Source organism: Chenopodium album, chromosome 8 (genome assembly GCF_948465745.1).
Source record: "Chenopodium album chromosome 8, dcCheAlbu1.1, whole genome shotgun sequence".
Lineage (NCBI taxonomy): Eukaryota > Viridiplantae > Streptophyta > Magnoliopsida > Caryophyllales > Amaranthaceae > Chenopodium > Chenopodium album.
This window is the reverse complement of record NC_137841.1, coordinates 75,645,239-75,787,421: the sequence shown is the minus strand read 5'-3', so window position 1 is coordinate 75,787,421 and position 142,183 is coordinate 75,645,239. Positions and strand designations below refer to the sequence as shown.

The 142,183-nt window shown below is 33.9% G+C and overlaps 17 protein-coding genes and 1 long non-coding RNA gene across 20 annotated transcripts; 13 read left to right on the top strand and 5 right to left on the bottom strand.

Moving 5' to 3' along the window:
• The first annotated feature begins 9,672 nt into the window (after positions 1–9,672).
• Positions 9,673–11,657, top strand: LOC145556756 (peroxidase P7-like). The gene is made up of 4 exons (XM_081618403.1): positions 9,673–9,950; positions 10,053–10,244; positions 10,526–10,691; positions 11,079–11,657. Exons 1-4 carry the CDS (start codon positions 9,723–9,725, stop codon positions 11,462–11,464), a joined length of 972 nt encoding a protein of 323 aa, XP_081474529.1. The 5' UTR covers positions 9,673–9,722; the 3' UTR covers positions 11,465–11,657.
• Positions 11,658–12,507: 850 nt separating this feature from the next.
• LOC145556754 (peroxidase P7-like) lies at positions 12,508–14,844 on the top strand. Its single transcript, XM_081618402.1, has 4 exons — positions 12,508–12,856; positions 12,977–13,168; positions 13,258–13,423; positions 14,330–14,844. Exons 1-4 carry the CDS (start codon positions 12,641–12,643, stop codon positions 14,716–14,718), a joined length of 963 nt encoding a protein of 320 aa, XP_081474528.1. The 5' UTR covers positions 12,508–12,640; the 3' UTR covers positions 14,719–14,844.
• A 5,450-nt stretch (positions 14,845–20,294) lies between these two features.
• LOC145556753 (peroxidase P7-like) lies at positions 20,295–22,968 on the top strand. The gene is made up of 4 exons (XM_081618401.1): positions 20,295–20,673; positions 20,771–20,962; positions 21,323–21,488; positions 22,322–22,968. The coding sequence occupies exons 1-4, from the start codon at positions 20,416–20,418 to the stop codon at positions 22,705–22,707; spliced, it is 1,002 nt and encodes a 333-aa protein (XP_081474527.1). The 5' UTR covers positions 20,295–20,415; the 3' UTR covers positions 22,708–22,968.
• A 12,561-nt stretch (positions 22,969–35,529) lies between these two features.
• Positions 35,530–40,576, bottom strand: LOC145556752 (uncharacterized). Its single transcript, XM_081618400.1, has 5 exons — positions 40,085–40,576; positions 37,827–38,522; positions 37,168–37,291; positions 36,645–36,717; positions 35,530–36,131 (listed from the first exon to the last, which is right to left on the bottom strand). The coding sequence occupies exons 1-5, from the start codon at positions 40,386–40,388 to the stop codon at positions 35,994–35,996; spliced, it is 1,335 nt and encodes a 444-aa protein (XP_081474526.1). The 5' UTR covers positions 40,389–40,576; the 3' UTR covers positions 35,530–35,993.
• A 1,517-nt stretch (positions 40,577–42,093) lies between these two features.
• On the top strand, positions 42,094–43,393 carry LOC145556751 (uncharacterized). Its single transcript, XR_014091922.1, has 3 exons — positions 42,094–42,250; positions 42,511–42,607; positions 43,028–43,393. It is a non-coding gene; the product is annotated as an uncharacterized LOC145556751 (long non-coding RNA).
• Positions 43,394–48,350: 4,957 nt separating this feature from the next.
• Positions 48,351–51,622, top strand: LOC145556750 (BTB/POZ domain-containing protein At3g56230-like). The gene is made up of 3 exons (XM_081618399.1): positions 48,351–48,678; positions 50,095–50,271; positions 51,002–51,622. Exons 1-3 carry the CDS (start codon positions 48,475–48,477, stop codon positions 51,461–51,463), a joined length of 843 nt encoding a protein of 280 aa, XP_081474525.1. The 5' UTR covers positions 48,351–48,474; the 3' UTR covers positions 51,464–51,622.
• A 3,320-nt stretch (positions 51,623–54,942) lies between these two features.
• On the bottom strand, positions 54,943–56,732 carry LOC145556749 (uncharacterized). Its single transcript, XM_081618398.1, has 4 exons — positions 56,455–56,732; positions 56,190–56,318; positions 55,736–55,906; positions 54,943–55,218 (listed from the first exon to the last, which is right to left on the bottom strand). Exons 1-4 carry the CDS (start codon positions 56,533–56,535, stop codon positions 55,111–55,113), a joined length of 489 nt encoding a protein of 162 aa, XP_081474524.1. The 5' UTR covers positions 56,536–56,732; the 3' UTR covers positions 54,943–55,110.
• Positions 56,733–71,400: 14,668 nt separating this feature from the next.
• On the top strand, positions 71,401–75,679 carry LOC145556748 (ribosome biogenesis protein NOP53-like). Of its 2 annotated transcripts, XM_081618397.1 has the most exons (12): positions 71,418–71,652; positions 72,225–72,397; positions 72,482–72,530; positions 72,627–72,652; positions 73,256–73,336; positions 73,426–73,536; positions 73,638–73,726; positions 74,110–74,229; positions 74,324–74,446; positions 74,696–74,762; positions 74,875–74,954; positions 75,045–75,679. In XM_081618397.1, exons 1-12 carry the CDS (start codon positions 71,493–71,495, stop codon positions 75,049–75,051), a joined length of 1,086 nt encoding a protein of 361 aa, XP_081474523.1. In that variant the 5' UTR covers positions 71,418–71,492; the 3' UTR covers positions 75,052–75,679. The 2 variants fall into 2 exon arrangements, with proteins under 2 accessions (XP_081474521.1, XP_081474523.1); XM_081618395.1 differs by lacking the exon at positions 75,045–75,679 and having other exon boundaries at positions 71,401–71,652; positions 74,875–74,958.
• Positions 75,680–75,825: 146 nt separating this feature from the next.
• On the top strand, positions 75,826–76,962 carry LOC145555525 (protein LURP-one-related 15-like). Its single transcript, XM_081617259.1, has 3 exons — positions 75,826–76,083; positions 76,289–76,513; positions 76,846–76,962. The coding sequence occupies exons 1-3, from the start codon at positions 75,826–75,828 to the stop codon at positions 76,960–76,962; spliced, it is 600 nt and encodes a 199-aa protein (XP_081473385.1).
• Positions 76,963–78,207: 1,245 nt separating this feature from the next.
• On the top strand, positions 78,208–81,704 carry LOC145556747 (uncharacterized). The gene is made up of 6 exons (XM_081618394.1): positions 78,208–78,458; positions 78,564–78,630; positions 78,735–78,851; positions 79,010–79,108; positions 79,837–79,962; positions 81,244–81,704. The coding sequence occupies exons 1-6, from the start codon at positions 78,429–78,431 to the stop codon at positions 81,369–81,371; spliced, it is 567 nt and encodes a 188-aa protein (XP_081474520.1). The 5' UTR covers positions 78,208–78,428; the 3' UTR covers positions 81,372–81,704.
• A 1,054-nt stretch (positions 81,705–82,758) lies between these two features.
• LOC145556746 (small ribosomal subunit protein eS21-like) lies at positions 82,759–84,379 on the bottom strand. Its single transcript, XM_081618393.1, has 4 exons — positions 84,265–84,379; positions 83,382–83,472; positions 83,148–83,280; positions 82,759–83,052 (listed from the first exon to the last, which is right to left on the bottom strand). Exons 2-4 carry the CDS (start codon positions 83,429–83,431, stop codon positions 82,990–82,992), a joined length of 246 nt encoding a protein of 81 aa, XP_081474519.1. The 5' UTR covers positions 83,432–83,472; positions 84,265–84,379; the 3' UTR covers positions 82,759–82,989.
• A 917-nt stretch (positions 84,380–85,296) lies between these two features.
• Positions 85,297–88,905, bottom strand: LOC145556744 (amino acid transporter AVT6C-like). The gene is made up of 5 exons (XM_081618392.1): positions 88,456–88,905; positions 87,268–87,420; positions 86,894–87,097; positions 85,950–86,406; positions 85,297–85,865 (listed from the first exon to the last, which is right to left on the bottom strand). Exons 1-5 carry the CDS (start codon positions 88,829–88,831, stop codon positions 85,745–85,747), a joined length of 1,311 nt encoding a protein of 436 aa, XP_081474518.1. The 5' UTR covers positions 88,832–88,905; the 3' UTR covers positions 85,297–85,744.
• Positions 88,906–91,004: 2,099 nt separating this feature from the next.
• Positions 91,005–95,008, bottom strand: LOC145642450 (amino acid transporter AVT6C-like). The gene is made up of 5 exons (XM_081693634.1): positions 94,379–95,008; positions 93,051–93,203; positions 92,719–92,922; positions 91,840–92,308; positions 91,005–91,752 (listed from the first exon to the last, which is right to left on the bottom strand). The coding sequence occupies exons 1-5, from the start codon at positions 94,767–94,769 to the stop codon at positions 91,626–91,628; spliced, it is 1,344 nt and encodes a 447-aa protein (XP_081549760.1). The 5' UTR covers positions 94,770–95,008; the 3' UTR covers positions 91,005–91,625.
• A 4,133-nt stretch (positions 95,009–99,141) lies between these two features.
• LOC145642449 (alpha-soluble NSF attachment protein 2-like) lies at positions 99,142–107,002 on the top strand. The gene is made up of 9 exons (XM_081693633.1): positions 99,142–99,429; positions 99,994–100,043; positions 100,132–100,204; positions 101,369–101,448; positions 101,777–101,928; positions 103,239–103,398; positions 103,490–103,537; positions 105,706–105,786; positions 106,663–107,002. Exons 1-9 carry the CDS (start codon positions 99,285–99,287, stop codon positions 106,741–106,743), a joined length of 870 nt encoding a protein of 289 aa, XP_081549759.1. The 5' UTR covers positions 99,142–99,284; the 3' UTR covers positions 106,744–107,002.
• An 885-nt stretch (positions 107,003–107,887) lies between these two features.
• On the top strand, positions 107,888–118,183 carry LOC145642446 (uncharacterized). Its single transcript, XM_081693631.1, has 8 exons — positions 107,888–108,190; positions 110,902–111,034; positions 111,319–111,761; positions 112,703–112,888; positions 113,770–113,877; positions 114,428–114,631; positions 114,718–116,558; positions 117,315–118,183. Exons 2-8 carry the CDS (start codon positions 110,959–110,961, stop codon positions 117,865–117,867), a joined length of 3,411 nt encoding a protein of 1,136 aa, XP_081549757.1. The 5' UTR covers positions 107,888–108,190; positions 110,902–110,958; the 3' UTR covers positions 117,868–118,183.
• LOC145642447 (uncharacterized) lies at positions 108,184–109,784 on the top strand. The gene has a single exon (XM_081693632.1). It carries the CDS (start codon positions 108,637–108,639, stop codon positions 109,585–109,587), a length of 951 nt encoding a protein of 316 aa, XP_081549758.1. The 5' UTR covers positions 108,184–108,636; the 3' UTR covers positions 109,588–109,784.
• A 296-nt stretch (positions 118,184–118,479) lies between the features above and the next one.
• LOC145642445 (aminomethyltransferase, mitochondrial) lies at positions 118,480–121,822 on the top strand. 2 transcript variants are annotated; one of them, XM_081693629.1, is made up of 4 exons: positions 118,480–118,634; positions 119,546–120,121; positions 120,713–120,831; positions 121,070–121,822. In XM_081693629.1, the coding sequence occupies exons 2-4, from the start codon at positions 119,564–119,566 to the stop codon at positions 121,614–121,616; spliced, it is 1,224 nt and encodes a 407-aa protein (XP_081549755.1). In that variant the 5' UTR covers positions 118,480–118,634; positions 119,546–119,563; the 3' UTR covers positions 121,617–121,822. The 2 variants fall into 2 exon arrangements, with proteins under 2 accessions (XP_081549755.1, XP_081549756.1); XM_081693630.1 differs by having other exon boundaries at positions 118,488–118,634; positions 119,549–120,121.
• Positions 121,823–122,521: 699 nt separating this feature from the next.
• LOC145642444 (uncharacterized) lies at positions 122,522–125,030 on the top strand. The gene is made up of 2 exons (XM_081693628.1): positions 122,522–122,877; positions 123,128–125,030. Exon 2 carries the CDS (start codon positions 123,220–123,222, stop codon positions 124,831–124,833), a length of 1,614 nt encoding a protein of 537 aa, XP_081549754.1. The 5' UTR covers positions 122,522–122,877; positions 123,128–123,219; the 3' UTR covers positions 124,834–125,030.
• The last annotated feature ends 17,153 nt before the right edge of the window (positions 125,031–142,183 follow it).

Sequence of the window (142,183 nt, the reverse complement as noted above, 5' to 3'; positions counted from 1 at the left end):
CTTATTTACTGAATTGAGCTGAACTGAACTGAACTGAATTGAACTGAACTTATTAGAGCTGAAGTGAACTTATTAGAGCTGAACTGAACTGAACTGAACTGAACTTATTTTAAACTGAAAGCCTAAAAGGAATTGTTTATAAGAGAGATATTAAGAGCTGAACTGAACTGAACTTATTGGATCTGAATTGAACTGAACTGAAATTATTTTAAGCTGAAAAGAACATGCCCTATCTTCTTATTAAAATTCTTGCTAGAAGAAGATCATAAAAAACATTGTTTTGTATGTATGTATGAATGTGTGTGTGTGTGTATGTATGGATGTATATTGTATGTATGTGTGTATGTATGTATGTATGTATGTATGTATGTATGTATGTATGTATGTAAGGTTAGAAGAATTTGGATTTCTTCTTTCTCATTTTTGTTATTGATGTAAGTCATACAAATTATAGAAAAAGGAAAATAAAAAGAAAAGTATGGAGGGTTGTTCATATTGCCAACCCAGAAGTTCTTTAATCTTCGATATAGGGATTGCTTCCAATAGTTGGTTGGTACACATGGATCAATTGTTCTTAGGGTTCTTCTGTCAGTACACTTTCTCTCTCTTCATCTAGAGCGTGAGAGATCGATTGGCATATCTTTCAAGAATCCATTTTGGAGGGACTTTGCTGTGCTCTTTTGCTCGAAAATTGATAGAACTGGTATCACTGCAGAAGACTGCAAAGAAAGAGCTAGATTTTTCGAGGATAAATTCTGTGACTATAAGGTTAAGATCTATGTGAAAATGCTTATGTCCATTTCAGTTGTGAATGATGAGTGTACATCTATGCTTATTTAAATGAATCACTTAAAATTTTCCATTTTATCTCCTTTTATTCTGTTCATGTATATGTGAAATGGTATGTGATGAGGATTAGTTTGAGTAGACATGCTTGCTGCCCAGTTTCCGGCCACAATCAAGTGGTCTAATACTCTAATTCAAGTTGTAGTTATGTTATTTTAGTTTAGAACGATTATTTGCGATGTAATTTAGTTATAAGCGTAGTTTGGAGTCCATGAGTGTAAGCTTAAGTAGGTCCGAATAAGTGTCAAAGTAATCTAATTCACCTGCAGTTTATGCGTGTGATAAAGTTGTATTTTCTAGTTTAATTTGGGTTAGGAGTCAGATATTAAGCCTGCAAACTAGGTCTCCTAGTTAGTTTAGGATATTAATGCTTCCACTTTTGTACTATATATATTCATGCTTAAATCAATAGGAGAAGCAGAGGGTTTTTTCATATTTGGCTTAAAAACGTGAGTTCTAGGTCCTCTATTCTTCTAGCAGATAACTCATCAAGGTCATCTTCCATAAGGTCATATATTCACTCCATCCTCCACCCTTCATCCCCTCCTAATACCTCGGTTGCGCAGCTCACCAAAACAGATTGAAAACCCTCATACAATGGGTTCAACCACATTTTACTATATACGCCTCAACTATCATCAAGAAAATTGCAGTGAACACCACCAAAAAAATAACAGAGAAGGGGAAACATATTTTTTTTGGCATAAACAGAACATTTATCAATTACTCAATTCAATGCACCTTCCAGCATCCGCCGTGTCATAATGAGGCGTACATAGTAAAATGTGGTTGAACCCATTGTCTCCACTCTTATCCAGCAGCACTTCCACCTTTATTCTTCGACGTTCGACTGACTTCTCATTCTAAAGATAATTCAATCAACAAAAACTCCAATCTCAACTTAAAATTCAATCAACTGACCTCGTCGAGCAACGATCAATATCAACGAGGTAAGGAGAAGAAGAACAAGAAGAAAGATGGTGGAGACTACAACGACATCGATTTAGAGCTTTGATTAGGGTATGATCGATGATTAATATACAAATGTAGAGACATATATATCATACTATAAGGTGTGCATGTTACTCATGATATAAATTCAGAAATTAGAAAGATAAAAAATGCGATGCGATACAATAATGTTTATAATGGTCTTCAATTTTGGAATTTTTTGACTTTTTTTTCGCCCGAAAATAAAAATTGCCGAAAAGTTTCCCATGGTCTCTAACACCCTCTGGGAGTCTCACTGGGTGGGTGAAACTATCCAATTTTTCTTTGAACGGCAAATTTACCGATTTAAAACTTGCATCGATTTCATTAACTCAAGCCTACTACGAACATTTATGATCTGACAACATATAATGATCATATATGGTTCCAAACGGCATTATTTGACCCCGAGATATATCCCATAGAATTTCAATACTTTTTGACATCGGGCCCCGAAACCTACAAAATTTCTTAAAAAGTGTTGATATTAGTCTTCAATTTTGGAATTTTTTGACTTTTTTTGCTCGGAAATAAAAATTGCCAAAATGTTTACCGTGGTCCCTAATCCTCTTCGAGAGTCCAATTAGGTGGGAGGAATCATCCAGTTTTTCTTTTAACGACAAGTTTACCAATGTACTACTTGCACCGATTTCATTATATAATTAATTCAATCCTGCTATGAACATTTATGACAACATATAATGATCATATATGGTTCCAAACGACAGTATTTGACCACGAGATATATCCCCTAGAATTTCAAGACTTTTCGACACCGCACCCTTAAACCTTCAAAATTTCTTAAAAAGTGTGGATATTAGTCTTCAATTTTGGGATTTTTTGACTTTTTTTTGCCTGAAAATAAAATTGCCGAAATATTTACCTTGGTCCTTAACACCCTCCGGGGGTATCATTGGGTGAGTGGAACTATCCAACATTTCTTTAAACGGCAAATTTACCGATTTATAGCTTGCACCGATTTCATTAACTCAATCCTACTACGAACATTTTTGACAACCTATAATGATAATATATAATTCCATACGGCATTATAAGACCCAGTGAAGTATTCCCTAGAATTTCAAGATTTTTCGACATCGAGCCCTGAAACCTTTTAAATTTTGAAAAATGCGTGGATATTAGATTTCAATTTTTGAATATTTTGACTTTTTTCGCTCGGAAATAAAAATTGGGTGGGAGGAACCATCCAATTTGCCTTTTAACGACAAATTTACCGATATACAACTTTCACCGATTTCATTAATTCAACGCTTCTGCAAACATTTATGAAAACATATAATGATCATATATGGTTCCAAATGACATTATTTGACCCCGAGATATATCCCCTAGAAGTTCAAAACTTTTCGACACCAAGCCCCGAAACCTACAAAATTTATTAAAAAGTGTGGATATTAGTCTTCAATGTTGGAATTTTTTAACTTTTTTTTGTTCAAAAATAAAAATTGTCAAAATTTTTACCATGGTACCTAACACCCTCCGAAAGTCTCATTGGGTGGGTGGAACTATCCAACTTTTCTTTAAACGGCCAATTTATCGGTTTACAACTTGCACCGATTTCATTAACTCAAGCCTACCGTGAACATTTATGACCTCATATAATGATCATATTTGGTTCCAAACGGCATTATATGACCCTTAGATTTATCTCCCATAATCTCAAGCTTTTTCGACACCGGGTCATGAAACCTACAAAATTTCTCAAAAAGCGGGATATCAGCCTTCAATTTTGGAATTTTTAGACTTATTTTCACCCGAAAATTAAAATTAAAGAAAAATTTACCATGCTCTCTAATACCCTCAAAGAGTCCAATTGGGTGGGTTGAACTATCCAATTTGCCTTTAAACGACCAATTTACCGATTTACAACTTGCACTGATTTCATTAACTCAAGCCTACCACAAACATATATGACAACATATAATGATTACAAATGGTTCCAAACGGCATTATATGACCTCGAGATGTATCCCCTAAAATTTTAAGACTTTTCGACACCGGGTCTCCAAACCTCTAAATTTTCGCAAAATGCGTGTTTTTAATTTTGGAATTTTTTGACTTTTTTTCGCCCTGTAACAAAAATTGCTGATATGTTTACCATGATCCCTAATATCCTTCTAAAGTCCAATTGTATGGGTGGAACCATCCAACCTGCCTTTAAACAACCAATTCACCGTTTACAACTTTCACCAATTTCATTAACGCAAGCCTACCATGATCACTTATAACAACAAATAATGATCATATATGGTTCCAAATTATAATATATGACCTTAAGATATATTCCCTAAAATTTCAAGACTTTTTAACACCGAGCTGCTAATCCTCCAAAATTTCTAAAAAAGCGTGGATATTAGACTTTAATTTAGGAATTTTTTTCGACTGAAAATAAAAATTGACGAAATGTTTACCATGATCTCTAATACCCTCCGAGAGTCTAATTATGTGGGTGGAACCATCCAATTTTCCTATAAACGTATAATTTACCGATTTAACTCTTGCAATGATTTCATTAACTCAAGCCTACCACGAACATTTATGACAACATATAATGATCATATATGGTTCAAAAAAGCATTATATGACCCTGACATTTATCCCCTAGAATTTCAAGACTTTTCGACACCGGTCTCTGAAACCTTCAAAATTTCTCAAAATGCGTGGATATTAGACTTCAATTTTGGAATTTTTTGACTTTTTTTCCCCTAGAAATAAAAATTGTCTTGATGTTTACAATGGTCCCTAATACCATTCGGGGTTCAGGAGTCCACCTGGCTAGGTGCAACCATCCAATATGCCTTTAAATAGCCAAGTTATCGATTTACAACTTGCACCAATTTCATTAAATTAAGCCTACAACGAACATTTATGACAAAAAATAATGTTCATATATGTTTCCAAATGACATTATATGACCCCGAAATTTATTCCCTAAAATTTCAAAACTTTTCGACACCGGGCGCACGAAACATCCAAAATTTCTCAACAAGCGTGGATATTAGATTTCAATTTTTGAATTTTTTTAACTTTTTTTCGCCTTTGGAAATAAAAATTTTCAAAATGTCTAATATGGTCCCTAATACCCTCAAGGAGTCGAATTGGGTGGGTGGAACCATCCAATTTGCCTTTAAACGGCTAATTTACCAATTTATAACTTGCAACGATTTCATTAATTCATGCCTATCACGAACATTTATGACAACATATAATGATCATATATGGTTCCAAACGACATTAAATGACTTCAAGATGTTTCCCCTTAAATCTCAAGCATTTTCTACACTGGGCCCCGAAACCTCCAAAATTTCTCAAAAAGCAAGGATATTAGCATTTAATTTTGGATTTTTTTTACTTTTTTTTTTCGCCCGGATAAAAATTGCCAAAATGTTCACAATGCTCCCTAATACTCTCCGGGAGTACAGTTGGGTAGGTGGAACCATCCAATTCTCCTTTAAACGGTCAATTTAAAAGATTTCAACTTGCACCGATATCATTAACTCAAGCTTACCACGAACATTTATGACAACATATAATGATCATATATGGTTCCAAACGGAATTATATGACCCCAAGATGTATTCTCTAAAATCTCATGACTTTTCGACATCGGGACTCAAAACCTCCAAAATTTCTCAAAAAGAGTGGATATAAGTCTACAATTTTGGAATTTTTAAACTTTTTTTCACCCGAATATCTAAATTGCCGAAATTTTCACCATGGTCCCTAATACCCTCCGGAAGTCCAATTGGGTGGGTGAAACCATCATATTTGTCTTTAAAAGGCCAATTTACCGGTTTACATCTTGCACCGATTTCATTAACTCAATCGTACCACGAACATTTATGACAACATATAATGATTATACATGATTCCAAATAGCATTATAAGACCTCGTGAAGTTTCCCTTAAATTTTTAGGCTTTTCGACGCCGGGCCCTGAAACCTCTAAAATTTCTCAAAAGCGTGGACATTAGCCTTTAATTTTGCAATTTATTGACTTTTTTTCGCCCGGGAATAAAAATTTTCTAAATTTTTACCATTATTCCTAATACCCTCCGGGCATCCAATTTGGTGGGTGGAACCATCCAATTTGCCTTTAAACGATCTATTTACCGGTTTACAGCTTCCACCGATTTCATTAACTCAAACCTACCACGAACATATATGACAAAATATAATGATCATATATGGTTCTAAATGGCATTTTATATCCCCCGAGATGTATTTCCTTATATCTCAAGTCTTTGTGCGACACCAGACCGCGAAACCTCCAAAATTTCTCAAAAAACATGGACATTAGCCTTCAATTTTGGAAAATTTTGACTTTTTTTCGCCTGGAATAAAAACTGCCGAAATGTTTATCATTATCCCTAATAGCCTCCGGGAGTCAAATTGGATGGGTGGAACCATCCAATTTGTGTTTAAACGACCAATTTATTGGTTTACAACTTGCACCGATTTACCAGTTTACAACGGCCAATTTATTTAACTTGCACCGAACCCGACTTGAACCGAAATTGACCCAAACCCATTTTAACCCGAATTTAACTCGACTTGTTAAGAACATGACCTGAATTCAACCCGACCCGTTCCTAAACTGACCAGAATTTAACCCAACTTGTTACAAACCCGACCCGAAATCAACCCGACTTATTATTGACCTGACCCAAATTAAACCTGACTTGTTATTGAACCGACCCGAATTTTACTAGACCTATTACTTACCCGACCCAAAAATTCAACCCGATTTGTTACTAACTCGACTCGAAATTAACACGACTTGTTATTGTCCCAGCCTAAATTATTCCTGACCCGATTTCAAATCACCTTAAATGTAATTTAGACCACCTAATTATTGTTGATCAAAACATTTTGTCTAGGGAGACCAAGTTGGTCCAGACCAGCAAAAGGAAGGAGCATCATCCTCAATTTTAAGAGTTAAATATAGTATATATTTGTTGTATTGTAAAAGGAGATAATTATCTTCCTAAATTATAGACTATAGTTCCCTAGTATATTGCCATATATATTATAGTTAAAGGAAATAATTAGCTTGATAAAAATGATAATTATCTATTTATAATTAGTTGAACCTGAATATGACCTGACTTGGAAATGACCCGACCTGATTGTAACCTGCAAATTATTAACTTGAACATAATTAACCCGACTTGAATTCGAGAATGACCCGACTTGAAAATGACCCAACCTGACTATAACTCGCAAATCATTGACTTGAACCGAACCCGACTTGAACCCGAGAATGACCCGACTTTAGTATGACCTGACCTGATTATAACCCGCAAATTATTGACTTGAAACGAACCCGACTCAAACTCGAGAATGACCCGAACTGATTCCAACCCGCAAATTATTGACTTGAACCGAACCCGACTCAAACCCGAGTATTACCCTAACCCGTTTTAATCCGTGAAAACCCGAATTAAACCCGACCTATTGTTTACACGACCTATTATTAACCCGACCTATTGTTTACACGACCTGTTATTAACCCGGCCTAAACCCGACCCAAACCTGATAAGAAGTATGATCCGATGTGGCCCGACTCAAGCATGACCCAACCTAAACCCGACCCGCATAGATTATGGAATTAATCTGAGTTGACCCGACTCACTCTTACCCGACTAAAATCCGACCCGTTTACTCGAATTGACAGCTCTAAACACGGGTAGATAAAAGCTAATGGAATAAAGTAATTTAAGAAATTAATTAGTTGTTTTTTTGTTATATAATAAGAAAATACTCTAATTTTATATGTTGTTGGATGACTATGTTAGTCAGAATGGGCGGGCTTGCGAGACTACTACGAAAGTATATGAAATACCGAATTAGTAATGCACCAACAAGCCTTGATAGTATTTGATTTGAAAATGTGTAAGTCTACATTATAGATTATAGAATAGATGAAAATGAGATGTCTGTCGACAAATTTATTTTATTTAGTACCTTGTAGTACAGCCAAAGAAGACCTCGTCAATTTTGCATTTGGTTAGGAACTCGTGTTAAGTTTGGAAGTCATGGGGGTTGGGGGCCAAAACTTAAATGCCTGGTACTCGCTCTATTAGACCTCGCCAGTTAGGTGCTCGCTCTATGAAGTGGATTATGGACTTTTTCTTAAGCCCATAGCCTTGCCCATATTTGTTGCCTTTTACGGTTTCCTACATGGGTTGTGGTACGCGTGGATATGCGATGTAACATGGACAATTGGACATGATAACGCGCTTTAGTAAGATCCTAGTTGACCATAATCATACATTTTATAATTGTTTTATCGGTAATGATCTTATTAAGACGAGTTGAGAGAATCTAGACAGCATACCCTTATGTTCATTATGTTCATGTATATACTGTTAATTTTTTCTCGATATGTATTTTTGTCGCAAGAAGTGTTATAACTTTTATATTATGAATTTATAGCTATTGATTCTCAAATATGATGGATTAATATTTAGATTGTAAAATACTAGGCTCTTTAAATTTGGTTCATAGATTAGTACCATTTGGAGAAGATATTAACAATCGCGACAGACTTATTTAAAATTATTGATGGAATAGGATTCAGAAGTGGTTAGTAGTTGCATAAAAATTATACAATGCCATGTTTTTGTCATCGTTTGTGACGTCTTGTGAAATCTGCGCCATAACCTCTTGGAAGTTGGAAGTGAGTACAAGAATATAAAGTCAGACGTTAGTAGAAATAAGAAAGAAAATCCGTGTATATTTTCACGGGTTGAAGGAAAAGTTAGTAAAAGTTGTAATGCATGAGCCATTTTGGGATGGCAATTAGCCAATTAATACGTTGTACTATGCTTTGTGTTTACTGTTTAGTTAGGTATTTTCTTCTTGTATGGACATTGTGGGCTCATTTAATAAATTTAATGTTTTGGAGGTGTTTTAATACTCCTTGTCCTGTAATACTTCCTTCGTCTCTTTTAATTAACGTGCTTTTTTTTTTGATAAATTTTTTAATTACGCTTGTTTAAATATATTTATTAATTATTAATATCTCTAATTAGTAAATATTAATATAATCTACGTATAGATTCAAACAAGATTTCACACGACTGTAATATTGTATCTTTACACAAACATGTTCTTTCACAACTTATGCACTAAAGGGATAGCTCAAGTGGTTAGAACTCCCTTCCTGGTTCCAAAAGATCTTAGGAACGTTTTTCATCACCCGCCCTTGTGGCTCTCTAAACACTAAAAAAAAAAAACTTTTAAATTTCCAATTTTACATTTAGCTTTTTTATTTATTTATTTTGTTGGTATTTAGTCAATGTGTAACAGTAAAAAGGCTTTGTTTGGTTGCATTCAAATTTATGGGAAGTTCAAATAAGGTTGCACTCAATTTATGGGGAAAATAAAAATTAAATATAGCCTAATAAGTAATAACTACTCAAAACAATAATTTTTTTTTTTATTTTTTTTTTGTTATTTAGTTTTTTTGGAGAAAAAAACTCACACAATAATTCTCAATAGTATTTGAACTAATTAATCAGAATAAACTAGTACGAATGTTTTAATTTGACAAAAAGTGGGTTTTACTTACATATACTGTCTTGCAATATGTTAAAAATGCATGAAACTTAACTATACATACTCTTCAATAAAGATTTCGAAACTACCAAGCAAAGCAATGTTCCTTGTCTTAGAAAAGTGGCAATATAATACTACGTATGGAATAGTCACACTGACTTGATTGTGACATGAATGGCTCTAAAACCCTTTACTAAACTTTATTTTCTAATTCATGACTAAAAAAAAATGCATCATTAATTAGTTGACACATTCATGTTAAGATGCTTATAAAGTAGCGAGCTTCTACTACTATTTGTCGGTATGAATTTGAAACTATCCCAAATGGCTTGTGGCAACCTCTACTTGTTATTGCTCATTATTTTTGGTCTTTCTCTAAACGTAAATGGCCATCTTTCACCACATTTTTACTCTTCTACTTGTCCTAAAGCTCTTAGTATAGTTAAGCAAGAAATCGCGAAAGCTATTAAAAATGAGGCTCGTGTTGGAGCATCCTTACTTCGGTTGCACTTTCATGATTGCTTTGTTAACGTAAGTACTTTGTACTTACTTAAGGTCATGCCATTAGGCAATATTATGATGCTAGTTATGTTAAGTGATTGTTCATTTATTTATACTTTGTTTATCAACTAGGGTTGCGATGGATCAATTTTACTGGATGATACTCCAACTTTCAAAAGTGAGAAATCGGCTAACCCAAATAAAAATTCAGCTCGCGGGTTTGGAGTTGTGGACAATATCAAGGCCAATTTAGAGAAAGCTTGTCCAGGAGTTGTTTCTTGTGCTGATATTCTTGCTATTGCATCTCGTGATGCCGTTGTTCATGTACGTATGTAGTAGTAAATGTTATTCTTTTTTCCCTCCCAACTAACTTTCCCTAAAAAAAAAATATTGTTGTTTAAAAATTATCGAACTAAAATTGTTAATCTTCATGTACATCATTGACGTTTTTTGTTATTATGGGATGAAAAAACCTAGGAGTAGTAATTATTTAATCGTTTTATTACGATAAAAAAAAAAAAAAACATAACACTTCGTATTTTAAATAGATATGCATTTTTTTTGAGCCAATATAAAGGAGCTAATGAGAAAATTGGAAAGTGCAGTACGGTGGTCCTACATGGAAGGTGAGATTGGGAAGAAGAGATTCTCTTACGGCTAACAGAAGTGCAGCCAATGCTTTTATCCCTCAACCTAAGTTCAATCTTGGTAACCTCACTTCTAGTTTTGCCGCCGTTGGTTTATCTTTTAAAGACATGGTGGTCCTCTCTGGTAAGATTTATACTTTTTCCGTTCTTTTTTAAGTTGATTTTTTTTCCCCCGTATTTCGTTTCATCTCTTTTGCGTTATAACGGCCATTTGGTTACTAGTATCACAATTTATTATTACTTCATACTGGCTAACAAACGAGTTAACATATATAGATTTGCATGTACAATAATTAATTACGTGTTAACGATTATCTTATTGAATGGACGTGTGGTGTTACTTGATATGTTAAACTAATTATTGAAAGTGAATGTCTTTTTCTTCGTTGATAATATAAACAATGTTACAAAACTTACAATGACATGAGATTACATGTAGATGGACGTGGTGTGTTACCTTGAATTTTTAAGCTAACTTGGTTGTTACTTTGTTATAATTTTTTATGCATAGGAGCACACACGGTTGGATTTGCTAGGTGCACAAGTTTCCGGCCACATATTTACAACGACACCAATATAGACCCTGCCTTCGCCAAATCGTTACAACAAAAGTGTCCTCGAAAGGGAAGTGACAACGTGTTGCAACCCCTCGACTACCAAACAAGGTTTGGTTTTGACGACAAGTATTACCAAAACCTACTAGTTAAGAAGGGGTTACTTCACTCGGACCAACAACTTTACAATGGAAATAAGGCTGATTGTTTTACAAAAAAGTATGCAATGAATCAAGGCGTGTTCTTTAAAGATTTTGGTAAGAGCATGATTAGGATGGGGAACATCAAGCCACTTACCGGAAGTAATGGCGAAATCCGGCATAATTGTCGTAAACCAAATTAAACTAACGCTAATGCATGACCATTTCAATATCTTCACCTAAATGTAGGTAGTATATGATTTAAAGTGATTTTCTGAATTTGCGTATATATTGAATGTCTAATCACTTTAATGTGGTTTATATATATAGTGTACATTCATATATTATAATTGGCCAATATGAACTATGAGGAATAATAAATATTATTATTGTTAATTATTCTCTTTTATAATTATTGTTGTGTTTACTTTATATATTCGACGCTAATCAAACAAGATTATACAAAAATTTGATTAGCTAACTATCAAATCAAGCTACTACCATAACTATTCTGAAGGCTGTCATTTTGCCAGCACTTTGTAACAATTGTTAATGAATTCTTTTTATCGACGAAAATGAAAGGTTACCGGTTGCTGGCCACAATCAAACAAATTGCATGCATGTAGGGTAACAATAAAAAAGCTAACAACCTACATTAATTTTAGAAAATTTGTCTTAATGTATGGCTAATGTTTGCTTAATCGACGTTAGTGATCAAATATTGTGGATCGTTGTCATTTAAGTGATCCAACACTAAGACAGAATGTTTGTTACAACGTCGATCCAATATTGTGGATCGTTTTCATTTAAGTGATCCAACACTAACACATTACAAAAGAACGCGAAATTATAATAAATGTTTTTGTCGTGCTCTTTAGGAATATGAGAATTTTTGTTTGAGTTCAAGAGGTTTTGTAAAATCACTTATTATTAGACAACTAGAATCTTAATTATAGCCAAAAAAAATTATAAAAAAACTATGTTCATCGAGATACTTTGTAATCTAGTAACTAAGCTATACTATTAGTAGAATTGAAAAGGCAAAATTAAAATTGACAAATCAAGAAAAGAAATAAAGATAACATTCCAAAGCAACCAAAGCAACCAAAGCTCCAACTTAGGAAAGAGGTATTCGAAAATGACTTGATTAGCATATCACAAGCACTGTTTTTTATGGACCCTCTATATTATTTAACTTTATTAAGTAATTGAGTAAATTATATTACACCAATCATATACTATATAGCTCAACATTATTGGAATTTTGTCCATTGTTTTGGCACATCACATAATAAATTGGCGGACGAAGTCTTCATCTAAACAAATCATCAAGTTTATTTATTAACAATTGTCGGCACGAAGCTAAGTATAGTGAGTTGATGAAAATGGTGTGTGGCAAGTTCTACTTCCTACTCTTTGTTATTTTTTGCCTTAGTCTAAATAATGTAGAAGGCGAACTTTCATCAAATTACTACGCTTCTACTTGTCCAAATGCTCTTGATATTGTTAAGGAAGGGGTTAAGGATGCTATAAGAAAAGAGGCTCGAGTTGGAGCTTCAATTCTTCGATTGCATTTTCATGATTGTTTTGTCAATGTAAGTACCCATTAATTAAAACCCGAGTTAAGGTAGTATTGTAATTAATGCTAGTTTTATGAAGTGTTTTTTTAAGTAGTGTTAACTAATTAATAATATATGCATTGATGAACTAACTAGGGTTGCGATGGATCAATCCTCCTAGATGATACTCCAAATTTCAAAAGTGAGAAAACAGCCGCCCCTAATAATAACTCAGCCCGTGGATTTGAGGTTGTAGACTACATTAAGGCTCAGTTAGAAAAGGCATGCCCTGGAGTTGTCTCCTGTGCTGATATCCTTGCTATTATTGCTCGTGATGCAGTTGTTCGTGTAAGTATTTTTGAATTTATTCTCACTATTTCCCGAACTTGTTCTTTATATATGTAATTGAGCTAAATAGAAGAAATGAAATTTTGTAGTATGGTGGTCCAACATGGAAAGTGAGATTGGGAAGAAGAGATTCTCTCACAGCAAACCGAAGTGCAGCAAACGCTTTTATTCCTCAACCTTCATTCGATGTTATTAATCTTACTTCCAGTTTTGCCGCCGTTGGTTTATCGTTCAAGGACATGGTGGTCCTCTCTGGTACATTTTTCTTATCCTGTTTCATTCATACGTTCCTTTATCACAAATTAAATTTGGAGTTCGCGTATTCTTTTTCTTTTCACTTTTTTTTAGACGAGAAAAAGAGTTTATTATGACTATATGGTTCTCTTTACGTATAAATCATAAAGAAAAAAAAAAAAACAAGGTTTTTTCAAAAAAGCAAGTAAATAGTATATAGAATAGAAAAACACAAGAGTATTATACTCCAATTTCTTATTGATGATTTTTAAGGTAATGTACTCCTTTAATTTAAAAAAAATGATACTTACTAATACGTAGCACTTAACGCAAACATGCAATAAGAGAATTGATATTGAAAATCTACATGTAATGGTGCATGGATCTTTTACATATTATACATAATTAATGGAATGAAAAATTAGTTAAATAATACAAGTAGCTAGATAATTTAAAATGGAAGGATTATTGTATATGTTACTTTAGAAATCAACACATCTTCAAAGTGGTTTTCTCTTTCATCTTTTAACTTTACTTTTTGTTCCATCCTATTAATTTGTTAGTTAATTGGTCCATTATTATCAACACCTAGACTATACAAAGTTACAAACACATGAATAGACTCTAAGAGTCCCATCATCTCTATTTATATTTATATCCACTCCCTTCTTTTCACATAATGCATAACCACTTGATTAGTTAGTTTTCTTATTCAAACATGAATAGACTCTTAAGACAATAATTATATGTCACAACGTAGAATAATAATATCTATGCATGCATTATTATTTATTAATGTCCTTTTTATAATAAATTTGTGCATAACTTTTAACGATGGCTAGCATTTAGTAAAATAATTCTAATTGGTTGATTAGCTCAAATGACGACCTAATAACTTTATACTTATTGCATTCTTTGTATGTGAAGGCGGGCACACGGTTGGATTAGCAAGATGTGCAACATTCCGAACACATATCCACAATGATACTGATATCAACACCGCCTTCGCTAACTATCTTAAGAAAAAATGTCCTCCAACGGGAAATACCAATGTTTTACAGCCCTTAGACTACCAAACTAAGTATACTTTCGACGTCAAATATTACCAAAATTTACTAGTTAAGAAGGGTTTACTACACTCAGATCAGACACTTTACAATGCAGACAAGAAGTCTGAATCTCATGTTAAAAGGTATGCAATGGATCAATGTAAGTTCTTTAAGGACTTTGCTAAGAGCATGATTAGAATGGGAAACATCAAGCCTCTTACCGGAAGTAACGGCGAAATTAGGCGTAATTGCCGTAAACCTAATTAGAGATGAGTCCCTAATTCATAGATCTTTACGTACATGCATTATTTATTTTTACATATGTCCAAGTTTATTTTTATTGTAAATTTGTGAAAGATGTATTTATATTGATGTTTTGATTGGTATGGAGTATTTTATGTAATTCTTTGTCAAGAATAAATTGTCATGTTAATATTGTATTTTAAGCAAGTAATATATATACTAACGTGACAACTAAAATCAAATAAGATGGTCGGTTATAATCAATTATCTTTTTAGCTATGATTTGATTCATCTGAAGAATAATAGAGTTCAAGTGATTCATCAAATCTGCCCAAGTATATTATCTCAATTGATCATAAATTAATATATCTATATTTATGTTAATATATAAATTTAAAACTAACTTTATCTTAAACATAACATATTTACTCGACACGTTTTAAAAATGAAAAAATTATTATAAAAGATAAACAAATTTATATTAAAACACTATATTATTGTGAATCAAAGATAGTATAAAATGACTCGGGAACTACGGAAAGTGAAAATATTTATGAAAAAAATATCTCGAAAGGCTTACTAAATACAGTATGTACGAAGTGCCGGCAACTTACAACTTACTTAAGTAGTGCTAATACTAGTACAAGTTGTACAACCTACAACGTACATTTCAATGTTTTCATGCGTGCAAAGACGACAAAATACTTTTGGGTAAATAAATTATAACAATTGTTTTTTATTTAAAGTTCATGACATGTGTCTAGAATTTGTTGTCAAATACCTCAATCAATCGAAAAAATCCCTACCCAAAATTGAGGCCGGTGTTCCCTTACATAACTAATGGAAACTTTACGTAGAGTTAACTACAACTGTCACTCTCGATAAGTCCCTAGCAATACCAATAACATCACAAACAAGTTTGATAAAACTACAAATTCGTCTTTAAACTATGATAGAAACTCAATTGATCTTTTACATACAACATACATATATTCAGTTACATCTTTTCATAACAGTGAAATCGTCGCAGATTCAGAAGACAATAGATAACTTTACATTTATCACGAGCATACTAATATTTTTATTTAAATGGCGCATCAATTTTTTTGATCAAATTATCCTACAAGCATATTTTATGATAATATATACATACAATGTAAGAAGTAATACGAATTTGATCAAGATATCATACTGTAGTGTGTAGAGACCTAATCTAACTCAAAAATGATTTGATTTGGAGGGAAGTGTAGCAATAGTATTATTAGTTGTTAAAACATAGCAATCATCCCATGTGGTGTGATTAGGACGTAAAATGTCATATGCATGTGTATGATGTATATGACCTCAAACGTCTGCTTTGAATAATATTCCAAGGCATAATAAACATCTTTTTCGTAGCACTGAAATTGAGAGATTCTGAATATGAAGAAATTACATACGTGGATGAATCCGCTTTTTGAGTTTAGATAACATTGTTCTTTGTGATGTTTACAACTGTGGCATGGTCCATTCTCTTTAGTTGGAGATTTTTTTTTTATTATTATTAAAGTTATTATAATTAAGCTAAAGATTGAGAATTATTGTTGGAATTCTTGGATTTTAGTTTGGCTATTTTTTAGATTAAATGCAAATAAGAATTAGGAAAATTTTTAGATTATCACCCAAAAATGTAATCATTTTCGAACTAACCACCCATTTAATTTTTTATTTTAAATTACCACCACTTAAATTAAATAAATGCTCAGATTATTTTTTGTCGGTAGGCCCGACCTAACGCTTATTTTGACCCTTTTGACTGATTTTTTTCTTCGTTTTTTCTCTTTAAAAACGCTTTTCTAACTACAATTCACATTTTTCTCTTTGAAATTTGGTAGAATTTGGTGAAGGAAATGTGAATTAAAAGTTTAGAGAGCGTTTTTAAAGAGAAAAATCGGGGAAAAAAATCAGTCAAATGGTCAAAATAAGTGTTAGGTGGGGCCTACAGACGGAAAATCTACCGGATTTTTGAAATGGGTGGTAATCTGAGCATTTATTTAATTTAAGGGGTGGTAATTTAAAATAAAAAATTAAACAGGTGGTTAGTTCGAAAATGGTTACATTTTTAGGTGGTAATTTAAAATTTAACCTAAGAATTATGTCAATCTTAAGTTTGATTTTACAAAAGAATCAAATTTGGAATTAAGTACTACAAGCCATAGTATTAGAGCAAGAAAAAAAAACATTTTATACAAGAATTTGTTCTTGAATTAAAATACCAACTAAGCTTATTACTCTAGCTAGAATAAGAACTTTTTTTTTTTAAACAACTAGAAGTCAAGAATATGAACTTAAGAATATTACTTCTTTAAAGATGCAATTAAATTAAGAGAAGTGAGTATTAATAGAAATTAATCAGAGAAAGGAGGAGGGCGGAGAGAGGAATTACCATTTTTCTTTGTAAATTCCCAAATAATAATTTGATAAAAAAATTTAGTACCCGAGTTTCAAATAATCTTTTATATATATATATATATATATATATATATATATATATATATATATATATATATATATATATATATATATATATATATATATATATATATATATATATATATATATATATATATATATACTAGATGAAGCTCGTGCGATGCACGATTTGTTTGAATTTTCTAAAATATATATTTTTTTATTTATGTGCTAAAATTTGTTACATATTTAGATAAAATTCATAAAATCAAAAGATAATATATAATATTTAATTAATTTAAACTTGAAAATCTCATTTGCCAATTTTGCTTACATGGCATTTAAATTATTTAATTCTAAAAGAAATTAATAATCTCTTATTTAATTGGCTACTACTAAGATTTATATACTAGATGAAGCTCGTGCGATGCACGATTTGTTTGAATTTTCTAAAATATTTTGTTTTTATTTATGTGCTAAAATTTGTTACATATTTAGATAAAATTCATAAAATCAAAAGATAATATATTATATTTAATTAATTTAAACTTGAAAATCTCATTCGCCAATTTTGCTTACATGGCATTTAAATTATTTAATTCTAGAAATTAATAATCTCTTATTTAAGTGGCTACTACTAAGATTTATAATCCTACATGGCGCGCTGAGAAAATTAGATCTATGTGGCTCTCTAAAAACTCGGGAAAAAACTCCCCTTTATATATATATATATATATATATATATATGTATATATATATATATATATATATTAGATTATTTGCCTAAAAATTTTGTATTAATATATGAGGCTTTAACAAAGCCCGTCCCAGCTAAACCCTTTATTTCCGGCCCAATTTACCGGGTTTGGGCATGAAAATTTTGGCCGAAAGCTACCTTAAATTGCTTGTTCCTTGGTCTAAAAGAACATCTACTTTGCGGCATGTCTCATGGTATTGTTATTACCATAGATTATTTAAGGAGCAGAAACTTCCTATTGTTATATAATAATAATTTAGAGTATTAATGGACATGCTAATTTCTTCTCATTACAATATTGTTCTACTACTCCGTTTAGGAATTAAAGGATGGCCCATTCCAATTTCCAAGAACAAACGAATCTAGGCAAAACATGATATGGCCTTAGCCTTACAATAATAATTGGAAATTTCGTAAATTTATAAAATTGGACTGCGAGGCAATAAACTGCGCAAATTGGAATTATATGACAGATTTTCCATTCATCAAAGTTTTCCTAGCTAGTCCTTGTGATCACTTGATTATTAGTGTGCTAAAAGTGATAAGTATTAATAAACGACTTTTACTTTCTAATTTTAGCCCCACATCTCGTCCCAAAATCATATGGAGTATGAAATTTGCAAAAAGTAGTTATGATCTTCCAAAAATTCAAGAACTTGTAGAACAAATAGAAAGAAAAAGCTTCAAAGAACTAGTTGCAATTACATAGCAATTTTAAGGTTTTGACCTAGTATTTAAAATTGAATGGTTGTGTACAATAAGTCACACTGCACGTTAAATATTTCTAACCCTCTTTGTACTTTGTATTGCCCTTGTGGCTTATTGCACCAAAATAGATCATTGTATATAGCATCATCCATCATCGCTCTATCTTTGTCGCTATTATCCTCAAAATATAATTTAACAATCAAGATAAAACTTTTTTCTTTTGTGTAGAGAGAGTCAACAAGGACAAATAATATACGTAGATGTGAGATCACTCGAGATTTCAACCAACTAAGTTAGATGATCATTCACTCCGTTACGAGGCTATACTAAATAGGTGATATCCATTTCTAATGATTGTAGACTTACATGTGGTGCACTCTAATTGTATATGTGAATACGAAGTAGTATATTATATTTTAATACATAATAAGCAATTCAATAAGATTATTGATTATATTAACGGTGCTTTGTAATTGTATATATATTCATTGCAATAATTGGTGTGATTTATCATTGACCCCTTCAAATACGTCAGTATAAACTTAGTAACATGATTTATATTTTACAATTCAACTACTGTATTTCCAGGACACTCTCCAAATTTGTCGCATGCACGAAAAGAACATGCAAAATCAATCATGATCGATTTTTATCTCAAGTGGGGTCATGCAAAAAATTTGTTTACTCATAATTAATTATCAAGTGGTTTAAATATTACAACATTTTAACCTTAATTATGTAAGCAAGAATTAAATGTGCGCCTTTACTCATTTATTTCACCTTTTAGGTGTTTTACTCTTTAGGGAAATTGATTACCCTTTTCGTGATAATATCATGAGAATAATTAATAACCCAAGCAAATTGCTTTATTGTCCAACCTAATTTGCAATGGCAAGAGAAATGTGCATAGACAACCTAAAAGACTAGCCTACACTATGTTATGTCTTTTTCACTTTTCTTATTTTTTTTTAAATGTGAATTTTCTCTATGCTTGATTACTTTTTAAATGTGAATTCGAGGTTACTCAATTAGTGTTATAGGGATTACTCGTTCATTTTTACAAGGGTTACTTCATTTGTGTTATAGGAGTTACTTAGTCAGTTTTACAAGGGTTACCGAGTCAAATTTTATTCTTTTACAAGTGGACACATGGTGTGGCCAGCCACACACAAGACGCATTGAAAAATTGTTATAATCCTCATACAATATTATATTTCTTTGAATAGATAAGTTGATCTAATTTGTACAATAACAGTTTAAATAGTATATACACACGTACTATGAAGTAGTACTCTATATTTATAGATTTTAAGCAATATAGGTTATAAGAAGAAAAATGAAGTCTAGAATTCTTAAACATGGGGATCAACATTATTCACACCCATCTAACAAAGTTTTGCGGACTAATAATTACAAATTTCTAGGTAATTAAAATCAACAAATAATAAGACTCATTAATTTAGAATATAAAAAAATAATTTTACCACATGAAAATATGCAAAAACTCCATGTGAGAGAGCAAGAAATGTCCCCTAAATTGTGGTCTTAAACGTGGTTTTCGCTACTTGTGGACAACCGTTACTTATATATTTTCATGTTCTCTTATTTTTTTCTAATAAAACCATATAATATAAAATACATTTATATATTTATGTCAGTAGCACTACTTTTATATCATCTTGTAGTGGCGGCGAATACTAAGGTGCATTAATTGGACCACCAGATGTGTTAAGTAATAGTGTAGTACTATATAAAAATATAAATGCGTCAATCTACCATATAAATAGCACTTTTGCAAAAGCAAAATGGCACTATCATACTACTCGTACTATTCTATGGCTTCTTTCAAGTGTTTCATAGCATGTATTTCAGTGCTCATTATTCTTAGCCTTTCTAGTAATGTTGAAGCTCGTAGTAAAGAGCAGCTTTCGATTGATTACTACTACTACACTTGCCCGAATGTTTTGGATATTGTACGCGACACCGTGGTAGAAGCTATTAAGAACGAGACTCGAAATGGTGCCTCCTTGCTTCGCCTTCATTTCCATGATTGCTTTGTCAATGTGAGTAATATAATTCTTTTTCGCGCTCTTCTTAAGAAATTTGATTGGAAGAGTTGGTTTAATTAGGTTGGTGATTGATTTGTGTTCGGATTTGTAGGGATGTGATGGATCCGTGCTATTGGATGATAATGCAACATTTACCGGAGAAAAAAATGCATTCCCTAATAGTAATTCACTAAGAGCATTTGATGTGGTAGATGTCATTAAAGCTCGATTGGAGAAGGCTTGCCCACTTATCGTCTCCTGTGCTGATATCCTCGCTATTGCTGCTCGTGATTCCGTTTATCATGTAAGTTATGACTCACATGTTCATAATAATGAAAAATGATTATGCAACTAGCAAATTGACATGTAAAATAAAATTAACTTGAATAAAAAAGTAACTTGCTACTTTGCTAGTAAAGGTCAATTCATAGGAATTTGCATTGTCCCCGTGAATTTCTTAGAGTGAACATTGATAATAAATGAACTTGACTAATTTGGTAGAACATTGTTTATCAAATATTTGTGTCGACAACTTTGATTAAACATTGTCATTTAATAATACTCTTATTTATTTGTATTAATGACATGTTACTTAAATTAATTATTTATTTTACAGATTTTCTGATTGTGAAACTAATTAATTATTTATTTATTTATTTTACAGTTAGGAGGTCCTACTTGGGATGTAAAATTGGGAAGAAGAGACTCTCTGACAGCAAACTTAACAGCTGCAAACGTATTTATCCCAGCACCATCTTCCAATATCACTCTTCTTAAATCTAATTTTGCAGATGTAGGATTATCATTCAAAGACTTGGTGTCACTTTCTGGTATTTATTCCTATTTCTTTATTCTCATAAAAAAGAAAAAATATATACTTTTATTTATATACTTTTATTTATTCTTACTTCTTTATTTATTCTCATTTATATATAAACTAAAAATAAAAATAATTTCTTTTGTCCTATTATAGATTCTGTAATTAAAGTTTTTATTCCACCTATTCTTCCTTTTTATAGGTGGAAATTTATTCTCCTTTTGCTACATTATCATTTTATAACTACTTTGATTAAGTTTATTTCAAATTGGTAATGTGACTAATTAAGTAAAGATTTGTGAATAGTATAAACTTTATCCTCAAATCAATTCAAGAAAAGTTTTATTTTTCCACAATTTTCCAAACACTTTCATTTGGACAATTATAGTACTATCATGTACCAAGTAGAATTTAGATACGTAGTATAAAACATTGAGACAAAAAATCGATCAGATGTCATACGCAATCTTAACCTCGAGTTTCATTGGAATTGTCAAAAAATCACATAATGCCAATCACATTTGGAATAGCTTCCTGAAATTTCAGGATACAATAAATTGAAATAATAGATGATGGGTTTTCCTCAACAAAAAAATAATAATTGATCATGGGGTTGTCATACACAATTATATAAAGGTAATGCATATGATAATGACACCATATATTTATGATAACAATAATCATAATAATCAAGACTTTTAGCAACAAAAAAGTTGTAAATTTATTTATTCATCATATCTATATATATTATGTCAACCATTTACTATAATTACATTATTTTTATTTTAGTTTTTGAATAAATAATTACATTATTTTAATGACGCGTGAATGATGTCATATTTACAGGGGCACATACATTAGGCTTTGCAAGGTGCACAACATTTAGGTCAAGAATTTACAATGATAGAGATATTAGTCCTTCATTTGCTCAAAAATTAAGAGGAGAGTGTCCTCCTGTTGGAAACGACGACGTTTTGCAAGGATTGGACCTCAAAACTCCATCACATTTTGATAATTTATACTACAAGAATTTGTTGACTAAAAAAGGTTTACTTCATTCAGATCAAGAGATATACAATAGCAACAAAGCTGATCCAATTGTTAGAAAATATTCAAGAGATGTTTCCAAATTTTATAGGGATTTTTCCAAAGGTATGATTAAGATGAGTGAAATTAGCCCTCTTCTTGGTAATGAAGGTGAGATTAGACAAAATTGTCGAGTAGCGCGATAATTAGCTAGGTTTCTAAATGATTAATTAAGTTGTTTCTCATCTTGTATTGAAATGTGATTAATTACATAGCTATTTTTTAGTTCTTTTTTTTTTTTATAAAAAAAAATGATTATACACACATTAGTGTTCAAAGTATATAGGAGTGTATATTACTCCTCTTTGTTTATGTATATTAGGAAATTCTCAACCCTAATAATTGTAAGTTTGTAACATTCTTAAAATGCTATGAAATAGTTATTCAAGTTATTAATGTTATTATTATGTACTCCATAATCCATATAATACTATCGAATGTTCATTTTGAATTTTTGATCATATTGTTTTTTGGTACTTTACAATATAGCAACCAAAGTTTGTACTCAATATGTTCCAAATAATTATGCATTTGACCAAGTTGAATTGTTGTAACTATCATTGACCCTATATAAGATTTTGCATCTCTGTCATACTAATATTGTCTTTATTATGAATTCTTTGAATAATCCAAAATTAATATAGCTATGTAGAAAGAAATTTATATTTGACGTGTACTTTAACAGTTTAACTCAATTTAAAAGTTTGTAAAACGTTTATAACTACTTGATATTAGTGTAAGTGTGTAATGTTGCATATAAAATGAGACATGCGTTAAAAGTTAGACAAGTTTTCTCTAAATACTTGACGTATCTAAAATAATAAATTGACTTATGTTATGCAGTTGTGCATGAACTCTCCATGCTTACCGAATAAAATCAGAAAATTCAACGAGCACTAATTCTTTGGATTAAAATTAAATGCTACTGGTTCTTAAGCAGAGTATCTTTCCCTTAACAAAAGCAGAGGATCTTAGGCTCTTAGGACTTTAGGAGTACAATATATTCCTCCTTATTAAGTAAATAATCTCCTCAAAAAAAAAAAAAAAGTCGGTGGACCAACAACATGTCAACATGCTAATTTCTTTTAACACGTCAGCAATCTCAACCAACAAGTAGTAACTTTTTAAAAATTAAAATCACAAGCAATAAGTGATACTTTTTTCATAAATTTCATTTCGTGTCATATGGGCATCATTACCCTTTTTTCTCCTTTTTATTTGATGAAAAGTTTGAAAGATTAAGTTATAGTATCTAATGATCTAATTAAGAAGTATAAAACAATAAAGTTCTAGATTAAAGGACCAATTGAAAATAGATCAATAGGTGTATAATTATTCCATTACTTAAGCATTAATTTTTTTTTTATTCTTTTTATAAGTAAGTACTTGGTAGTTAGTTAGAGCTCGTACTTTGAGGCCAGGTGACTCCAACGTGTGATATTTTGCACAATAACTCTCAATTGTTGACATTAAGCCAAGTTCTCACTAATTTAGAGCTTATAATTTTGATATGGAGTATAGTGATCTACATAAATGCTTAAAGTTCTGATTAGGTCATAAGTTCGATTAAAGGTCATCCTCAAAGACCTCAATATCTTAAACTATATTTAAAATCACATGAGACACAACATAAATACGAAATACAATAAATAGGTAAACCGAGTAAAAAAAAAAAAACTTTAATTAATTAGGTACATTAGTACATAGTACCCCAATAATGAGAGAGGAGATTATGCCAATGGAAAGTGGAGCTTACTTTATTTAAGTAAATAATGCCAATCAAAATGCGACGAGTCATGAATGAAAGCTATATTCTTAATGAATGGACCCTAAGTAAGGGACGTGAAAGCCAGCTAAGGAGGCACAATAATACATGTTATGCTAATTTAGTTACCTAAATTGACATGCATTATCTATTATAAGTACTAGTACATAAGATTGTAAACTTTTTTTTTGAATAGACATAAGATTGTAAACTAGTGTAGGACAAATTTGATGAAACATCAATTGGTTAAATTTTGGTCATACCATGTGCTTATTCACAAGAAGCTTTTCGATACCAATCTTCGTTGAATTATTTTTCATGCACATTTAATAAGAATCGTCGGTGGCTATGTAGCGGCTACATCACATTGCTAGCTAGCTAGCTTATTTTTTTTTTTAAAAAAAAAAAAAGGGTTATGTGGACTAATTACAAACTAATATTATAAGCGAAAAAATTATTAAATAATGAAGAAAAAAAAGGTGATAAATAATCAATTCAGTATTGAGAGTCACAAAAAACAATAATATAAACAAATTTTATATCAAAATTCGACGACGATTTTTATTATATTTTGTGCTAAAAGATGAGAAGTATTTTAGTATTTAACACAAATGTCTAGGTGAAACCGTAAAATTAGAGAGAGCTGTGCCCTTCAAAGTGGAATAATCATGTAAATATACGTTGCTTAATATACTTCCCTTCCATCAAAATGCAAGGAACATTTGAGACTTGAGAGTAGGTTGGTAAGTTGGCTAGGCTAAAAAGTAAAGTTAACAATGAAAAGAAAAAATAAAAATAAAAAAAAAAAAAGGTGAAAAAATTGTAGAACCAAGTAAAAAGAAATTCCTTGAATACACTTACATTTCAAGCTTTGAATAAAGAGTTTAACTTTTGGATAGCTATATTCAATTATTCATCACTAATATTACACTAATTATGGACACTTATAAGAAGGGAGAAATGTTTGTTTAATAGAAATGTTGGTTATAATAGAGCAAAACTTTAACATTTTGTCAAAAAAAATAAAAAATAAAATAACATGTACTCCCTCCGTTTTTAAATACTTGCTCCATTTCTCCATGCGCGGAGTTTTAGGAGAAATTGGAGAAAGTAATAAAATAGGGAGGTAGTGGGGTAGTTGAGCAAATAAAAAATTGTAAAAAACAAAAGTAGTGGAAGAACAGGAGGAGAGAGAGTATTATGTTGGGTCCACTGAGTATGAGAAATGAATTAAAAATTATAAAAACTTTCCAAAAAAGGAAATGGAACAAGTATTTAAAAACAGTCGGAAAAGGAAAGTGGAGCAAGTATTTAAAAACGGAGGGAGTACAAGGTTTAGTGTTGTGGGATTCCATTACCCTTCCTCCCACTCTCAAAGGATCTAACTCGTGACGAGTAGACCTATAAGTGATTCCGACTCGGTAAGATTCTTCTCCTTACCGATCACAAAATTATTAATGGTAATAATGAAGGCATTTGACTTAGGGTATGTTCACATTTACTGAACTAAACTGAACTGAACTGATTGGAGCTGAACTGAGCTGAAATGAATATTTCATAAGAGAGGAGAATCAGGAGCTGAACTAAACTGAACTGATTGGAGCTGAACTGAATTGAACTGAACTGATTGGAGCTAAACTGAATTGAACTGAACTGATTGAAACTGAACTGAAATTAAACAAATGTAAACAGTCCCTTAGCTTCCTCCTCTAGCGGTTGTTCCACAAACCACATGGTGTCTAATTCATAGCTTTATTACTAATAATGAATAAACGAGATTGATTACTCATGTATTTTTGGAAAAAGTCATTTTAAATTAAACATACGAAATAAAAGGTTAATAATTATAAAGGTGGAAAAGGGAAGAAAAACAGCTTTCCTCTTCAATTAAAGGCTTTAGAACTTTCTTCAACAAAGTTGTATGTCTCAATAAGAATAGTGTATAAATTATAAGTTGTAGATAAATACGAGTAACATGATTTTTTTATAAAGAAGTTGAGTGAGAAGTAAGCTAAGAAATACCCTCATCTCACATGCTGTCCTCTCTTTTTATTTTAAGTATCTTTATTTTTATTGCCTTGAAACCATCAATTTACCAATTCGTAACTTGCACCGATTTTGTGAACTCAAAACTACCACAGACATTTATGAGATCATTTAATGGTCATATATGGTTCCAAACAGCATTATATGACCCTAAAATGTATCCGTTAGGGTCTCAACACTTTTCGCCACCAGGCCCCGTAACCTCAAAAATTCCTCAAAAAGGGTAGATAGCCTTCAATTTTGGAATTTTTAAACTTTTCTTTCGCCCGGAAATAAAAATTTCCGAGATGTTTAACATGGTCCCTAATACCCTCCGGGAGTCCAATTAGGTGGGTGGAACCATCCAATTTGCCTTAAAACGATCAATTTACCAATTCGCAACTTGCACCGATTTTGTAAACTCAAGCCTACCACGGACATTTATGACATCAATTAATGGTCATATATGGTTCCAAACGGCGTTACATGACCCAATGATGTATCCCATAGGGTCTCAAAACTTTTCTTCATCGGGCCCGTAACGTCAAAAATTCAACAAAAAACGTGGATAATAGCCTTCAATTTTGGAATTTTTTGACTTTTTTCGCCCGGAAACAAAAATTGATAAGATGTTTACCATGGTCCCTAATACCCACCGGGAGTCCAATTAGGTGGGTGGAACCATCTAACTTGCCTTAAAACAGTCAATTTACCAATTCGCAACTTGCACCGATTTTGTGAACTCAAGCCTACCAAGGACATTTATGACATCATTTAATGGTCATATATGGTTCCAAACGACATAATATGACCCTAAGATTATTCCCTAGAGTCTCAACACTTTTCTCCACCGGGCCCCGTAACCTCAAAAATTCCTCAAAAAGCGTGGATAGCCTTCAATTTTGGAATTTTTTGACCTTTTTTAGCCCGGAAATAAAAATTGCCGAGATGTTTACCATGGTCCCTAATACCCTCTGGGAGTCCAATTAGATGGGTGGAACCATCCAATTTGCCTTAAAACGGTCAATTTACCAATTCGCAACTTGCACCGATTTTGTGAACTGAAGCCTACCACGGACATTTATGACATCATTTAATGGTCATATATGGTTCCAAACGGCATAATATGACCCTAAGATGTAACCCCTAGGGTCTCAACACTTTTCGCCACCGGCCCCAATAACCTCAAAAATTCCTCAAAAAGCGTGGATAATAGCCTTCAATTTTGGAACTTTTTGAGCTTTTTTCGCCCGAAAATAAAAATTGCCGAAATATTTACTATGGTCCCTAACATCCTCCGGGAGTCCAATTGAGTGGGTGGAACCATCCAATTTGCCTTAAAACGATCAATTTACCAATTCGCAACTCTCACCGATTTTGTGAACTCAAGCCTACAACGGACATTTAAGACATCATATAATGGTCATATATGGTTCCAAACGGCGTTATATGACTCTAAGATGTATTCCCTAGGGTCTTAACAATTTTCGCCACCGGGCTCCTTAACCTCAAAAATTCCTCAAAAAGCGTGGATAATAGCCTTCAATTTTGGAATTTTTTGACTTTTTTTCGCCCGGAAATAAAAATTTCCGAGATGTTTACCATGGTCCCTAATACCCTCCGGGAGTAAAATTAGGTGGGTGGAACCATCCAATTTGCCTTAAAACGGTCAATTTACCAATTCGCTACTTGCACCGATTTTGTGAACGAAAGCCTACCACGGACATTTATGACATCATTTAATGGTCATATATGGTTCCAAACGGCATTATATGACCCTAAGATGTATCCCCTAGGGTCTCAACACTTTTCGCCACCGGTCCCACTAACTTCAAAAATTCCTCAAAAAGCGTGGATAATAGCTTTCAATTTTGGAACTTTTTGACCTTTTTTCGCCCGGAAATAAAAATTGCCGAAATTTTTACTATGGTCCCTAATATCCTCGGGGAGTCCAATTGAGTGGGTGGAACCATCCAATTTGCCTTAAAACGATCAATTTACCAATTCGCAACTCTCACCAATTTTGTGAACTCAAGCCTACCACGGACATTTATGACATCAATTAATGGTCATATATGGTTCCAAACGGCGTTACATGACCCAATGATGTATCCCATAGGGTCTCAAAAGTTTTCGCCACCGAGCCCGTAACGTGAAAAATTCAACAAAAAACGTGGATAATAGCCTTCAATTTTGGAATTTTTTGACTTTTTTCGCCCGGAATCAAAAATTGCTAAGATGTTTACCATGGTCCCTAATACCCTATGGGAGTCCAATTAGGTGGGTGGAACCATCCAATTTGCCTTAAAACGATCAACTTACCAATTCGCAACTCTCACCGATTTTGTGAACTTAAGCCTATCACGGACATTTAAAACATCATATAATGGTCGTATATGGTTCCAAACGGCATTATATGACCCTAAGATGTATTCCCTAGGGTCTTAACACTTTTCGCCACCGGGCCCCTTAACCTCAAAAATTCCTCAAAAAACGTGGATAATAGCCTTCAATTTTGGAATTTTTTGACTTTTTTTCGCCCGGAAATAAAAATTGCCGAGATGTTTACCATGGTCCCTAATACCCCCCGGGAGTCCAATTAGGTGGGTGGAACCATCTAATTTGCCTTAAAACGGTCAACTTACCAATTCGCAACTTGCACCGATTTTGTGAAATGAAGCCTACCACAAACATTTATGACACCATTTAATGGTCATATATGGTTTCAAACGGCATTATATGACCCTAAGATGTATCCCCTAGGGTCTCAACACTTTTCGCCACCGGCTCCTATAACCTCAAAAATTCCTCAAAAAGTGTGGATAATAGCCTTTAATTTTGGAACTTTTTGAACTTTTTTCGCTCGGAAATAAGTATTGTCGAAATGTTTACTATGCTCCCTAATATCCTCCGGGAGTCCAATTGAGAGGGTGGAACCATCCAATTTTCCTTAAAACGATCAATTTACCAATTCGCAACTCTCACCGATTTTGTGAACTCAAGCCTACCACGGACATTTAAGACATCATATAATGGTCATATATGGTTCCAAACAGAATTATATGACCTTAAGATGTATCCCCTAGGGTCATAACACTTTTCGACACTGGCCCCAATAACCTCAAAAATTCCTCAAAAAGCGTGGATAATAGCCTTCAATTTTGGAATTTTTTTGACCTTTTATCGCCCAAAAATAAAAATTGCCGAGATGTTTACCATGGTCTCTAATATTCTCCGGGAGTCCAATTGAGTGGGTGGAACCATCCAATTTTCCTTAAAACGATCAATTTACCAATTCGCAACTTGCACCGATTTTGTTAACTCAAGCCTACCTAGACTGTTATGAAATTATATATTGTTCATATATGGTTCCAAACGGCATTATATGATCCTAAGATGTATCGCCTAGGGTCTTAATACTTTTCGCCACCGGGCATCGTAACCTCAAAAATTTCTAAAAAAGCGTGGATAATAGCCTTCAATTTTGGAATTGTTTGACCTTTTTTTGCCCGAAAATAAAAATTGCCGAGTTGTTTACCATGGTCCCTAATATCCTTCGGGAGTACAATTGAGTGGATGGAACCATCCAATTTGCCTTAAAACCTATTTATTAATTCGCAACTGGCACCGATTTTGTGAACTCAAGCTTAACACGGACATTTATGACATCATTTAATGGTTATATATGGTTCCAAACGGCATTATATGATCCTAAGGTGTATCTCCTAGGGTCTCAACACTTTTTGACACCGGGCCCCGTAACCTCAAAAATTCCTTAAAAAGCGTGGATAATAGCTTTTAATTTTGGAAATTTTTGACATTTTTTCGCCTAAAAATAAAAATTACCGAGATGTTTATAATGGTCTCTAATACCCTCCGGGAGTCCAATATAATTGGGTGGGTGGAACTATCCAATTTGCCTTAAAACGATCAATTTACACGTTTTCGTACACTCTTCCTGTATTGGATATAAGCTGTCACAGGGCTTGTACGTAGTCGAATAATGGTCATATATGGGTCGAAACAATATTATATGTCCCCGGGATGCATCCCGTAATTTTCCGTGAAATTCCCACGCCAGGTCCTGACACATCCTAAATTGTTCCGATTTCGTGTTTTATAGTCTTCATATTTGGCTTCCGTATATCATTTTTTCACCCGGCGAGATTATGCATCTAAGTACTTCCTTGGGTTCCCAAAGGCCCTTGGGAGTCATAAACAGTGTTCGGAACCATCTAATTCATCCTTAAACTTCATGTCTTAAGGGCCTTGGGAATCGTAAATAGTGCTCGGAACCCGGTATGCCTTGTCCTTGGGTGCACATATCTTATGCACATGCCACACGGCCCCTTGCCTTCTTGTACCATCCAACATCCCAACACTTAGGCTTTGTGACACCTCTTAATCCCGTACTTAGCCTTTTTTAGCATACGAGATGCATCGCTAACCTCGTTTTCTAAAATATAGGTGTTTTTAGGGAATAGGGTGGGGGGAGGGACGAATTGAAGTGACATAGGGCTTAATCTCAGTATCCACCGCGCGAGCTTAGCCTACGACACGTGTCGAAACCCCTACTGTAGGACGGCATCGGGCGGTGGGCGCATAATCATAATCCATCACACGGTAGTTTCGCGCCACTCGCTTTTCAACCAGGCGACGCATGCGCCACACGGCCCCTTGCCCACGCCCAAGGAAGAAACTCCACGCCCTAGGAGAACCCACGCCGAAGCTCAAACCCCACGCCCAAGGAAGAAACCCAAGCCCATCATGAAACCCCACGCCCTAGGAGAAACCCCACGCCCAAGGAAGAACCCCACGCCCATCATGAAACCCCACGCCCTAGGAGAAACCCCCCGCCTAATGTATCAACCCTACGCCCAAAACTCAAATCCCACGCCTACTGTATCAACCTCACGCCCAATGAAGAACCCCACGCCCTAGAAAGAAACCCCACGCACAATGAAGAAACTTCACGCCCAAGGTTAAACTAACCCCACGCCCAAGATGAAACCCCACGCCCTAGGAGAAACCCCACGCCGAAGCTCAAACCCCACGCCCTAGGAGAAACCCCACGCCTAAGATGAAACCCCACGCCCAAGGAAGAACCCCACACCCAAGGAGAAACCCTAAACGAACAAACCCCACGCCCTAGGACCAACCCCACGCCAACAAACCAACCCCATGCCCAACCAACCGACCCCACGCCCAACTAATAAGCCCCACGCCTTAGGGAGGACCCCATGCCCGAGGGACACCACGCTTATATAGGGGCGGGGCCAACGCCCAAGGAAACCCCACGCTTATAGAGGGACCCCACGCCTAAGGAAACCCCACGCTCATAGAGGGACCCTACGCAATACTTCTTTTGGGGTGCTCAAAGTTTCCGAGGATAGTAATCTTCATGCCCTAGATGAACAGAACAATATCTTTTGGTCATCAAATATATCTAATGATCAGGCAAATAATTCAGTAGCTCAGCTTTTAGTTATTCTGCTTTCAAATGCTATTGGGGAGACAATCTAGCAGAGCTTGGAACATCTTTCACACAGCTTTTAGATATTCTGCTTTCAAATGCTATTGGGGAGACAATCTAGCAGAGATATGAACATCCTTCACACTCATTGTTGCCATCAATGCACGTTGATGTGCATAGTAGCTCAACTTTTAGATATTGGAAATCTTATTCTTCTTCCAAATGCTACTGGGGAGACAATCTGGCAGAGTTTGGAACTTCAGCTTAGGTACTCTTCCTCGAAATCTTCCTGAATTTTTCACTTTAGATGGTGATCCCATCTATAAGATCAAACTCAATTTTCCTCCAATGTGTCTGCAAATTCCTGACTGACTATAAAAGGTAATAACCCGGGTTATTACCTTGTCTCTAACAAGGTGATTCCTTACTGGTGGGAAAATCCTAAGTGGAATAGCCAGTTGTGACCCAATTGATTATTTTTTTCTTCCTCAACTCTTTAATATCTTCCATTGTGCGCCATGCGTCGGATGACGAGGACGGACACAACTTGTGGTACGATGTTGCTCGTTGGGCCTCTCAGGGGAGTGGGGAGGGGGGGTTCGAGCAAGCCCGATGTCCCCGTAAAAGCGTTTGAGGGCTAACGTTGGACAACAGGACTTGCTGAACCATTTTAATTAAGTCATTTTGGTCGATGAATCCTTTCGGGTGTGCGGGTACTCGTTGAATGACGGAGACTCGGATTGGGGTTCTAAAGGTTCACTTTATGTAACAAAGTCAAACTTTCACAATTTACGGGACCGATTTCATTAACTCAAGCCTACCACGAACATCTATGACAACATATAATGATCATATATGGTTCCAAACGGCATTATATGACCCTCATATGGATTCCCCAAAATCTCAAGACTTTTCGACACCGGGTCACGAAACCCTCAAAATTCCTCAAAAAGTGTGGATCTTATATGGTTCCAAACGGCATTATATGATCCCGAGATGTATTCCCTAAAATCTCAAGGCTTTTCGACACTATCGATTTTATTAAACAAGCCTACCATGAACATTTATGACAATATATAATGATCATATATGGTTCCAAACGTCATTATATGACCCCGAGATGTATTCCCTAAAATCTCAAGGCTTTTCGACACTGTGCCCCGAAACCTCCAAAATTTCTCAAAAAGCGTGGATATAAGCCTACAATTTTGGAATTTTCTGACTTTTTTTCGCCCGAAAATAAAAATGGTAGAGTCCAAACGAGTGGGTTAAACTATCCAATTTGCCTTTAAACGGCTAATTTACCGGTTTACAACTTGTACCGACTTCATTAAATCAAGCCTACCACGAACATTTATGACAACATATAATGATAATAAATGGATCCAAACGACAATATATGACCCCGAGAAGTATCACATAGAATTTCAAGACTTTTCGACACCGGGCCCTGAATCCTCCAATATATGACACCACGGATATTAGTCTTCAATTTTGGTATTTTTTGACTTTTTTTCGCCCGAAAATAAAAATTGCCGAAATGTTTACCATGGTCCCTAATACCCTGCGGCAGTCTAATTGTGCTGCTGGAATCATCCAATTTGCCTTTAAACGGTCAATTTATAGGTTTACAACTTGCACGGATTTCATCAACTCATGCATATTACGAACATTTATGACAACATATAATGATCATATATGGTTCCAAACGACATTATATTACCCCGAGATGTATCCCCTTAAATATTAAGACTTTTCTACACTGGGCTCCGAAACCTTCAAAAATTTTCAAAAAAACGTGGATATTAGCCTTTAATTTTGGATTTTTTTTACTTTTTTTTCCCTAATACATTTCGGGAGTCCAATTGGGTGTGTGGAACCATCCAATTTGCTGTTAAACGGCCAATTTACCGGTTTATAACTTGCATCGATTTCATTAACTCAAGCATACCACGAACATTTATGACAACATATAATAATCATATATGGTTTCAAACGGCATTATATGACTCCGAGATGTATCCCATAGAATTTCAAGACTTTTCGACACCGGGCTCCGAAACCTCCAAAACTTCTCAAAAAGCGTGGATATTAGCCTTCAATTTTGGAATTTTTTGACTTTTTTGCTCAGAAATAAAAATTGCCGAAATGTTTACCATGGTCCTTAATATCTTACGGGAGTCCAATTGGGTGTGTGTAACCATCCTATTTGCTGTTAAATGGTCAATTTACCGGTTTACAAGTTGCACCGATTTACTAGTTTACAATGACCAATTTAATTAACTTGCACCGAACCCGACTAGAACCTAAATTGACCCAAACCCGTTTTAACCCGTCAAAACCCGAATTTAACCCGACTTGTTACTAACCTGACCTGAAATCAACCCGACCCGTTCCTAACCCAACCCGAATTTAACCCAACTTGTTACAAACCCGACCTGAAATCAACCCGACTTGTTATTGACCTGACCCAAATTCAACCCGGCTTTTTATTGGCCCGATCTGAATTTTACCAGACCTATTACCAACCCGACCCAAAAAATCAACTCGATTTGTTACTAACTGGACTCGAAATTAACACTTGTTATTGACCCGACCTAAATTCAACCCAAATTGTTCCTAGTCCGATTTTAAATCACCTTAAATGTAATTTAGACCACCTTATTATTGTTGATCAAAGCATTTTGTCTAGGGAGACCAAGTCGGTCCAGGCCAGCAAAAGAAAGGAGCATCTTCCTCAAATTTAAGAGTTAAATATAGTATATATTTGTTATATGGTCAAAGTCTTCCTAAATTATAAAATATAGTTCCCTAGTATATTGTCATATATATTATAGTTAAAGGAATTAATTAACTTGATAAAAATGATAATTATCTATTTATAGTTAGTTGAACCCGAATATGACCTGATTTGGAAATGACCCGACCTGATTGTAACCTGCAAATTATTGACTTGAACATAACCCAACTTGAATTCGAGAATAACCCGACTTGGAAATGACCCAACCTGATTATAACCCGTAAATTATTGACTTGAACCGAACCCGACTTGAACCCGAGAATGATCCGACTTGAAAATGACCCGACTTGAAAATGACCCGACCTGATTATAATCCGCAAATTATTAACTTGAATCGAACCCGACTCAAACCCGAGAATGACTCGACCTGATTCTAACTCGCAAATTATTGAATTAAACCGAACCCGACTCGAAACCGAGAATTACCCTAACCCGTTTAAACCCGTGAAAATCCGAATTAAACCCGACATATTGTTCACCCGACCCAAATGTAACCCGGCCTGTTATTAACCCGATCCAAACCCGATAAGAAGTATGACCCGACGTGACCCGACTCAAGCATAACCCGACCCGCATAGGTTATGGAATTAATCCAAAATGACCCGACCCAAGTTGACCCAACCCACTCTTACCCGACCCGTTTAGCCGAATTGACAGCTCTACAACCCCTCCCCTTTTTTTTTTTTGAGAAAGCTTATCATTTCCTTGAACACATTAAAACACCTTAAGCAAAAGGTATTAATACATAATCCCTCCGTTGTTGATTGTGATTTGTAAACCCAAGGTCGCAACAAAATAAGTGAATTGTCAGGGGCCTAGTGCTTAGCCCAATACAGAAGGTCAACCTGGTTTAATAAAAATGGGACGAATGAATAAGCAGGCCTACGACTCAGCCCGCAAATAATTGTTACTTGAAGGCTTGGAGGGGAAAAAAATACTCTGTTTTGTACTCCGTAACTAAACAACTTATACTAATTATAATGCAGCAAAAGTAACGGTTGCGGCCAGCCACAACCATCACCCTAAACAATCATATACTCTACTACTATCGGGACATGATTCTACTATCAACAAAATTAGAGGGCTGGGAGTGCTGGAGCATCAGTTAATGAGCACCTTAACTCTCATATTTGCTACCCACTGATGTTATCAGTAGCAATTTACAGCCTGTATGCCTTGCATTTTACTTCTTCTAAGGTTGATGACTTGATGTATACATCGACATGCTTTGATATTAACACTAATGAGGTTACACTGATCTACACTCTAAGTCATGATTTTTTCATGCAATTTGTATTATATCAGCATTAGCAGCTATACAAGAACTGGAGTGCCTCCTTTAAGAAACCAAAATGATGCTTACATCCTTTTACTCTAGCTCGCTTTCTGAAGCAACCTCTTCTGGCAACTCATAAGCATCTATATCTGCATACATTGCTCTAAGCCTTTCTACCTCTTCTTTTGGCAAAACATGCACTGAATCATCATACTTTTGACGAGACCGCTTCTGAAAATACATAAAGGAAGAAGACTTTTCAGCCCAGGTATATAGTATATTACCAATAGTTCACACAGAAATGCAGTTACTGATGAAAACAGAATTGACTTCTGAGTAATTGGTTAAGAGATCCTCAAATCATTGCAACACATTTTCCAAGCAAATATGAAAAGCCAATGATCACCCTGTCAACCCCCCCCCCCCCCAAAAAAAAAAAAATAACAAAAAATAAATAAATAAATAAATAAATACCGTCACCCAAATAGGAAAAGTCTGAGTCAAGATGTTAGCAACATTCAGCAAACAAGATTATCTAGGACAGTTTACAAGGGCAAACAAAATGTTCATTTTAAAAGTGTGAGGATCAGCTTTCAAGGACAGCTCACAACAGAAAGAGAAATTTTAAATACATGCTCAAGTCGGACAAAGAAAACAATATCATAATATGGGAGCAACAAAAGCATAATATCATACATAAGTGGACGAATGAAATTTTCAATTGCTGCTTGTCCAAGTACTAACCTTTTTATGCACTGGAAGAGGGTCTGTATGTGATCCAGAATTGCTATCACCTTGATCAGAATCAAGTTCCAACCTGCAGTTTACAGAGTAATAAGAGCAGCACAAAATATGAATGAGGGTAAAAATCGGCATGAAATATCCAAACTGTATTTTTTTTTTTTTTTTTAAAAAAAAAAAATTGTTCAGGGAATAGGGAGCTGTCATAGCAGTAATAAAGCATTGAAACTTGCACTCTGTACACTATGAATTCATGGCATTTTAGTGCCACCAATATAGTTGCCAAATATCATTCAGAAGTTGAAAAAAGCACCATATCATCCAAGACACCAACAGAACATACAACAAGAGGAGCCTCTCATCTAAGAAGTATCTGAGTTAATTGACATGATAGAAATTAATCACAAGATTTCCATTCTCAGAGACAGGTTGATATTGTATGATTTATAAACAGGAAACATGGGGTTTGGGATGGGTGGAGAGTGGGAAGATACAGAAGTATGAATGAAGGGAGAGTTTTGATTACCCTTTCTTCTTTATCCTCTGGGCAGGAGGGCAAGTTAAAGGCTCACTGATCTTTCCAGCTGCATGCTTTTTTCCTTGTCGGGCTTTTCTATGAGTATAGACCGTTAGAGGTCTCTCGCGAGTACCTTAGCAACAGTAAGGCAAACCCCATAGATTAATACATTTCCAAGAAACAATAATTACAATATAGCATAAGGTATAATATATACATCTAAATATAATATGTATAGAAATTAGATAAAATTTATTTTTGTAAAAAATAAATGTAATTAAAATGTACTACGTATGCATATTTAGTCACTACAAATTTTTATTATTGGCAAATGTTTCTAAAAGCCAACTATAACAATAAGATTATATTTCCTCGAAGAAACATATCTCAATTACAAACTAACTTCTAAAACAACAGTGCTAAATAAAATTAGTGGCAAATGGAATGGATATTTATATAAAAGGACAAAATGACAGACTTGAGGCAAATTCATTGTGCAAATATGAAACATGATGTTAATAAAATATGAAAATTAGAATGTCTAAGTCAATCTTTACGATGTTCAAATAAACGAAGTATTTCATAAGGTTTATAAGAGACTGCTGCACATAGCTAATGTACTCATGAGAATTAAAATAAGAAACAGTAATTGATGCAGGAATATTTACCAGAAGCAGCTTGTGATGCATGGGGCGCATGTGGAGTTGATGGTTCAGATGCCTCAGTGGTAGGAGTCTCTAAGACCATTTTGCCTTTATCCTTCCTTGTTATTACATGGAGTTTCTGACTATAAACTGCAGACATCTTGGAGAGAGAATCATCGGAGGTGAATGATGATGATGGTGAATGTAAATACTTCGATGTCCATGGGGAAGGTGATTCGATAACGGTAGCGTCAACAATTGCCTTTCCCTTATCATTTATTGTTTGTGTGTGTAGGTTTTCATTCTGAACAGATTGATTCTCAGGGCGAACATCTACAATTGCCTTTTCCTTATCTTTTATTGTTTGAGTGTGTAGGTTTTCATTCTGAACAGATTGATTATCAGGGCGAGAACAATGAGCAGGAGCTGATGATGATGATACCTGTAAGGAATTAGATGTCAAAGATGTGGGTAACTGGATGATAGAAGCATCTGCAACCATCTTTCCCTTATCCTTTCTTGGTGCATCATGTCTTTGACTCTGATCAACTGCAAGAACATCTGCAACCATCTTTCCCTTATCCTTTCTTGGTGCATCATGTCTTTGACTCTGATCAACTGCAAGATCATCTGCAACCATCTTTCCTTTATCCTTTCTGGATGCATCATGTCTTTGACTCTGATCAGCTGAAAGCCTAGATTTCTTACCATCTACGCCACCTTACAAAATCAGATTAAAAAGTCTCAGTAAATGTTGCACTATCAGGTAAGAAAATCAAATATAAGGCAAGCTTAATAACTACACCTTTTGATGGATTGAAATTACACTGATGATATGAAAGTACTGAAACTCATGTAGCTGTACCCCATGCAATCAAAATAATCAATAAAGGTGGGAAGTAGCACAACATAAGGCATAACTGAACTACCTAAGTCAAATAGTCAATAACCAAATGATAACATTATTGGCCTGTTTGGTGGTCCAAGAGCCCAAGATAAATGGTAGATTTTTATACATAAATGTCACTTTTCACTCAATAGTCAATACCATCTTTAAAGTGGCAATAAAAACACATGCTAAAAAGAAATAATTGGGTAAGGAAAAAAATCAGGGATATTGGAATGAGACTTTCTATTAAATAGGAGTACATAATATAGACCATTACTAGTAAAACCATTACTTATTGCCTGCCAAACAAGCCAGAAACTAAAGTGATGACATCTAAGAATAGAACAATTTCCATGCAAGGAGCATGTTCAATGGAAGTAAAGCAATAAGATGCCACTGTTCAACAGATCAATTTAAATTTTGTTTAGCAACTGCATTTCATATAATTCCGTGTATCCAAACTGAACCCAGTGGATCCCTCAATATCAAGTGTTACAAGATACAATTTAACTCGCAGACGTTTATCCAAGCATCAGGTGCCTTTCAACAAACCCACAACTATTCTCTGCATCTCACAACAGCAAATTGAACCTCGGGTCTCATAGCACCACTATCATAGTGGCAATCAAATTCATCATAATGTGCATGTCCAGTCTCATTGAAGCAAGTAAGCAACACCTCAAGAAGCACAATAAAAACGATTCTATAGCATTCAGCCCATGAACGCATCTAACGGAGACAGTGATTTCTCAGGATGATGAAAGTAGCATATTCATTCACAAGTTTACAACATGAACCCCACGTTACTCATCTTCCCATATCTTTCATCTAAACCCTTATACATCAGGTTTCGAGTTCAATCAAGTGCAGCGGTTATGTTACTCTAATAGTCTAATTCCTCATTTCACCTCAACTATCCGTGTCAGATACTCGACACTTAGACATGTGTAAGGCACATAGAGACTTCATTTCAGATCAAAATCACTCAAAATTCACTTGACATGTCGGACACTTCTCGAGTAAGCCAATAGAGGAACACTTCACAGTTTCACTTCGTAAGATATGCTATCCAATTGCCCCAGAAAAATCAAACTATATAAACCCAAATCAGCAAAACAGCTCATCAAACCCAGAAACTAAGTTCAATCCTCAAAAATCAATCATAAAACCCAGAAACTAAGTTCAATTTCCAGAAACTAAGTTCAATCCTCAAAAATCAATCATAAAACCCAGAAAAGCAGCTTCATCTCATTAACACAAACAAATCTACATCTTAAAACGATTCAATCAAAGAAACAGCACACATAACAACTCAAAAACCTAAAAAACAATTCAAACTAGGGTTTCAATCAAAATCAAAATTAACCAAAATTAGAGAGAGATAATCACATACCAGCATCCGAAAGAGGAGTAGCAGGTGCAGGAGGCTCAGGAGACCGAGGAATCGAAGAAATATTCTGAGAATTATTAGACCCAGTACTAGTATTCGATTTCGGTGAACTACAAATAGAAGAACTAGTATTAACCTGCTTGTTACTGACAATATTAGCAGATGAATTAAAGGGTTTAGGAGGTTTAATTAGGGTTTTCGATTTGGGTATTTTCGAAGAAATTGAAGAATTTTTCCTTCGATTTTGAAGGGTATTTGTGCAATCAGAAAGGGGTTTTCTCTTCGATCTTCGTTGCTCAGCTTCCATTGTTGAATTGTATTAGCTTGCTGTTGTTTACTGTGATTTAGTAATGGATTATTACTGCAAAATTGCTGATAAATTTGAGGAGAGAGAAAGAGTGAATTGGGTAGAAGAAGAAGTTTGAAATGGCGGGAAAATCTTCCGTGTTCGACAATTTTCTGGAATGAGAAAGAGGGAGAAAAGAGTAAAGGTGATGATTGTGGATTGAGAGAAAAGAGAAAAGCCCAAATGCGCCAAAATTGCTTATCAATGCACTATTATTTGGGAAAGAGGTGGTTCCACATGAGTTGAGTTTAGTGTTGGCATGGCCCAAATGTTGTATAAGTGGATTGATAATTTGATAATCGACCTGTGTATGGACATTATTTTCAAATTTTTGTATCCGACATTTAAAGTAATCGGTTCATTTCGTGTTTAAAATTGAGGAAATTTGAATGTGAAGCATATTTTAAGCGACTGTTGTATTGAAATTATCAATCAGACATGACATGACATGAAATATGTAAATTGTGTGTACTCTAAGCATGATTTAACCCGTGCTTATCTTTATTTTTAGTATAAGATATTTCATAAAGTTTCATTGACTCAAACTTTAATAACCAAATAGTTTGACAATTAAGTCTAAACATATGGTGTTTCAGAAAAAAGAAAATAGTGTTTTAGAGAATTAACAAAGCTAAAAACAAGAGTGCGGGTCCATTCTAGAATCGACTATGACCAACATTAGTTGATCCATATACGGAGTAATCAATCAGTGAAGCCAACATATGATTAATAAAATCAATTGGTGAAATTGGATGCTACAAGTTTGCATCAAATCAAAACAATTGCCCAAATTTATTCATACTCTTAAATTTAACATGGTACTAGAGTTAAAAGATTGTGATTTTTTAAAACAAGCTAGTACTATTAATTGCGTAAGGATTTGCCTTGACATAATATCCAACCCCTAAAAGTATTAAGGCGTATAATTGATTACCTAGCCTTTTTAGTTATCTCTGAAATGTTAAAGGCATTCACATGTGACATGAAATGTTAAAACCCCATTGTTAATGTATGAGTTGTCACACACATCTAAAAAAGAGAAAATATCACCTGACAAGGTAGAAAAATGCAATTACAACAATCAATTTTAATATAGAAACCCTTTTGAGCCTATAAGTGGTCTGAAATATCCTCATCGGCTTTGGCCAACTTAAGCCCATTTTGTGTTCTCTTAAATTTAACAAGAGTAAGAACCCTATTTAAAATTACTCTATTCCTTAAATATATACGAGTATATAACTATTAATCCCGAACAAAAGAATACTCCATAGGATCCTACAATATTAGTGTATTATTAAAGCAAAAACTGATCCCTATGTCAACAACTTTTTGAGAAGAATCAAGACTAAATTCATGCACATAACCACTAATTAGACACTAACTGCAAAAATCTGACTATCTTTATCCGAGCTTTTTATCAGTTTACAACATAAAACCACCGGCCTTGCCCACAGCACGTGACCCATACTCTTCACTTTTTTCCTAGTCCTTTGCCTTATTTTGGCCTTAAAATTAAAAAACCAGGCAACTTGAGCCTCTAGTTTTCCACAAAACTAGCTAGAATAAATGAAAATAATTCTTAGAAATTAAAATAAAAATGATACTCTTAAAACATAATCCAAATCTAGGGGCCACACTTTATCCAACATTTATTTTGCTTACTAAATCATCAAATCTATAAATACCCACATTTTCCTTTCTTTGTTCATCATCAATTCTAAACTCATTACATCTTTCAACATTTGCAAATTAAGACTCATACACAATTCTAAATATGGATGCCATGCAATCCTGGGTTTCTGAGCACAAACTCACTAGCATTGGTGAGTATTAAATCTTTACTTTTTGTAAATGTCATCTTTTGATTTAATTTACGTATCTATACTATCCCTTTGTCCGAAATTAATTGTCATGTTGATATGTATTTCGAGCTAGTAATATGGCACTAAAATCCGAGCAATGGTAGTATTAATTATTAAAGTACATATATAAGTACTGAGTAGTATCTAGCTAATTACATTTTCAATGTAACAATTATTTTAGCAATGATTTAATTATATGCTCTCTATGTATTGTCATGCAGGAGCATTATGGGCTTCAGCAGTTGGAGGATCAATTGCTTACAATTCGCGTTCGAAATCATCATCTCTCAAGCCAAGCCTCAAGCTAATTCATGCTAGGTATGCCTCATTTTTATAAATTTAGTGATTTTTTAAATAAATTGGACAATATGATTTCTAATGGGAATATGGGATTTGTACTTTAAATTATATTGTCTAGACAAGATTTAAATTAATACTACTAACAAAGTATATTTTTGACCAATTGTTTTCAGCAAAACATAAAAATATCATGACCTCAACAAACTGAGTTTACCAAAGATCTAATTTATAAACAACACCCGTATATAAAATCTTAATAAACAAGCTAAGTGAACCAACCAATAAAAACTGTTAAACGACAAGTTACAATTTTGTCATAGCGACACATTATCGGGCTAGTGTAGATAAACTCTCGTAAGGTATTGATAAATTGTTATGAAAAAGAATTCCTAATAACATAAACCTAATTGGTAATTTTGTTTTGTTATTAATTGACAGGATGCATGCACAAGCCTTAACATTGGCAGTGTTATCAGGGGCAGCAGTGTACCATTATTATGAGAAGCGCACTGCTCAGGCTAATACCCAAAAATCGGTTTAATTAATGGAGAATGACAATAATTTTTGATGATTTATTCATACAAATTTTATTTCATGGAAGTCTAATTTTTTATGGCAAACAGATCCATCAAAAGTACTTGCTATTAGTAATTAAATTAATTAAGTATGATTAAAAAGCAAGAGCTTAATTTTATGCTTGGTTATATTATGCTCTATTATGTACTAGCTATGAGTTTTTCCTACTTTATTTTCGTATGTACATTTACAAGCAAATCAATAAATAAAGTTTTGATGTTTTTATCATGTAGTATGTTTATTATATACATTCGAGCAAGTTGAGCATATATAGAGCAATTTATTGTTGCAATGTGGTTTTTAATTTAATACTGATAAACTAACTTTTATCAAGTGAGTTAAAATCAATTTATAGACATATAAATGAAGCTTATACACACATTTACACATAAAATGTGTTCACAAAGGCCCCTACATATTATTTCCTACAAGTACAATTTTTTTTGGGAGCTCGATAGAAAAATGAGTTAATTAAGTACGGAGTAAAGGATAAATGATAATTATTACTCTATATGATACAACAATGAAAATGACCAATTAGTGTTTCTAAATAATGGATCATTTATCTGAGAACAACAAACCCAATTAACATTTTTATATTGGACTTAGCCCAAAAGTTGTACTTGAAAGTCCAAGTCAAGTAGCACACATAATGACAACCCTGTAAACAATAATTGTGCTTGGACATGAAGATTACTATTTCATGGGTTTGATAAAAGTTAATGTAAGTTTTCCAATTGTTTTTACGCGAAAACAAAAATTGTCGAAAAGTTTCGTAAGGACTTTAATATCCTCCGGGAGTCCAATTGGGTGGGTGGAACATCCAATCTGCGTTAAAGCATCCAATTTACCTGTTTTCATACACGCCCCTTGTATGGGCTATAAACTTTCACGAGACCTTTATGTGGCCGACTAATGTCGTATATGGCTTGAAATAACATTAAATGACCCCGAGATGCATCATGTAGAATTACGTGAATTTCTGACATCAGATCCTGACGCCTCCTACATTTCTTCGATTTCGTGTATTATAGCCTTCAAAGTTGGCTTTCATACATCATTTTTTCACCTAGCGATATTATGCATCTAGGTACTTCCATGGTTTCCCAGAGGGCCTTGGGACTCATGAATAATGTCCGAAACCATCTCACTCATCCTTAATCATCATATCTTAAGGCAAAGACGACATACCCTCAAATGACAAACTCTGTTTGTATGTCTTGTCCTTGAGTCCACATGTCTTGTGCACATGCCACAAGCCCCCGTGCATCATCCAACACTTAGGCTTTATGACTTGTCTCAATCACGTACTTAGCATTTTTAAGCATAGAAGATGCACCGATAACCTCATTTTCCAAAATTTAGGTGATTTTAGGGAATAAGGTAGGGGGAGGGACGAAACGAATTGACATAGGGTTGAATATCAGTGGATCGTGGCAGCAATATCACTCTTCCACTTACAATACCCCATCGTGTATTTAAATCGTTTGCAAAGGATTCAACCCATCGCTCGATAAGAATTGTACTTCAAGGTGGCATCTCGGAAAATACGAGAATAAAGGTGGTAATTGGAAAATAGGGAAAAGTTGCTAAAACAGACCTATAAGATGGTGGAAATGTTGGGAATAGTGGGGGGGGGGGGGGGGATGGGTTTTTGACACTTTGGTACATTCCATATTACCCTTATTGCGCGTTTTTTGAGGGATGGACCGGGAATAGTGGTAATTGACCGTAGAGGACAGTTTGTGTTAATTGATGATGGGATGAGGTAATTGATTGTGTTTGCATAAGATAAGATGTGATACTTACATTACAAGTATAAATGGTAGTATGATTATCCATAGTCTATCAATCAATACATCACATCACATCAATTAACACACATGAAAATAGATTATCCATAGTGATATAGAATCAACCTCTTCCGGGCGAGGTTTTGATAGATCGCAGAATCCGATATGTGTTATTTTTCATTACTAGCTATATTGTCAAGTCACATCACATCACTAGTATGGTCATATGTCATCATTATATGTATATGACATTTTTGTACATTTATGACATCATTTTGTTAAGTCACATCATATTATGACGTCACATCACTATAAATATCACATCATATCGTTAAATTCATATTATATCATTATAGTCAAATCACATTACTTCATTATACTTTTATGACATCATCATTATCAAGCCACATCACATCATTATACTTATGACATCATTATATTTCATGAATTTCAAAATGAAAACAAAACTCATTCTTGTTACTTTATAGACATCTTTATAGGTGTCTTATGGTTTCAAACCACCTTATATGAGTCTAGGAGTCACCTTATGCATTTAGTTCACTTTTTGAAAAAAAGTCAAAAATAGACCCAAAATCGGATATTATAGACTTCAATTTTGGACCATTTTCACTTTTTTGGACCCGGAATTAATATGCCGAGATGTTTCCCATGGACCTTAATACACCCTGAAATTCCGTTAGGGTGGGTCCATCCAAATATGCCTTTAATCTGTCAATTTACCCGTTTACAACTTGCACCGATTTCACAAACTCAACCCTGCCACGGACATTTATGACAACAAATAATGATCATATATGTTTCCAAATGACATTATATATGTCCCCGGGATGCATCCCCTAGGATCTCGAGACTTTCCGACACCGGGTCAAAAAACCTCCAATATTGCCCAAAAAGAGTGAATTATAGCCTTTAATTTTGCAAATTTTTTACTTTTTTTGACCCGGAAACAAAAATTGCCGAGAAGCTTCCTATAGACCCTAATAATCTTCGGGAGACCAATTGGGCGAGTGTAACCATCCAATTTGTCTTAAAACATCCAATTTACGCATTTTCATACACGCCTCTTTTGTGGGCTCTAAGCTTTCACGAGGCCTTTATGTAGCTAACTATAATGATCGTATATGGATCGAAATAACATTATACGACCCCGGGATGCATCTTGTAGAATTCCATGAATTTCTGACACCGGGTCCCGACACCTCCTAAATTTCTTCGATTTTGTGTATTATAGCCTTCGAATTTGGCTTCCATACATCATTTCTTCACCCGGCGAGATTGTGCATCTAGATCCTTTCATGGGTTCCAAAAGGGACTTATGACTCATGAATAGTGCCCGAAACCATCTCATTTATCCTTAATCATCATGTCTTAAGGCAAAGACGACACACCCTCAAATGACAAAACTATTTGTTTGTATGTCTTGTCCTTGGGTCCCCATGTCTTGTGCACATGCCATGAGCTCTCTTGCACCATCCAACCCAATTCCTACCGAGCGGTGGGTTGAATCCTTGTGGTAATTGGAAAAATAGTGAAAGTTGCTAAAACATTCGCTTGCAAAGGATTTAAATATACTACCTTTGTTTTTGAAAATTTGACTTATTTACTATTTATAATTATATGGTCAAAACAAAATAAATTTGATATATGTTATTAATTAGTTATTATACAATAGAATTAAACTACGGCTTGGGCGATGCTGAATTGTTTTTACGACACTACTATTCATGTGGACATAATTTTCACTAATATGGCTATGCATAAGTGAAGCTGTGAAGATATTCATGGTCAAAGAAGTTTATGTGCAAATGTAAAGTGAATTGAACTTTTAGGAATAGAGAGACTGAAAGAGTATAATGTTTCACGTAGGAAATGCTAACTTGGCATTTTTGTAATATTGTGGAAGTTGTAAGTTGTAACTACTAACTAGTACCATATTTGTCAAATAGTAGTATTATACGTATTTATTTTACACAAATTTTAATATATGGCTGACCACACCGTGTGGCTAGGGTTACTTAGCTTATTCATGGGTTATTACTTAGTCGCTCAAGGGTTATTTATTTAGGGGTTGCTCAATCGGTCGGTAAGGTCTTACTTGGTCAGGGGCTACTCGATCGGTTGAGGATTAATCTCACACTGAAAACGTGTTACCTGAATGAGTAACCCCATAATAAGTAACCCTTGACCGGCTGTGTAAACCCTAAATAAGTAACCCCGACAAAAACGCGCAAACCGAATGAGTAACCTCAAAATAAATAACCCTTGATCGACTGAGTAACCTCTGAATGGATAACCCCAACCACACGATGTGATCAGCCGCACAAAAAAAACACAGTTTATTTTATTATTATGAAAATCAAGTTGAAAAAGAAAAAATGATGATGTCGACAGTGGAAAAGGAAGGAAAAAAAAAAAGGAGAAGGTGTGAGTTTGAATTAGATGATTAGACCGTTAGACGTGCAAAGCTTAACTCATATCTGCTGTTAGTAAGGTTGGAAAGTCCCTTTCTTTTTCCAAACCTTCTTCATGATTCGTCTCTAAGCTATTAATTATTCTAGGCACCTTCTAATACTTGCCTACCAACTCTTAACTTACTTTGCTATTTGACCATTTTACCCTTATATTATGCCATAACTTTTGTAAATCACCTTGATTTTTTTTTTTTTTTTTTTTTTTTTTTTAAATGTATAGATAAACTTTTATTGACTATTATCATATCCATTAATATTTGTTATGACTCAATGAGGCTGGCTGAATTTCACCAAACCAATAATTAGAGAAATGAAATACATATATTTTCATTCTCATCTCCAAAAGACCTTGTATATATATTCCAATTTCGTATTATTTGATGCATGAATATATGTCTATTATTAATCACATAATTATTGGTGTTGATCTAAAAAATAGAAAGGATAAGGTTGTGGTTATGGTTTAATATTTAGACATTAACAAGTGTCTTTTAAATATCAATAATATTAGAAATAATTTTGACTTTTTGCCGATTACACTGTTGTATCAAAAATACGGAGTGCATCATATACTAGTTTCACTAAGTTAAGTTATTTTTATATATCATCTAATTAACCTTTAAATAATCCTTATCAATTTTCTAAGGAATTAGTTGAAAATGATCTAATTGTTTATCAACCTATTCATTGATCTACTTAATCAACAACCCTTAATTTAAACAGATAGTGTAAGGCCAATTTTGTCATTGTTCATACATGCATCTATAATTACATACCCTATAAAGAAAGCAATCATTAATCTCTCATATTATAATCAAGTAACAAATTAAATTATACTTCAACAAACTTTTAATTTAAAAAATGAAGGGTACGTAACTTAAAGTAGCTAGTACATATACTTGTCGTGAAGTTGACTTAGAGAATTACTCATCAACTTATACATAACTTTATTATAAATCTATATAAACATTCTTCTTCCTCTTCTTTTCCAGGTTTTATTCTCAAATTCATCTCATAATAAGAAATGGATTGTTCAATTTGCACAACAATGCCTTTCATTCTAAGGCCACCGAGGAATACGATTTGTGCAGCTTGCTATGAAGGTGCAAGGAACTTAATCTCCTTGGTTAACAAATTCGACGGCGATATCAGTAGCAATCATAATCATAAATGTGGTGAGAAATCAGGAGGAACCAATGTGATTTCATCTTCTAATCCATCTTGTAAGGTAATTAGTATCGTCCCATGTTATTATTGTTTAAATGATCATGTTAACTATTATGCATGCTTTTATTTTAATTATGTTTTGAAGCCTCTTAAAAATATTTAAATTTATGATATTAATATATTTGAGTTGCTTCTTATTGGATTTAAGGTGTGCTTTAGTTGTGAATTGTGATAGGAAGAATACTTATATTATACTTCGTATAAAACTAAATAAAGGACCATCATATCACAATTTTTGTAAGGCTAATAATTAAGGATGGAGAATTTTTCATATGTAAAGTGTTGATGTTGATGACGTGATAATTAATTAATAATTAGGTAGGGAATTTTTGAAATGAAATAATATAAATAAGTACGTGGTTGATGATCGATAGGCCAGAAAACATTGTGCTAGCCATTATAGCTAGGTCCCTTGGGCCGAAAATTTATTTTAGCTATAAATTGAACTTGAACAATCCTTATTAGTTATTACCGAGTATTTTTTTTAACGTATAGCATCGAGGCAAGTCATGCAGCTAATTGATTTGTTAATTGTTTAGAAAAACAAAAGATAATTATGCAGAGGTGCTTTTCATTACTATTTTTCTAGGAAGGAGGAAATTTCACCAGCCATGCAGTTGAGTTCATTGGAAGATATTAAGTGTTATATTGACCTTCAAAAAATAATTTCATAGATAATAATAATATAATCGTTAGACCATTATTTAATAATCTAGTCATAAAATGATGGAATTTGCTAAATTAAGATTCCCCATCCTTAACCCAATAATTGCGTATAAAGCGGGTGATGTTGTAAATGTTCATCGATGGCAATATGGTAGGTCGAATTTCCTATTTATTTGTCTTTAATAAGTACAACTTTAGGTAATATGTAACGCTCTACTATACAATATTTTTGGCCTTGATGCTAAGTTTCTAACTACTGTACTTAATTATACTCCATAACTATCACCATCTAATATAAGTAATAACGGTTACACGACTTAATAAAGTTGTTCATCTTTCAAATTCAACACGAGTATATCTGTATATGGTGTCTTGTGCACTAAATTGTCTTTACTACATTGCTTTATTTGTACAAGGAAATATTGTGTTACTATACATTAAGCAATCTTTTTTTGGGAAGCTTTGATTATGACGATAAGATATCGATGTATATATATGAATTGACTTGGATTTATTTTAGGTGGCTCATATCTTGGTCGATCTATTCTGTTTATGTATTTTGAGAAAATATATTACTGGTAGCATTTTTGTGAAATTAGGTAACGCGTTATTAGTGAATCATATTGATCATTGTGAAATGGATAATAATTGAACATCACTTTCTAGTTAGAATCCTAATTATTATTGTTGTTGGGAGTATTTAGTTCAATTATTAAATACAAGTATTTATGCTATTTGAAATTGGCTTCAGGGTTTTGCCAATGTACTGAAATGGGTGAAGGAAATGAAAGACATGGAAGAGGAATTAAATGATAAAATAAGCTTTTTGGGTGAGTTTGAAGCTGCCTTCAAAGATGAAATTCATACTGATATCCTTGTAAAGCCTGGCAACAATGGACCTCCTATTCCTGCTCACAGAGCATTATTGGTATGTCACTTTATTTAATACGTACTCTTCAATATTGATTAATTACATTTCAATTAGTTTTGCCTAATTAAATTGTTCTTTATTTTTTCATATAGTGTCTTTAATCCACTTAATCATACAAGTTATTTAATCCTTAAAAATTAACAACCTTGGATGTAATTATTAACTACCCAATTAGTTTAGACAATGTTGAAACAATTAGGCCAGGGCTAATTAAAGATGGCTCTTAGTTGTGTCGGGTCGTGCCTCGTGCTAGGTCCACGTGCTTTGAGCTTAGTTAGGCTCGGTCCATGAGTTTTGTGTCGGACCGGGCCAAATTTTTCATAAGGTTGGGCCGTAAACGGCCCAAGCCCACGTGCCATCGTGACGGGCTTGCGTGCCTAAGCAAAATTGCATCAATTTTAGCATGTTTTGTCGTGACGAGCCCGATCGTGCCGCGGCTTATCGTGATGCTCTCAAATAAAAGCGGCCTAGGCTTGCCACAACCCACACGCACAGTCACACAGTACCGTGTCGTGCTTTTTTCATGTCCGTGTCGTGCCGTGCATTTTACATGCTAGGTCATGCCGGGCTGGCCCGGCCCAGTACCATCTTTTGTCAGGGTGCAATAATTATTGCATGCTAGTGTAAGCTAGTGTAAGTATTGTGTGTCCCACGTTAAAAAAAAAGGGGTGAACTTATTCTTAAAGGCCAAAGTGTGATAACAAATGTTTATGGTACATTATGACAGGCAGCAAAATCAGAGATCTTCAAAAACATGTTAGACTCAGATGATTGTAAAGAAGCACCAAATGAAGCCATAACTCTACCAGAACTCAACCACGACGAGCTAGAATCCCTCCTTAAGTTCCTCTACTCCGGGAGCTTGCCCATCGAAAAGGTCGAAAAGCACGTGTACTCGCTATCAGTAGCAGCTGATAAGTACGAAATACACTTCCTACAGAAATTTTGTGATCGACAAATGCTGAATTCTCTTAGTTCATCCAATGCCCTAGACATTCTAGAGATTTCAGATGTTTGTTCCAATTTAACGTTAAAAGATACTGCCTTGAATTTTATTGTGAGAAACATGGAGGATATAGTCTTTTCCTCTAAGTTTGAGTCTTTTGCTTTGAAGAATCCACATTTGAGTGTACAAATTACTAGGGCTTCTTTGATGGATATTAAAAATAGGAGAAATAATGCAATGTAAATTAGAATGGAGAAAAATTATTATTATTATTATTTAAAAGAAATGCAAAGAAAATTCTCAAATTTTTCCTCTCCAAAATTATATGGAGATTGGAGAGGATGCATGGTAGTAATATCAAACTTGTATATTTATCATTTCGAGATAAACTGTCATTGTGTAGTGGTATTATTGTAATAATTTATTAAGCTTCTAATAATTTTATTGAAACCAAATTGGTAACGGTGTTTTTTTTGTGTGGTCGGAGTTACTTTATTCAAAGGTTATTTATTGGAACCAAATTAGTATTACTTCGTAATTAGGGAGCTGAGAGATATAATATAGAGTAGTTCATTTGTGTAATAGGGACATTTTACATGGTTTACTTGTTAACTTGCATCAACTAATATGCTTTAGACAACTGTCTAAAGGTGATTACTGAGGTTTAATTAAGCGAGCTAATATGATACTTATCTGGAATACTTATATCATTTTATAAATCTTATTGTACATCATCAATATAAGATTATTTAAGCCTAACTATCCTTTCAACAATCAAGATTAAAGTTGCCTTCCTAAAGCGTTTGTAAGGCAATCATCACTACCAATGAGTCAAATTAAATACTTCGTATATATATGTTTAATCACGTTATTAATATATAGTGTGAGAGTAAGGGATAAATCAAGTGGTTAAAACTTCCATTCTAATTTCAAGAGATTCATGGATCTATTCTCACCCTTGTTATTGTTGTGGCTCTCTAAACACCCAAAAATATTATATTTCAACGAATGAAACAGTCATAAAATCACCTAAGTAAATGCTTAAACTTATATAGTTCTTAAAATATAATATTTATATATTACACTTAAATCAACTAGCTTGCACTTTGCTAGTCATGAAACAGAAATAATAAAAAATAGGGAAGAAAGGCGGCGAAGTGAAATCTATCGATGTGGTACATTGAAAGTGGCATACAACTGGTGAAGTAAAAACAATAAAAGTATTAAAAACAATGTTAATTTATATAGTTGTAGTAAATCAAAACCTCACGAGCTTTGATCCCTGTTCTTTTCTGTTTATGACAAGATTCGGACAAGATTAATCCATTTGCCCCCTTGCTACCATACTGAATCTTTAGCCTCTCACTACTTGTAACTATTCATAGAGGATCGATTAGTATTAAGGGTCTGTTCTGATTTACTGAATTGAGTTGAATTGAACTGAACTGATTGAAGCTAAACTGAACTGAATTGAATTGTTTATGAGAGAAAGAAATTAAAAATTGAACTGAACTGAATTAAGCTGAAGAGAACATGCCCTAAATTTAGCAGAGAAGCTTACCTAATGATGTACAGATGATATAAACAGGAATTAATCTAATTTTTTAGTACCATCTCAAAACTTTAACCATATAATCAATAAGTTTAAATATCAAGAAGACCATAGCTAAATATTTCATTCTAACACAATACCTACGTGACCTTCTTCCAACAAACATAATCTGTAGAACGTATATATTAATTTTGGACAAAGAGAGTAGATTATTATTAAATTTTATCATAAATAGTCATTTGTGTTGTCGTAGAATTATTTTTTTAATGATATTCATGCAGATAGATAAAAATGCTATCCTAAATAGACAAAAAGTTTTGGTCCAATTATACAAAAGAAATCGAGTACGTACAAAATAAGAACGGTTCTACACTTGTACCTTGAGAAATTCAGTAAAAATCTGTGTGTATAATTTGATAGTTCTATTGTACATTTTCATACATGTATGGAATTTTTGTTTACACGAATCCTTAAATTAATAATGTTGTTACTGGAAAGGTGAAGTCATTCTCATAATATAATCAAGTGAAACACACCTATGCTTGTTACTGATATATATATATAGTTTTGTAAAATCTTTTTGATGCTTAGTTGCTTAAATTCAAAGAAAAGCAATAATACTAAATATTGTATTGGTATTATGAAGTGACAAATAAATATCATTATAAAGCAACAAATAATCAAAACAAAGTTTGTTCAAATGACAATTGACAAGCACTAAATTCTCATTTGTATATTAAATTTTATTCGTTTAATTTTTTGATTAAGTTGATTGGTGAGTCAATAATTTTTCCGCGGGTCGAATTGCATGTATTATCCATGAAAAATATGGCATTTTATAATTTGTCGTCTTAGCTATAAGAATCTCCCTTTAAACACCATAAAATAAAGTGCTAATTTTTGAGGAATTAGTACTACATTTTGATCCTAATGCTCCAAGTTATTGATCGTGCTTGTGCATCACGAATTAATCATTTATATAATATAATTAAGGGAACATCTATATTCATGCCCTTCACATGTACACATAAATTTGTTCTTATTATTAGTCCTTTTCTATAAAGACAATGAATAAGAAATAAGACATCATGCAAAATCACTTTTCTAGTCAATTACAGAGCTAAATGAAGAACAATAATCTCAACTACTAGCAGTATGGTTGTTAATTGTTATTGTGAATTATTAGAACAATTCAAATTTTGTATACTGATAGTATAACTTTCCTTTTCTACCTATAGAACCTTTAATACTAAAGTAGAGAAATTAAAGTCATAAAATTTGTCTAATTGTTAGGTAAGTTTTGATAAAGTAGAAAAGACTGAGTTGATTTTTGAGTAATTTAGATTACAAGGTATTCCGTATTTCATAGCCTTGTTGTAAATACGGTATCGGTCTTTGTGTTGGATCATGAAAGGCAAAATTTCTAGGACTTTTTGGAGAACTAAAACTCATTTAATAACTAGCGGATACAAATTCTTCCTTAAAAGTTCAAAGTTTTTGCTATTATGTTTATTGATGATGATTCCACCTCTTTGAATAATTTACAATGTATTTTATACGCATAACTCAATGAAGTACTAGGGACCTAGGGTACATATTTTTCAAGTTAAATGTCACAATCACAACCCATGGACCAGGAATGTACCCTTTCCAATCATGGAAACACAATGAACTGAGATTGAGTTATTAAAGGCTTTCAATAATAGGTTAGTTTGACAGTTCCTTTTGCCCCCCTTTCCCCTATCCATAAATTGCAATCCCACATCTTACATTGTGATAAAGGATGAGATATCAAAGGATTTATACAATATTAATCTTAATTAATGACTAAGAGCAGACTAGACAAATTATCACGAATTCACGACCCATGCTAGAAACTTGATGACTCGAACCAAAATTGATAAGACCTAAAATTAAATATGGCTAACATTGATATATTTTCTAAAATAAACTAATTGGCATTACACTTATAAGTGTCCTGATCAAATTGACCCCGGCTCAAGCGCCAAAAGCACCATACTTAATTAATCCAAGTAAGGATCAATTAATCGAGACTCGACTTGAAGCTTTGTCAATTTTAGGTCGTAAATCATAACCCTGCACCATAAATAGCAATTAAAGGAGCCAAATGAGAGGATCATTATTCAAATTAAAGCTAAATTGTGCAGGATTGGAAAAGCTCACGTGAAATCTTCGATTTTTGATTGTGAGCATAATAGATTAATAGCTTCCGTACAAAATATTTAACCTACAAACTCGGTGCATGGTGGCATAAAAAGGGAGGGTAAAAAATAAAAACATAAGCTTGCAATTGATCAATAAGCTAACTGATGATGATTTACTCATCTTGCTGATCATCAGTACTTGTATTCCAATGCCTAATAGCCTTCAATACCGCCCGCCTTACCACCTGAGCATCAACAATTTTTCCTCCATTCGCGTCACCCTACAAAATAAATATAAACTGATCAATTTAGAGACATTTCTTTTATGCTTACTCAAGATTTTAAAATCGGTTCCAAAAAAAGAGGGAAAATTTAAAATCCTATAAATAAATTAAATATAAATCTTTTCGCAATTTTCTGCAAGATAAAATCCCAGCATCGGTGCATGATACATGTGAATAAAACAAAGAATATTCACATGTCATAACTTTATATCTCAGGACGAAAAGCTCATTTTGGCCTATGGTACTCACAACCAAAAAAACAAAGATCAAGTATGAATATGAATCCAATGATCGGAAGATTTAGCTAGCTGTCTTCTTGGAGTTTCCTTTGTTTTCGCTCTATAATTTTAAGTATCCAAACATCATACTTTTTAGAGGTATGAAAGGCTATACACACTTCGGGATGAAATGTCGAACATGGTTCACGAGTAACGAAATATGTTGCTGTATTGGTTATATGATCTACTATATGTTCAAGTAAGCAAAGAAAAGAGGGATCAAAAGCATGTCTTACTTCCACACTGACTGCTTCCAATTGAAAATTTTCTGTACAGGAAGCCCTAGCTTCAACTACAGTAAGATTCAGTTCTTCAAAAGCTTGGAGCACAGAAACCAGCAATCCTGAGCAATTCTTTTCTGAGTACACATTTATAAGGAATCCTTTCTCTAGGGTTTCAACTGTGACCTGCACAAATGATGCAGAACAATATACAATCAAATGACTGTAAATAAACATAATTCACGGTGCAGTGCTACAAAGAAAAATAGGCGATGAGTTTATTCTCGATCAATCGTCACTATTGACAGGACAACTATAGTTGGTAGGACAACATCAATTGATTCTCAAACATTGGCAACAGTGAATATTGCCTAGGGAAATTAACCTTCCAAGAAAAACGGGGGATGAACTTAAAGAGAGACGATAAGTATTATCAGAAGCTAAGGTTTTCATGAATCAAAATAGATACCGTGGGTTGTGAATCTTGGATAGTTGAACTTTGAGCATTATTTACGATATCTTGATTTAGCCGGTCCACCTTCTGTTTGAGGTCTTCTATATATTTTGATGCATCAACAACGATAGCAGTATCACTTTCCTGGCAGAAACATATGAACATAGAAAGAACTCATCAAATTAAAAAAAAAACTTATATATGTAATATATTGTAGTTATATATTGAATTAAATTAGCTAGTTAAGGATGATTATATATGAGCAGACAGAGAGAATTACTGCATGAGAGTTAGTGATGGAGCGAAGTAGTTGCAGCTTCTCATGCAGTGCTGCAGCTCTTTTGTGCTCCCTGGAAACCATTGACTCTCTCAGACTCTAGTTTTTTTTTTTTTTTTCCTTCTTTCTCTTACGCTTTCGAAACTCCTTATCACACACTCTGCAAGCTGTTCTCTGAAGCTTATTTTTAAAGAAGAGGGAGGGAGGGAGAGGGAGGGGGATGTGCTCTCATATCAATATGATCATCCCTTGTTTGCTTCCCAAATGACTGCCCCAGTTTCATCACATCAAATTTTTTTAAATGCATACATGCTACTGTGATTTGACATAAATGCCCCTCACTAATGTAAAAACAAAGTCATGACAATAAAATTTTAAAAATACCGAGATAATTTCCATGACTTAATACAAAATAATGTTATTTGTGGATGCCAACTAGCTTAGCTAGGTTATACGTATTAGTTTTGGGGTAGAGCTAGAGGTCTAAATCCTAAGATAGGATTTCGGATACAACATCATTGCATGCATGGCTTTCTCTACACTAAAAAAAAAAAAAAAAAAAAAAAAAAGTTTTAATTGTCAACCCAAAATTAATCTTTTATGCTATGTTTGGATAACAAATTAGAAGGGAAATGGAAGGGAGGGAAATAGGAGAAAGGGGAAGGAAGGGAAAGTGGAGGAAATGATGAGCTCCAATTTCCCTCCAAATCTCTCCAATTTTGAAGGGATGGTCTTTATTAAAGGAGGAGGGAAAATGGATCCCTCCCTCCCCCTCCCCTTCCCTCCCCCAACATGTTATCCAAACAAGGAAGTTTGTCTCCCTCCCTTCCTTTCCTTCCATTTTTTTTTATCCAAACATAGCCTTAATTCATTTTCATGAGAAATCCATCCCTTTAACATCTTGTACTTCCTCAATTCTTCTTTTTTTTTTTTTTTTTTTTAACAGCATATATCAATGCATAACTTTGACAACTAACATTATTAATTTAAATTATGCACTGGAATATACATAATACAATAATTTTTACTTTGTTTTAACAAAAATGGTCAAAATTACTGTATAAATAAATACAAAAGTCAAAATGTTACAATTGTAAAAGAGCACCTAGAGCGGGAGAAATATATACTCCATATAAAAGGAAGAGACTAAAAAAGAAGAAGGATATTGAAATATGCAATACAAGTGCTTAGTTTTGAAGTTATTTAATCTAAAATAATCTCTCTTTTTTTAAACAAATGTAAAAAGAGCAATATTTGCAAATATCAGAACAAGATTTCAGCAAATTAACCTAAGCCATGATCAGAGCAATTGCCAACTTGCACATATCTTGTTTTATAAAATTTAATCATAATTAATCTTCTAAGAATCAGGATCTTAGCTAAATCCGTAAATCATAATCCAAAGGTTATTCAAATAATGTAACTCGACCACATCATTTTCAATTGTCATTGTCACCGGCCACCGTCATACCAGCGTTTTTTTAACGTTAATGTAACAACAAAAACCACTTGAAATTCTAAAGGTTAAGGGAAACATATGCTCCTTAAATTCCACCCAAAATGAAAAAAATTTACTTGTATAAGTAGCAAGTGAATTATTACCAAGCTATTTTTAGCAAATTTGCCTCATGCAAATTAATTAAATACTTCTCAATATCCATGACACAATTATATACATAGTGCTATATTAGATCAAATATACTCATGCTAATCCACGGAAAATTAAAACATAAATTCCTATTTTACTTGTTATACAACTAAACAAAATTTCATGAATGATCAAATATTAGCTACATTTCTTGTAAAATAAGTAATGCAAAGTATAAATTATGAAGAATGAAGATATGTTTGATTCCAAATAAGCAAAAAAAAAAAATCATTTGTGGTCAAACATTTTTACTTCATGAGATTTATAGAATGAACATTTGCTTAACTCTCATCACCAATTCACCCTACTTATAATAAATAAGTATTATTGATAATATGAACCCCATAAATTAGCCCTAACTGTTAAGATTTTGTTTCATTCTCCTTAAAATTCTATTAATGGCACTGTCCACTTGGACCATATCTCGTAAAATCAATAAGGTCGCTATCCTTTGGCTTTTGACTAAAGTAAACCAAGTTAAAAATGATACTGTAAAACATTTTTGCAGTGCTTTCTATTATTTGATATATAGTAATCTACATTATAACTTAATCCCATCATATTGAAGGTCAACTAAAAACAACCTCTACGATCTACATAATCACGGGAGTAAGGTTATGTATATCAGTATATCCGACTCTCATCCTTACCCTACCTTGGTTAGGCATCAGGCCAAATAAGATCACACTCATTTATCTATATAAAAACGGATGAGGCACAAGGACAAATCACATACGTGATAAGTTTTGGGTAAAAAACTAAAAATGTAATAAACACGGTAACTAATAAAGGACATAAAAACAGGATAAATAAGAGAAAGTAAGAAGAAATGAAATATTTATAGACATAGAAGACTAATAATAATAAAAATAAGCAAGAAGGAGACAGAAAAATAAAAAGAAAAGATAAAGAAGGAATCAAAGACTCGTGATGAGAATAAGAGGGGGAGTGTTTGGCACTGAAGAGCCATAGAAAGCAGCGAAGGAAACGTCAAAATGGGATGTTTAGTTTTGGTGATGTTTTTATGAATGCCTCCAAACATTCCTCACGGGGGTCTTAATTTTGGTTGATTGAGTTGAGTAAGTGAGTGATAGTGTGAGTGTGTTTGTGTGTAGTTTACTAGTTTGTACTACCACCCCCACCCTTGAACCCTTTCTACCTCTTTCTCTCTCTAGATCTCTCTCTAGACATCATCTCTTTGTCTTCTCTCCACACGTGCCTTTCTAACCCACCACTGCCACAACTTCTGATCTAATCATATTTTCTGCTTCTCTTATTAATGTTTTAAGCATAATAAATATTGTTATTTACCTAATTTTGTTGCAGACTAGATAACATAATTTATCTCATCATCGTCGTCGATTGATAGTAATAATAATACAATGACTCATGAGTCATGACCTATCATGGTTTCGATGAGGTTTAGATGTATGCAACTTTATTTTTCTTATTGTACTAGTCAAAGACTTCATTAAATGATCAAACATGTATGTACTCCGTAGTAAATTGTTTGTCATTGTGTTTTATTAAATAAAAGTTTCAACATATACTCATACTTTCTTCCTATATTTCAAAGTACTGTAATTTGTAATGAGCCACAACATTCATACATGTATAAGTTCAGAATTGGACAAAGTAATAATCAACAAGTTATCACACTTTCTCTTATCAACCAAGCTATCTAAAAGTACAATCATATGAATGTATAGTACACAAAAGAAATTAAATAAACCAATTATTATCAATAATGCTACAAGGCAAAAGGAAGAAATACAGTGAATAAACAAATTACTCCTAAATAAATACTCATCCACAAATAAATTTTATAAAATAAAGGAGACCAAACGCAAAAGAAAAGCAGTGTAAGATGATTGAAAGCTCACCAATCCAAGCATATGTTCTATGTACCCCACAAATAGACTCCAATCCCTCTCAACTAGTATTGAGTCCATTTTCTTTCCTCTCATAGGCATAGCAGCCATCCTTCTAAATGTGCTTTGGAATGAAATAGATATCACTAGAAATTTTTATTTTTCCAAAAGAATCATACATTATCCAGAAACCTCATCATAATCACTATCAAAACCATATATCCAATGTGTTACTTACTGCAAACAACAATCAACAAAGCCGCCCTAATATGATTATCAAGTAGCGACGAGCTGTTTAGTGACCGGTTACTAAGGTCAGAGGTGGTCGCTACTCGCTAGTACTATCTTCCATCATGGATCATACAGTTTACAACAGGTGTATCAGGAAATAAATGGTGTGCATATCAAAACATAGTTCCTACAGTTGAACTGAGTATATAGACTTGAAATATATAACCTCTTTTATCCTTCTTTCTTCCCAGAATATAATTGTCTCCATTCCAAATCACATGGACAAATTACGTACCCACCTATTCACATGTGTGCCATAAATCATCACAACACAACAATATACTCCATACTCATATACTGCTCTAGCCTTTGTCCCTTGCCTTCCATAAAAATGCTGCCTCTGATCTCATAGGTGACTTAGATTTTTAGTATCAGTTTCGGTTGTTAGATCCGTGGAATCTCTTTCTCAACTATGTCAACAATAGCTTCAATAGCTAAATTTATCACAAGAAAGGATAACTACCTGTACTTTAAACATATATCCATACAGTTACTGCGCCCTTAAGTTCTTGTTACAGTGCAATTATTAACAGCCCTAAATAATGCACTTTAATATACTGTAGTTTTACACATAATCAAAACTCTTACACAAGCTTTGAAAACCTACAAGAATTAAGGAAAAATAATAATATGCTACCCCCATGAACACTCAAACTACAATAAAACTAATAAGAGAACAAGCCTGATCAGACTCGAAACACCCTTGACTACCGTAGGTCTAGTAACCAGTCAACAAATCTAGCCAAAAGTAGAAACAACTAACGTTACAGAAAACTGTGGAGTACATTATGATAATATGATCGACCTCTTTATGTTAATTTTCTATCTGCATTTAAGATCATACATGCTCCGTGTTATTTAAAACACTGTTGGACTTTTCATTAGCCAGTAAACAACCACAAAGCCATAAGAAGCAAACCTCAATATGTGTCACAAGTTCATGTCAATGTGTTGGATTTCGAAGAACTAAATTGAGATACTCGTAGCTAGTGTTGGGGCACTATGTAGTGAGGATGACTAATGTAAAAACTACATTACTCTAGGTACTTAAGGTCTGTAGCTAATCTAGTTAGTATTTTTGACAACGCAGGTAAACTCTACTCCAATACATTCAATAACATATAACATGTAAATGTTTATCCTTGTAATTGCTTGTAAAAATCAACCAATGATTTACTCATATCACGGACCTAAAGACATTCTTGCAAATTATATTGTTGGAAAAACCAGAGTACAATTGCAAATTGCTCAAACAGTATGATTAGAAATTTGACAAAACTCATATTTCAATATATGTAAAATGAGCGTGACTTGATGCTTATCATAACAATGAGGGTAAGAATACAAACCGGAGGTTTGTCTCATACATCTGGAAACATATAAATATTCCTTCATGATACCAATAAACTGTGATAGTTTTGTATTTATTTCCCTTCAATTCCAACTATTTTGTTTTATTTTATATAAAAACTTCAACTCTAATTATTGAGGAGTTTTTATTTCTGCTGGCATATATGAATAGTGCTAATAAGGGGGGTAAATGTTTAGCTTAGAATAGAAAAGTAATGGGGTAGAAAGTAAATAGGGAAAGATATAATAAACTGCAAACATCTTATATTACTATTAAATTTACAATTAAAAACTTAAAACAAACAAAAAGAAAAGTAGTTTCTTGAGTTGAGTTTAACTTTGCTCAACTCAATTTCCTCGACTCATTAAACTCCCCAACTAAGTTGGAGTTCAAGCCAAACTTTGACTGAAACAAGTTTGCACAGCTTGCAAGAAAAGGCAAGGATTAGTCAGTTTGTCACTCTTTATCTGATACTCTCTCCGTTCTCTTATATACTACTTCGTACTTGGTTACTATAGATACGCAATTTAAGAAAATATTGAAAATGTAAGTGAGATAAAATAGGATAAAATAACTGTGAATGTAAAAAAAAAAAAAAAAAGTACGAAAAGGTGTCATTATTGTGACTTGTGAGGTGAAGTAATAAGATGGTAAAAGGGACATTGAATAAAGCAAAGTTGGTAGAACAAATATAACATACGGAGTATGTGATTAGAACAAAGATAAACGGGATGGAGTATCCATTGCCTTAAGTCTAGTAACCCTAGATGAGCCACCTCCAAAGGGTCGATATCCAAAAAAATAAAATAAAATAAAATAAATCCAAGTACACTAGAATTGATGCCCCCACCTTCTCAAACACTCCAGTTCGAGATCTCAAATAATTTGGAAAATGTGTGGCATACTACTCCGTTACACCACAACTCATATGTATGGAGCAAGGGTAAGAAGTCTAAGTACATGTGCCGGTATATGATATACCAGTACATGAATATTGATGAATGTCAACTAACTTAATTAATAGGTCATAGATAAATTACCACTAGCTAACCTGATATCAACTATCTCTAATTTGTGGCAACCCAAAAAAAATTATGAATGTGGTCAAGGACAGGGTGTTGATGATCTGCTTATGCTCACTCCCCCCAAAAAGCTATAAGCCTACGTTGTAGAAAATTAACTCTATTAAAGATATAAATGGCAAGTCCAATTATAAAGGAGGCAGCTGCAATAAAGTTGGAGAATTGAGAAGATTCTTCATCAGATTTTATTACCATTGTTCACGTGTTGTACAATGAAAAACGCATATAAGTATATAGACTAGAGGCTAAAAAGTAAACAATTTATTATTTAAGTCCAAAATTGTAGAGATTAGCTTAATAAAATAAGAAATAATACAGTAACAAATAAATAAATTAAACAACTCAGCATGAGGAAACATCAACTAAGGAAAATATTGCTGACAGCAGTATGAATTTCATGAGCTTATATTATTCAGATTACATATCAAATCAGCAGAAGATATAAATCCAAAAACAAAGAACACATTTGGGACCAATTTATACAGTAAAGATATTATTCAATTCAGTAACATATCTCGTGACCATACCAAAATAAATTAATTTGTTTGATAATTGAAAGCATATTATATGTTTCCTTTATATTGCCAAATACAAGTATGAATTATGAATTTACATTGTGTTTTAGGATTCCTGTGACTAGCATAGTCACGTGAGTTATTTCTTTGGGAACGTACGCTCACATGCAGTTGTATAAATGAAAAAAACAAATGAATTTAAACTGTAAAGTTGAGGGACAAACACTAGTGCCCTAAGTGCCCTTAATTTGCATGAAGCAAAAAGAAAAAAAAAATGAAGTTTTGATCTGTCAAGAATCCACTTAACATAAATGAGAAAGACAAGTCTATAATGACAGGTATGAACAGATGTACTAAGTTACTACTTCTTAATTATCTAGGTTTGTAAACAAAACACCAAATGGCTAATGGTGTATTCTCTTCATGTGAATTCCTCTTATAGGAACTTATTTAAAATTATAAAAACTTAATGTAGTTAAAAATTGTTCTTAATTGAGTAACTTTTATTGGCCCATAAACATATTTTATCCGAAATAAGTGGAAATAAGACGAGAATTCATCCTAATTGTATAAATTCTAACATTTTATCCGAAATAAGTATCACTCCTAATTTTTTTTCTTGGTACCGAAACTCCGAAAGCATAAAGGGAAGTGATGCATTCTAAATTCGATCTAAAATTTTACTCGTAATAAACACCCACCAAAACTTACTCAATGTGAAACACATCAAAAACATTATGGTTCTCTACTCCACTAACAATCAAGTACAATTCAAACATTACTAACCTTCAACTCTGTAACTTCATGGAGGATAAAAAAAAAATGAAGTTATATATCCTTAACTATATAGTGAAGCTTTAAAAATATGGGCAAGAAAAATGAGTTCTTAAATATAAAACATCAATAATTATGACCGGTAATTCCGTGTGTCATATTTCCTCCGTCTTTTTTATGCTTAACATAATCTAATCTGCCACATAAGCCTAGGCAACCCAATAATCCTGCTTTCTCTCCCACAATATGGGTGAAAAATAAAGGGAAAAAAATGTGAGGATTGCTGGTATTTGATGCAGTGGCGGATCCACGTTGATGCCCGGGGGGCACATGCTACCCCCACAAAAAAAAAAAAAAAAAAAAAAAAAACTGGAAAAGCATCCCTTATATCTGTATATATATTATAATTTGTAGTATTGTTAAATGACTCCAGCATTGCTTCAGTGGTTAGGGAGTTGGATTGATGAACAATCTTTTGTTCCTGAAGTTCAGGGTTCGAGACCCCATAGCATCAATTTTTTTTTTGCTTTGAACCCAATTGAATTTTCATTTTCCTCCTACTACGTATTTAATTAACACAAGGATAAGCTATTACTATCTTTTCATGATAATTTTTTTTTTTTTTCATTTTCACACTTTTTATAAACAGTCCTTGTTAATATGAAATACTCTCTCTGTTATATTTTATAACATTCTTCTCATTTTCATTACATAATATTTATTGCATTTATTTGGGCATTATTAAATCTTATTTATAATCGTATAAAAATTTACACTGAAATAAATATAAAAAATCATACTCCAACTGTGTTTAAATAAATGAAACGTTTTGACTTTTTGTACAATTTATCTAATTCACTTTAGCTAATATTTGTGATTTATACATAACAATAAATATATTCATGTGGGTACTTGCTGGAATCGTCAAATTTATTACTTTAATATTCAATTATTATAAGATTAATTATTAAAGATATTTTCAGTCAAAGTTTTACGTTAACATATGTGCACAAGGAAAAATTTATACCAAAGTTTTCGCTATAAATTCATATGTAACTTTGACAAAATAAAAAATAAACAGGTAGAAAGTTTATAATATTATAATCGATATCCACAATATAATTGAACTTGTCAATATAAATGTCTAAATTTGATTGTTAATTATTATACGACTACACAACGCATTATATCCATGTTTGGCTGATTATATATTATGATACGTTACAACATTGTTATACTTTTTTTTATTATTATTGTCTAGTGCTACCCCTAGTTCGGATTCCTGGATCCGCCACTGATTTGATGTGCCTAAGAAGAGATCAATGGGTGAGGTTTTGGCCAGGGTAAAAAAAAAGGAATTAATGTCCAAAAAAAGACAAAGGAAATAGGAATTAACTACTGTAGTAAAACAATTGATGGTGGGAGTAACTTATTAGACTAACAAAAAAGCTATCTTGTTAGAAGTATATATTGCATGCTAGCATGCAAAGCAGACCATACGTCCAAAAGGCTACATACCAACGACAGCTAGGGTGCTGTCTTCTTCTTGAACTATACACATTGTTCTTCCAATAATGATGTCAAGTTTAATATGTTGCCTATACATAAATTCTTGCTTTTCCGATCCTTATTGATCATTCCTTGTGGGCAGCGGGTCCATTCTATAAACTAGAATTACAAATTACAATAGAATTTCATCTCCAATTCATGCCAAAGATGAGCAAACCAATTTCCCAATCATAGCAATAGACTAATGGTAAAATTAAAATAGATTATGACCTGGCATTGTTTGACTGTTTTTGTTATACAGCATCCTACTTAAGATTGAAACAGGGACAAGAAGAGGCTATTTGGGGCTTCCTTCTTAGAGTGCTCACAAACTTAGTTACACAGTAAGTGCTACATACATCAATGTTGTATTGACAGTAAAAACTAAAGAGTACATGTCCTCCGATCCCTCGGGAAAAAAATCAGTAATGACGATCAACCAGAAAAGAAAAAAGAAAAAAAAAAAAACAAAACTGTGTTTTCTGCGTAAAAGCTTTTGAATAGGTGCGAAAACTATTCCGTAAAATCTAGGTCAGATCACAAGGTTTTGTAATACTTTCCAAACATGAATGGATCAATCTAAGACACAACAAAGCTATCAGAATATTAATGTTGAGGTCTATACAAGATCGATTTGCCTCTGTCCCTTTACTTCACATGCAAAATAAAACCAACAAAGCCTACAGGTGGGAACAATTAGGCCACACAAAATTTCAGGAGGGTCTCAATGTCATGACTAGCTCCTACTACGACATTTCATTTTGGTGTCTTTCCAACTATTGCATCCCTTTGCCAACTTTTGGCTAGTATATAGAGTGCACGGATCGTTACAAATTGGCTAATTGCCTTGTCATCATCCTTCTAACGTGTTATACCCCAAAGGACTAAGAGATGCATTTTAAGTTAACAAAAAAGTCCTAGAAGAAAACGACTTCCCTTCAATTTTAAGAGAAGGGCTCAAGTCTCCAACGTGTAAGTTAAGTGACAGCTATCCTACTGCCTCTTGCCATTGCTAGCAAGAATGTACAAAATTTCATCCTTTCTGGAATACAGAATAGTGGTCATGGACTGCGACACTTTGCAACACTTCTTTTGTATTGGCACACCTTAAAAACACTACAAAAGTAAACTAAGACAAGATCCCAAGATTAGGCATATTCAGCCATCAGACGTTCCAATTCCTTACATAGCTTATCTGCGAAGATGTAACTTTAGATGCCTTTGGTTTCATCTTACTCTAACCTGACTCCCCATCCTCTGTTTCTTTCTGAAAAAATAAACTCATATCTTTGAAGAAACAACTCCTTACACATACACAAATTCCTTCCATCAAGATCTAAGATAATCAGTCACAATATGCTATTTAATTTTGGGATGTTTGAAAAAAGTTGTCCCCTTTTCCTAAATAAGTATAGTACTTCTCAAGATTGCTCTTACTTAAGCTCAACCACCAGGTGATCAGTGAACTCAGGTCATATCCTACAAGACATTGGGACAACGTGACAACAATTCATAAACGAAGAGGGTATCTTTTGTTTATGCCTAGAGGTAAAATTGACATTCAACCTCCAATAGAACTCCAAGCTTTAGCAACTTTTATCTTAAAATCTTCTGCATAAGCCAATTTTCAGACTTCTTCAAGTAAATCGGATGTTCACAAAGACATAACTCTAACTGATACCAAAATGAGATCCTAAAATTATGACGTCTCATAGCTCAGCTCATCACATTGCTCTAACGAGTATACTCATATAATCCAATGAAACTCGAGAATATCTCAGTTATGTCTTTGATGTTGGCCAACATACAAGTGATATCATGAAGTTGATCGTGAAGTAATTAGTGAAATAGATCAGAACACACTACTATGACTCTTTCCAGTGAGTGAGCAGCTTGCACCCCTCATTAACTAGATTACACATATTTTAAACATCTCAAAAGTCATTTGGTCAGTCCAAAAAAAGGTCCAGACTGTAACTAGAAGCACGTTAATCTTGCACTATTATCTACCTTTAAAAAACTTTACTAAACTCGTTTGAGCAGTCTGAATTATCACCACAGATCCAGATATATCTTCAAGTATTGTATATCTTTCAAAACGTCAGTTCTAAAAATTCTCAATTAACTTGCAAACGAAAAAAACATCGACTTCAGAAAGCACACATCAGTTAAGCTGTCAACCTCCAAAAATATAACCATTCATGAAAAATTGACTCCAAAATATTCTCCATTTCAATCAGATGTCTCTTACAAGGATATGTCTAACAAAGTGATAAAGGGGATGGCAAAAGTGTCATTATCCAAAGTCGTTCAATCACTGATAGAAATACTCATCAGCCAAAAAGTCATCATGTATTAGAAATCATTTAGTGGTTCAAAATCCCCAACTGGTGAAATTACTTAGGCCCTGTTCTGAAGAACACTACAGAACACAAGTGAATACACTAACGTAAGCAAGCCTCTTATAAACACTAGCTTCAAATTCACTCCTTTCAATCTGGTTGAGGCCTATAAAATAATCCCTAAGGATCTAACTGAAGAGCTTTACAGGTGCTTATGATGTTAGCCTGGTATGCAGACATTTCTCCATTTCTATGAAGCTCTTACATCACATCAAAATTGAATATTATTTGCTTCAAATAATGGAGATAACTTCATTGCAATGCTAGAAAATATATAGACCACTCATGTAACAACTAAGGACTCTAATTTCAAGCATAACACATCAGGTGAATCTATTGACGAAGTGTATGTTCATTAAAAATCTTGTGTATTTGCATAGTACTCGTATTATTCTCCTCAAGTAAAAACCTATACTATACTATACTATACTATACTATTGCAGGGCCCAAATAGAATTCACAAAAACCTGGAATAACTTACGAAGATGTTCAAATAGAGACAATGCAATGCATTACCCTAGTCAAAGTATTCATTACATACATGACCAAGTTGGAGATGACAAAAATTTGCTAGCCAATGAAAACTTTCAATTGAATTAGGTCACAATTTTAGCAACAGTAAACAATAAAACATCACTATCATTTAGAAGCCTCAATAACTTATATAGAAACAAAGAACATGCAAATAATTTTGTCAATTTTTCCACGACATATTGGCATATTATCCCAATCTTTTTCATCACATTGTATCTAGAAGATTAGGAGATGTATTGACACTTTACAACCAAATACCCACAATAACGTGAATTATAAGGTTGCAATTTTAATAGTGAATAAACGGCCTTAAAAATACATTATACATTTGGATACCTCAACTCGGAAATCCAGATACTAGAGCTTACTAAACTCCAAATAATCTAACTTTAAAACACCACAAATCCCAATTAATAGAATCTTTCCAAATAAATGTTACGTGAGCTATGTGCCTACGTCCTAAGACCTCTACGAGAGGATTCAAGCATTTTGTTGTTACCATTCCTTGTCATTAAGTAACCCTATCATAGAGTTCGTTGGAAATCCACTTGCACCCCAAATTTACGAAAAAAGACCTTCTACTTGGTTATAAAACCCCAACAACACTCCTATATACGAAGTACAAGTATTAATTAAATATACATAAACCCGTAATAATCCCTAAACACTCCAATATAAAACCGTTAAACCGAGCACGAAGTTCCGTACATTATAATTATCATATATCACACGACAAAATGTTTGTCGACACAGGCAAAGTCTAAAACACAGAATTGTAACACAAGTCGACCCAAGGCATTCAACATCATATCAACTTAAATTACAACATCAAATTCTCATCAATTTCACTCTTCTAAGCAAAAACAATTAAAATTTATAAATCCATACCTTATTCAAAAATTCGCTGCCATCATTTGATCAAGCAAATGTGATAAACATGGCCGACAATCGTTGAGCTGAGAAAATCATTACAAAAAAAAATATTAAAGCAAATTATAAACGCATCGCTCAACATTAAAACTGCAAAACAAAACAAATTAATGAAGCTAATCTATCTAATTAATCAAAATGAGTTAATTCTCAATTTAATCATACGCTATTTTTTGACAAATTTTTCATGTAATGTAACTAAATTATGAACACTAAATTTTCCAGAAGAAATTCGATATTTAAAATTCAATTAAAAAGGGATGAAATAGGATTAATTTCAAATTCGTTACCTCATTGATCACGATTGCGAAATTTCACCGAACATTTGGTCTGCATTACACGTCGTCATCTCATCGACAACACAAAATCGAATTTTTCTTCTCAGCAAATCCGTGAGAATTGAAAGAATTCGAAAAGAAATTGTTGCAGCGAATTACTGCGTATTCGTTTTTGGTGTAGTAGTGGTGCAAGTTTTCCCTACCGTATACTCGGTGTATTTGGCGTACTACCAAAATAAGGTTGGTCCAAAGGGGGACCTTCCACCGGGGCCATTAGGGGCCCGACCCCCGGTATGTTGAAATAAATTAGCTAAATAACCTTATTTTACATATAATTTAAAATATTAATACATAGTGATTATTTTGTTGTGAGAGATAAAAGATTCAAATCCCGGTCCCTCTAATAGTTTTGACCAAGATCAGCCACTGGATTGGTATAGTCCTAAGCTTGAGGGTCAGGGACCTCAGGGTTCAATTCGGGCCTAGAGCCGTAGAGGACTAGAGGTGTTGATTCCGGGGATTGGGTCGGGTTCAATCACCCGTGTTTGAGTTGTGTTAAATCATTTGTAAAATTGTAAGTCAAAATGTTAATCAAATTACTTTCATGTTAAGTTGAGACGAGTTGATTTTTTTATTTTTTTTTTCCTTTTAGTGTTCTCATCTGTTTCATCTTTTGGATTAATCCGCATTCGATTTCTTACCTATATTTTGTGGCACTTTTTTAGGTTTTAAGTTGGGATAAATCATGACGTTCAAGAGACAATCTTAAGGGTGGTATCCTTATTTATTACTCCCTCTATAGAATTTGTTATTTATTACACCCGCGGTCATTTGCTCAATCAATAAACAAATTAAATTAGCAAATGACCCCGGGTGTACATAATAGTCTCTCCTCCTTCTATACCTATATTTTTGCCCCCATTTAATTTTTAACGGTCTCCAAAATGCATTTTAAAATTTATATACTTTCATTTATATATGTAAAAACTTGATATTATCGTTAAAATATATAATATGACGAATCCAACAAAATCCCATAAAACTATGAAAAATGGGAACATTGATAGTACTCTCTAAGTTTCTAAATTGTATAACATGCTTAGTTATGAAATTTGATAAAAGTATTAAGCATAGGGAGTAATCAGTAATTTTTGCCAAACCAAATTATTATTGAACTGAAAATATATATACTAATTCTCTATATATATGAGAAATTGGATTTCTCATTGAATTGAACTTATTTTTATTAAGGTTGTGTTTGTGTTTGGTAACTATCTTATTTGAGCAAAATTAGCTTATTGACTATTAAATAAGCTAATTCAAGGTGTTTGTGGAAAACTTATTTAAAGAGCTTCTTCTACTAAATAAGCTATTTTTCAATAACTCCTTTAAGGAGTTTTTCAATTAGCTTATTCAATTCTTATGACAAAATGACACTTATACCCCCATTTAATTAAAAATACTATATGAATTATCTACCCACAATTAGCTTATTGGTCATTTCACACAATCAATCGGCTACTAAACACTTTTCTACAACGAACTAATAAAATAAGTTAGTCAAATCATTTACTCCGTAATACAATCAGCTAATACAATCAGATTCAACTTTCAGCTTTTTCCCAAACACGACCTAAGTTTTTTTAACGCAACCCCAATAAAAAAGAAATATCCTACACCGTAAACGCTAAAAAGGAAGCAAGGAACCCTGAACCAAAAGACCACTCTTCAACTTCATCTGTCCGCCTCCATTACTCGCAGAAACACCCAAAAACAAAAAACAACAACAGCAGCGAGGAGAGAGAAAAAAACCAACAATGGGGAAGAAGAGAGCGAAGAAGGTGAAGAAAGCATGGCGTAACATCAGCTCCCAAGAATTCGAGGATTTCACCGAGAAAACTACTCGTGACGCTAATTCCGGCGGTTCTCTTGCTTCTGCTCCCAGTGATTCTCTCTTTGTTCTTGATAAATCCACTGGTATATCTCTTTCTCTATCTTCCCTCTAATTATGCTCTTGATTTTAATTTAATTTCATAGTTTTTTGCATTCAATTTGATATGAGGGTTTAATTTTGCATATGGGTTTATGTGTTAAATGAGAATTTTTTCAAATTAAAGCTATTATACTTAGATATATGAACATTTAGTTGATTTGAAGGATTCAATTTGATGATTGTTGTGAATTTGATTTTGATTATGGGTATTTTTGTTTAATTCCATTATTGTTTGATATATTTCAAATTAAAGCTAGTATACTTTGTTATTTGAGCATTTGAGGGATTAGTAAGAGTCTAGTAGGCTCTGGATTATCGGGTGAGGTACCCGAGTGTGACCTAGACCTGTATGTTTTGTCACAAATTTTGTTGTAGTAGAATCAAATTATTACCTTAAGCAAAATTTTGTACTAGTGAATGTAGAAGCAAAAAATCATAGAAAATGTATGAATTAGGAATTTTTGTGAGGTACTCTAGGTTAAGGAATTTATTTTGGGTGTGGATACAGTTTTTACATGAATTAATTGAAGAAAGTTGGGGTTTTTGAATGATTTAGATGTACCGGTTAAGCGTAAAATTGAGAAGAAGAGGGAGAAAGTACTGCGTTTCGAGAGTATACTGCAGAGGAATCAATTTGTTAAACCTGTGGAGTCATCTATTCTCAAGGATTCCAAGAAGAAAAGGAAAACAGTTGATTTGGCTAAGTCTCAGGATTCTTCCAGAGATAAAGTGAGTATTTTTAACATCAGCAAATAGCTATGTTGAGTGTTGAAGACAATGTATCAAGTGTAACATGTGCTTTTGTTTTTTCAGGATAAAAAAGGCCCCGAATCTGGCAAATTTGATATATGGGATGCTCAAAGTAATATTTACTATCTTCGTTATCTTGAGTTTCCAGATGATCCTGTTGCTAACTTTATCATGTGATTTACAAGTTGTCTTTCTTGCATTTTTGCAGGTACATTAAATATCAAGGGCAAGAAGGTATGTTGATGACTAGCTATTCATTTTCTTTTGTTTGAAATTTTGAGAGTATATTTGTATCTACATTGGTGGTGTTTAATTTTTTTTTTTTTTGTTTTATCATTTGCATTAGGTACAGAAAGCAATTCATACTTGATATTCTACTAGTAGAAAGAACATATTCATCATCCAATCATCTTTTTTTAATCAATCATCATTAGTAAAATATTTGGTATCTTAGAAACACACGTCATTGGCTGCAAATTAGGTGTACGAAACTTGGTATTCGAATACTTTAAAGTTTCTGCTTCTTTTTATTTGATCGTCATTTTGAATAGAATTGTGCTAATCTAATCATCTAATGATTCACTCCTTCGCTTATTGTGCTTCCCATCCTTAAGTATGTAGACATTTGATTATTTATTTCCCATTAAAAGGTGCTTACACTGTTACACATGTTATGTGAAGTATTTGGCTTGTCAAATTTGGATATCTTTTCTGTTGATCTTTGGGTCAAGGTCTCTTATGAGATCCCTTGATTTTAGATATATATTTGATGTACAGAGTCTATTACTTGATATATATTGTCTGACTGGTGACCATTATGTATTGTTTGATTTACAGAAAGGTAAACCTTCACAAATTCCAGCAGTTGAAGTTGAGCCTCAAGGATGCTCTTTTAATCCAGAGGATGAGAGTCACAAGGTTATTAGTTATTAGTCAAATATCTCTTATTGTCTTGCTGTTTTAACCACATCAAACGTTTACTTAATTTTAATCGATGAGCATTTCAGGACTCCTTGGCACAAGCTGTTGCAGAAGAGATGAAGAAAATTTATAAAAAGGAGCTGGAGCCTGAGCCAATTCCTTTAACTGTTCCTGGAGAACCAGTCACTGAAGATGATGTAAGTTTTTATTCATTTTAGCCTGCCTGGTTTGAGCCTTGTGCCATTTGTATTTGTCTTGTGAAGCTACAGAAGATCCTGACAATAGTAACATTTATCAGAAATATTTTCTGGAAGTGGACAATGAAGATGATGAGGAAATGGACGAGGAAAATCAAACTGAAGATGGGAATATCGAAGATGAAAAAAGGTAAATTTTGCATTACTTTTATAAGTAGAAGACTTGTACTCTTATATATGTGTGCCATAACTAAGAAATTATGTTGGACTCGGAGTTGGTACTTCTGAAATATTTGGCAATATCTTTTGTGCTTGGCCTCCTTCCCTCTTTGTAACAAGTCAAAGTTGTTGCTTAATCTGTACAGCCTTTTATTCCAAGTTTGAGTTTTGTTTGGCTAGAAGATCCATCTGTTGATTTTCCATGCACTTATCTTTTTGGTTGCAATTTTTTATCTTCTTTATTTTCTGTAAATGCTATCTTCTATGTAGACAACTTTGTTCTGGTGTATTTGACCTTGGTTAGATGTAAGGTTGATCTGGGAGCTCATGTAGCTAAGAAAAATAATGCTGCAGGAAACCTAAAGAAAAACGGATTACCACTGTTGAGAAAAACAAAAGAATTAGACGGAAGGAACAGGAAAAGGCCTCAGCAGAAGCCAAGAAGATTGAAGAGCTTTCAAAGGATATTGACAGGTTTGTTTTACTCATCTGGGGCAATGAAGTAGTCCTTTTTAAAAAAAATAGAATAAAACTGGTGGTCATTTCTTTATTTGTTTCCTTCTTGCAGCATACCAGATTTACTTAAGGAAATAGCTGAAGAGGACGAAGAAAAGCAAAAGAGACATCTCCGTCGTATGGTAGCAAAAGAAGAAAGGCTAAAATCAGGCCCTCCACGCTTGGGAAAACGAAAGTATGTGGTACCTGATGGTCTAATTTCATGTTGAATTATTGTTAAATGTGCCCCCCCCCCCCCCCTCCTCTTTCATCTGTACCTGGAAAGTCGAAATCTATTATTAAATGTGATTTATCTTCCACAATAAACGAAAGCACCCACGGACCTGGCCTTATCCTGGATTGAATGACTCGCCACCAGAATGCTCCTGAGCCAAACTACTGGTTTTCCACCTCTACTTCTAATGCAAATGAATGTTGCTTTCAGGTTTGAGCCTGCCCCGACTCAGGTTCTCCTGACTGAAGAAATTACTGGATCCCTCCGCAAGCTGAAGGTTTGCTGCTTATAAAATCAACTTCCCTTCTGTGATGGATATATGTTTGGTCACTTGTTCGATAATTTAAGTATATTCTCTAATTCTTGATTTGTGTTTCTATTTTGCCAAGGCTTGTTATACGTTAGCAAGGGATAGGTTTAAGAGTCTAGAGAAGAGAGGAATACTTGTCCCATCAATGAAGAGGAACAGGTAAGCTTGAATTCAGAGTAGTAGATATGCAGGTGTTTTCTACAGCAGTCACAAATTCCAAATTCTCACCTCTTTTTTCAATTTTTTCAGGAAATAGTCGTTTTGAGAGCTGCTGATTTCTCAAGAGGGCAAGGCTTGTATAAGATCACTTGCTGACAAGATTAAATTAGAAGTAGCCTCAGCTGTTGACAAAATCCTACACAAATTTTGATCTGTCTATTTTGTAGTGAATGGGATTTCCCCATTTTTTTCCAGTTTTTTTGCTTTTAGTTCTTTGTTGAGAGGTAGTAAGGAAGATATGGTCCTCCCCAAAACAAGTGGGAGTGAATACTGTAATTCCAATTCATGGATCATGATAATTATTACTACGAAGTACGAAGTATATGTTATAGAAGGCCTAGTTATGTGAGTTCCATTTTTCCCATGTACTTTTCCTGTGTATCCTGTATTTCGGATTTGACAAGCACACAAGATGGTACAAGGCAATAATAAACAACGAAGTGACCATGTATCATGTACCACTAAACAGGTGACATCTAGGAGGTACCACTGCATTACCACTCATCCAAGAGAGCACGAGGATACCCATGTCGTGAGCTCAGACCGTCCTCGGATTTTGATCCTACTGGCACAAGTGGCCAGCATCACAAATGTAATTGTGCAACAATAGTATGCTTTCCTATATTTGCAACAATGAACATGCTGATCGTTTATTGTCCTACAAACTCTCCTTTCCTTTCCTCTAACTATGCAATTCTACTTGAATTGCGTTCTGCTTTTATTAACTTATTTTTTTCCATTTTACAAAAATCAAAAAAATTGAATTGAATGCATAAATTTTTTGACAAATTTCTTAAGCAATATGCAAGCAATGGCAGATGATCCCCAAGTAAAAGATGATAAACCGGTATCAAAAGTAGCAATAATAGATGAAAATTACTGCACCCAAAAATCCCAAGAATTTATAGTTCTAAAGAAAATGACTAAATTTCAAACCAATGCTGTTTTTCAAGTTTTTGATGTTGATCAAAATCTTCTCCTACAAGCTGACGGTCTCAATTGGTTGCTTCATAGGACATTCCTAATGAAAGACTCTCATGATTCTCCTATTGTCACTCTTCGTGAAGCGGTAATCATACAATATACCCTATTATAGCGCACATACACGATCAAGGACTAGACGTGTGAACGTTTATGTTTATCAGTGCACAACTTTGATGATTAATATATTTATATCTACCTTTGCCTCTTTTACTATTGCAAAAACGACTTTTGATTGACTCTTGCAAGTAATATTAGATTGAAAATTTTGGTGTTGATGTTATGTTATGTAGCGTATTACGGATAAACGTCGATGGGATGTATATGAAGGAGAAAGCACCGATGCACCGGATCACATGTTCAAAGTGCAAAGAACAAGCGCATTTCAAGTTAATGCACGACTTGATATATTATTTCTAGACAACCCTAACCCTGAAGAAGCCAGATTTCAAATTAAGAAGGATGATGCAAGTTCTAATTCTGCTGCTATGTACCAAGGCAGTAGAATTATCGCCCGAGTAAGTCGCCCGGATTACTAATTTCTTCTTTATACTTAATAGTTGTATAAGATAATTGAACCGTCTTTATTACGTGATGTAAAAAGAAATGGAGAGCATAATTATTGTATGAACGGTTAGAATGCATAATAAGAATAGGTTGGGGATTTAAGAATTAGTATAAGTTTTTATGCTAAATCTATTGAACTACGGTTGAAATTTGAAAATAATAGAGAGAATTCCGATAAATGGGTAGATTACTTTCTAGGTATTAAGATTCTTTTGAAACAAAGGCAAGACGAGGTAATTACTTATGATTAAGGGTAGTAATTCGTACAAACATTATTTTACAGGTTGAACATAGAAATACATGGAAGAACTTTCTTCAAGGAAAAGATGTGTTGAAGGTTGAAGTTATTGAAGGTATAGATTACGCATTTGTTATGTCTGTACTTATAAATCATGGGTAACGCCATTTAATAGTACTTACTCCCTATTGCTGTACACTTGTACATATCATGCTCCAAATTAGAAAACTTAATTATACTTTACTTCTCCATTCTGAAAGTTGATTTTTTACATTTTTAATTTTGTGGGAGCAAAACTAATTTGTAACAAAATTGTGGGGATCTTTTTTAATTTTCAAGTGTAAATTCATTTTGTCAACATATGGTTCATTGGTTCTTGTACTACTCTTCTGTAAGGAAATTTATTTTAAAAGAAATGAGGCTAATTTTATTTTTAGTTTAGATTTTTGTTCCATTAAAATATTTGATGCAATATTATTTACGAACATTTATTTAGAGTAATGAAATATAAAATCTTTAGGGCAGTGAATAAAAATTTAAAAAATTTAATATATTTCTTAAATTAAAATTACTTGAAGAATACATGTCAAAATTAAACATGAGTCGGTATTGTAGTTTAATATTTTCATTTTTTAACTTCTTTTCTTATATACCATGTTAATTATAAGATTTAATATTTTCATTTTTAACTTCTTTTCTTATATACCATGTTAATTATAAGATTGAAATTATATTAACATTCAATAAAGTGAAAGGAAGTCTATGAAAAGTTTTCCTCACTTGGATGTTGATATGCTAATTATAAGATTGTGGTTGATATAATGATATCCTTGGGGCTTGGACACAAAAAAGAAGAAAACTCTACCTGAAATGGCTAGATTTCTCAAAGAACACATGCAAAGAGTTTGTTAAACTATGCACTTCATACGAGATATCAATCAATATAAGAGATTTGCTAACTTGAATTTAAATAAATTGGCAATTTAATACAACACAAAATTTCCCTCACCAAATTACCCAATTTCAACTAAAAACAACAAAAACCAAGTAAATTTAATTTACAAAACTAATTAAATATAGATGGTAAAATGAAATATAAACTCAAAATTTATTGACTAGGCAAAACCAAAGGTTAACCGATCAATTGGTCAGCCTGACATTGAGGTCATACGGTCATGCCAACGAATAGGTCAAACATGAAACGGTTAAAATGCGACATGATTGTATTGTATCATGGTTGAACAAACCTACGAGTACTAAAATTGGCATGACTACGAAAATCTCGTGTTGTATCATACTCTCACACCACTCGACTCACAAGTCACAAGCCAATATGGGTTTGATCGGGGCAGAACCGCAGAACAAACTCGCATCGGATCATGTCGTGCTTCGACCCATTACCAACTTTGCATCTAAGGCGAATGACCCAAAAACTCCAAAAGAACCTTCCCATTTTTTCTCCTCAAAATCGAAGTCGATATCTATAAAGACCCGACCTTAATTTTGTGCCCAAACTTGAGTGTTGGAAGATCACTTAATTTGAGAAATACCCAGAAACATTCTGAAATTAAGTATCTTTGTTAAACACCCATTAACAAGATCAAATAATCCTCCATTGTTCAATTCCAATGCGTGGTTTAGCGGCTCAGATTTATACTGTGAGTTTTTATTTCATAAATTCAATTTCTGGGATTATTTCAATATTCAACCTATTTGCTCATTAATTAAGCTTGTATTAATCATCAATTTTATTCTGTTTTAAGTATTTTTGCAGAATTAGACCAGGAAATGTACAATCTAATGGCAACTCTACATTTCTCAGAACAAAAGGTTGAACTTGTTGCCTTTTTTTTTTCTGTGATTATTACTAATTGAATTGAATTGGATTTAGGTTATTTAGTTAATTAATTGATTAAGGTTGCTTGTGATTTTAGGATTTTCAGAAGAATTAACTCTTGAAGAAGATGCTGAAAGAAAAATTGGATGGGTGCTAAAGCTTATATTTGCTGGCACTGCTACTGCTGTTGGTTACCATCTTTTCCCTTACATGGGTAATTTTTGGTTTTAACCTTCTATCTATCATTTTATATCTGGGATTTTTGTGTATAAGAAGAAAGAACTGAACTTTTGCATAATGTAGCGATTGATTTGTTGTTGTTGTGATATTCTTTACTGATTTCTTGTGTTTTTGTTCAATTGTCTTATGCAGGAGATAATTTGATACAACAATCTGTGTCACTTTTGCAAGTAAAAGATCCCTTATTTAAGAGAATGGGTGCATCTAGGATTGCTCGTTTCGCTGTTGACGGTATTATTCATTGTCCTTAACTTGTGTTGCTTTTGTTTTCTTGTGAATTAGATTTTTTGGTGTGGTTTTTGACTTGTTATGTTGGAGCTATGAGGTAGGGGAGCATTTGCTCAACAAGTGTATTAGACTATTAGGGCGTTCTTATGTATTGTGGAAATGAGGACATTAGACATTCATCATGTGTTTCATCTTTAAATATGCATATTAAGCCCATTACAATTTCAGTTTCCCCTTTTTTTTTTAAGAAAAGGATCATCTTGCAAAGGCAAATGTGCATACTCCTAAGCTACATAATGTGTCCACCTTCATGATTATGTTATATGCATCTTGCATCTCACTTGCCAGCCATCAGTTGGAACTTTTATTTGTAACCAAGCAAGTACTTTGTATCAATTTGAATGAAGCACTTAATTTTTAAGAATATGCAGGGTTGCAAGATTTTGTTAATGTGGATGCAAAAACCTGTTAATTCATGCTGTATGTGGGTGATCAACAATGCTAGTGTGCTACCGCTTATAATACCCCTTTGCCATTGACAAAATGATGGGCTCTATAACTGCATTATGGAAGCCAATGCAACAAGATGCAGTTTTTATTAATTTTCACTCTATTTTTATTGATGTTTCTGTGCATTTCTTTTGAGCTTTCCTCCCTGAAGTGCATTTCAAAGAGACTGTAAAAAGGATGAGTCTTTTTAGATTTTATCATGTGGCCAACATGTGTTGTAGATGAAAGGAGGCTGAAGATTCTAGAGATGGGTGGAGCTGAAGAGCTTGTGAAAATGCTGGACACTGCTAAAGATGACCGAACTAGAAAAGAAGCACTTAGAGCACTTTCCGCTCTTTCAGCTTCAGGTACGATTCAATAATTTGTTGTTGCAATTTTTTTTTACTTAATGCTCTCAAAAGATGGTTTCTGTTGGGTCTTTAACCCTGCTGGACATTACAGAATATTGATATTACTGAGTTCAGAAAGGAATGCCCCTTCTGTGATTTTATCTATTTTTTGGGGGTAAACTTGGGCTTGATTAACAGATGTCACATTTTATATGATAGTAGTAGGTAATTTACCATGCCACCATTCTTATATGTTATTTCACACTCGATATGAGCAGATATCTTCAATGAAGGATGAATTATTAAGCGTTCTGTGGCTCTGAGGACTTAAAATTTACATTATCCTGATAAACAAGATAATAGGGTTTCTACATATTGCACTTCAGAAGATAGAATGACAAGCCTCTACTTACACCTTACTATTTACTAATAAGAATGATATTGTCCACGAAATCTGAAGCTTCTTCAGAAGTATCAGGTTGATCATATAGTTAAATTTAAGTACTGAAATAAGGTTCTGATGTGCAATGAGAGATTACTGCTGCAGACTAGGTCATAGGCTGAGAGAATCGATGAGAAATAATACAATAGTCATTCCGAGCCACCAAACTTGCAAATACAGTTATTAGTTCACGAATTTCAAGGTGGCTTTAGGGACAACAAACAACTGACCTCACCTTGCATTTATTTTTGAAGAAAGATAACCTCTGTAATGTATAGGATTTGAATGATGAAAAAAGGTACGGATATCTGTGAATATCTTCCTTTCTCCATCACATTGAGAAGAACTCCTTTCGCTAGCACAATATAGAATTTTCTTCCAACATTTTTAAATGGATAATTTATGTAGAATTCAAGCATCCTTGTGACTTTTTGCCTTTTGTTTTCTTATATTTCTATGTCACTTGTTAGGACTATATGGTACAAGTTCTCTCTGTACAGCCTTTTTCAGGTAGGAATTGTAGACTTGGGGAGACTGAGCATGATCTTGTTTTATTGGAAATTCCTTAGTGAAATCATCTTTGTTTTGCATTAATTGCTGGCTCTTTTGTCTTTCCACCTTGTATATTCATGCTTGAAGTTACTAAGTAGTGATATCACAATTTGATTGTTTATCCAACTCGAACCATGGAAAAATATAATTTGGTCTGTTTGTGGAACTTTAGAGCATTGGACAATAGGTACATAAGTGTGATTTTTTGTGCGAGAATTCTTATATGTTTGTCTGCATAGAAATGAATCAGAAACTTACTACAGTGATTTTTTCACTCCATGTATTAACAACATTGGTTTCTGCAGATGAAGCTGCTGCTGCGTTACACCAAGCTGGAGCAATTTCAGTGATCAGGTCGGTTCCAGACCCTGCTGAGGATCAAGACATCACCACTTACAAGTCAAGTTTACTGAAAAAGTTTGAAGATTTGTGATACAACTGAAATTTTTGGCTTTTAACCAATATTTTCATCTCGAGGGTATACATTTACAGATGCAGCATGATTAATTACGACTCTTTTGAAGACTAGAATCAGATGTGCTGCCCTTCCAGCAACAGGTGCAGGTGCAGCATGTTTTATGTTCTTTTTAATGTATTTTGTGCAAGGAGGTTTGCTGAGTTTTAGTGCCCTGTAAAACTGTGTCAATTCCTGATAATTTCAATATGTGATTCATACTTCATGGAGTGTGACCCATTTTTAGAGTTATGATCTTGATTGACACTGGTCTATTTAATTAATGTAATTGTTGATCAAATAATTGTCTCACTTTACTTGTTCATTTCTTAATATATTACCCTTTTTCTTTTACAACCCTAACCTGAACAAACTCAACGAAACCCTAATTCTTCTTACAGAAAACGTTTTTTTTTTATCAAATTGTCAGATACTCCAACGTGAGTACCTTTTCGCTATTATTTGCACTTGAATCCTTTTCCAAGCATCCTGCCTCCATTTCTCTTAAATCTCAACCTAAAGGCTTAAACCTTTACACTCTGCCTTATCCAAGGGCCAATATTATATAATCCTCTCCAATGGTTCAGTGCATAGGCTTGCACTTGATTCCTATAATCCTATGACCATTGTGACTGAAATCTCCAAAGCATTCCGTAGGACCCATGTGATTGAGTCCTCCTCCAAAGCATATACATTACGCTTAAATCTCGACCTTTAAACTGTCAAATCCACGGATGATTTACAAAAATATAGCTTTTAAAAAACTTATTTACGGTTTTGCATTGGAATGAAACTTATTTACGAAAACACAATCAACCAATAGCGGTTTACTTTGAAAATAAAATAAAATAAACAAAATTAAACTTATCCGAGCCTACGTGGACAGTAATTCTTCCATCTCCTTCTCCAAGAAACAGTACTAGATACTCCCTCAACAATGGTTCAGTGCTTGAACATGAATGAATCCCTAGACTTTGTGCAAGAACCTTCTCCAAAGGATACGACCTCATTACACTATTCTTGACCTCAACTCACTGCCCTCAGCAATGACCAACACAGTATACCCCTCTCTCTCCAATGACTTCAGAAATCTCAGTCAAAATTATCACTGCCTTTACAGTACCAAAATACTCAAATCAGAGCTTGAATGGAAAGGTAGATGTGTTTCAATTAAGGTTTGTTACACTGGAGTTTACACATTCTGTAGATAACTGAAATTTAAATTACTTCACTTCAACACTAGGCTAGGGCAGTAGTTTCATCCAACTACAAATGGTTTCAATTGGATGCCTGCAATACTGCACGGAAATAGCAAACCAGAACATTGAAAAGAAACCAAAATACTTCAAAAAGATTTTGCACAAAATAGAGGGAAGACAGCAAAATTAATCATATTAGCTGATGATATATCAAATCCATATTATAGCCAAAGAACTAACATTCAATTCAACTAAAAACAAACTCTAAACTCCAAAAGAGTAAAAATACAAAATTGAGTTCTTAAATCTTTTTTTGATTCATAACATCAGCAATCCAACTTTCACATCCTTCCTGGTTGATACTACCCAGGAACACTAAGTGAGATACTGTGAACTCCTTACTGGCCACTTTGAGCCTTCTTCTTCTGCCAAAGGCGATCAAGGGCACTGTCGGCATCACCCTGCACAAAAAGATAAATCCCAAGTAAGCTGCTACCCAGTTCAGACGGCTATTTGCAAGACAGAATTAAAGAGAGAACATGTAAACATTCCAGACCTGAGCACGGACGAAACCAGAAAGAGCAAAGGTGGTGGCACTGCCAGTGTAAATACCCCTGTCATCTAAGTGACCAACATTGATTTGGACTGAAGCATGGTCCTTGGAATAGATCAACCTGTTAGTGGCCGAACTGAAATAACACAAAACCCAGAAAAGATGTCAATTATCCAGTTAACCTTAGACAATACAAATGACAATCTAATCCCATTGTCAAAAAACTTATAAGCATACCATTTCCTGGGAATGTAAAGATCAATGATCTCTCCCTCGTCGTTTTGCATCTTTGCTTAGTTTGTAGGTGATAACACAACAATGCAAATACCTAATTTAAACATTAAAGAAGACTTATCAAAACACGCTCCAAGAAGCAATTCTTGGCAAAAGCAACAACTAAAATCACGCTATAAGTTCAATCAATTAGTAACAACAACCGATGACCGATTAACCTAAACATATACCATGCTCCATGGATATAGCATGAACCAACATTAAAGCTCGAATTACTTGAAACACAAAATGCATCCTTATTATATACTTCGTAATCAACAATTTGCAAGCTTATACTAATAAATTATTAAAATCAAATCAATTCAAATTGTCCAAACAGAAACCACATAACATATATTCATCAAGGGTTTCAACTAACAGCTTGATTATCAAGCCATTATACTAATTTTAGAATGGAAGTAACATTAAATTCTGGTTGAAACACCAAATAAAATTCATTAATAGGAATATATTACAACTAGTTCAAACACTCAATCCATTAATCCCAATAAAATTGATCAACACCCGCAAATTATAACAAAAAACCCACATCCCACATCATATTCCTCATTTCTAATTCAAAGCAACAAATTCCAACAATTTCATAGTTTATTGCCCAGAAGAAAATCGAAAAAATAAAGGCTTTAGCTACAATTTTCCAGGAATCTCAAAAAATAAAAATAAATTTAAATCAACACGAACAACAACAACCAAAAAAGGCATGAATGTAGAATCAAACATGAAATTGAGAAGTACAATTGAAAAGCAAAGATCAAACCAATTCAGAAATTTAAAAGAAAAAAGACTATACAATGAAGGAAGCAAAGGAGGGAGAAGAGAGAGAAACCTGAAAAGGAAGCAGAGGAGAGAGACGGCGCAAAGTAAATGATAGGTGAAGAAGACGAAGAAGGGGAAGTGTGAAGGGATTATAAGACCTTAGGAAAAACCCTAACTTCTTATTAATGGGCCAATTTATGGGCCTTCAATTAAACCTACGACTTTTTTGTTATGGGCTTTATTGGGCTATTCATCACTGCATTGCAAATGTTATTGATCCTGAAAGTCAACCATCCTAGACGCTAAGAAATGTACTCGTACCGTTTAAAATTACTACCTCCGTCCCCGAAAGATTACTCATTTGGCCTAATTTTAATCCCAAAAAGAATGACCCATTTGCATTAAAACACCCACTAATTTGCAGCAATATTTGTGCAAAATTAGCTTCCCCATCTAAAATTTTGATTTTTCATGTAATTTTATTACTTTCTCTCTCTATTTTTTTACAAACCTCGTGTAAATTTATCTTTTCAATGTACTTTTACTTATTTTTATTTAACTTTCTTAATACCCGCATAATCAACCCAAATGAGTCGTTCTTTCGGGGACGGAGGGAGTAATAAATTATCACATGTAATAAAAATCATACTCGATTAGAAGTCACCCACACCCTACATGAGGGCAAATGTTACTCCGAAATTATAAAATGTTACCTAAAACTTGGTGGTATATACTAGGCGTATCGAAAAGTCTTTGATTGACAATGGATTAAAAAGTTTTCTTAATGCGGACTGATTGAACCGGAAAACTTCTCACTTGCGCGCATGATTAGTTCTGAACAACGTGATTTACTCCTATGCATTTGTCATAGGAGAGTCAATATTTATAATGGCGGTAGATTAAAGGTTACGCAAATTTTAAATAATGATTTACACATGTTTTCATTTGTAGTAAATAATTTCCGGCTATACGAATATTTTTACACTCTTGCCATTTGGATGAAATTCGTAGCTCTCGTTTGCAATTTACATATTTTTATATTGATAGAGTTGGAGACCTTGGAGGTATTATGGTTTTTTGGTAGGTCTATTCAATAAAATGAAAATTAGAAATATGGGTAGCTTCTTTGATTTAAGAATAAACATTATTCGTCAAAAAAGAATAAATATTACATTTTCTCAATCATAATTCATAAATAGTTATTCTTTCTAAATAAAAAGTACTCAAAATTAAGATTTCACTCCATGAATGTAAGTTGAAATCCATATATGTATAAAATTTTACATTAGATTGCAAAAACCTCTGACCCTATTTCTATCTGCAGATGACCAACTCTCCAACACAGTTACATACACATACCACCAGTCCATGATACAAAGACATCATTCCAAGATGGAACAAGGCCATGTATTTACTCATTTACTTTACATCTACACATGAATAGCTCATGGTGCTGAAATCAACCGCATTCCCACTCAATTTACAGACTATAATCATATAATATAGCAAAAATACTCGTGATGAATATAATCATGATTAAGAAAGTAATTCTAAGACTTGCTTCCGTTGAAAATATTTGTTGCTATAGAAATCGTGCTGGTAACTACTGCCAAAATCAACATTATCAAGGCAACAACTTTATCTCTTGTTGAAGATATGCCGCGAACATCTCTGCCATGAGAAAACGGATTTCATTAGCAATGACAATTTGTATCCATAGCTAACAAAAAAGAAGTAAAAGCCAGAGTTGTATACCTTAGAGTGATGGCAGCAGGGAAAATAAATGCTATTGAAATGATGGTAGTTGAACCAACATACTGAAAGAATATCCATATATCCGGGATGGCAATAGCAGCCAAGTATGATAAGCCTAATAGTACTAGAGTGAGAGAAACGAATCTGAAGTTGTCATTAGCCAAAACTAGCTTCTTAGGGAACAGGAGTTCATCTATGTTGCCCCTCAGAGAGAAGTTCAGCAGAGGATATACTAGCACAAGGTGAAAAGCATAGCTCAACCGTACCACATCATTCAAGAAAGGACTTGCAGAAGACCTGTCAAAGTTTACAAGTATGTCGGAAGCAATTGACTCCCCAAACAGAAGGTACCCGAAGAAGCCAACAGAGAAGTAGATGACAACACAGAGTATGAGAGAAATTCTTGTTGCTGTTGTCATCTTAGACGGCTTGCCAAGTTCTGAGCTAATCGGATGGACTACAAAGGAAAACAATTACATATTTCAGATGCACTCTTTATATCAAAATATGATTACATTTACCTTTAACTCATAGTAATTAGTATCAAGAAAATTTAATAAAAATGTTCTGAAAGTGAGCACTGAGCAGCTTGTGCTGAACTGAGAAATTTTCCCAGCAACACAGTTTTGCATATTTTTTTCAGTTTTGAGGTAAAAAATGAAAAAAAATAAAATTGTAACAGGAAAATTAAAGGTCTATACATAGTTTTAGTGCAAAGATTAGAGAAACACCTTCCCTTCTTTTCTTTTCTCAAGGCAGTTAAGAAAGCTTTAGTTTATATATTTTCATGTAAAAAGGTTCCTTTGGAATAGAGAGCAAAATTATGAAAAAGTTGGTAAATAAACTACTCATAGTTCGGATTAGATTGCACATACCACTACTACTAGCTCAAATTATGTCCGAATTCACTTAATACTATTATAGTGGAAATTTATATTACTCACCATTGAAGTGAAATGTGAATGCTGTAACAATTACTGGGACAGCAGTGAAGAGGTTGAAGAATGAGGAATGACCATCCAATTCAGGAAACAATCTAGGCTTTTGAACATTTCCTTGAAAGAGCGCAGAGATGGCCATCACGAAGCTGATGAAAACAAACACCACAGCTAAGAGAACAGCCACTGCAGAGGAAAACCTCAAGGATTCTGCTTGCAAAGAAAAAATGGAAATTCAGCTCATACTTAGATCAAGTTTGATATGATCACGCCTGCGAAACGTTTAACTAGGACTTTAATCAGTTGTTTTTCAGGAAAGCATCTATTGCAGCATAAAGTAAATTATATAAGTAGTACGAATAAACTGAGTTTGAGCTTACCAACACGCCGGAAAAGTGCTAAAGGGAGAAGAATGAATGTGACAATGAAGAAAAGGGCATAAGGCCGAGCATTCCACCAATGAGAGCCAAACCATTCTTGTAAAACACCCAAATGAATGGAATCTCCATTCTCACTTCCAGAGAAAACATCGCCTGCAGAATTAAAAAGCACTAGGATATTAAGCACAGTTTTAAGTGTTCATCATGGAAAACATCATCATATATATGTAAGCCAAGAAGATATGAATATTGAATATCTAGCACAAAAAAAAGAAATAAGCTTATGACACATTGTTACAACTTACAACTTAAGAGTAATCACCTAATCAGATTGTTCTGTACACCTCATAGACAGTCCAGATTTGTCCCTAATAGAGTAAAATTCTAATTCAACCAGCTTGAATTTGATCTTTTGATGTTAATTTAAGCTAGAAGTTAACTGACTATGCCAATTCTAGCATAAAGAGAGAGGCAGAGAGAGTCCAATAAAACAATCAATCGAATACAGAAACAGTCTCTCAAAAGCACATAAATTTGCAAGAATTGGCATAAATTGCAACATAAAAGGGATGTATGGATGTGGCACTTTATCTGCCTAAGTTGTTTGATCAAAGTTCAGCTATTTCAAGAAGACAGTACAGTAAATGATCAGATTCAGGTTCATTTCGGGTCAGATTCTAGTTGGTCAAACCTAATGATGATTATTAGAACCGTAAACACTAGCATCATATATTCATATCTACTCAACATATTTGTTATCGAACACGTACAAAACATATTAAGGCCGGGCTAGGGATTGTGAGCTCGATCAAGTATCTACACTAATACGAGTATATCATTTGTTTCGGCTCTATGCCTCTATCAAGTATCCACACGACTATGTACACTAACACGATTACACGAGTATATTACTTTATCATTCGATTCACTTCATTAGTACTCACACATCACGACTATGTACTAATCCACACATCACGACTATGTACATAGTTACATACTAGAACCTTTTTCCAATTATAGTGAGACTTTTGCTAGACTTTTCCTCTAATTTTAAATCTCTACCACCAAAATAAACGAATTAAAAAACACTAAATCCAAAACGATTAAAAAACAAATCAAACTACATGTATCAATGCAAAACATCAACAAAAATGCTAAATATATTTAAATAAATTAAAAAAAAGTCACCTAAAATAATAAGATAAACGATCAAGCAGCCCCAATTTGAAATGATGACACAAAGCTTAACAAGCAAAGATCCAACCCAACCAAAAGACTCCCTCATAACACCACCGTACGTCGCCGGTTCGCCGGAAAAATTTGCCGAACCACCGGAGTAAGTAAACCGAAGCAAAAAGTTGACAGACAAATCCGACAACAATGCGACGGTAACAATCAGAAAAAACGCCGGAATAACTCCGAGAACCTTCAATGTCGCCGGAATTGACATAATTCCAGCACCGATAATGCTCGTCGACACATTAAACACGGCACCAGAAATCGACGCTTCTTTTTCGGCGACGCATTTCGTCGGAAGTAGTGGAGTTTCGGTGTCGGAAATCATTTTACCGGCAAAGTGGTGGAATTACGAAATTGCCCCGCGCGTATTTTTGTTTTGGTGGTTGGTTTTGTTGTGGTGTGAGAATTGTTGGGGGTTTTAAAAGAGATGAAAATAGAAAGGGTGAGAGTGGTATTTATGGTAATTTTGGTGAAGGGGCATGTACCTGGACGTCACATGGGGGACAAAATCAGATATTGATGTGAGTAGAAAGGATGTACTTGGACGTGGTATTGGCCCATGTGAAACACGACGATTTCTTTACAATTATTGAAGAGATGGATGTTGGAATTAGTCTTAAATGAGAGTCGTGAATAGTAGAGTAAATGAAATTCGATTTCAGGTCTTAGGGTATCAAATTTGAGATTTTGATCTTGTTCGGCAAAGTAAAATAGTAAATAGTTTTTAGCTGTTGAATAGGCCATTGTTAATGGAAAGTAGTTGTGGCTTGTTTTTTTCGTTTGAAAAGAATGCTGGAATACGTTATTAATGAAAAGTTTAACTAAACTTCAACCCTCACGATTTTTTGATTTAATATTTACAGTCTTACTTGGTATGATTCAAACCCCTAGGATATGAGATAATTAAAAACCCTACTACGGAGGCTTTAATAAATTTACTGAATACATGTATTATTGCTCTAACAATAAATGTATTGATTGCATATATTATTGCCCTAAAGATAAATTGTGAGCTTGTGACATTCATATCTTCTGGATAGGAACCCTATTATGCTACCCTATCTGAGAATTCTCACTAAATCAAGGTTGATGCATTCTGATAAGTTTTGGCTATGTGTTATAGTGGTACATACCTTATTTATAGATTTTATTACTTGTATTACTTATTTTGATTAGAATCTGATCAAATTAAATAAGATTATGAGACCAAATTGTATCATATTTCATACTTAATTGAATTTTGTAGATTATTAATGATTTAAACAATACACCAAAAAGAAAATAGTCCAAAGAAAGAAAAATAAACTTTTGCATTTTATAAGTAGACGAGAATTAATCACGAATTTGTAATGCAGGCACCATCCCTAAAAACTTCAACCAACATACATTTTTTTTTTTTTTGAAGGAATACTCGTTAATTCATTACGAGGCAAAGTGCAAGTACTACATATATTTTTTTTGAATATAAAATATATGAACTAGTGAGTAGCCTGGGCGTTGCCCCATTGGTACTTTTGTAATCATGCAATTGTTTTTTTTTTTTTTTTTTTAAGGATTTGAAATCTGAAATTCACATTATTGAACTTTTTTTTTTCAATGATTAAATAACGTGATTTATACTTATATGCATTTCTTTTTTCCATCTCTATAGCATTTTTGATAATGAGCTAAGATGGTTAAATACTCAACTTTGTTATAAGTTGTTGGGTGTTCAAATCCCTTTATCCTTATATTTTTATTAACGCTTTTTAATATAATACAGAATAAAGCTTCCATTTGATTATTAAAATCAAACTATTCATTTTCACTCTAATATTCTGTTAATTTTTTAAAAAAAAAATTAACAGAATAAACACAAAAACTTTACTAATAGAAAATAGAAAAAACGTGAAAAAGGGATTTTGTAAAAAAAAACAAAATAATTTTAAATCAAGTTAAATGGCCCTTTATGTTGACTACTTAAACCTATCGTAAGGTCCCAACACAAAGATAATGCATCGATGATTTTTTTTTTTTTGTGAATCTGGACCCAGCTACATCATGCGAAACTTAGCCCGATTTTTCTGGGCCAACTCGCTGGGTCCATACCTGATTACTTGCTTTAGAACAATCTACAAACATCATCGAGTATTAGCAATTTAGCAGTAAGGTCATGTGGGACACTTGACACAGACAAGCAGACAACATTGCCCTTGCCAACCAAGCACATATTGACATATTGTAGCCTAGTAAACGGGCCGTTAACTCGCTAAGTACTATAATCTTTATCGTTTTTTGTTTACAATTTTCTGAATTAACATCTAAGTAAGAGACTAAGAGGTATGACTAAATTTCTTTTTTTTTTTTTTTTTTTTTTTTTACGGAGTATAACTTATATTGATTTTACCCTTTCTAACTCTAAAAGCTGAAAACAAGAAATTTACAACGATGTGGTATAGAGCCTAAGTTTTACGAGTATTTCTAACATGACTACATGAATTAATACCATGCAAGATCAGTAACAAACAGAATGACTGCATAAACTAAAATCACTGGTTCAGGAGCCAAAGAGATTGAGCTACTGATACAATACAATTTACAATTGAGCATTTTGTAAAGAAAGTAACAACATAGATCTTACAAACTACAGGTCTAAAGGACCCCTTGCACTTTGGACCGAGGATCCGATGCTGCAATCGCTACCACTTTGACATGTTCATTCACAGGTTTGACAAATTCCATTCAGCCACAATATAAAAAAACAAGCGCCTTCCCTTCACCTTAAAGTTTCACTGACAAGTATGAGAACTCCAACAATCAATTCAGTATGCTAAGAAGCTTCAATCACAGAGACTCAGACCAGCTCTCTCTTGTTGGTACTTGGTACAGATAAATGTGGTTCAGAAAAGAATATTTACATTTTACAGGAAGAATATACATTGGTTAAATCAACCACCACAAGAAAATGTGTCAATTCAGGAAAATCCAGGCGCGGAAGATTAATGAAGGCTGACGAATAAGAGAGACGGATAAACTGACCAGTGTGATCACCAGATCAGCAAACTTCAGCTAGAACTGAAGTGCACAAATCACGATCAACTATAAAACCTGCTAAAATGTGGGTGACTGCGAGAAAACAGTTAGGCTGTACTCCCCGAAGGAGTGGACAAATTGGTCCACATAGCAATTGTGCTGGTAAATAGCGCAGCAAGTACAAGCAAGACTGCGACCACCTTGTCCCATGATGTAGAGATCCCATGAATATCCCTGCCAATAATTACCGTCAAATCCTTTGCCAACTAACATATTAACAAGCATCTGAACAGCACCAAATTAAAATTTGCTAAAAAGTACCTTAGAATGATAGAGGATGGAAATATGAGTATGAGGAAAACAACAGTTGTTGAACCCAGTATCTGGAAGCAGTACCATATGCTTGGTATGGCGATTGCAACTAGATAAGCAAGGACAAGTGTTATAGACGTGAGGCATATGAATCTTGGTGTGTCTTTGGCTAAGTCAGGCTTGTCCGGAAAGAAGAGCTCGTCTAAATTGGCTCTCAGACAGAAATTTATCAAAGGAAACACCAGCATGAGATGAACTGCATAGCTTAATCGAACAATGGCATTGATTACTAAACCGATCATAGTACCATGACCAATCTGATCGAAGTTCACCAGCATGTCTGCATCAATAGAATCCCCAAATAATAGATAGCCGAAGAACCCGATACAGAAATAAAAGAGAGCGCATATGACAAGTGATATCCTGATAGCCAATCTCATGTCTGAAGGTTCTCCAAGCTCTGCCCTTATAGGATGAACTGCAAAATATAGTAAATTCAAATGAATATCAATGCTGACTTGCTGAGAACAGCTACATGCACAGATGCACTGGTACAGATTTATGCTTTTTTAAAAATAAAAATCAAAAATAGTAAATTGTTGTGTGAAGAAAACATGGACACGGCCTCAAGTTGATTATTATCATTTCACATGTCTATCAGTTTCTTTAAATTACTCCAAATTTCAATGTACACCTACAATTTAACCAGCAGCATAAAACTCTATTCTGCCTAACTTATTCCAGTACCATATCGAACAATAAGATATCAAGAATTCAAAACTAGAAAAGGAAAGAAAGAAAAGGAGGAAAACCCAATAGGTACAATATTAGCAACCCGAGAAGCAATAAGAAACTAACAGCTGATAGCATAGTGTTCAGCACCCTTACCATTGAGTTGATATCCAAAAGCAGTCATAAAAACTGGGATGGTGGTAAAAAGACTGAGGATTGAGCCTTGACGGGAAAAATCAGGCACTAGTTTCAGGTTTTGTGTTTTTCCTTCCAACATTGCTTCTATTGCCAATATTGAGGATATGACAACAAACACTAAGGCAAGGAGAATTGCCAATAATGAAGTGTACCTAAGTGAATCTGAACAGCAAAATAAGGACAAGGTAAGAAGTTGAAATAAAACAGCAGAATTCCAAACAATAATGACACAAGCAATATCCATTAGCCACAGGGAATATTAATTTTACAGGACTGTCTGAAGTACTGACCTACACGACGAAACAACACCAGAGGAAGGATAACAAGAAGCACCACAAAGAGAATTGCAAAGGCACGCGAAGTCCACCAATAAAACCCAAACCATTCCTGTAGTAGTCCAGTGTGGATGGTGCTCCCGGAATGGGTTCCAGAAAGCACGTCCCCTGAAAGGAAATAAAAGGTAGTTAGTCCCATGTAAAACCGTAAAGTTACAGGATTCTGATCAATCGGATAGATTCTACTTTTTCAGGTTATGATAGCTAATGAGGCTAACCACAAAAATATCATTGGTTAAAGACCTAGAGGCTAGAGCAGGTTTTTGTTATACAGTTGCATGAAAATTTACAAAAACATACCATTAGCAATTTCGCATGAATAATTATAACTTTCATTTTCAACTCTATTAAGTGTTTCAGAAGTTGAAAACTCTTAAAGACTAGTTTGAGGTGTCTCCTTGCCACATGTTTCTAAGGTCCATGACAATAAATAGATTAGGAGTTTAGGACTCTAAGACCACCAATGTTAAGTAACAATCATACAGAGACAGGCATGTACCTTTCTTAGAATAATTAGTGGACAAATTGCAGTTTAGTGCCCATTAACCATCAATAATTAGACCAGTTGCAGGAAACCAACTACAAATTATACTTTCACCCTCAAAGTTTAGATCAGATTATGAAGCTGTTATTATGCCAATTTATTTTTCAGACAAGCACTACATGACCACACATACATGCAGGGCTAATATTGAAGCATTATTACAAGAATTATAATCCATATATATATACAAACAAGACAGCCAATCAACAAACTACATTGTATCATTTTATTGGTCCACAACGAGTCCATATTATCAGTATTTCAATATCATATTGTACGCGTTCAAGTGTCAAACATTGCTAATTTATGAAGAAAAGGTTCATGGTTACCAATACGAGCCCATACAACATAGGGTCATAACTCTAATAAGATACCCTCAAATTCTTACATTTATAGTCACACTCGGGGTAAAATAAAGAGTACGGGTAACATGGGGTCATAACATATAGGCCACCCAACAACCTTAGATTCTTATTATCTCATTCAAGTATATGAGGTAAAATAAAGAGTCCGGTAACATGAGGTGTTATAAGCTTATAATCAATAGGAGACCCTCAAATACTTGGTCTGATTTCCCAGTAGCCATCTTAATAGTTATCCAAAAGTTCATCTATATAAATCCATTATCCATATATTCAGACAAGCTACCAAATACACAAATAATATGAAAATCAAATATTCATTAGGTACATAAAGATAAAAAATACTAGTAAAAGATTAAGAAAAAAACCCAACTTACCAATAATAATGAGATAGATGATAAGACACCCAAAACTAGTAATCATAACACAAATTTGCAAAGCAAGAGAACCAACTCTTCCAAAAGACTCCCCCATCAATCCAGCATAAGTAGTTGACTTTCCAGAATGAGTATACCTTAACATATATTCTCCAGTAATATCTCCCATAATTGCAACAATTACAAGAACAATCAAAGCTGGAAAAACACCCAAAACCTTAAAAGTTGCAGGAATTGACATAATTCCAGCCCCAATCATAGTAGTTGATATATTGAATACTGCACTTGTTAAACTTGCCCCTTTTCCTCCTGAATCTTCTTCATCATCCAATTTCTCCAGTAAAGGGATTTCAATTCTTGATTCTGTTTCTCTTTCTTCTTTTCCCTTCATTTTCTGGGTATTTTTTTTGGTGGGGTTTGAAGATTTGAAGCTAAGTTTTGTGATGTTGCCCTTTTTCAAGCTAGATTTTGTGCCTGCGTATATGATTGAGAAAAATAAGAATATAAATAGAGAGAGTTGGCTTGAGAAAGTTGGCTTTCTTTTTAGATCTTGTAAAAATGGATAAAACCCAGTCTAGCACACGGCTATCCTTATAGAATTTGATATTTTTGGTCATTGAAAGCGGTATGTGGTACTAGGTCCTAATGAAGTGTATTGTATACAATGTGATTCAATCTTATATTATCTCTATAGTTGTGGATTCGTTATACTTCCTCTGTTTTTTTTTTACTTGACCTTTTTCTTTTATCACGCTTGCCAATGTAAAAATTTAATGATTAATAACTTAAATTCTCCATAAGTAAAAATTATAAAAGTTATATATTATGATACTACTTTTTGAGACGAATCCAAAAAGATCATATATGAATATATTTTTCCTTACATATTATTCACAAAAGACGGTCAAAGGAGGGGTGGTGAATAGTGTAAAAGTCAAAGCAGGTCAAGTAATAAAGAACGGAGGAAGTATGACTTTACATGTGAAGTACACAATTTATATACATAGTATTTCTTTTATTTTTTTTAATATTTGTAACAATTTGACTTTTACATTATTTATTAGTGTATCTTAACTAAATTTATTTTAACTTATTGACCAACTCAATTCTAGTATAAAATAAGTGGAATAATGTGATATATTAAGGTCTTAAAAGACAATATATTTGGTGAGTATTGACTATGACCCTATTTGGTTTGAGATAATGTCAAATAAAATGAAAGTTCAATGAGCTTTAAATATTAGATGTAAATATAAGGGTTGATTTCTCGGGAACGTGATTGTAAATACAAATGAAACTCACTCAATGATTTATGATTCTCTTTGAGTATTCAAAACTATATGGGTAATCAGTCTAATCACCTCTTCTTATCTTTAATCTTCTAATTCTCATGAATTTTCACTTCCCTCATTTTCTTTGTGAAGTAAATACAACCTTAAATATAAATTAGCAGCTGAAAACGACTCATCTTCGCTTTAATAAATCACCAATAAAATAAGCCGGCTTAACACCTATACCCCATCACAAATAAAATCGAAAGTACTAGTAATGAAAATGACAAATAGCGTATTGAACCTTCTAGCTAAACCATAAATACAATTACTTGAAACATAAGAAGATACCTGATAAAAGTAAGAGTTTTGCGCCTAGATGACGACAATGATTAATGATAATAGCAATGAACTTTCGTGTGGTTAAGAAACGTAACACGACATGTAATTAACATAATATATAATGCAAAAACTTAGGCAAAGTGTGTTATTATTGGAAGGAAACATAAATATAGAGAAATGACATTATTGTTTGACTCAATTCTCATCTGTGTTTCGGCCCCATTTTGGGGCAATTGTGGATCATTAGAGGGTAAACCTAATCAAATGAACTGGCTCTTGATGGGCATGATTTGGGTCACTTATTTCCTCTTGTTTTTGTTTTATTCCTTGCTTGATTTAGACCTCTTCTACTCCCACTTGTCCTCTTATTATTTATTATGCCTTGACATGTCAGCCTTGATTGTCGGTGTATAAATGTGGTATTTCGAATGAGTATATATATATATATATATCCATTTATATTACCAAGCTAAGATTGATTTAGTGGGAAATATTGTACTTTCCAACTTATTGAAGGTGAGAATCCTTTATTTTTTCCCCTCACATTTAAAGTATTTGACTCGCAAATATTGGACCAAAACAACCGTGTGTCTTGAGGGTCTGGTCATGGTTCTTCTTCTTACATTAAAAAAATAATTAATAAATAAGATATACATACGTATAATTTTTTTTTTAATAAAACAGGTATACATCTTTGTAGGACACGTATACATTATTTAATTGAAGAGAATATGTTTTTTTAATCAAATAAAAAAATCATATCGTTGGTAATAAAAAAGATACGTGCTAGTATTGTGCAAATTAAAACTTATTTATTGTGCAAAATACTTTATACTAAGTATTTTATTTATTTAAAATACTTAGTATAAAGGATGATCACTACAAGAGCCGAACGCTAATTAATACGAGTAATTATAATCATAGAGTACAAAGTACAATGATAATATTGATATGTGACTATGTGAGGTTGAATAAATGCGAAGTATATTAATATTACCTCGTATTAGATTTGTTATTATAACATACGGAGCATAATATTTTACGTACAAGTATTAATTTTAATATATTATATTATTTTATAATTTAATTTAATTCAGTTTAGCTCAAACGAACCGATCAAATCCAATTGTTATTGCTTGACATTGGAGCCAATAACTTGTCATTTGCTGTCTCTGCTCCAACACCACATGACCCAAGGCCCCAAACAAACAACGTATCGTTTGGATTGGGTAACTTAATTCTGTTTCGTATTATTGGGCCCAACTAGCGCCATTTCCTCCTACCTACGCACTAGAGCTGATCAAAAGAAGCCCGGCCCGGACCAATTTTGGCTGGGTTTTGGGCAGCATTTTCCAGCCCGGCCCGAATTTTAAATTTTTTTGACGGGCTTGGAAATGCATTTTAAAGCTATTTTAGTTCTTTTTTTGGCCCGGCCCGAAAGCCCGCCCGCCCCGTCCATTTTGAGCGGGTTTGGGCATGAAAATTTTGGCCCGAAGTTAGACCCGACCCGGCCCGAGAAATGGGCTGAATTTTTATGCCTCGGCTCGGCCCAAACCCGGCCCGGGCCGCCCATTGATCAAGTCTACTACGCACTAAGTCCTGTCCACTTCGAAGTGCTTATAAGTAGTACTCATTAAAGACTAAAGAGGGTAAAATAAACGACTTATGCCTCGTTTTTTTAAAGTTGCTCTGCTCTGCTGAAATTCACAAAAGAACATGGTCTTAAAGGAGTTAAGGTTACAACTAATCTTTTACCTATAACATACTTTTGTAGGAAGAATCCACTAATATAATTACCTCTTTTTGCTCAATAAAATTCACTAACTTCTCTTATCGCTGGAAATAAATAGGTGATTAAAAAATGTGTTCAGAAAATATCGAAATTGCATTAGCTTGTACATTAACATGAGAATTGTAATGTACACATATTTAGGGATTATATTCTTGCAAGAAAATATTGGAATGAAGTGGGTGGGCCTATTGGAAATCGTAAATTTCGTTAAAAAAAATAAATAAATAAATAAAAACTTTTACTCTAGTTTATTGGATTAAGAAGAAAAAGATTTGAAAATTGCTGATTTGAGCAAGAGTGAGAAGCTAAAAAAGACTAGTTTTATTCAAGTATTTTTTATGACTAAACTTTTTGCTAGTTTTCTCTTCTTTTTTTTTTTTATTTTATTTTTTTTTATTTTTTTTCCCTCTCTCTAGATACCATATGGAGATTGAATCATTGATGGCATATTGGCAAAATGGAGAATTGAGAAAGTAATATTTGTCACGTGAGTATGAGTGTTTAAAAATGTCCTCTTGATCTCATCTCACCATATGGATGTGTGAATTTATCTTGTTTGCTATAATGGAGTACTTTTGGCAATAAACATATAAATGATGAACAATAATGGAATAAGGAGAACACAAACTTTTAAATAAAACGGATGTTCAGTAAATTACTGAACATCCGTTATAAAGTGACAATAAAAGGTGCAAAAGTTACACTAAAACGCACAAAAGTTACTCTGACATATATAAAAGTTATTTATGCTTCATTGATAAATTTCACAAAAGTGATACTAAATTTGACAAAAGTGACACTAAATTTGACAAAAGTGAACTCGATGTACAATAAATTACTGAAAACCGGGTGTATACAAAAGTGATTGTAGAATTGTGCAACACTTTGATTTAAAACTTAACTTATAAGGACAATAACGCTTGAAATCTTAAATAATATTCTTCTTGTTCTCAGTGTATTGTATTTAATACTTACACAATCACCTGTTTTACAATAATCACGAAATACTTCAACAATAAAATGAATCAAGTCCAACCATCTTCAGTTTCATTCCATCCAAGTCGTTATTACAAGATCAAATTATAAGAATCAACTAAAAAAAAACTCAATCTTCCTATATGACATTTAACATTAAGTACCGTAATAAAAATCAGATCAGCGGTAACAAGAATCCCCAAATCAAAGCGACCATTTCAACATATCATCATCAATTTTCCAATGCCACATCATTATAAGCACAACAAAAATATTCTTGTTGATTATACTCACTTTTCAACAAAAATAAAATTCCATGCCCATAATTCTTTAGCACCATACCTTTCGGGCTTTCGGCATTTCACAAAAAAAAAAAATCAGACATTTCACAATTTCACATTTCAAATTATTCTCAAGTATTGAACACATCCTCATCCCACGCGCTGCCTGAAAAACAGAAAATCACCCACCGAAGAGAGAGAAACACAAAAACCAGGAGAGAGAAAAACTTGCAGAGAAAGCGAAAATGGGTGATCACATAGCACGAGGAGATGATTTCGAGAAGAAAGCCGAGAAAAAGCTTACTAGTTGGGGATTATTCAGCAACAAACACGAAGATGCTGCTGAATTGTTCGAAAAAGCCGCCAATTCTTACAAACTTGCCAAAGCATGTATGATTTCCTTCTTTTTCTGTTGTTTTATCAATCATTTTAGTTTATTATACAATCATTTGATTTCGATTGATCGATCGATGATTAATCTATCGAATTTTGATTTGTTTTGTTCGATTGTTGGATAGTTAGGGTTTATGGTTTGTTTGAGTGTGTTGAATCTGATTTTTTGTGATTGATTGTTGTTATCGGTGTTGTTTTAGTATTAGCATTGATTGAACAATAAAATTAATTTGGAAAAATTGATGTTCGTTTGTTTAAATCAGATGAATATGCGCATTTTTGCTGTTCGGCATTGAATTCTTGTTTTCTGGTATTCGTAGGGAAATAGATCTGATTTGTGATAAGGATCGATAAGTTTCCAATTGATTGAGGCTGAGACTAAGTACATTTTGAATTTTTGATGTGGTTGATTGAAACTGATCTTCAGAATTGTTGTTTTTGATCATGTGTGTTTTTGGTAGAGTGCACTAATTATGAATATCTGAAATAGGAAAGATGAGATTGATGATTGTATAGCGTGCTTAATAACGTGTTCTCGATGTCGTTATTTATGATTTTCAGGGGATAAGGCTGGTGCTGCTTATCTTAAGTTGGCAAACTGTTATTTGAAGGTGAATATTGTTTGCATAAAAGGAAATTTTTTTAATTTAAATTTACGTGTATGTGGTTGTGATAATGGTTTTAGTTTCGTGTATGCAGGTGGATAGCAAACATGAAGCTGCCAATGCTTATGCTGAGGCAGGTCATGCTTATAAGAAGACTTCATCCAAGGGTAATAATGAATTGTGAATTTGTGATGGTTGTCGAACAGTGCATGTGTATTGTTTTTCCATTTTCATATCTCCTTAGTGAAATAATTACTTCTTTTTTCAGTTACGTTTCCAACTACGTTATCAACATATAGAATCATACACTCACTCACTCACTCACACTAACAATTATCATTAAAGTGCCATGGGATATAGCTAGAAAATACCGACCTCAATATCAGGTTTAGTAATTGTATACTCATTTGAGCACTTTAATTAAGCTTCGAGATGTATCATTATTGATCTCTGGAAAATATTTTCGTCTTTGCTCATCTTGCTAGTTTACGTAATTGGTAGTTTGGTATTATTTCATCAACTTTTAGGAAACTTTTTCCTTTTGGAGTTACATTTGTCTTCTATTGTCAAGCCATAGGTTTCTTTGTTGTCATTTTTATCATCGAAGACGAGTATGGAGAGGTATATAGACGCACGGGTGGAAATTTTAGCTAACCATTTAGTATAATATTTTGATGTATTGGAATTATATCTGATAGCTAATAAAATAATGACTGGAAGAGAAACTTGGTCGAATACTATGCTCAATGTTGTCGAAATCACTTGTGGTTGTCTGCATACCTTTTCTTAAGAGGGTTCTTTATACTACCTCCGTTTCATATTATTTGCAACGATTTGACCTAAAGTAGAGAGGAAAAATGTCTAATCGTTGCAAATAATATGAAACGGAGGTAGTAGAAAAAGTTGTATTTCTTCAAAGGCCTTATCTTTGTTGTAGGATAAGCTCTGGTGATGTTAGAAAATATCCTATTTGACCCAAGGCACTGGCAAAAATTGGTAAAATGTTTTAGGTTAATAGCTGTAATTGTTTCTGTAAATTAAAATTGCCTTGAATTGTCTGGAAGGAATGGCATTTGCAGTATTTGGTCATATGTGCCGGGAAACGTGGGACTGATTATCTGAGGTCTACATTTTGCCAAAACACATCCAGCTGAATTCCACATTGTTGTGTATTTTTTAATTTTTCTTATTGTCAAAATGATGCATATAGCAACTTATGTTTCTGGTAGAATTGCTAATTTCCCACTAGTTTTTGATATGTGGGCCTTTTGCGTTAAGTACCTACTTTTTGGCTGAGACGAGTGTTGTGTTTTGAATTTTATTCCTTGAAGAGGCTGTATCTTGCTTGGAGCAGGCTGTGAATAGCTTTCTTGAAATGGGAAGACTCAATATGGCTGCAAGATACTGTAAGGTACGATTCATGTCTGTAAACTATATGGTTGTAAGTCAGTTTTTCTTTATGTGGTTGATACTTGTATGTGAGTTAATCTCTTTCTGATACCTTGGTGGTGCTTCCTTTCAATATTCTCTTTAGCAAGTATCTACGTTATCATTAATCGGGTCACTTTTGAAGTTTTGATGACAGCCAGAAACTATTCCGCTTGTTATTTACTGAATTTTGAATCTGTACAGTATGAGTGACAAACAGCATAGGTTTTAGTGTATTTATTTTTAAAATAAAAATGATTATTGACAGTTACAATAACCATTGTCACTCAGGATTTATCTCTTGTGCACAGGAAATCGCAGAAATACATGAGACTGATGAGAATTTGGAGCAGGCTATAGCTTGGCATGAAAAAGCTGCTGATCTTTTTCAAAGTGAAGAGGTGACGACCTCTGCAAACCAGTGCAGACAAAAAGTTGCACAATATTCTGCACAGTTGGAACAGTATGCTTCTTCCCCTTCCATCTTTCATTTTTAACAATCAAGCATTTCCTGTTCTGCTCGCCATCTGGTCTAACTTTTCACTATATATGATGCTGTATGCATTGTCCAATAACCGAGGGATTGGCATGACACATGACATTAGTTATTTCTGATGGTGGATGCTTTTTATTTATTTATCGGTAGGAACATACATATGCTTTACTAAAAATGTTGTGTCAAAGCATTAATTGCTGGCTCTTCTGTCTTTCCACCTTGTATATTCATGCTTGAAGTTACTAAGTAGTGATATCACAATTTGATTGTTTATCCAACTCGAACCATGGAAAAATATAATTTGGTCTGTTTGTGGAACTTTAGAGCATTGGACAATAGGTACATAAGTGTGATTTTTTGTGCGAGAATTCTTATATGTTTGTCTGCATAGAAATGAATCAGAAACTTCTTACTACAGTGATGTCCCGTGAGATTTAAATTTAATGGTTAAATCTGGAAAATTGTTTGTGGGCTATTCCCGCTGCAATTTAGCTTCTTATTTTGCTGAGTTGTGATGCAAACTGGTTCTTGTGTCTTGTACATTTTGGCTTTATTGGAGTAATTTTAACTTTTAAATTTTATCTAATTGGAGTATGTAATTGTGTGGTGATGCAATATCATATTATTAGGGTCCTTGAAATTATGGTTGAATGGAATTGCAGAATATTTTATTTTATTTTTAATTTCCTTTGCTGTGAGTTTCTGCTGGTCATGGGAGGATTTCTTGGTGACTATTGGTGTATTTACTGGAGCACAATCCTTTTTCTTACCTCTCTAAGCTGCATAAATCATTTGATTGCCAAAAACCAGAAGACATGCTGGGAGCCTTGGGTAAACAAAATTCTATTTGGCAATCTCAAAAGACATGTGGAACTATTGGTGTATTTACTGGCTGCACAATCCTTTTTCTTTTTCCTTTTTTGATGCCTCTGCCATTCTTCCTGGATCACGAACTAGTAGCTCTGCATGTGGTTTCTACATTTAGGAAAGCTCCTTAATAAAAAAAACTACTGGCAATTTGGACTTTGGAACTTAAATATGCTCTGGGATTTCAACATAGTTTGTTTGACAGTATGAATATGTTATTTGATATGTATTTTCTGAGCTGTCCACCCTATCCCTACCAAGAAGTTTCTCTGCATTGTTTTTTTGCCTGTCAGATGGACTTCTGAGTGTCCATTACCATTTTCATGCACTGTTTGCTTTCCTTTAGTGTGAAAGCTAGATACAGATTAATTAGTGACTTAGTGTATTCATGAACTAAATGGTTCATTTAGGTATCCGAAGGCGATTGAGATCTATGAAGACATAGGACGCCAATCTCTGAATAATTCATTGCTAAAATATGGAGTCAAAGGCCACCTTCTCAATGCTGGGCTTTGCCACCTTTGTAAGGGCGATGTTGTTTCAATAACCAATGCATTGGAAAAATATCAGGTTTTTTTTTTTCCTCCCCTATTTTATTAGAAACTTTGAAGTTCTGATTTCGTATTGCAGAATTCTCATAACATCGTTCTTGAATTTTCAGGATCTGGATCCTACCTTTTCTGGTACTCGTGAATACAAATTGCTTTCGGTATGTCTCTTGTTTTCTATGCTCTGTTATCTAATGTTTTTCCGTTAAATTTTTTATTGATCCAAAAGAATGTATTTAGGGGAATAATTATTGCTTTTAAGTGTCTACTACATAATGTAATACCATTCAGGGAGATTTTTAAATTGGCGCAGTATCGACCTAAACTTGAATAAATTGCCATAAACGATTAAGGGTATGTTTGGCCAAGCTTTTGGAAAACAACTTCTGTTTCTTAGAAGTAGTTTTCCAGAAACTATTTCTAGAGAAACACTTGTAAGAAACAGAATTGTTTGGCCTAATAAATTTAGAAGTGATTCTTAGAAATGGAAACTATTTTTCCCTATTTGGCCTATAGTAGTTTTTTTTTTATAATTTTGAAACAAAGTAAGCTAGTTGTTTATTTTTTAATTGAGGGATATACAATTAGTTTCTTATACATTATTGTTTATAAAAATTCAATTTAAAATTTTGAACAGTTCGTAAGTGTAATTTTTTTTTTTTTTTTTGAAAGAATGTGGTCGGGCTTTTATTAAATCAAGTCAATTTGCGCCAAAGTGGAAATGCTTTGGGGAAAAGAATTGATACAAACATATTCATCACAATTATACGTATTCCATCTAGCAATACAATGCGCAACCGTATTACAAGCTAGCCCTTCTCACATGAGATAAAATACAAGAATTGAAAAACATGCTATTTTAGTAATGCCATCATAGATATGAAAGATCAGAGAGAAACCCACATTCCTTTGCTTTACTCCATTGATTACCAACTCTGCATCAGTCTCCAAATGTATGTTATTATATCCCAATCATCGCAATCAATATTTGAATTAATCATCTATAAATAGCACTATTGAATTCAACAAAGGAACCCTACAAGGCTACAATTTCAAACATATGCAAATCAAATTGAATCTTTAGAAAGACAAAGAGATGTTACTTGGACTGGATCAATGGAGAAGAGCTAGACAAAGAAAAGATTTAACGTAGCAGAGGAGGAAACACAAACCATGGTGGAGGACGCAACGACGAAGAGTGACGATGGTGGCGGTGATGATGACGCTGGATGAAGCATTGCTGATGAGTTTGGTTGGGTGGACAAAAAGCTGGCTTTGTTGGTCTCGGAGGACCAGATTGCGTATCACCGATGACGTTTCGCCGGTGGGGTTGGGTTTCTTGAGATGAGAGAGAGAGCTCAAACATGTTCATGAGAGAGGAGATGAGAGAGAAAATGGGTTTTTTCTTATTAGATAGGATATTGGAAGTCTTTTTGTAAAATATTGGGGGTGTTTTTGTCCAAATGAAAATTTCATTAAATGAGGGAAATGGCTCCCCGAGAAACAACTAAGAGAAGCTCCAATTTGGTGCTTCTCATTCTACCCATCCTAGAAGCTATTTTGGGCTTCTTATAAAAGTGTTTCTATTTCTTAGATTTCCCTTGTTTGGCCCAATTTCTGTTTCTTAGATTGAGAAACAGTTTTAGAAACTAGGCCAAACAGCTCCTAAATTGCTAAACCAAATAACTGCCTCCTCTTTAGTTTTCTCATTTCCATCTCTTAATGCATCTTCAATTGTTGGCCAAATGATTTATATGTAGGACGTCTTCTAGATTCTTTTGCAATTTGAAGATACTTATACTCTCTTTATTAGGATTATTTTTTGTCACTTGTACTATTTCAAAATTTACATGAAAAGTTTTCATAGTAGTTATGGTCTATGATTGTCTTTCCATAAATATCTTACTAAGATGAGTAATGGGAATAGTGGGCATTGAATAACTGTTATATTGGGTGTTTATTTAAAATTGTGTCGTGTCCAATACTCCTATGTATGTTGGGCTGGAAGGCCCTGTCTTCTTCAAATTATTGAACTTATTTTGATTTATTCCAGACAAGATATGTTGACACAACACACAAGTTAAGAATTTTTAAAGAACATATAAATTCAGAAGAAGAGATCATTTCAGACCAAACAAGATTTTCAAATTCATATACAGGTTTCAGACAAAATGATTTCCAGATCAGATTAGTTTACTAGTTTGAATAACACGGAGCATTAGTATAATATGAAAAAAGTTCTGGATTGCATTAGCAGACTGACTAGATTACATTGTTATCTATGCTTTTGGACTCTGAAAGAAGTTTCTGGTTTGTTTTGTGTTTGCAGGGTTTGGCTTCTGCAATCGATGAGCAAGATGTTGCAAAATTTACGGATCTTGTTAAAGAGTTCGATAGCATGACCCCACTGGTATAAGTTTTGTTAAATAGATCAGTTCACTTACTGTTAATGTTTTTCTGAATGAAATGAAGATATGCATGGATCTTTTCCTGAAATTTAAACTGTCTGTTTATATATTGCCATGCAAATGTCATCCTACGATTTTTCACATACATGCATTTGTGTCCAGCTTTAGGGCAAGTAAACTCAAGTCAGAGACCTCAGAGTTTATGTTCTACTGGGTGGATATAATGACTTGGGGAGAGTCTATTATACACTAGAGTGTAGGCTAGTTTCTACACTTTTCCTCATTGCTTCATGGAGTTCTCTCTCCAAATAAGCAAAACAAATAGCCTTGGATGTACCTAGAGCTAGTATACCTTTGTCTTTGACAGAATATTTAAATGACTCTTGGCCTTTTGGGTTTATTGTCATCCGCTACTAGTTCTATTTTGTACGTGCAACATTGTTTTTAGTTTCCTACCTAAAATCCAAAACCCATTATACTAGTCGTTCATTAGATTTAGAAGGATGTACTGCTGCAATTGCAGATATTGAAAAATTTGCTTAATAGGCTAATTAGTTTATAGTGTAATAGCAGTTTGGGGACAATCTATGCCCCTCAAAAAGTGTATACTGCTGTGCCAGCAATTCGTGAAGATTGTAACTGCTTTACTCCACCCCCCCCCCCCCTCCCCCCAACCCCCTTGTTTTTCTTTGGTGAGATTGCTGCTCCCTTTGTTGTAGTCAATCTGTTGCTGGATAAGGCACAGTAGTCTGATGTCAGCATATGTTTTATTAGTCTAGTGTCCGTTCTCAAGCTGTGAGTTAGATTTCTGTAATGTATTTGGGGCAATTTTTACCATGTGCATTGTTATGATTGTTTTTTTGAACTTTGATGCATAGGACGCATGGAAGACTACCCTTCTTCTTAGAGTAAAGGAAAAACTGAAGGCCCAAGATAATGATGACGATGATCTTACATAAGAAATTTGATATGCTGTCAACTTTCGATTTGTTCCATTTGGATAAAAGTGCTGCCTTGATGTACAAATGTTCTTCAGTGACAATTTAAGCATGGACTATGGCTTATGAGGATGTTTTCATGTTGGAGATGTGTTGATTTTGTATTTCTGATTGTATTTTTAGTCTAAGAGATAGAAGCGGGTTATCCTCGTTTTCCTGTGATGTTTTGCTTCTCATTATTGGTTACTAATGTGAAGGTGATTTTTTATAAGATGTCCAATATCAATGGCATAATGGTTTTGCTGGTGTCAATTCTAAACATTTGGCTGATGAAATATGAATAGTAGTGTGGGAGTTGTTATGCCAAGATAATTGTGTGTGGAACCAGAATCGTGTCACAAACAAAGTATCAGATGTGCTAATTCACGGGCGTTGGGCCTGGCTGTGTACCGCCATCGGCTAGGAGGTTCACTAGATGAATGGTCCTTGGTTGCAGGCTTTTTATGATTGTCTAGATGATCTGTAGTACTTTCTCCGTTGTGGTAGTTCTTTAGATCTCCTGTTTAGGATGTCACATAATATTTGTCAAGTTTTCAATAGCAAACAACAAAATCATTGCATGTGCCATTAAAGCCAATTTTTAACAGTTTCAGGTAATCTAAATGGTGAGAAGCATCACAATAAATGATTCCAATTTTCATTGATAAAATTTGACATCTAATATGAGACGGAGGAAGTACTTACAAATCCAATTTTTGGTCGAGGCAATTTGTTGCTGAAATGAGCTTTAGTAACCAATCTCATCATGCCTTCAGCCTGGCTTCACATTATGTTTATGTTTATGCTAATAAATGGAAATACTTCTGAATGAAACATAACATTAGTTCAATTACGAGTATAATTTATACTTCGCACATGACACAGCCTCCTAGTCTCTAGTAGTTCAATTTTTTAGCGTTCTAGTAAAACGTCGTTGGTACAAAGACTACTAACTACTCCGTACTAAATTGCGTTCGATTGTCATTTTATAACAAACCTGTTAGTAATTGACTTCACTACACCTAAAATTTTGTACGTAGTAGTGATTAGTGAAATTCAATAATTTCCCTCGTGAAAGAAAGAGTTTGTTTTTGCTTAGAAGGCGAGTATTTAGTTATTTCCTGCTTCTCCTATTTTTCCTAACATTTTAAGAGTGAGAAAACACGCATCACGACGAAAGAGAAGCACTACGAGGACGGCGGAGAAGCGACGAAGCTCCCGGAAAAAAAGCGCCGGCAACGGCGAGGGCAGATAACTTAACAGTATCTAACATACTTGACGTTCGCATCGAACAACATATTGATACTTCTTTAAACTATTCTCTTCATTAGCTCAACCACCATTTTTACTCCCAATTTTCATTTTCTCTCTCACAAATTCAAGTTTGGTGAAACCCTAAAACCTCATTCTACAGCTTTTCTGCTTAGAGGTTAGCAACTTAATCAAGTTTATTTATTTCTCTAATTATTTTTGGTTTAATTTTTTCTTTTTGTGATTTCTGTTGTTAATTTTACCCACATGCTTATTCGAATTATTGAATTATTATTAATTTTGTGAAAACATTCAGCTTAAACCCTAGTTCTGAACTGGAGTGATTGATTATTTACAAAGGGTTTTTGCCTTTTTGGGGGAGTGGCATTAGTGGGAAATAGATCAGGGAATTATGGGTATTGTTGTCTTAATATGTAAACTATAATATTAATTTGTGGGGCAAAAAAACCCAAAATTGCAAAGCTAGGAATTCTACGTGTATAATTGTGGGCTTTGAAAATTTTTAGGAGGAATTAGGATTTTTGGAATTGAATTCATAGTACCAGTGAAGGGTCTTACCACTAAGGCAATCATTGAACAATTGCTTGGTGAAGTGAAGCATATATGGCAGTAGCTTCACCCTTGCAATGGTCTTGGCCACATAAACCTCAGAATCCACAATTGTATTCGAAACCCCGGTTGCTTTCTAATGTTCCTCGGTGTGTCCCTGTTGTAACTCCGGTCACTTCTTTGGAAGCGCCTTGCCCTGCTGTAATACTCCCTGGTCTGGGGAATAATTCAGGGGATTACCAGAGGCTGCAGGTCAGCTTAGAGGAATATGGGGTTAAAAGTGTGGTTGCTAGAGTTTCGAGGTTGGATTGGTTTAGGAATGCGGCGGGTTTAGCAGACCCTAGTTACTGGAAGGGTACACTTCGTCCTCGTCCTGTTTTAGACTGGTACCTTAATAGGGTAGATGAAGCTGTAAATGAAGCCAAGGAGATTGCTCAGGGTAGGCCACTCTCTTTGATTGGTCATTCAGCGGGAGGATGGCTTGCTCGTGTTTATTTGGAGGAATTTGGGAAGTCTGATATCTCCTTGCTTTTGACACTTGGAACTCCACATTTGCCGCCTCCAAAAGGAGTGTCTGGTGTTATTGATCAAACGAGGGGGCTATTGTATTATGTTCAAGATCATTGTGCTAAAGCTGTGTATACTCCTGAACTAAAGTATGTATGCATTGCTGGAAGGTATATCCAAGGAGCTCCAGTATTTGGAAATTCTTATGAAATAGAGGATGCATCCCAAGCAGCTGCAGTCGTGAATGTATCTGAGTCAACTTCGGATACTGTTACATTTCGAGCTCGCTTTGTTGGTCAGGGTTACAAGCAAGTATGTGGGCAGGCAGTTGTATGGGGTGATGGAGTTGTTCCAGAGGTATCTGCTCATTTAGAAGGTGCTCTTAATATAAGCTTGGATGGAGTATATCACTCTCCTGTTGGTTCAGATGATATCTCAAGACCCTGGTATGGCTCGCCTGAAGTCATTAAGAAATGGATAAACCATCTCCTAGATTGACCAGATGTGAGTGCTTTAACAAAGAGATGAATGTAAAATGAGCTTAACTAGTTAGCGCTCTTGCAATAATGTTGCTGTCTGGCCTGTCTCATAGCAGCAAGGATTCATAGATTCATTCATCAATTAGCTTTTATTCGTATCCACTATGTATTGAATGTAGAAGAAATCAACTAAATGGAGGCTCACCTTTTTTTTTCTTTTCTTTTCTCTTTTGGATGAATTTGTTCACAAGAACTGACAGAAAAATTTCATAACACTATGGATTGTCTAAGTCTTGTATAGGCCCTGTTTTGCTCACCGTGTTTTCATTTTCAGGAAGAGTAAGTTGAGAAAAAATAACGGCTACCCAAATTCAAGCTAAAACTAGAATAAATTCTAATATGTCGTATAGTAAAACATAGGTGAAAAGCACGCAGCTATAATGCTTGCAAAGGTTTATAAACTTATAATATTGTAACTAAGTTTTTTCTTTCTTTCTTTCTTTATTTATTTTTTAAAAAACTTTTGTTTGATTTTCTCTCCAGCTCCCAACCCTTCTTTCTCCAGTATACTCTCTTAAGTGAATTTTTTTTCTCTCCTACATTCCATCTGATTCCCAAATCCTACTCCTAATTCTCTCTCGAATTGTTTAACTCCCCATATCTATCAACACACCACATATGGGATGGCCTGCTATTGAATCTGGTTTTTACAAGAATCATTTTTATAAATAATTGATGGCAGGTCCTAGCCTGGCTTGTTATGTTAGTGGGTGGACACATAAAAAATAAATGCAGGCAAACTCTAGAATCCCTCATTGAGTAATGAAATTTGAGTGAGCTTTTTATTAGGCTTGTCCTCGGCAAAAATTCTGCTGTAAACTCTGATGTTCTTTGCCTGGTATATCTGCCAATTCTTAATGTAATTTCTGTATCAAGTATGAAGTTTGTTATTATTATGTGTTACTGCAGATTTTTTTTTTGGGCATGCTTGTTCAAATCTTTGTTCTTGTCACTGTGTTTGAGAGCCTGTGAGAGCCCCTTTCTTTGATTAATTAAATTGCTTTACTTGGTATACTCACATGTAGTGGGACTGGGCCAGCTGTAAATATATATATATATATATATATATATTTTTTTTTTTTCTTTTTTTTCCTTCCTAAGAACTTTAGTGTTTCTTTGTTTTCTTCCAGTTCCAGATTATGTTAATTTGACAACCTCCACAACTGGGAACTTTGAATAATAGAATCAGCCTCAAATTGCTACCCGACAGTCCCTGTAATGAATTTCAGAGCATACAGGATTATAATTATTTGCTTATCTTGTATTTTTGCAGAATTTTGAATCTTTGGTAGAGGCAGCTTCAAAATTTCGGTCAACATTAAGGGATTGAATGGAGAAAATTTCTGCTACATTTGCTATGGGCTGGAGCATTGAACTTGAAAAAGGCCTTCGGTCCAGAAAACCAGGTAAATAATCATTATATAGGTTTAGATATTTATGTGGATATTGCATATAAAGGCATGCCTGTTTGTGGATAAAATGTATGTTGGCGGCTGGCGCATTGTATGCTTGTAGCCTTGTATGTGGATCTGACAGAAGTCTTGGCATGTCTAACGAGTAATATCACCATAGCTTCTGAGAATGAAAATTGTTGGTTGAATGTAAATTCTGATTTTCTCATTTAGAGGCCATATAGGGTATGATTTGTTGTAGAGAAAATTCATCTGTTGGCTTATACTCATCTTTTCAGGTAATCCTATTGAATCAATAAATCTGATTGGTCCTCGGCTAAAGCAGTGGAGTACAGAGCCACAACCCACTTTAGCTATGTATAACATGTTCAGCTTAGTTCCTGGGGAAGATAGACTTTTTGCAGATGTGATTCTCCTCAGGCTTGCAGACACGTTTGTATCCGGGGACAGAGACATGAAGAATTCTGTCGTCAGAGTGTTCTTGTCAATTTTGAGGCACTGCAAGAGGAAATATGGACAAGCACTTGGATTCTTTTCAAACATGGACGAGGATAACAAAATGGAATATTTGAGACGAGTTAAAGTGGTTCTTACTGATGAGAGTGTTGAGTCCAGAGCATTAGCTTTAATTTTGCTTGGGTGTTGTGCTGAGCTTGCTAAAGATGTTGCTGAAATGCGACATGCGATACTATCTGCTTTGTATTCTTGTCATGTTTTGGAGGTGAGGACCTGGTCTGGTTAGCAATTTAGCATCTTCAATGCTGTCTGTTGTTTATTTGGATTTAACCTTGTTTCCTGGTTACTACTTAATATTATTGTCTTTGCATCTGGTTATAATTTAACTTGCAAGTAAGAACTTGTGTAATCTGATATATTGACAATATGAAACCTGCTATAACAACCCAAATTTTATTAAGTTTTTCTTTTCAATCCTGACCTGGCCCCTTCAGGTAGGTGAGATTAATTTGGCAAACATCTATTTTTCACCATTTGAGAGTACTCTTTTATATATGGGCTAATGTTTTTACTAGTCTTGTCACTCCTGTGCTATTAAGAATAGAACATTATTAAATGCCAGGATCAACCCCCTTTCCCCCCCTATCATGTGTTGCTCTGCACATCCCCTTTTTCCTCCTGTCATGTGTTGCTCTGCACATTAATAGTTTGATGCACTGTACAAACTTCTGGATTGTGAAAGTCATGTTTTGTTGCATTTTTTGGTGAAAACTTCTGACTGTTGTTGCCTCTAGTAATTGCACTTTTGCCATCAAATTCGGTTGATTTCCGCCACCACCCTTTAGGATCTTGCCACTGGAGTGTCTATGGTGACACTTAATTTTGACAAGCAAGCTGAGAAGCAAGAGTTAATGAAATGTCTGATAATAATTGAAGAAATACAACAATAACAAAGCCTTAGACCCAAAATGATTTGGGGTCGGCTTACATAATTGAAGAAATATTTTGTTTGCCTGACGAAACCAATATAAAATACCCTGATCAATTTTAGGACACCTCCATGGCCAACTTGTCGCCTTACTCTTCTCTCTTGCAGGATGCCCATGTGTTGGCGACTGTGCAATTTTCATAGCCCAAAATACGTACTTTTCAATATTGTAGACAATTAGTCCCAGCTGATATATTATTGTGCTTATTTCTTTACAGGTCAAGGCGTCTCTGTTTGCAGCTAAATACTTGTCAGAAATATCAGATGACTTTGGACTTGTTTTCTTGGAGAATCTGCTCAAACTCATAAATTCACCAAAAACCTTGCCAGCTCTAAAAATTGCCGGAGCTCGAACTTTTCCTAAAATGGGATGCTCAGTTTTACTTGCGATGAAATCATACAAGGTCTTTTTACTTATATTCACTTTTTTTATTGCTTTTTAATTAATTTGCCTTTTCTCTCTTTAATGCCTACATTTACCCAACATACAAGGTCTTTTTATTTATATGTTTTTTTTGCTTCCCTCCAATCATTCCATGCCGTCATAAATATTCTTATACACGTACGTGAAAGGATCTGCTATTGGACAACATACTGAAAACAGTTTATGCTAATTGTAGTGAAAGATGCTATGCATTCTTGCCCTGTTTAGACTCTAGACTTGTTGACGATTAGGTTGTGACATTGGGACCTCTTCAGACCATGCCTACAATGAGAATTATGCTAGGTTGTTGTCCTTGTTGAAAAGAATGTTACCATTGAAATGTGCTGATAATGTCTCAAACTCACATGGAATAGTTGCTCTTTAAGAGGGAACAAGTGAAGAAGGCATTCTCTATGTATGCATAAACTGTAACTGCTTGGCCGACTCAACAAATGGACTCTTAAGTACATTGTACAGAGTATATAATAAGCTGTGCTGTAACTCGCCATATTGTACAGTACCACATCACAACATTGATACAATGCCTTTGGTAGGGTCTTTCAGTTAAAAAGGATTCAAAACTGTTTTAGTAGATATTGGTCAACCATTATATGTGCCCTAACTTTTATTTTCTCACAACTTCAACTGAAAGTAGTGTAGTTTTTTCAATGACTTTGTTAATTGTTTCCTTTTGACAACGCTTTATTAAAAAGTTTGCAACTTGCAGTTTTGTCTGTCAAAACATTTGATATAGTTATTTGTATCATTATTGCAGCTACATATTGATGGGGCTTCTGATTCTCTAGAAATTCTAGAGCAATGTGGCTGTATGATCAAGCTGTTTACTGTTGATTAATGCAGGCTGGTGCTGAACTTATAAGAAAAACTTTAGAAGAGGATATTTTGGCCACTATGCTGATCTCTCTCACGAAACTTTGTTTGAAAACATCCGTTCTAATCACTGATCAGGTAAACAGTCAACGTTCTGATGGCAATCTTATTATATGTACTATCTTATAGTTGCTTTGTCATTGAATTCTTGACAACTTATGATCCTTGAATTTTTTGAGTTATAGGCATCACTTGATGAAGGCAGCTAACTTCTTTAAGTTTGGTAGACCTTCTATTGATGTTTTATGCCATCGTAAAGATTACAATATCATATTATTGATCCTTCTCTTGTTTGTGGTCGTGTAGAGCCTGCTAGGTTGGCTACATGAATTAAAGAGCTGTATATCTGTGCTTCATTTTGTACCACATTTCCGAATAATCTCTGTTATTACTTTTATAAGCTATATGAAAAAAAAATCTTCTTTCTTATAGTCATAGTTGTAACTAAACATGGGCAATGCACCAGTTCATGCTTTATCTTGGCTGTGTAATCACTAGTTCCTGAAGCTTGTTTTTACTCCATTGCCTAACTTTTCAGTCCTCCCCTTTGATTTGCTTGTGACATGTAATTGCTATATTGAGGTTTAATCACATTTTCTTGACCCTCTCCCCCCTGGCTTCTGTGCAGGTAGGCTTGCTTAGTTCAATTCTTGTTCAGAAAACAAGTTTACGCTTGCAGGGTATAGTGCTTAGATGCATGCGTTATATTGGAGAGCAAGCAGCATGCTTTCTACCTGTTAGTGCTTTTCCATTTCAGAATTTGTTCAGAATGCTTGATGAACCAAATTTGCCTTCTGCTTTGCATTGTGAAGTGTTGCATATTTTCCTCAAGGTAATTTTGTTGACTCAATTTGATTGAGTGATCTATGTACGTGCTTAGATATCTTCATTATCTTGATTCTATTGCATTACTTGCAGATGCTTTCATATGGGATGCTTGATATGCTTTTAATTGATGTTGATGAGTTCAAAAAGCTATTGAAGTATGTTGAGGATGCTACTCGATCCCCAATACCTTCTGTAAGATTCTTAGCTTTTCAAATCTTAGTAAGTATATCTGATAAGCTGAAGAGAAGAGATGAGCTAATGTTGGAGGTTAATCCTATTACTTATCCCTCTGGAGTTGTCTCAGTTATCAGTGATCAGATAACTGTATTGGTGCGGCTGGTGTTAGATGGGACCTCTAACTGTCAAGTAGAGCAAGAACTAGGAAGCATGCTCAAATTGCTACTTTTATTGGTTGAGAATCATTCAGAATTAGGTGATTTCATAGTGGATAAACTACACTTCATTATCAAGAATATGGCAGAATTGCAAAACATACCTTTGTCTGCAATACAGAATCCTGAGGTACACAAAGTTGTTAATACAAGAGCAAAACAAAGTTGCTCTATGCATGTGTTGATGTTTTACATCTACAGATTTTTGGTGGCTTTCCTGGAAACTCTGGAGGATTCGTGTGCTATGACAAATGAAATATCTTGCAAATTGAAACTAATGGTGTCCTTTATTTGTGACAACAATTTATTTGATTGTTCTACCCACACATTCTTTGCCCTTCTTCTGCATGCCCTTGTCAACTGGAACCATTTCATGCCTGAGGATAAGTCAGGCAATTCTGTTCAAAGACTGAATGGGTCTCCCAGTAAATTGGTTGAAAGTGATGCAATTATCTATGTATGTGCAAAAAACATGCTCACAGGAGGATATAATTGGTGTGCTTACAAAGCTGGAAGATATGCATCTTGTAAGGGAGAATGGGATGTGGCAAGTTTTATATTTCAACATCTGGAAGCAAAGGTTCAGTCTGAACTTTGCTGCCAGTGGTTAAAATTCTTAGTTAAGTTTTCCCGTTCTGAGAAGAATGTCAAGGTGCTGCTTCAGAAAGGATCTTGCTGTTTGCCTCTGGACCATGTCTTGGTGCCATTGACTGTGGATGGGTACATTGAAAAACTTATAAATGCGTTTGATGATACTTGTTCATCTGTCAAGATTTTGGAAGCCATTTCTTTACAAACGCAAACCCTTTGTTTCCAAAGGTGGTTCATGGCATTGAGACAGAAGGTTCTACTTGTAATGGTGGATATGATGAAACTCTTAAATGATTATCTATTTCCCAAGGCAGGCCTCGAGAGTAGTAGGCACGGGGAAAGTGATTTTACTGATGGCCAACCTATTGTTCAAAAGATGAAAGGCATGATGTCTTCTTTGGTTCGAGTATCTGCAAAACTAGCTAGTATGGCAAAGGAATATGATATGATTTCCTCGTCTTTTGTTGACTTAGACTCCAGAAGCTTCAAACAAATTTCAGCCCTTGCATTTGGTTGTTCAGCATTGGCCTTCTGCACAGAGTTCATCAATTTGATTCCTAATTCACCTGATTTTGTCGATCTGACAAAAGAATCAGGTTATTGCCAGAGTGTCATCATAAAAGACTTAGCTGTGCGATTGTGGCATACGGACTCGGAGATGTGTAAAAATCTCATGTCACTCTTAAAAGAATGTCAGATGCCTGAGAGATCTTTGCATTTTCTGTCTGGACATGGGATACCAAAAGTTAATCATGTCTCAGAAGATCTTCTTACATTGTGCAGATCTAGTGTTAGGCGATTAATGAAATTGCAAAATGAGTGCATGAGTGCAGAAGACGAGGATACAATGTGGCAAGCTTATAAGGATCGTATGCAACTCCTGTTGAATATAGTTGAAGCATGGATGCATATACCTTTCCGGGTTCCCAAGTATTTTTTCAGACTAAGGTATGATGGTGCTGCATTTTGATTTGATATATAATTTATATCTTGTTACATCTATATTGATTGATGGCTGATAATTGATGTTATAATGGTAATCTGTGATTATTGTTTTAGACCTGTTGAATGTTTCTTTCACTGTGATCCTTCATTTAAGACTTAAGAGTATTTAAATGCCTTTTCCAATTATAATGACACTGATGAATTGAATTACTAGAGCTGTTGTGAAGCATTACTTAGGTTCACACTATCATGAAATGCAGGATTAGACCTATGGGATAGGATTATGAAGCATCACATTATATTTACTGTAATATTCGAACTTATAGGGCATTAGGATTGTGTTGAACTGTTGATTTATTCAATTGTTCACAAAGAGGCATAATTGATTTATCGTGTTTCAATAGCAATGGTGGAAGATAATGAAGGGCAAGGAAGGAGAGGGAAAAGTGGGCTTATGGGTTAAATATTTGGTTTATTAAAATCTGACCTCAAATTGGCAATCTCCATTTCCCTCGCTTTTTCAACCCATATTAAAATTTTAGGAAAAAAGTTCCATCACTCTCCCTCGATTCCTTACATTCCCTTTTTTTTTTTTCCAATTTTTGCTTCCAAACGCATTGTTAGCTGACATGTGTGTTCTGGACTAATGCATTATATACCAATTGTTGCTGTGAAATCATTTTTTTTTTTTTCATTTTTTTAAAAGTTTATCCCTAGACAAATCTATCTTTTCAAAAATTAATTTGACTTATATTTCAGGCCTACTGTGGGTTCTTTGCTTATTTCTACAAGTGCTGGTAGTAGAAAAGAAAATGAGATTTGTGTCTCTCGGGGATCCCAACTAGCTCTCAATCTGTGTATTCAGCTTAAGAATGTGACATCAGATGTCTGCTCAAGGTTCTCCAAGGTCCATTGCATCCTTTCATGTAAAACATCATCTTTGGGGACAAGATGTAATAGACAGCCCAGTGGAAAAGGGTGGACAAGCTATCAAGAATCGGAAACAGGTGCTTTGATAGAACTGAATAAGAAATTGCAGTGCGATATCATGAAGCAGACCAGAGAATTCTTGAATTGTGGGGATGATCAAAGTGACAGTGAGACAGTGGAGACATGTGTATGTTTCGAAACAAATGGCTCAGCACAAGGGTTCTCGACTTGCCTGCTGGATGTTTCTGCCTTTTCTGTGGGTTCCTACAGAATTCATTGGCTTAGTGGGGGTGTTGATCATCAAGGAGCTTATTGGAGCTTCCTGCCACTAAGTCCTTGTCCTCAGTTCAGTGTGACAGAATCATCTTCTGAAAGGTGGTGATGTATTTATTTTTACCGAGCATGTAGAGGCTAGTTTAGTTTAGATGGTGTATAATTTTGTTGCGAATAGAAATGCCATCATATTATCTCCAGTGATGTTGTACAGTTTTGGCATATAGGTTTATCTTAAGAAGATTCAATTGTCAGATGTGACCTGTGCTCTTCATATTTTCTAGGGAGTTGTTCAGCTTTGATGTGAAAGAAACCTAGCCTCGCTACTCACTATTTCTCTTATCTATTATCCCTAATTTATTGTATTCATCTTTAGAATCAAGAAATTATACAAGTCTAAAAAAAATATGCGTCTGTTATTTTCGTCACAACTTGTAACAATTTAAATCCTAAATGTTCTTACTATTATAGACGCATTATACAAGTACGAGTAAATAAAATCTTGGGAGAGTAATACAATGCTCAACCAAACAACACACACATGAAACAAAGAGCACTAATTTGAGAAATAAAAGGTGTGTATTAGATTGAAAGATAGGGTCAACCTACTTTGATGATGAAAATGGAGGGGACAATTTTACAATAAAGCGACGCTAACTTCATCCACCAAACCTCCTGTTAGCGACGTTTGAGGTTAAAGTTAACTTTATATGTGAAATGACGATTTTACCCCTGGATATGTTTTTGTCATTCATAGATTAGATCCATCTATTTCGCGGTTGCTGCACTCCCTCTCACTCCACTCACTCTCTCTCTTTCCTTCTCCTCCATTGAAGCCTACTCTCAATCCTCCATTAAAGCACCTTTTCTTCTGAGGTAAGGTGGTTTTTTAATCATCTTCGCAATTTAGTACTAATCGTTGATTTAATTTGATTCAATTTATGCTTCTTCTAAGATTGATTGATTATTGAACTATTGATTATAATTAGTTGATGAATTAAACGTGATTATTGGAGCTTAATTTGATTTTGAATCGTTTACAATTAGTTTATGAATTAAACGTGATTGTTGGAGCTTAATTTGATAATTGAATCAAATGGTAGTATGTTAGGTTTATATAACTGTTTAATGTCAAGTCAAAACCATGAAAATGGACCTTTTCTCACTGATTTGAATCATTTGGGTTGTGGGAAATGAGGCAGGATTTAATATATGTTGTTTCAGTTGCTACATTGGATTAATTTTTTTTATGATTTAATATATGTTGTTTCAGTTGCTATATTGTAATTTTCATGAATGTAATAATGTTAGAGGCCAATTAGTTTAATTAGTTATAGTATAGGGGGCACCCAAGACCTTGGAATCTCGGATCGAATTCCGTTTACATGAATTTGGTATTTTAGGTTTAATTTGTGTTTCCCATTTTTTAGTTATTGACAATTGGTGCAGAATTCAGATACTGTTTTAGCAGAATTTCTTCTAATTGAAGGATCATGTAATAGTATGCATCATCTAGTTGCTTGGAATACTTTTGTAGTGCCTTCAGATGAGTTGATAACTGACCATGATAAATAAATCATAGTGTTCTTTCTTACCCCAATATGTTTTGGATTGTATGGACTTTTAAGTTACATGTCTCGGATGGTCTTTACATTCTGTGTACCTAAATGTTCCTAGTCTTTTGTTATCATAATTGGCTTTGTGTGCCCCTTTAAACAAACTCGGAACTTGAGTCTAACTAAATGATCTTCCCTAATCTTGAAAATCTATTGTCATTGTGTGTTCAGAAGATTTGATATAAAGATATGAGAGGAGGGCTATGGCAGTTTGGGCAATCAGTTACTAAGCGTCTTGCTCAGGCTCATAAGAAAGCTGTTACTCGTCGATGTTTTTCCAGTGAAGGAGATCTCAAGAAGACAGCTCTTTATGACTTCCATGTTGCAAATGGTGGGAAAATGGTGCCTTTTGCTGGTTGGAGCATGCCGATTCAATACAAGGACTCGATAATGGATTCTACTATTAATTGTAGAGAGAATGGCAGTCTCTTTGATGTCGCTCATATGTGTGGGCTGAGCCTTAAGGGAAAGGATTGCATTCCTTTCCTTGAAAAACTTGTTGTTGGTGATATTGCTGGGCTTTCTCCTGGCACTGGAACCTTGTCGGTTTTCACAAATGAGAAGGGTGGAACAATTGATGACTCTGTCATCACCAAGGTGAAAGATGATCATATATATTTGGTTGTGAATGCGGGTTGCAGAGATAAGGATCTGGCACATATTGAGGAGCATATGAAAGCATTCAAGTCTAAAGGTGGCGATGTCTCATGGCATATTCATGACGAGAGATCTCTTCTTGCTCTGCAGGTATTTATTTCTTCATTGTACAATTAATTACCCTTTGCAAATATTTATGCTCTAACGTCATGTTGCCCCCATCTACCAATACGAATGCATGATATATTATTGAGTTGGCGTAATACATGGAGATTGATTAATATTGTTTTATTCTTCTTTTGAATTCTTTGTCATCCATGTGCACATTGTGTTCAACTGATTCTGTTAAATAATCATTAGTTTGAGTTAATAAGTTATGTTTCAGTAGGGGGTGGGGTGGGGTGGGGTATTGGTCAACCTGCCTTGCTATTCATAAATCTCTTCATCTTTTGGAGAGGAAGTCTAAGCTTTGAATTACTCCCTTTTGTGCAAACAACTTTTTGGCATTTCAATCCTTTTGACATCTCTTCCTTTAGGAGGGTGAAGCTTTTGTTCAACTTTTGCACATTTGACAGTTCAATTATTTTTACTCTGTCTTCCATAATTTATTGATCAACTAATCTTGAATTTCTTTTTATCTCAGCACTTATGGTTTGTATTCTAAGATGTAAAAATTTCATTATTGTTTTTCCTTTCCCTGTACAGCCAATAATGAAACTTATATTGATGTGTTTTTATCAGGGCCCACTTGCTGCCCCTGTTCTTCAACAATTGACCAAGTATGATTTAAGTAAGTTTTACTTCGGACAATTTTGTATGACGGATGTCAGTGGATTCCCCTGCTATCTCACTAGGACAGGGTATGATCCTCCCTCCTTCAATATGGCTACTGGATTTGTTAAGTAGAAGCTTGAGGCGACATATGCACAATGCCATATCTTATACTTTGAAAATTTACATACCTTGCATGATGTAACTTTTTAAATTTTGTTTTACCACTTCATGCTCAAGTGAACGCGCAATATACCTTATGAATTGGGGATTCAATTACTTTTCCTTGATTTTTCATTGACTTTAAAGTGACGTTTTCTTTTTCAGATATACTGGTGAAGATGGGTTTGAAATTTCAGTTCCTGATGAGAACGCTGTAGAGCTTGCAAAGCTAATTTTAGAGAAATCTGAAGGGAAGGTAAGACTTACAGGGCTGGGTGCTCGAGACAGTTTAAGGCTAGAGGCTGGATTGTGTCTATATGGCAACGACCTTGAGCAGCACATTACACCTGTTGAGGCTGGGCTAACATGGGCTATTGGAAAGAGGAGGAGGGCAGAAGGCAATTTTCTTGGTGCAGAAGTAATTCTCAAACAAATTGCTGACGGTCCATCAATAAGGCGTGTAGGATTTATATCTTCAGGACCACCAGCTAGAGGTCACAGTGAAATTCAGAATGAAAAAGGAGAAAACATTGGTGAAATTACTAGCGGAGGATTTAGCCCCTGCCTTAAGAAAAACATAGCCATGGGTTATGTGAAGTCTGGGAACCACAAGGCTGGCACCAAGGCTAGCATCTTGGTCAGGGGAAAGCCCTATGAAGGAGTCGTCACTAAAATGCCGTTTGTGCCCACAAAATACTACAAGCCAACATAAGAGTGTATCTATGTGCATGGTCATTTAATGTGATTTCATCCTTTAACATGTTCAACATAATTCAGCCTTGGAATGGTTTTTCTGTTCCTGAAATTTCTTGCCAAACTGTAAAATTTGAATGCTACATTTGTAGTCGTAGTTTGAAATTCGAGTTACTTCAAAGATGTGGCGCCTGTCATACATATTAGTAAAAAAAGTTACATATATATCCTTATGTACCCAATAATGTTTCTATATGCACAGCTTACAAGAACAACGCCACCAATAAGGCAGTAAACTGTTTGTGATATTGCTTCCTTTGCGAAAGGCAGTCTTCGTTGTTTGCAGTATTGCTTCCTTTGCGAAAGCAGTATTACAGATTAATGGTTTGCTTTTAAGATCTAGAGAGAATAGGGGGATGGGATCTGTGCTTATCAAACCTCGCACCTCAAGGAGACAAGACGACCTCTGGGCTACTGCACCAAGAGGTCTTTCTCGAATCGAGTGCTATCTATATACTTAGTATTAATGCTACTCCACCATATATGCTAGGGTTTTTTTTTCATTGTATAACAGTTCTCTCCAAACCTTTAATCCCCAAATTCTGCATAAATAAAAAATTATAAGTACCTATTTCACTAAATTTTCCACTCTTTTGAGGAACCAAAATATATAAGTATACTTTCGTCGCATAGAATATATCACGTGCATTAGCTCGGATATATTTTAGTTTGGAATTACTAGACATAGTTATAGTAAAGACTAAAAGAGTAAAGAATATGTAAATCAAATTTAATTTTATTTGGGAAAAAAAAAAACAAATGTTTAATGTTTTTCCATCATTCATTTACTTTGTTTTATTGAAGGATGAAATTCCTTCCTTGAATGAGGTGGTATCTCAGTCAAGTGGACCAATCTCAGTTGTTTTAATTTTCATGTGAAAGAAATGATACTCCAATATCCAACAGCTAGGATGTGAGGTTATGCTCAAATTCTTTGCCTTCATATTTTCTTTCCTTTTTTAATTCTCTCACATAAATATCTGTTTTTTTTTTCTTTATTTAAATTAATTTCAAAAAAAATCTGCTTGTCACCCAATAATTTAGACTAAAAAAGAAAAAGAAAAAAAAAAAAAAAAAAAAAAAAAGGTCGAAATCATACTTTTACAGGTAAAAAAAATTAGTTGAGCAACCAAATTCGAATTTCAATTTCATGTCTCAATCATGCTACTCTGAATTGGTTGTTTTCTGGGAATTCTTGGCGCTCATCAGATTTTTCTAAGGTTCAATTTCTTCTTATTTTTATATTCATAAATCTGCTGCAATATAGCAAAAAGAAAAAACAATTTTGGTGCCTTTATTTCTGCTTTTTTTTCTTTGATAAATTGAGGTTATTTATCGATTTAGATCTTGTTGATTGCATCAATTTGGGTATTTTTTGCTTCTGGGTTTGATTTGAGCATTTACTTGGTCTATGCCCAGATGATTTTTTTATGAAATAATTGATTTTTAGTTGAAGTACTTTAATTTTAGGGCTGAAAAAATTGTTATCTGGAAATAGCTATGATAATTTAGTGTTGCAAAGCTTAATTTGAGGTAAAGGGGGCTTATATTTTGGTCTGAAAATGGCTAAAAGTGAGGTGTTAATTGAGAAGGAGGAAATAGAAGAAGCTAGGGTTCCTAAATCAAAGACACCTAGCCCTCTTCAATGTTCAACACCTTCTAAAGAGAAGCAAATTGATGGGATTCCTAAAAATAAGAGATATGCCCTTTTGAGTAGACCATCAAGCAAATTCTGGGAGATTGCTCAATGGAAAGATGAGGCATCTCGAGCTGTATCGAGTCCCAGTAACAATGGTTTTCGAGGACGAATAAGCGAGTTGGCTCACAAAATTGATTGGGAGTCTTTAAAGAAGACTTGTAGAGAATGGTTTAAGAACCCTATGAACTTGGCTTTGTTTGTATGGATAGTTTGTGTTGCTGTTTCTGGGGCAATTTTGTTTCTTGTCATGACTGGAATGCTGAATGGTGCCCTGCCGAAGAAGTCTCAGAGGAACGCGTGGTTTGAAGTCAATAATCAAATCCTTAATGCCCTTTTTACACTCATGTGTTTGTATCAACACCCTCAAAGATTCTATCACTTGGCATTATTGTTGAGATGGAATCCGCAAGATATATCTAAGCTGAGAAATATTTACTGTAAGAATGGTACTTACAAGCCCCATGAATGGGCACATATGCTGGTTGTTATTCTGTTGCTTCATTTGAATTGTTTTGCTCAGTATGGCCTTTGTGGTCTTAACGTGGGATACAAACGATCTGAGCGGCCTGTACTTGGAGTTGCAGTTTGTATCTCAGTTGCCATAGCTGCACCAGCTATAGCAGGTGTTTACATGATTCTTAGCCCCTTGGGAAAGGAGTACGGATATGATCAAACTGTTGATGAGGAAGCCCAGGTTCCTATGACTGCAGCAAATGGAAGTCTGAGTGACTTAAGGTCAAGTTCACTAGAGAAGAGGCGGTCCTTTGTGGTGAGAGAAGACGGGAAGATTGTTGAGAATCAACCAACATGGAGAGGAGGGATTTTTGATCTGTGGGATGATATATCTGTAGCCTATCTCTCACTATTTTGCACCTTCTGTGTTTTTGGATGGAACATGGAGAGGTTGGGATTTGGTAACATGTATGTTCATATTGCAACTTTCATCTTGTTTTGCTCTGCTCCTTTTTGGATTTTCAATTTGGCTGGCCTCAATGTTGATAATGATACAGTCAGGCAGGCTTTAGGACTTACTGGGTTTGTACTTTGTGGCCTCGGTTTACTCTATGGTGGGTATTGGAGGATCCGGATGAGGAAGAGGTTTAATCTGTCTGGCTATACATCTTGTTGTGGGAAACCTGCTGTTTCTGATTGCTTTCTGTGGTTATGCTGTTGTTGGTGCTCACTTGCTCAGGAAGTGCGAACCGCAAATTTCTACGATATTGCTGAAGACAAGCTGTGCAGGAAACAAGATGATGGAGATGGCGAGCTGGGGAGCTCGCATTTACCATGCAAAGATGGTGGTATGACAAACAACAGCAATTCGGACCCAAGCTCTCATGTGATTCCATCTGTTGACACTGTAATCACAACAGCTAACCCCACTTCAGAAAGGGCAGAGGATGCGTCGCTGAAGGAAGGTATGTCGAAACCCATGACACCACCATTTCCCGTAATGATTGATAGAGAAGGCAATTAGCCTGATCATTTTTCGCAATTGTAAAGAGATGCAATGTAATATGGTTGAGGTATGAGTTTTGTTATGTAATTAACATGCATTTTTAAGTATAAACTTGAGATGGAATCACAATTTTGTGTTAAAGACCTCAAAAATGTTGTGTGAATTCTGTGTTTATCCCATTTCTTGAGTCTCCACTTGTTACCATAAATTTGAAGTCATGCTGCATAAATTAACAAACAATTTGAGATTGAGATTACATAATGCAGCAAACTCCCATTATGTTGGGAGTGCTGGAATGGTTTATGTGCATCTTACTTTTGGGGTGCATTATATCTGTATTTTCTAGTTTCTATTGAGTGTTACTAGTATCTGATGCCAAGGGCTGGGAATCACAGTGGTTGGTGGGCATTTTTTAAACTGCGGTATAAGCTTCATTATGATGCTATTACGGTCTAACAATTGAAGTCCATAGCTCATTGCTTATGTGATTGGTTTAGTATTTTTGGATAAACTGCGAGGTTGTTGAAACTATAGACAACAAAAACAGCAAATTTAGGCGGCAAGGTTCATCGTAGAATCATTAACATAATTTCTCAGACTAACATCTCTGCACCACTGCTGTGATGCGTCTGTAGATTAATTTTCCTTGCAGTTGCAACCATAAGCTGAGGGGAAATGGTTATAGTTCTCACACTTGCGAGTGCCAAAATCACTTTCCCTGAGCTGAAGCAAGTTTAACTATGGTGCCACTCAAACTTGCCTGTCGCCTTCATGCCTCATCGACATTTCCGATACATTTTTGCTTTACTCTCAAATGAGACTGTTTCACAATAAGTTCTTGTGTAAATTAGGTAATTTACTGTATTTTCTTCTGATATAAACCGGGCCAATTATGCTTGGATAGGAAGTAGATCAAATCGACTAAAGCCTACCATGTTAAGGAGAAAACTAATCATTATGCAGTAACAAATTTTTATATATGGCTAGTCATACACTTATACGTGTGGTCAGCCATCATAGTGGTTACTTCGTTAGTGTAATAGGGATTACTTGGTTAGTGTTAAAAGGGTTACTTCGTCAGTGTTATATGGTTACTCGATCAGTGTTATAGAAGCTACCTGGTCATAGATTACTTGGGCAGTGTTATAGGAGTTATTTTGTTTTTTAATAACTGACCAAACGGTGTGATCAGCCAACACACAAGACAGACTATAACTGTAAAGGCTTTTGGAATGGAGTGCAAGAGCGGTGATTGATAATTAACACTCCTGTTTATGGATTGCATTACATTTCATTAACTTTTTACCATACTCCGTATGTTAGCAATGTCTCTGTCTCTTCCCTCGAATCCCACTCAAAATATTTTACTATTCACTCTCTTTTATGGTTTAAAAAATAAAAAAAATTAAAAATTAAAAAAAATAAAAACTACTCACTCTCACTGTCTTGCATACTATCTCTTTCATGATTTCCAATCAATCATTAACTTGACCACTTGTATGATATGGAGTTATAGCTATAATAAACTTACTAAAACTCCGTATAAATGTAAGTGATGTATGTAACTAATAAACGGTGGCAATATTACTAATTTTCTAAGATCGGTTCTCTTGAGATTGAGTTAGCTCAAAGTTTATTTAATCTGATCCAATTCATTTTCCATGAACACACTTAATAAGAGGTATTAAAAACTTACCCATTTGGGGAAATAAAATTCAGATTTCAACTTGTATGAATACAATAAGTTAGTATGATTCAAATTTAAAATAGATTTGACTCAATTTAATCTGACTTGCATATCCAAATTGACACCTAAAACTAGTATATATATATTAAATGTACTTTGTATATATCCACCTTTTCAATGTTTTCATTCAAGATTGAATAAAAGATGTGAGAGAGTGGCTCTCAATTTAAGATCAATGGATCATCAATGTCCATAGCATGCATGACATTTCCAATACCAATAAACGTGGTAAAGCTAAATAGGCAGCACCTCACACAAATGCGGCTAATGTTGTACTAGATTGAATTAGTCAATTCACAAACAGCTCACACTGTCACACGCCTCAATAATGAAAAATTGACAAAAATACGTAAGTATGTTAGATATTCTCTCTATCTTGTTCATTATTGCTACTATTTATATTCTCCCACCAAAAACCACATATACAAACACATTCTAAATGACAACCTGTTCCGCGTACCAAGGATTTCGGAGCCTGTAACTTGCCTTCTTCCTATCTTGCCTTTTGTGTTAAAACAAAAATACATTGTATTATGTGGAGTGTCATCTAGGATGTACTCGTGCCGCCATGTTAAAATACGAGATATATCTATTGCATATAATATTGTATACGGAGTATTTGGTTAATGGGTCAATTTTAGGCCCGATCTCATATTTAGGCTGTATATAAACCGATGTACAAATCAAGGAAAATTGATTTCTGACACCTTCTTCGCAAAGTTAAGACAATTTTTAAGTATTTATTGGCCGAAAAGATTAGTAGAGTGGATAATATATGAAAGAGATGTACGAAGAATTTTATTATTGAGTTTTTAAGAGTTGTGGTTAAAAGTTATACTACTCAGAAACAACTCTTCTATAATTGTGTATGGTAACGTAATTTTTGATCCTACATAAGGCATGCACTACATATTTGCATCCCCAGATATACCCTAAACTCTTTCCCTCCCTTTGTAATTTATGGCAAATGGATAATGTCAACCCCCACCCCCACCCCCACCCCCACCATATGTCCATAATAAACTTCATCTTTTTATGAATTTTATCCATTTAGCCGGTACAGTGTTATGAACCTGATTTTTCCCCTAAACTTATCTTATTCGAATATACTTTTATTAAATAAGTGAAAATAACACTAATAGAACGAGTTGAGGCCTAATCAATTATAAGTCCCTCATTATATACTCATGGGCGGAGCCACGGGGGGTCGTGGCCCAACTGGTGAAATATGATATATATATATATAGTATGGCGCCCCTAGAATAATTAATAAATAGCTAATATTTGTCCTATATATTATGATTTTAGTGATAGCTCAGTTAGTTTGGTAGAGTTTTTCATGGTAATAACTTGGTGAGAGAGGTCTTAGGTTCGATTCCCCACTTTGAGTATTTTTATTTTATTTTTTTACTTTTATATTTGGTAACTTTATCGTTTCTTGGCCCCCATAAATTTTTATTCCTGGCTTCGCCCTGATTGTACTCCATAAGTTACTTTGATCTTGAAAATTTATAATCTTACCATATTACTAATTTACTATCATATGCAAAAATTACTATAGGTACTTATTTTGAACTTTAAGCACTTAATCACACGATCTCTAGCTAATAGTCCTCTTTATTTTCGTCTTATTATTATCATTCTCAAACTGATTGATTAGTTGATGTTATGTGTTGTCTGCATCATTCAACAAACAAATTACAAATACCCCACCATTTAAAGGTTGGTTGTTTGCTCGGGTAACTTTAAGCCGTCAATATCTTTAATTATTTGTCATTGCACCATTAAAAACAAACGAAAAAAAAAATAAAATAGTATACATTAATTAATCCAACAAAAAAATTGTATTAATTATGTGACAATTGACAAGCATTATGCGTTATCAATTATTTAGAGGACTACATTTGTGATGGAAACTAATTGCGGCAACTGGCGGCCATAAGATCGATGGATCATGGATAATTGTTTTGTTCTCACTTAAATTGATTGATTGTACGCTAGATTCAATGTTTTAGATTTAGTAAAAATCTTCAGTTAATACTTGGCAGTTAAGTTACCAATATTTGGCATGCATACGCCTTAGTGAAGAGTGGTGTATTGGTCCGTGGCTCATTTTATACTCTATTATGCAATTGAATGTACGATAATATAGTATAATCGAGTAATACATTGACCGGTCTGTCACCGTGTGAATACTTATAAAGAATAAAGTCATCTATAACACTTACCATATAACTCTTGTAATACTGACTGAGTAAAACTCCTATAACACTAATCAAGTAGCCCATTTAACACTGACCAAATAATCCCTGATACACTAAGTAACTCCTACAATGGCTGGCCACATATAAGAATTTGAGTACATCGACAAATGTGTAGAGTTAAAATGGGAAGAATTTTTTAAAACAGAGGAGTATGCATTTCATCTCATCTAGGCCACACAAATGTTGGAATTGGATTTGGAACATAGCTTAATGATATCAGCAATCTAAATACCATTAATTAGTGGTTAATCTAGGCTCCAAAAGTCCAAAATCTTAGTGGTTAATCTAATCATCTTCTTTCCTCGTCTTTTACAATAATGGCGGTCCATAAAATCAACATAAAAAAGTAGCATTACATAAACTATAGCAAAGCCGTTACCACCTTTTTATTTAACCTCATATTTTATAAACCATATCTTCCATTATTTAGTTAATTAATTATGTTAAGCAATGTTGTTAGGGCCAATTGCCAAGACAATTGTCATCTTATGCACCCTAAGATATGGGTGAAAGGTTATATAATATGCCGCCCAAGAACCAAAGGTTTGTGACAATTTGGGGCCAATTGTAGCTCAAAGCTAAGTTACTCGTTATAGCTTTGACACTTTAAGTTGTTATTAGATATTTCAATTTTAAATTTATAATATTAAAGGAGACTTTTATCATACTTTAACTATTCCTTCCATCATAAGGAGAATTTTTTTTTTTTTTTTAAGTGAAATTTGTTATATTGAAGGCGAGCATATAAAGCCAAATCATAAAAATGATTTTTTAAAAAATAAAATTTGGCGTTTTTAAGGTGAATAAAATAATGATAGGGTTAAATGAAAATTTTCATTAATATGAGTAACTTTTGTAAGTGATACACAAGACTTTCAGTTGTGAAAAAATGATGCCATATACTCTATATGTTAATGTGAGTCATAGTCATGATTTATGATTCAAAATAAAACTATGCTATATGAAAAATACAAGTAAATTTTTTTTTTGAATTTTGACTTCAAGGCACCTCCTTATATTATCCTTAATGATAAAATCATTTTTTTTTTTATTTCACATTTTATTACTTGCTTTCATCTATGTCAATATATATGAACCAATTATTCCATTTTACTACCTCAACATCAATTTCTAACCTCAAATATAAAATCATATTTGGAATTGTAAATTCGAAATTGCATACATTTTGAAACATAAAGTATGCCTTAACAAGCCCTAAATTAAAGTAACATTAATCCTCACATTTGCTCCAATGATTGAATTTTTTTTTTCCTTTCTTTTTTTTTCACCTTTAATATATACTTGGTATAAGTTTATATGCTCAAAAAATTTCAACTAACTTCGCTAATAATTAAAACAACGCCCAATGAGAATGACTGAATCAGCATGCAGCATTCTAGCTAGAGGCAGGTGCAATTTTATGCTTACAAACAAATTATGGCTTACGTCATGAATCATTATTATATACTCCATTACTAATTTTTTTGAGGGATATTATTAATATTATTATATTCTTAAGTGTATATTACCTCTAAATGTTTTGGCTATTTGCGGAAAATTGGGACAAACTAACTGCTTAAAAGGGTCAATGTTCCATGCCTGATTATAAGACAAAATGGAGTATACTCTCGGCTAATTTGGATGAGTAGCTTTTGTCAATTTCTTTGAACATTGCTTCACTCAAATTGGTTACAATTGTGTTGAATTGAAAGAGTTTAAAAATTATACTTCCTAAATGGAAAATACTTGTATGATAGATGGAGACTTTAGATCTACATATAAGAAAACTTTGCACGTACGTGATGCATGCGAAATTTTCAAAAATTAATTTGTTTAAAAATAATTAATAAATTAATCTGTAATGCGAGGTAGAATAATGAATCCAAACTTTAAAATAGACGTATAAACAAAGCAATTTAATATTTGCGCTTCATAAACGAGTAAAATTTTCAATATACATTTATAAATAAGGACCAAAAAGCTTGGCTCAGTTAAGTTGCTTGGTAAGGTTCTTACCTAGCTTAAATCCTAAAGGTTTGGGCAAGTATAGTAATAGTACTTGATAATGTGGATATCTTTATTTGACCTTTCCTCGATATTTAAGTGTTTGTCCCGTAAATATTAGACCAAAAATTTGTGAGGGTTGATGTACCTATGATCATGATTCTTCTATAACCCTTACCAATTAGCACCTCCATTATTGGCTCTAAAGTTAATTAGAGGACTAAATTAAACAAGGAGTAGTTGTTGAATAATTATCATGATGGTTGATGAGTGGTACAAACTTGATTTAACTTATTTATTGGGTTTTAATATCATTAGGCTGTCATAATTTAATCCTTGCCTTGATTACTGATGGTTGAGAATTAAACTTTCCAATAATGGAAAATATAGGATGAATGATTCATCAACACATATGCCAAAGAGGTGGTTATATACACCTGGGTGTATCGTATAGTCATGGGTTTTGTTCTCATTTTGATGATTGTTTTTCATTTAATCATCTAATGAAAAGCAAAAACTAACCTTATGTTAGTTGGGTGCGTGTACTGTACACCCAAGTGTATATAAAAATTTTACATATGCCAGGCCGGTTTGTTATTGAAATTGAAACCCTCAATCATAGACTCATGGACTTTGTGTTAATCTAAATTTTCATTTCATCTCATATACGTTAATGATTATTTGATATTAATATGACCCTTACTTGGATGCGTTGTTTTGGGCTGAAATAACTAGTAAAAATAGTTATTTTTAAATGAGATTGATTAATAATAACATGAATAAACTTATCTCGTCAAAAAAAAACATTTGACAAAATTGAAGGAAAATAAAACTCATCATAAATGCAACAAGTTTATGTTATATTATCAGTAATGTATGTAGCTATTACTAAATCTTTTTCGATCATGGATTGTCAACCCTAAATATAAACGAAACAACTCTCTAAACTTAAATCATGCATTCTATAATAAATGCAGTAAAAATAGTTATTTTTAAATGAGATTGATTAATAATAACATGAATAAACTTATCTCGTCAAAAAAAAACATTTGAAAAAATTGAAGGAAAATAAAACTCATCATAAATGCAACAAGTTTATGTTATATTATCAGTAATGTATGTAGCTATTACTAAATCTTTTTCGATCATGGATTGTCAACCCTAAATATAAACGAAACAACTCTCTAAACTTAAATCATGCATTCTATAATAAATGCCAAGTAGCCATGAACAAAAAAATCTAGGAAGAATAATGCTACTTTTAGAAGGAAATTAAGATATCATGTCCATATATAGCCACCTTCTAGTTTATTATTTTCATGTTAAACATGGCGCTTGAACATTTGTAAAGCCGTTTTAGATTTTAAGCATCTCTAATTTGTGCACTTGTTGATCCTCAATGGTTTATACCACTAGTTGTAATTAATTAGTTATAATTTTAATTATGGAAATATAATTGTAATCCAAAAAGGGTAAGGATGATGTTAGTATCCTCCAATCTTTTGTGGTTGATGTGTTTAGATTGCCACTAAGATAATGTTTATAAAAAGGGTACAACCTAGGAATTGAAAAGTGACAAAGAGTTTGGTTGGAGTAAGTTTGTTGATACTTGGAATGCTTGTCGCATAAATGGAGCCACCATCAAGATATTAACCTTTAAAACCAATTATTTTATAAGGAATTATTATGTTTTGCAACTAAGGGAATGTCTTGACAATTCAGTTGAAACTTGCAAATTTCAACGAGGGAATTTCAATTAGTGACCTTAGGCTTTTATACTAACCTCCGTTAAAGATTATGTGTAACGATTTGACATAAAGCAGAGAGGGAAAATGTCTAATCGTTGCACATAACCTGTAACAGAGGTTGTATTTAGATCTAGTCTACAATCTAATTAATCACTATTGATAGTCCCATGGATTATATATCATCTCTTTAATATCGTATTTAGATGATAAACAGCCATATAATCTTGTGTAGATCGGAAAATACTTATTATTCCATGAGTTGTGTCGTGTACATGATTATATAATCTTACACAACTATATTATTGACTAATCTTTGTACCATAATTGTTTGAATTTCTTAGACTTCTAACACCTTCATATAATAACATCAGTGAATGAAGATTGAAGAGGCTAAGTTTTTTTATGTTCCCTTTTCTTGTCATTTTAATATACCCTTCATATATCTTCACATAGTAGCTTTATAAACTTAGTAGACCCTATAGACAAAGTATTTACCAACAATCCAAAAAAAAAAAAGAAAAAGAAAAAAGGTTTATGTATGTAATTTTTGAAATATATGTATATTGAAATTCAATTCACATTAATTACATTATGTGTTTAACTGTCTCATTATTTGAGAACATAACACGTCTTCGGAATTTATTAATCTTAAGGAATTACTCTCTAAAAGTTATGGCGTGTTTAACAATAATTTTTAGGCGTATTTTGATTACCCAACTCAAACAAATAGTGTTTAGCAAAGTTGTGGTTGATATGGTATGTAAGTTTTTAGCTAGTATCAATTACTTAACACTACCTTCACCTAGCAACTTATTTGTGACCAATACCTCATATAATATAACTACCCGTATACAATTACATCTACCCCCATAACTAACAAATAACAACTACGTACTCATATCATTCATCATAGTCCACACCTAATTTTACCACCGAACATGTCCTTAGGTAAATTAATACGAGTAACTTTTAGACTTAATATATTATCTCTAACATAAACACAATAAATCCTGAAATAAGATATAGAGGGCCTACACCAATAGCTATAACCCAAAATAGTTTCTTATAGCCTTATATCGCTAGCCTTACTAAGTTATTTACATGAGGCAAATTCGAATCAATGTATATTCTAAGTAAAATTAAATGCTTCACAATAGTAATGGTTGAATAGTACACCAAAAGAATTAAATTTACATCTACCTCCACCTACAAAAACAACTCCAATACACTGTTTTACCAAACATCATTCTCCCATATTTAGCACATTATTAATCTAATTCGAGTTTAAACTTGATCAAACCACTAAAAACTCGCAAATTAACCGTATAAAATCAACAAAATTCCCGCGGAAAGAAAGAGTAACAATTAAAATAATCCATTTTAACATCCAACCCCACGCGTCAATCTCACTGTTAACCAATACTTTTATTCCACGTCACCCCATTCCTCATTTTCTCTCTCCTCCCCCTATAAATACCCATCATCCCCCCTCATTTCCTCTCAAATCACTTCCAATTCTCTCCTAATCCCATCTTCTAAAAAAAAATCAAATCAAATTCCCATTAATCCCATAATTAAAAAAAAAAAACCTATTATTCTTTAAAGTTGTTTTTAAAAATCGAATCGAAAAACTCGTAAAAGGTAGTTGTTGACAAAGTTTAATCAAATATCGCAAGAGCTGGCTATCATTAACCAAACAGCGCTGGAGTCCGCTGCAAAACCAGCAAGCAGCAGCAACAACGAAGAAACAACCAACAAAAAAGTGGTTGTTTCACTTTATGAAGCCTTAGCCTCACGTGACGCTCACGAGGTTCAGAAACTTCTAGCATCTGATCTCGAGTGGTGGTTCCATGGTCCGCCATCCCACCAGTTTCTCATGCACCTTCTCACCGGTACTACATCTGCTGACGCACGAGATTTATCCAATACTTTCCATTTTACCCCTCAGTCAATCGTAGCCTTTGGTTCTCTTGTTATCGCCGAGGGCTGCGATCACAACCGTTCGATTTCCTGGGTTCATGCTTGGACGGTTAATGATGGGGTAATTACTCAGGTTAGAGAGTATTTTAACACCTCTGTTACTGTTACACGTGTCGGAAATCGTGCGCCTAAGGGTAGTCTTGATCTTTCTGCTCCACCGTCCGATCAGAATCAGATTACTGCTGGTCATCATCATCATTGTCAGCCTCTTTGGGAGAGTAGTCTTTCGGGTCGGGCCGGGAAGTCGGTTCCGGGTTTGGTTCTTGCTTTGTAACCGGGCTTGGTCGGGTCAGGTATGGGCTGAACGAGGAATGTATGGTTTCTGGGGGTTTTAAATTAAAAAAAAAAATCAGGTTTCTTAAGAAGTGAAATTACTTTATTACCCTTTTATGTGTGGTTTTCTAGAAATGTCGTCGACTTCGTGTTATTGCTATGTAATGGGTTACTATTCCTACTACTGTGTAATAAAAATAAAACTGTGTCGTTTTAATAATTTTATTTTGTCGTTTTATGCTTATTCGACATTATAACATAATTTTAAAATGAAGATAAGGAAGGTTAAGTATGTAAAAGTAACGAAAAAAAGGAATGAAGTTGAGAGTGAAATGATCTGAATGACTTAAAAAGATCCTCAAAATTCCTAATCCAATTAGTTAAGCTTATGTCAGCTAAATGTTAATTGACGGGATCTTTGACAAAACAGCCGTTGAAATGTTTATTTTTTATATTTGGATTTTATTGGTTCCTCTTAACTAATGTCATAACACTTACATCACCACTTGTGCATATTTTTACTAAGGTTCATCATTGAAAATTTACAAGATGTATACAAATTTCGACTTATGTTTCTTTGTATTAATAATACAATCTTAGTGAAAAGGAGAAAATAATTATTTAATTGAATCGAATAATATGGAAACTATAACATTTTCTTGAAAAGGTACATGTAGAATTTATATGGTTGGTATAAATGCACACATGAAACAATTTCAATTTTGTTGTGAGCTTATGACCAGTCAAACAAATTTACTCATTTTCTGGAAAGTGGATACTCATAAAGTCCTAGCAATTGCAACTTCACGAGGTTGGAGCCTTGGATCGGAGGTATAGTTTTAAAGACATTGCCGCATGTAAAAGACCAAAATAATGACTTTTTGTTTTGTTCAATTTACTAAGGCCCTGTTTGGGAGACAGCTGAAAGTTGAAGCTGATTTTACTAGCTGATTTTATTAACTGATTTGACTAACTTATTGTATTAACTGATTATATAAAAGTGTTTGGTAAATAGTTGATAGCTTAAAGGTGATTGAGTATGTGAAATGACCAATAAGCTAATTGTGGGGTAGGTAGTTTAGATAGGATTTTAAATTAAATGAGGTTATAAGTGTAATTTCACAATAATTAATGAATAAGCTAATTGAAAAAACTCCTAAAATGAGCTTTTTCAAAAAGAGCTTATTTAGTGGAATAAGCTCTTTCAATAATCTTAATACCAAACACTTGTATTAGCTTGATTGACTAGTCAATCAGCTAAAGTTAGTCAAATAAGCTAATATACCCCCAATAAGCTAACTACCAAACATGGCCTAAGTGTCTGAACTGAACTGAATAGAGCTGAAATGAATTATTTATGAGAGAAAAAAATTAGGAACTGAATTGAACTGATTGGGGCTGAACTAAACTGAACTGAAATGATTGGAGCTTATCTGAACTGAAATTAACCTGAAGAGAATAGACCCTACCTATAGTCAATTAGTCGTATATTTTATTTGTTTCGAAATAAATAACTCTCCCTTCGCACACCTAATTTAATACTCTTAATAGATGATAAGTTGAAAACCATTTACTCTACTCTACAACTATGTATGTACTCCGTAGTAAAAACCAAAAAAAAATGTTTCCTATGACAATTCAAGAACCGCCACTATTGACTTCCGATTCCCAACAATAGCTTAATTTGGATTGTACTGGTTTAGTAGTGGGTCAGTATATTGCTAGCTAGCTTGACCAAATTACTAATTAGCTAAAGAGTAACAAGTATCGACAATCATGCTCGACCTTACTATGTTACTACCCGACTACCCGTAGTAGACTAGTAGTACAGCAAGATGTTTTAAGATGTTTTGAGTTATATCACTATACGTTTACACTATATGCTCAACTTGCTCCTATAGAGTACTCCATCCGTCCCTTAATTAGATTCTTATTTCTCTTATTTTGTGAGGAATAAATATTAGAAATAGGAATCTAATAAAGGGACGGAAAGGGGTACCAAGTAAATATAACTTGCTCATTATATATTCGCATGCATCTTTTGTTTTCTTTTATGCATGGTTGAAAATTGAAATGTTTTGATTTTGAACATTATTTACGTATTTTTAGGTTGTTTTGACTTTTATTTATAAAGTAAAATTAAAACGTAATGTTAGATTTATTGATCTTAATATTTACTTAATTTTAACTACAGTATTAAATGTTTATAATTCTTACCTATAGATGATTGCCGATACTAAAAAAAAATTGTGTTAACTTAAATAGAATGGAAAGAAGTACCCGATACTCCATTTGTTATTACTCCCTCCGTCCCTAAATTGCATTCCTCCTTTTAGCATTTATTCCTCACATAATAGAGAGAAAGAGGAATGTAATTTAGGAACGGAGGGAGTAAAAAATATCATGTAGGACTAGGAGTACATAGAAAGAACTTTTACAGACGATAATAAAGAACTACTACATGCACTTTCTTACAAAAAAGTAGGACTATAATGCATTTATTATTTGGATTACCCTTAAAAAAAACAAAATTAAGAGTTTGTTCTCATTGACTGAACTCAACTGAACTGAGCTGAACTGAACTGAATATTTTATAAGAGAAGGAAATTAAGAGCTGAACTGAACTGAACTGAACTGAACTGAATTGAATTTCAACGTAAGAGAACAGGTTATGTGGATTAATCCCTATCTATTCATAAATAATTCATAATTACGGATGCACTCCGAGTCTTCAATTTAGTTGAGCGTTGAGCAAAGGAATCCACTTCCTTCATGCTCTTGATGAGAGTAGGATTGTACAATCTATATTAACCAATTTAGTAAGGGTAATAATGACATGGTGATAAAGAATACTGAGTCACAAATTTTCTTTTCCGAGCATATAATAAAAGATGAAGAAAGAAGTTAAAGAGAATAGAAGTAATAGACTAATGGGTGCAGGGTACTTTTCAAAGAAAAAGTACTGTAATAGAGATAATTAGATAAGGGACATTCATATTGCCCCTAACTTAATTTGGACTTAAGTGGATTAAAATGTAAATTTAGCTTTTGTATTTTGGCAATGAAAGCTCCTTAACTCACTTGCGCATATGGACCCGAGTGTATAATAGACTTGTTGCGTTAATGATTGTTGACTGATTCTGATGGATCCTTGCTATCATTTGGCTGGCATACCTAAAGGTTAAGGAATGGGCTGCTTCAACTTGGGTTCCTAAGCAATAATAGTATAAGCACTCAACGTCAATACAATTTTCAAGCATGGCATATTATGTGATGCCGTAATGAATATCGATATCATACTAATCATACAACTCTCTACATTTTTTTTTTATTTTTTATTTTTTGGCTTTGTTTACATTTTAAAATTCCTTTCACGTAAATAAAGTCATAAAGAAGGCATCATCATCATGTACAAATATTATAAATATATACTCTAACTTCATCAAAAGTGATACAAGACTTTATCGAAAGCAAAACACAAAAATTAAAGACGTATTAAAGAAAAATTACGTACAATTTAATTTTTTTGGACAATCTAATATCATATGATTAGCGTAACAGAATAGTATAATTAAATCCCAATTAATATCGTTTATTTTTTTCTTTATCGATAGTATATATACAACATTATGAATATAAACATATTACAATCCCATATGATAAGGACACATCGGCACATCCCTATAGAAACATAAAATATTCAAAACAAAATTACTTATTTCAAATTAGAAAATATAAGCATTACATAGTACTAACTCTACTTTTTTTTTTTTTGAAGGGAGGTACTAACTCTACTAACTACTAATAAAGATGGTTATGGTCATTAGGCTCATCTTAAATATGAGCCATTTAGTACGTGCTGTCGTGTTGTATACCTTATTGAAATTGTCAAAAGGCAGGCCAAGCACTGTCGCTTCAGCGTGTCTAATACGAAGTACAAGCTTAAACATCGCCTCAGCTTGGCTCACCAGCATACTGTGCATTAGGCCTACCTTGGCCCATGCCATTTCTTGCGTTTTTCGTATTAGACCATTTATGTCACGGCCAGCTCAACCTAATACCATCTTTACATGTACACGTAGATGAATAGCTTTGGTATTGTGTAACTAATACGTTTTTCATATTAGACCATTTATGTTACGACCAGCTCAATCCAATACCATCTTTACATGTAGTGAGCTACACCTAAATGAGTAGCTTTGGCATTGTGTGACCAATAATTTGCCATAAACTTATGAAGCTAAGGCATGCACGTGTTAAAACCACAATGAGCTGAGCTGTTCTGAGAAACACTTGCTACCACACGTGCGTACCATTCCATAACCACTTCTTTTTTAGAGTTATGAATGTTTTTTTGGGAATGTGGACATGATTTCCCATTTAAGCTTTTTATTATTTTATAATCTTTAAAAAATTGTTATTGGGACCCACTATGTTGTCTAGTTGCGGGTGCATTGTATTTTCATGCACCGTCCATTACATTATCCACATATGCATTTTGATTATCAAGGCCAACTAAAGTACTAAACCTACAATTATTGACTTAAAATAATGCTTTAATGTCTAATAGATATCCACTTAGTTTAACTTTTTATACATTATTTTCAATTAAAGTTTGTATTTATATACCTCAATTTTTTTTTTTTTTTTATGGTATTAGCAATTGATGTGTTGGACATCTTGATTAATCATGATTAACACTGTGTTTAACAGCTAAATTGAATGGTATAACTTATTAATTAACCTAATTAAAAATTATTATTGGTATGCAGAATCAGAAAGAATATGTATGAATATTCAAGAAATTTGGCATTAGCCAATAGCCATCCCTTTGTTAGACAACCAAACCAGCCAAATCACTTTATTGATTATCTAAATCAAGATCAATTATACAAGAATATGTTTTATGTACTAATCTATAGTAATTAAACATAGAATCAACAAGAATCTGCATGATTAATATTAATTTTACAATTACTTTGTACTTCTTTTGTAATTATATGATAATTTTGCATTTAAAAATGATTACCATAATAACAATGATTAGCACTATAACAATAAAAATAATGTAGAAATTGCCAAATTAATAACTGACCAACATGAATATGTAGAATTTGACACATAGGAATCACATGCCGACCTAAAAATACAAATGGGAGCCAAATATGTAATTGCAAAAGGCAGGAATTGATTAGGAGTCCAAATTAAAATTTTCCAAAAAGAGAACTAAACTCATGATATTACTAGAAATACATTCCTTGCAAAACAATTATTAGTTAATGACATTTTAACTTAAATTAATAAATGTTGAAAATTGCTTCACAAAATGTAAATCCTCGATCAAATCAATAATAATACAAGTTATGTGTTTTAAATTATTAGCACGCAGTATAATTAACAGTATAGGACATTAAAACGGTATCAACTCATTAAAATGACGGATCTTTTTATTTTAATACTCAATTTAAATGGTTTGGAGTTTATGTGAAAAGGCCCATAAGGGCAAACATAAGAGCATCTAATTTTGTGTGGATATGATAACAAGCTAGAAACATATTCTTATCAATAAGAATGATCAAGGCATATTCTTATCACGTGGTAGATTCCTACAAGTATGATGTTCCTAACTTCCTAACATAGTAACATTGATAATTTGATATTAATGAATAATGATATATCAACCTAATATTGCATCCCAACGAATAAAGCATATGTAATACATACGAATATTCTCCCTGTTTTTTCCCCTCTTTAGGGGGAGCAGTCATATCACTCAATTTCACTCTGATGAATTGCGCATGCTCTTGCCAAAAAAAAAAAAAAAAAAAAAAAAAAAAAAAAAAAAAAAAAAAACTTTATTCCTTTTTTTTTTCCTTTTTTTTTGACAAAAACTTTATTCCTTTTTGTGTGTTCTTATTTGAATTTTATTTTTGCAAATTAAGAAAATCAAAATTGAAGCAACAAAATGAAGTTGAAATATCAACAAATTAATTATGAAGCATATTTTGCTCACTTAAATTGCCATTATGCATGTAATTCTTAAATCTTAATTGTAAAAAATCGAAGCCCTAATCTCACAAAGAAATTAATTTGCGGAAAATTAATTGAAGAAAAAACTAAGGATCGAAGAAAAATCTCTAGAAATTAGAAAGGTTGTGATATCATGTTAAAGTGGAGAAAGATTGGAGAAAACGGGTTAAGCTTTGCATTTCATATATCGACAATATATATACGCAGTACACAATACAAAAGGAATCCCTAACTTGCCTAAAATTCCTAACAAGATAAACTTGACATAAATACAATATTTAACATAATATAAAACCGACCACTAATAATATGATAACTGAATTAACTCATAAACTCACAAATTCACAAATAAGTGCAATAACATTCATTAAACATTCCAATTTGTTTACGAATATTCAATTCCCCTTACTTAATTAAGGTCTTATTGATTATATTATAAATTTAATCATAGTAGCTAGGTTAGTAGTATAATAAAAATATATATCATGAAAAAGACTCAACATGCAACAATGAGATTTTGCAAATTAAATTTGACATGCCTTTGATGATCAAACACATTGAAGGAATAAGGGCTTATTCTCTTACATTGAAATTCAATTCAGTTTAGTTCAGTTCAGCTCAATTCAGTTCAGTTCAATTCAGTTCAGTTCAGCTCAGTTCAGTTCAGTTCAACTCAGTTCAGTTCGGCTCTTAATTTCCTTCTCTTATAAAATATTCAGTTCAGTTCAGTTCAGTTTAGTTCGGTTCAGTTCAGCTCAGTTCGGTTCATTTCATTTCAGTTCGGTTCAGTTCATTTCAGTTCCGTTCCGTTCAGTTCAGTTCAGTCAATGAGAACAGGCCCTAATTCTGATTCGTGATGGAAGAATATTAATCACTTTCCTTAACTTTATTTCTAAGATAAATATATTTTTTTTTTCCACACCACTAACCCACTAAGCTATCCACTATATTATGTTGTCACTTTCATATTACTAGGGATGTCAATGGGGCGGGGCGGGGCGGATGTTGGTCTTCCCATCCCCATCCCCACCTATCATTTTCATCCCCATCCCCATCCCCATCCCCGCGGCGGGTCTAATATTCATCCCCATCCCCGCCCCGGCGGGTACAACTCCAAAACCATCCCCGCCCCACCCCCCACTTGGATATCCATCCCCGCCTAATCCCCACCAAATACCCGCCTAATCCCCACCCAAGACCCACCAAATTTCCGTGTCTCAAATACACAATCCTACATAATTAATACGGATTATAATATTAAAAAAAATATTCTTAATATTACACACATTTTTGTTTATAACATAAGTGTAGTACAAAATATT

Bases quoted from the DNA above. Each gene is read 5' to 3' on its own strand.
- LOC145556756 (XM_081618403.1), top strand. From the start codon at position 9,723: ATGAATTTGAAACTATCCCAAATGGCTTGTGGCAACCTCTACTTGTTA. The intron at 9,951-10,052 runs GTAAGTACTTTG...TTTATCAACTAG, and splicing joins TTCATGATTGCTTTGTTAAC to GGTTGCGATGGATCAATTTT. The intron at 10,692-11,078 runs GTAAGATTTATA...TTTTATGCATAG, and splicing joins AGACATGGTGGTCCTCTCTG to GAGCACACACGGTTGGATTT.
- LOC145556754 (XM_081618402.1), top strand. From the start codon at position 12,641: ATGAAAATGGTGTGTGGCAAGTTCTACTTCCTACTCTTTGTTATTTTT. The intron at 12,857-12,976 runs GTAAGTACCCAT...TGAACTAACTAG, and splicing joins TTCATGATTGTTTTGTCAAT to GGTTGCGATGGATCAATCCT. The intron at 13,169-13,257 runs GTAAGTATTTTT...GAAATTTTGTAG, and splicing joins CTCGTGATGCAGTTGTTCGT to TATGGTGGTCCAACATGGAA.
- LOC145556753 (XM_081618401.1), top strand. From the start codon at position 20,416: ATGGCACTATCATACTACTCGTACTATTCTATGGCTTCTTTCAAGTGT. The intron at 20,674-20,770 runs GTGAGTAATATA...TCGGATTTGTAG, and splicing joins TCCATGATTGCTTTGTCAAT to GGATGTGATGGATCCGTGCT. The intron at 20,963-21,322 runs GTAAGTTATGAC...TTTATTTTACAG, and splicing joins CTCGTGATTCCGTTTATCAT to TTAGGAGGTCCTACTTGGGA.
- LOC145556752 (XM_081618400.1), bottom strand. From the start codon at position 40,388: ATGGAAGCTGAGCAACGAAGATCGAAGAGAAAACCCCTTTCTGATTGC. The intron at 38,523-40,084 runs GTATGTGATTAT...TGATTTTGTAAG, and splicing joins TACTCCTCTTTCGGATGCTG to GTGGCGTAGATGGTAAGAAA. The intron at 36,718-37,167 runs GTAATCAAAACT...TGTAAACTGCAG, and splicing joins CAGAGGATAAAGAAGAAAGG to GTTGGAACTTGATTCTGATC.
- LOC145556750 (XM_081618399.1), top strand. From the start codon at position 48,475: ATGGATTGTTCAATTTGCACAACAATGCCTTTCATTCTAAGGCCACCG. The intron at 48,679-50,094 runs GTAATTAGTATC...AATTGGCTTCAG, and splicing joins CTTCTAATCCATCTTGTAAG to GGTTTTGCCAATGTACTGAA. The intron at 50,272-51,001 runs GTATGTCACTTT...ACATTATGACAG, and splicing joins CTGCTCACAGAGCATTATTG to GCAGCAAAATCAGAGATCTT.
- LOC145556749 (XM_081618398.1), bottom strand. From the start codon at position 56,535: ATGGTTTCCAGGGAGCACAAAAGAGCTGCAGCACTGCATGAGAAGCTG. The intron at 56,319-56,454 runs GTAATTCTCTCT...TGTTTCTGCCAG, and splicing joins CCATCACTAACTCTCATGCA to GAAAGTGATACTGCTATCGT. The intron at 55,219-55,735 runs GTAAGACATGCT...TTTATTTTGTAG, and splicing joins TGGAAGCAGTCAGTGTGGAA to GGTGACGCGAATGGAGGAAA.
- LOC145556748 (XM_081618397.1), top strand. From the start codon at position 71,493: ATGGGGAAGAAGAGAGCGAAGAAGGTGAAGAAAGCATGGCGTAACATC. The intron at 72,398-72,481 runs GTGAGTATTTTT...TTGTTTTTTCAG, and splicing joins AGGATTCTTCCAGAGATAAA to GATAAAAAAGGCCCCGAATC. The intron at 74,447-74,695 runs GTATGTGGTACC...TGTTGCTTTCAG, and splicing joins CCACGCTTGGGAAAACGAAA to GTTTGAGCCTGCCCCGACTC.
- LOC145555525 (XM_081617259.1), top strand. From the start codon at position 75,826: ATGGCAGATGATCCCCAAGTAAAAGATGATAAACCGGTATCAAAAGTA. The intron at 76,084-76,288 runs GTAATCATACAA...TATGTTATGTAG, and splicing joins TTGTCACTCTTCGTGAAGCG to CGTATTACGGATAAACGTCG. The intron at 76,514-76,845 runs GTAAGTCGCCCG...ATTATTTTACAG, and splicing joins GCAGTAGAATTATCGCCCGA to GTTGAACATAGAAATACATG.
- LOC145556747 (XM_081618394.1), top strand. From the start codon at position 78,429: ATGCGTGGTTTAGCGGCTCAGATTTATACT. The intron at 78,631-78,734 runs GTTGAACTTGTT...TTGTGATTTTAG, and splicing joins TACATTTCTCAGAACAAAAG to GATTTTCAGAAGAATTAACT. The intron at 79,963-81,243 runs GTACGATTCAAT...TGGTTTCTGCAG, and splicing joins TTCCGCTCTTTCAGCTTCAG to ATGAAGCTGCTGCTGCGTTA.
- LOC145556746 (XM_081618393.1), bottom strand. From the start codon at position 83,431: ATGCAAAACGACGAGGGAGAGATCATTGATCTTTACATTCCCAGGAAA. The intron at 83,281-83,381 runs GTATGCTTATAA...GTGTTATTTCAG, and splicing joins CTTTACATTCCCAGGAAATG to TTCGGCCACTAACAGGTTGA. The intron at 83,053-83,147 runs GTCTGGAATGTT...CTTTTTGTGCAG, and splicing joins CTGGTTTCGTCCGTGCTCAG to GGTGATGCCGACAGTGCCCT.
- LOC145556744 (XM_081618392.1), bottom strand. From the start codon at position 88,831: ATGATTTCCGACACCGAAACTCCACTACTTCCGACGAAATGCGTCGCC. The intron at 87,421-88,455 runs GTGACTTTTTTT...TTAATTCTGCAG, and splicing joins CGTTTATCTTATTATTTTAG to GCGATGTTTTCTCTGGAAGT. The intron at 85,866-85,949 runs GTATACAACTCT...TTCTCATGGCAG, and splicing joins CCTGCTGCCATCACTCTAAG to AGATGTTCGCGGCATATCTT.
- LOC145642450 (XM_081693634.1), bottom strand. From the start codon at position 94,769: ATGAAGGGAAAAGAAGAAAGAGAAACAGAATCAAGAATTGAAATCCCT. The intron at 93,204-94,378 runs GTAAGTTGGGTT...ATTTCCTTTCAG, and splicing joins CATCTATCTCATTATTATTG to GGGACGTGCTTTCTGGAACC. The intron at 92,309-92,718 runs GTAAGGGTGCTG...TATATTTTGCAG, and splicing joins TTTTGGATATCAACTCAATG to TTCATCCTATAAGGGCAGAG.
- LOC145642449 (XM_081693633.1), top strand. From the start codon at position 99,285: ATGGGTGATCACATAGCACGAGGAGATGATTTCGAGAAGAAAGCCGAG. The intron at 100,044-100,131 runs GTGAATATTGTT...TCGTGTATGCAG, and splicing joins TGGCAAACTGTTATTTGAAG to GTGGATAGCAAACATGAAGC. The intron at 101,929-103,238 runs GTATGCTTCTTC...TGGTTCATTTAG, and splicing joins TATTCTGCACAGTTGGAACA to GTATCCGAAGGCGATTGAGA.
- LOC145642447 (XM_081693632.1), top strand. From the start codon at position 108,637: ATGGCAGTAGCTTCACCCTTGCAATGGTCTTGGCCACATAAACCTCAG.
- LOC145642446 (XM_081693631.1), top strand. From the start codon at position 110,959: ATGGAGAAAATTTCTGCTACATTTGCTATGGGCTGGAGCATTGAACTT. The intron at 111,035-111,318 runs GTAAATAATCAT...TCATCTTTTCAG, and splicing joins CCTTCGGTCCAGAAAACCAG to GTAATCCTATTGAATCAATA. The intron at 116,559-117,314 runs GTATGATGGTGC...CTTATATTTCAG, and splicing joins AAGTATTTTTTCAGACTAAG to GCCTACTGTGGGTTCTTTGC.
- LOC145642445 (XM_081693629.1), top strand. From the start codon at position 119,564: ATGAGAGGAGGGCTATGGCAGTTTGGGCAATCAGTTACTAAGCGTCTT. The intron at 120,122-120,712 runs GTATTTATTTCT...TGTTTTTATCAG, and splicing joins GATCTCTTCTTGCTCTGCAG to GGCCCACTTGCTGCCCCTGT. The intron at 120,832-121,069 runs GTATGATCCTCC...TTTCTTTTTCAG, and splicing joins TGCTATCTCACTAGGACAGG to ATATACTGGTGAAGATGGGT.
- LOC145642444 (XM_081693628.1), top strand. From the start codon at position 123,220: ATGGCTAAAAGTGAGGTGTTAATTGAGAAGGAGGAAATAGAAGAAGCT.